The sequence below is a fragment of the Capricornis sumatraensis genome, chromosome 8, assembly GCF_032405125.1.
Source record: "Capricornis sumatraensis isolate serow.1 chromosome 8, serow.2, whole genome shotgun sequence".
Lineage (NCBI taxonomy): Eukaryota > Metazoa > Chordata > Mammalia > Artiodactyla > Bovidae > Capricornis > Capricornis sumatraensis.
This window is the reverse complement of record NC_091076.1, coordinates 104,391,702-104,517,864: the sequence shown is the minus strand read 5'-3', so window position 1 is coordinate 104,517,864 and position 126,163 is coordinate 104,391,702. Positions and strand designations below refer to the sequence as shown.

Sequence of the window (126,163 nt, the reverse complement as noted above, 5' to 3'; positions counted from 1 at the left end):
GTTGTAATATTGCTTCTATTTTATGGTTTGGTTTTGTTGGCCGTGAGGCTTGGGGGATCTTAGCTCTCCAACTAGGGATCAAACCCACACCCCCTGCCCTGGAAGGCGAAGTCTTAACCACTGGACCACCGGGGAAGTCCCTAATAGACTTAACTTTAAGAGCAGTCTTAGTTGATTGCAAAATTGGGGTGGAAAGTACAGAGATTCCCCATATGCCTTCTGCCTCTACAGATGCACAACCTTCCCCACTATCAGCATGCCTACCAGAGTGAGACGTTTATGAACAAACTCCAACCTTGTCCCCCAGAAGCCACAGTTTACACCAGGGTCCACTCTTGGTGGTTCTGTGAGTTTGGACAAGTGTACAGTAGCATGCATCCGCTACTATAGTAGCATATAGAGCAGTTTTGCTGAAGTTTACTTTTTAATGCAGATTGCGGACCATGGGGAACACTTTGCATGTCAGGATCAGCTTGGTGCGATTTCCATGCAGCTTCACCCAGCATCTATAACTTTGGTCAGTTATCTATTCTTTTAAAAATATTTGTTTGACTGTGCCGGGTCTTAGTTGTGGCATTCAGGGACTTTAGGTTGCAGCATGCAAACTCTTAGCTGTGGTGTGCAGAATCTAGTTCCCTGACCAGGGATCAAACCCCAGGCCCCCTGCATTGTGAGCACGGAGTCTTAGCCACTGGATCACCAGAGACGTCCCTGGTCAGTTGTCTAGTTAATATACATTGTTTGTCCTGAGGCAGAGCAAGTGACAGACTTGCAGTAGGTCACTGTAAAATCCTCCCAGCTGTATGAAGAATGTTTAAGTCATGCTCACTTATTGAGATAAATTCGGCAAATACCAAGCACCCACTATGGTGCGTGTGCTTGTGCTTAGCTGCTTCAATCGTGTCCGACTGTTTTTGACCCTATGGACTGTAGCCCGCCAGACTGCTCTGTCCATGGGATTCTCCAGGCAAGAATACTGGACTGGGTTGCCATGCCCTCCTCCAGGGAATCTTCCCGACCCAGGAATCAAACCTGCATCTCCTGTGTCTCCTGCATTGCAGGAGAATTGTAGGTTCTTTACCCACTGAGCCACCAGGAAAGCACCCACCACCCCGCCTCCTGCCCCGCCCCACACCTGCAGTGTATTAATACACCAATACACTATGGTGTATTAAGGAGCAAAAGTCAAGGTTCTGCCCTCCTAGAGTTCTCAGTCTACACAGCATCATTTAGAGGTGGGGGCATGTGTTAACTACAGACAAGGGGTAAGCCAGGATTTGCCCAGATAATACAACAGAACTTTCTTATGAGAGCATGCAGTTGGCTTGCAGGTCCTAGCAGGCCCTACAATAAACCAATTCGAGCAGAACTCCAGATGTCAGACCATGGGGCAGATGTCCTCTTCCAAACTTCCTTCTGCCCTCCTGGGGTTGGTGCTTACTCCTACGGGTAGGAGAGTAATAATGACAAAAGGGAAACCCAGGTTCTGGTCTCTGTAGGGGGTCTTTAGGCTGGCCACTGGCACTCTCAGACAGGGTTTTCTCATCTGATAACGAGGGTTTGGACACAAGGGCCTCTGGGATTTCTATTTGCCAGGACAGATTATTAAAAAAAAAAAAAAAAACCACAAAATCTATTTATTTATTTGGCTGCTCCAGGTCTTAGTTGCCGCATGCGGGATCTTAAGTTGCATCAGGCAAACTCTTAGTTGCAGCATGTGGCATCTAGTTCTGACCAGGGATTGACCTGCCCCCCTGCATTGGGAGTGCAGAGTTTTAGCCACTGGACCACCAGGGAAGTCCCTAGCCAGTACAGGCTCTGCTTGTCATGAAGATGGGGGCCCTATAAGACCAGGTCCACCTCAGTTTGTTTTCATGTCCTAGTCCTTAGCTAGAGCTTCAGGTGAGTTCCAAATGCTTGGTCAGAAGTTTCAGCCATGGCCCTGCTTGCCACATTCGTAAGTTCCAGGTGGAATGTGTCTCTTTCCAGATAGGGAGTGCATAGGAATTACTGTGCTGGTTTCAGTCCTGAAGGAAAGAAACCTCGGGAAAATCGGGCTCCTGTCCTCTCGTGCCCTGCAGAGGGCGTCCCGTTCTTGCAAATGCATCCTGGTGGTAGTTGCCTCTTTTCTGTGTGCCTGAAGACCGGACCTGGGATGTGAGAGGACTCGGACTGGCATGGTAGCTCCTGATGCCATATAAACCTGGACGCAGCCCCTGAACGAAGCCCCTGCTGCGCTGACTCTCCTCTTCGTGCACTTCTCCTCTGAGTTGCTGCGGAGACATTCATCCTTGTCCTGTGGGCTATGGTTTGCATTCTGTGATGTTCCTATTTAAGCACCTGCATTCGCAAATGGTCCCTCTCTTTCATCTCCTCTTTCAAAGGCACTGAGAACTCGATTCACGGAAAATAGAAAACCTTTCCAGTTATTACTGTTTTGAAAGTGGCTTTGCCTAAAAACATAACATACAAGCTCTAGGAGGAGAGATTCATTTGGCTCTGTTGCCCTTGGCCTAAGAAGAAAATGCACAGGAAGACTGTGGAGTAACAGTTAAACCCAATACATAAATTCATTTTTAACCAAGCTTGAGAATTCTTAGGAAGTACAGTAGAATAGGAATGTATATAGCCTTGGTGGTGGTGGTTTAGTTGCTAAATCGTGTCCAACTCTTTGTGACCCCATGGACTGTAGTCCGCCAGGCTCCTCTCTCCGTGGGATTTCCCATGTAAGAATAGCTGAATGGGTTGCCATTTCTTTCTCCAGGGGATCTACCCCACCCAAGGATCAAACCCAGGTCTCCTGCATTGCAGGCAGATTCTTGACTGAGCTTCCATGGAAGCTGTAGATGGGTTTAGAACCATTTATCCATGATATCGCTGCTGGCTGCTACCTGGAGGCTTGGGGGCTAAGAGGTGGCGCAGAGGAGGGGCCCCCCCAGTGCATCCTCACGGGACTTCCTTACTATGGAGCAGTTACAGCTGGGGGTGGGGAGGGGAGGATGGTCGCAGTGCTATTTCCCCAGTTCTCTGTGCTCTCTGTGGTCCCCTGTGCCTCTCTCCATGAGTACAGTACGGTACCCTTAGGCTGGCTCCAGGGGGAGCCAGGCTGCTCACTTTCCTAGTAAGGTTACTTGCACAGGGTCCAAGAAGAGGACAGATATATTTTGGAATGGTTACCCACTCCAGTATTCTTGCCTGGGGAATCCCATGGACAGAGGAGCCTGGTGGGCTACAGTTCATGGGGTCGCAAAGAATTGGACACGACTGAGCGATTAACACTTTCACACTTACTATCCTCTGACCAGGGGTCGAACCTGGGCTCCTGGCATGAGAAGCTCAGAGTCCTAACCACTGTCCACCAGGGAACTCTCATCCTAGGGGTTTATTGTCGGGGAGAAGTGGGGCCCCAGATGGCTCTGACTGGCTTCATCTCAGGAAGCCTCAGGGATTCTCCCTGTCTCATCAGATGTGTGGAGTTAGTCCTTAATGCCAGAAGGGAAGTGCCTTTCTGGGGCAGGTCTGTAGGGGAACGCCTTAGAAAGTTCCCTCCATGAGGAATGGACAGCCTCATATTCTTTTTTTCTTTTCCTTTTTTTTTCAAAGACAAGGGTACTCCTCTAGGGCAGCTTCCCCCAGAAAGAGCAAGGGCAGAATCTGTATAACCCAATCTTGGACATCCCATCACTTCTGTGGTTTATTAGAAGCAGGTCCGCCGGTGCAGCCCACACTCCAGGGAAGGAGACCCCACAGGACATGGAGGCGAGGATCACAAGGCCACCATGGAGGCTGCCTGCCTATGGGAATGTATATGTGTCGGGGGGAGCGTGAATTTGGTTCTGCAGGAGCTATTAACGCCCGCAGATTTATAGGTCAGGAACTTTCTGGCTATCTGAAAGAGATAGGCCTGCTCGGTGGCCCATTAATTTATTTGACTTTATCATATTGTACACTTTGCCAACAACTGGCTTCTGCCTGGGATCGAGCGTCCAGATAAAATCCGCAAATTGCAGATTTGTAAAACAGGAGGCAGCAGCAAGGATAAGAAAATCCCAGCTCTGAAATATCAGCTGAAGCGTTTGCCAACTGTTGTAGGTTTGTAGATGGGAGCTCTGCCTGAAGGATGGGCAGGTGAGACTTCACCCTCCAGGGCAACTAAGCCGGACCCTCCTGAATGCAACCACAGGACAGTGCTCAGCCTGGAGACATCAAGGTCCTAGATGGAGGGTTCTCTCCATTGCCAGTGCTGGTAAAAATGACTTGGCAAGGCTCAGCTCTGACCGGAGGGGCCAACCCCACTGAGCTGGCCTAACTGGGAAGGGAACTGGGGGAGGGTGAGCAGGAATAAGGCTATTGTCTTACCTTTCCTGAACAAAGACATATTTTAAAGCACCTTAGAATCCCAGGAATTTACAGGGCCCTCAGTCCCATTCCATTCATTTATAGGGAGCCCTAGAATGACTGGGCTTCCCTGGTGGCTCAGATGGTAAAGAATTCACCTGTAATGCAGGAGATCCATGTTTGATCCCTGGGTGGGAAGATCCCCTAGAGAAGGGATTGGCTACCCACTCCAGTATTCTTGCCTGGAGAATTCCATGGACAGAGGAGACTAGCAGGCTACAATCTACAGGGCTGCAAAGAGTTGGACGTGACCGAGAGACTAACACTTTCACTAGAATGATGACTTTAAAAAATTGTTTATTTGGCTGCACCGGGTCTTAGTTGCGACATGTAGGATCTAGTTCCCTGACCAGGGATCAAACCCACGCTCCCTGCCTTGGAAGTGCGGAGTCTTAACCCCTGGGCTGCCAGGGAAGTCCCTACTTCTGCTTCTTTATCTTTTCCTCCTTCTCCCATGGTCTATTGCTCTGCTCCCCCTGGCTCTTCTGGGCATGCGGTGTGGTAAATAGTACATGGATTTGGGACAGGACAGACCCTTTGTGATTCTGGCCTCATGACTTGCCAGTGGTCAGACTTCAGTTGTCCCTTCTATAAAGTGGGGACAATATTGCCTACTTTGTGAAACTGTATGAAAATTCAATTATTTACACAAAAAGCCTGGCAGAATTACAGACATGTGAAGTATTAGGCTCCCCCTCCCTTTTCCTACCCCCTAAAACAAAACAAAACAAAACCCCCAACTTAACTTCTAATATTGAATGCTGATTGTTCATTTGGGCTTATTGTGGAGGAGCATTTCTTTCTTCTTTTTTCCCCTAATTTTTGGATGCACCGTGTAGCATGTGGGTTCCTAGTTCTCCGACCAGGGATCAAACTTGTGCCCCCTGCAGTGAAAGCATGGTGTCTTAACCACTAGACTGACAGGGAAGTCCCTGAAGGGGCATTTCTTTTGTGAGGAAAGTGAGGGACATGGGAAGGTTACGTGTGTGTGTGTGTGTGTGTGTGTTGGTGAGGCTGGGAGGGTGGCCCTTGAGAAGGAAAGGACAGAGCGCTGCTCTGATTGCATTTCATTCCGGAAACGTCTCCCTGCAAGTGACATGCTAGGAATATAGGACATTGATGAAATCCCCTCCCTGGAACAGCCCCAAGCAGCTTCCCTGGTCCCTCGTGGGGGCACAGTGCCAAAGGAGCTATAGAGAGTGTTATGGACTGAGAGTTCCTGTCTCCACACTCACAAGCTGAAGCCTCAGAGCCCATGTGATGATAATGGGAGATGGGATCTTTGGGAGGTAATTAGGGTTAGACAAGGTCACGTGGATGGAGTCCCCATGATGTGATCAGTGTTCTTACAAGCAGAGACATCAGAGTTTGCTCCCTGTCTGCACCATGTGAAGACACAGCAAGGAGGAGGCTCTCTATAAGCCAGGAAGGGAGCCCTCACCAGACCCCAAACATGCTGGCACCCTGACCTCGGACTTTCATCCATTAGGTCTGTGAGAAAATAGATTTCTGTTGTTTAAGCCCCCAAGTCTAGGTGTTTTGTTATGGCAACTGAGCAGAGAGCCTTCCAAACGGCCCCTCTGGGAGCTTCTGCCTTGCCCAGTGGCAGCTGCTGTTCAGTACTCTTACACGGTGTCATTTTCTGCTGGAGGCTGGGACCCTTGGATTGACGAGGATGCATCCTTCTTAGGGAGAGGTTGTTGTCCAGCAGAGGTAGAAAGCGAGGAGACACTATTGGGTCATAGTCCCTGACATTTGGTTTGGTTTAGCCACTAAGTCGTGTCTGACTCTTGCAATCCCATGGGCTGTATAGGCCACCAGGTTCCTCTGTCCACAGGATTCTCCAGGCAAGAATACTGGAATGGGTTGCCATTTCCTTCTCCAGGGGATCTTCCCAGACCAGGGATCGAACTCAGGTCCTCTGCATTGCAGGCGATTCTTTACTGACCAAGCCACCAAGTCCTTTGGCAGCCTCCCAGGATTGGGAGACCCACTCCAGTGTTCTTGCCTGGAGAATCCCAGGGACAGGGGAGCCTGGTGGGCTGCTGTCTATGGGGTCGCGCAGAGTCGGACATGACTGAAGCGACTTAGCAGCAGCAGCAGCAGCAGGATTGGGAGAAAGGCACAAAAGTTGATTAATAGCCAGGGTGAGGTCAGATACAGGAGTCTTTGGGCATCGATTGGATTATATTCTTTCAGTGGCCACCTGCAAGTTTTGTCCCTGTAGCATCCTAAGGGCCTCTTGGGGGCTCAGTTACAGAGGATGGCCACTCATCTCAAGAAGTCGTCCCAGCCTGGAGGGGCTGCCCTCATTGCTGATCCCTGTAGCTTCAGCAAGGACCCCCAGAGAGTGGTCTCTCTGTCCAGGCTCTGGCCCTGCACCCCAGAGCACTGCCCAGCCCCTGTTATCCTAAGGCCTCCGAGGACCCAGGGGCCAGGGAGCCCCCCAGCCTGCTGAGCCCTGGGGGACGTCAATCCCCACCCTCACACAGACACATCAGCACTGCACCTCCCCCAGAGATGGTCCTTTTGTTGCTAAACTTATTTTTGCCTTGTCTCTGTCCAATTATGCTTATTTTCTTCCACCACTTGCCTCTGTGCAGGGGCGGAGAAGGGAACAAAAAAGGGAAACTGATTTGCTCTCATTGTGTCCACAGAATGCACATTTTCTTTGTGAGACTGAAACGTCTGGGAGTCTGAGCTTTGAAAGCTCATCTTAAACGGTCTAATTGTCTGATCTCAGTCCTGGTTTGGCGTCTTGCGTTTGGCATTTTGTGGATTTGAGTTGGGAGAGACAGAGGAGAGGGTGCTGGGGGATTGCCTAACCGGTGGATATTTTTAGCAAATCGAAGTTTGTTTTTCTGGGTCAGTTCTTTCCTCTCTCATCACCACCTCCCAACCTGTGGCATCCGGTCTTGTCACTTCCCATTGGGTCTAGGACCTGGGGGGAGGCCACCGGGTGCTGCTCAGTTAGTTAGAGGATGGATGGCACAAGCCTGACAGTGTCCCTGGAGAACCCAAACCAGGGGCTCCGCCCAGCCCTGTGCCCAGGGAAGAGGATGCATGTTTATTGAGTCCCTGTTTGTGCCAGAGACTAGGGGCCAGGGCCTTCATGTAAGTCAGCAGTTCTCAAAGTGGGGTCCTCATGAAGCCTGTGAGTTTGTCTTTTTCCTTCTTTTATTTTGATTTGTTTATTTATTTTCATTTTTGTCTTCCCCGGGTGTTCGTTGCTGTGTGCGGATTTTCTCGAGTTGCGGTGAGCGGGGGCTATTCTTTGCTGACTCGCGTGGGCTTCTCATTGCAGCGGCTTCTCTTGTTGCAGAGCGCAGGCTCCAGGCACTTGGGCTTCAGTAGTTGCAGCGTGTGGGCTCTGACCTTGTGGTTCCCGGGCTCTAGAGGACAGGCTCGACAGTTGTGGTGCACGGGCTTACTTGCCCTGTAGCATGTGGGATCTTATTCCCCAAACCAGGGATTGAACCTGCGACCCCTCCATTGGCAGGCAGATTCTTCACCACTGGACCACCAGGGAAGTCCTGGAGCTGGAATTCTTGAACGGGAGAATTTGGCCTGTCACACTGAAGTCAGGAATTGCTGCTCTTGCTTTGGCCTCAGTGAGCAGGTGGGCCCTCTCTGCTCCCTTATTGACGGGGCCCCACCCCTCCGGGAGCATCCTTGGGAATACTTCCTGTTGGACCCAGACGAGTGCCTGGATGGGTCCTTTGGTACCTTTGGGTTTCAAACCAATGCAAATGAAGGAAGCAAATGAAATTGCTCCTGGGGAGAGGGGCTGAGGGCCCTCATGGGTAGGAGCTGGCGGCTAGCTGGCCCCTGGGTGGCGGGGAGATTTGGGATGAGCTCCGACCAGGGTGCAGCAGGGCCTTCAGGATGGTCTCACCTTGATTCTTGTCCAGTGACTCAGTGGTAAAGAATCCATCCGCAATGCAAAGACTCAGCAGACATGGGTTCTATCCCTGGGTCGGGAAGATCCCTTGGAGGAGGGCATGGCAACCCACTCCAATATCCTTGCCTGGAAAATCCTGTGGACAGAGGAACCTGGTGGGCTACAAGTCCATGAGGTCGCAAAGAGTCGGACCTGACTGAAGCGACTGAACATGCACTCACACCTTGACCCGGGTCTGTCCTGAGCTAAATGTGGGGAACTGGGCTGCTGTCGGCCCACTTCGCTGCCCCCTCCCCTTATCACAGAGCAGCAGCAGCAGCAGCAAACCCACCTCCCTGGGAGCCTCAGCACAGAACCACCCTAATTATGAGGCGAGAGAGCCTCAGCCCTGCCTCTAATATCTCTAATTATAGCTGAGGCTCCAAGGAACACTCTCGCTAATCTGCTCAATGTATACACACTCCCCACCCCTCCCCCACCTCAGTGTCTAACTTTAACCCCTTTGCTTCTGGAGGGGGGTGCAGGTTTCTGAGGGGGCACCTGTTGGGGACTGAGTTGTGCCCCCCTCCCTGGGTTTACATGTTGAACTGTAGCCTCCAGCACCTCAGGATGGGGGTAACTGGGAGACTGATCTTTACAGTGATTATATTATATTAAAATGAAGTCCTGGGGACCCTGATGGGCCAGCGGTTAGGGCTCCTGTAGTCCACTCCAGAGGGCATGGTTTCCATCCCTGGCCGGGGAACTAAGGTTCTGCATGCTGTGTGGTGCAGCCAAAAAAGTAAGTAAACATTTAAAAATAACAAAATAAGATGAGGTCATTAGGGTGGGCCCTAACCCACTATGACTGGCATCCTTTATAAGAGGAACTGAGAACATAGGTGGACACAGAGGGAAGACCCCGCGAGGGTCCTGCTAGCCAAGGAGAGAGGCCTCAGAAGAAATCAGCTCTGCCCACACCTTGATTTCAAACTTCTAGCCTCCAGAATTGTGAAAAAATAAATGTTGGTTAACACCCTACCCCCGGCTTCCCAGGTGGCTCAGTGGGTACAGAATCTGCCTGCGGTGCGGGAGACACAGGAGATGCAGGTTCGATGCCTGGATTGGGACGATCCCCTGGAGGAGGGCACGGCAACCTGCTCCTGTATTCTTGCCTGGAGAATCTCATGGACAGAGGAGCCTGGTGGGCTATGGCTCTCCATAGAGTCGTGAAGAGTTGGACATGCCCGAAGCAACTGAGCACGCATAGCACCCCACACCACCCCTGCGGCCTTTTGTTTTATAGCAGCCCTGGGAGCCTGATCAAGCCCCTTGGAGGGGAGACAACCTTGCTGCCAGAGAAGCAGGAAGGGCGTTCCTTCTGTCTGAGGAGGCTCCCCAGGGAGGTCAGGCTCCAGGTCCCGCCTGTGGTCAGCTGGTCACATAGAGCTGGGCCTTCTCCTCTGGCCTGACCTCCCAGTGTAGGGGCATCCAGTGACATCGGAGGGAGGGGCTCAGTTATGTATCTCGGTCGGTCTATGCTTGCAGGTGTAACATGCACATGAGGACGCGTTCCATATACCTGTTCCTCCCTGGTGGCTCAGAGGGTAAAGCGTCTGCCTGCAATGGGTTCGATCCCTGGGTCAGGAAGATCCCCTGGAGAAGGAAATGGCAACCCACTCCAGTACCCTTGCCTGGAAAATCCCATGGACAGAGAAACCTGGTAGACTACAGTCCGGGATTGCAAGGAGTCGGACACGACTGAGCGACTTCACTTTCACTTTCTACGTATCTGGTGTTGGGTGTGTACAGATAGGAAAGATGGATCAAGTGTCAAGACTGAGTGTCAAGACTGAATCCCCCTCCTTCCCATGAAGCATGCAATGTACCCTTGCTTTCTTCTTCTTTTTTTTAAAAATCAACTTTATTGAAGTATCACTCGCAAAATTCAAATGTATGTTTTAAGTATATCAACAACATACTCACCTTGCCATCAACACTATAATCAAGATCAGAGACTTTCCCCCCAGTCTTATAGAGGTGTAATTGTTGAATAAAATTTTGATATTTTTAAAGTGTGTGCATGCTAAGTTGCTTTAGTTGTGGCCAACTCTGTGCAACCCTATGGTCTGTAGGCCGCCAGGCTCCTCTGTCCATGGGATTCTCCAGGTAAGAATACTGGAGTGGGGAGCCATGCCCTCCTGCATGGGATCTTCCAGATCCCGGGACTCTTGTTGTGTCTCCTGCATTGGCAATAGTTCTTTACCACTAGCACCACCTGGGAGGCCCTTTTATATGATACTCCATGGTGATTTGATATACGTATGTGGCTCAGCTGGTAAAGACTCTGCCTTCAATGAGGGAGACCTGGGTTTGATCCCTGGGTTGGGAAGATCCCCTGGAGAAGGGAAAGGCTACCCACTCCAGTATTCTGGCTGGAGAATTCCATGGACTATACAGTCCATGGAATTGCAAAGAGTCAGACACGACTGAGTGACTTTCACTTCACTTCACATTGTGGAAGGCTTCCCACCATCAAATTAATTAGTGCATCCATCCCCTTACATATTTATTGTGTGGGTGTGAGGACACTTGAGTTCTACTTTCTTAGCAGATTTTAACTATACAACACAGTATTATCAGTTATTGTTGCTGTTTACATGCTAAGTGTGTCCCAGCTCTTTTGGGACCCCATGGACTGTAGCCTGCCAGATGCCTCTGTCCGTGGGATTTTCCAGGCAAGAATACTGGAGTGGGTTGCCATTTCCTTCTCCAGGGGATCTTCCCAATCCAGGGATCAAATCCATGCCTCCTGCATTGGCAGGCGGATTCTTTACTCCTGATTATCAGCTATAATCACAGTGTATTATGAGATGCTCAGAGTTACTGGCCTTATTCATCTTGTAACTGGAAGTCTGTAGTGTTTTTGCCAACCTCTTCCTGTTTTCCCCACCCGTCAGCCCCAGCAGCCACTCTTCCACTCTATTTTTATGAGTTCCTTTTTTTAAGGTTCTACATATGAGTGATACTATGCAGTATTTATTGTTTTCTTTTTTTTTTTTTAAGAAATATTTAATTATTTGGCTGGACTGTCTTGGCTGTGGCACCTGAACTCTTAGTTGTGGCATATGTGATCTAGTTCCCCGACCAGGGATCAAACTCCAGCCCCCTGTTTCGGGAGCACAGAGTTTTAGCCACTGGACCACCAGGGAAGTCCCTTTGTGGTTTCCTGTCTGATGTCTTTCACTTAGCACAATGCCCTCCAGGTTCATCCATGTTGTCACAAATGGCAGGATTGTTTTTTGGCCATACCGAGTGGCATGTGGGATCTTAATTCACTGACAAGGGATAGAACCCAAGTCCTCGACGGTGAAAGCATAGAGTCCTAACCGATGGACCATCAGGAATTCCCAGGATTTCTTTCTTTTTAAAGGCTGAGTGATATTCCATTACTCATGTATTATTTTCTTTATCCTTCATCTGTCAGTGGACACTGAGATTGTCTTCCTGGCCTTGGCTGTTATAGCAAATAAGGCTGCAATGGACATGGCAGTACAGATAATTCCTCCAGATAGCGATTTCATTTCCTTCATGTATATCTCCAGAAGCGGAATTGCTGGATCCCATGGAAATTTTTAATTTTTCAAGGAACCTCCGTGCTGTTTCCCATGTGACTGCACCAGCTTACTTGCCCACCAACAGTGCACAGAAGCTCTTTCTCCACATCCTCACCAGCACTTAGCGCTTGCCTTTTCTTTATTGCTTTCTTTATTTTTTTCTTTTGGCTGCACTGGGTCCTCATTGCTGTGTGTGGGCTTTCTCTAGTTGCAGTGAGCGGGGGCTACTCTTCACTGTGGTGCGTGGGCATCTCGTCACAGTGGCCTCTCTTGTTGCAGAGCATGGGCTCTAGGGCACGTAGGCTTCAGAGGTTGTGGCTCATGGGCTTAGTTCCTCCGAGGCATGTAGAATCTTCCCAGACCAGGGATCGAGCCTGGGTATCCAGCATTGGCAAGTGGGTTCTTAGCCACCATACCACCAGGGAAGTCTGGCTCTTTATTTTTGATGTTAGCCGTTCTAACAGGTTTCAGGTGATATCTCACAGTGGTTTTGCTTGGCATTTCCCTGATGGTTAGTGATGTTGAGCTTCTTTTTGTGTACCTGTTACCCATTGGTATGTCTTCTTTGGGAAATTGTCTATTTAGGTCCTTTGCCCACTGTTATTTTATTTCTTATTTTTATTTTTGGCTGAGCCATGGGGCACGTGGGATCTTAGTTCCCTGACCAGGGATGGAACCCATGCCTTTTGCAGTGGAAGCATGGAGTTTAACTGCCGGACTGCGGGGAAGTCCCCCTTTGCCCATTTTAAAATTGGATTATTAGATCTTAATTATGTTGAATTGGCTCATAGTGTATTTCAGGTCTGCAATAGCCTTCTAATTCTCTGTATTTTCATTCTATTAATTTTTGAGAGCTTGATACTGAAATTCCAACTGAAAAATCTTAATTTATCTACTTGAAAAAATTGTAATATATGGTGGAACTATATGTAACCTTGTTCTGTATTTTCCAAGTCTCCTGCAAATGTGTTATCATATTTTCACAATTTAAAAAATAAAAGAAAAAAATATTTTTTTGCTATTGAGTTGTATGAGTTCCTTGTTGTTTTTTTGGTTTTTAACTCCTTAGTGGATACATGGTTTGCAAATATATTCTCCTATCTCAGAGGGTGCCTTTTCATGTTGTTGCTGATTTCCTTGGCTGTCTAGAAGCTGTTCTTTTTTTGTAGAAGCTTTTCAGATTGACATCGCCCCACTTGTTTATTTTCTCTTCTGTCCCTTTTGCTTTTGCAGCATGCTGTTTCTAGGAGGATGTCAGAATATCAATCCGTGTCGGGTCAGGCAGGGCAGGAGCCGCCGTGCTTGGCTCGTGTTTCCTTGAGCTTGGCTGTCCCGGGTCATCTGTTCTGTGATGTCAGAGACGGGGGCAGAGTGGTGTGGAGCCGCTGGACAGCTTCCAGCACCCACTGGTCTCTAGACCTCTGAGTCATGCTGTTGCCACCCCTCCCTATGTCCCAGTCATGCCCGCCGGCCACGCTCATCATTAGAGACCTTCTGAAGGTCACTGCCAAGTCATGATGCCCTAGGTACATTGTAGGTCAAGATGAGAAGCAAGGTGAGCCTTCCCCTTGGGTGGGGCACAGCCCAGGGAAGCCACCCTCAGGAGGAGCCATGGGCGCTGGACTGTATTATCGGGAGGAGAGATGGGGGCTGGATGTGGACTTGTGCTGTGCTGTGCTTAAATGCTCAGTTATGTCTGACTCTTTGTGACCCCATGGACTGTAACCTGCCAGGCTCCTCTGTCCATGGGCTTCTCCAATACTGGAATGGGTTGCCATACCCTCCTCCAGGGGGTCTTCCCCATCCGGGGACTGAACCCAAATCGCGGACAGAGTCTCTACCATTGAGCCACCAGAGAAGCTGGGATGTGGAGATAAGTCACCAGAAAGACCTCCTTTGGGACAGATTGGAATATGCAGGCCTGGAAAAGGGAAGGCCTGGAGACAGTGGCTGTGGTCAGGCCCCCAGGGCCTGGCATGCCCACTTTACTATGGGTGGGGAGCAGGATTTCTACTCTGGGCTGCCCCCATCGTAACCATCCTGGGTAGATTATGCAGACTATTTAGTCCATGCCTGACTCCTGGAATGCTGGACAGTTCTCTGAGGGTTTGGCTGCCTACAATGCCTCTCTGGGCATTGACCCATCTGGCCACTGCAACCTTCACCCAAGCCAGCCCCATGACTATTTTGCCAGAGGGGTTCCAAGTTTTTAGACAACTTGTTGCCAAGGGAACCCACCAATATTGCATAAACTGATTTCTGTTTTGGATGGAGACAGTTTTTATTGGATTTCCACTTAATCCCCATCTTCTTGGTTCCCCTGTGTCCGAGGTTCCAGAGATTGCCCCCACATTTAGTGATTCACTAGAAGGACTCACAGGTTTTAACACAGAGTTGTTCCCATGACTAAGGCTTATTACAGCAAAAGGACACACAATTGAATCAGCCAGGAGAAAAGACGCAGGTGGAGTCTGGAGAAATCTATGCACGGGCATGAAAGTGACTCAGTTACACACACATATATAGCATACACAGAGTTATGAAAGTGAAAAGTGGAAGAGTTAGTCACTCAGTCCGACTCTTTGTGACCCCATGGACTGCCTCCCAGGCTCCTCCGTCCATGGGATTTCCCAGGCAAGAATACTGGAGTGGGTTGCCATTTCCTTCTCCAGAGGATCTTCCCAACCCAGGGAATGAACCTGAGTCTCCTTCTTATCAGGCAGATTCGTTACCCTTGAGCCTCCTGGGAAGCCCCCATCCCTGACGTGAGGATAAGGCTAAGACTAGACAGGTCACACCTGTGGGACAGGTGCCGACAGGTGGGGCTAAGTGCAGCTCAGGAGCAGGGCGGGATTCCCTGTGATGGCTCAATGTGTTCCTGGAAAGTCTCACAAAATGTCTCTGACTTCCATGATGTGAGGGAGAGGGACCAGGAGGGGGTGCATTTCCATGCCCACCCACCCCAGGGCAGCTGCAAGAAGGAACGAGCAGAGGGGATGGGGCCCCAAGGAGAGGTGGGGGACCGGGCCTCACAGGGGGTGGGGGCACATGTGTGCCCTCCAGGGTCCTGTGAGAGACTTCATACAGAGGTGACAAGCCCCTCTTTCCTCAGTGTCAGCTCACTGGGCCACCGCTTTCTCGAGTATTCCGAACAAGACCCAATTCATTATCATCTTAAACATTGATTTGTACATAGTAAAAAAAAGGGCCCTCAGCTCGGAGAATTGCTGGGCTCTGGGATGACTGATGGCTTTATTAGCTTGCTTCAATTTTATATTTGTCAAATTAAACCAGCAGCCAAGGGGCACTGGATTAAGATTCTCAGCAGTTGGAGAAGAGAAGATGGGGGAAGAGACGAGGCTTGTGACCCATACTCTAAGAGGAAAGTTTTAAGTACCTACAATAACAGGCTAGAGGCCCTCACGGGGGCTTGGTGGGTCGCAGGTCTGGGTCAAGGACTGTCTTCACGCTGGGAATCCTGGGGCTCGGTCCCCATCCCCCACTTCTTCAGTGTTTGCCAATCAGAGCAGCATTTGTTTGGTGTCTGGTCCACAGCTCGCTCTGTGCTGTGTCTACAAACATAAAAGAGCCCAGAGGAACCAGGCGCCCGGGCTCGGAGACGAAATCTGGGTTCAAATCTTACTAGCTGTGTAGGTGGGAGCAAGCCGTTTATTTCATTTTTTTTAAAATCGAGGTATAATTCATGTCAAAATCACCCCTTTTGAGTATACGATCCAGAGGGTTTCAGTATATCCGTTAAGACTGCACAACTATGACCACTATCCGGTCTTAGATATTTTTATCACCCTGCAAAGAAACCTCCTGCTCATCAGCAGCCACTCCCATTCTCCTTCCGACAAGCCAACAGTAAGCACTAATCTGTGGCATGTGGGATCTTAGTTCCCTGACCAGAAATCAAACCCGAGCTCCCTGCATGGGAAGCCTGAAGTCTTAGCCACTGGATCTCCAGGGAGGGCCTTAATCTACTTTCTGTCTCTAGATTTCTCTTATGTGACTGGTTTATTTTAACTTAGCATCATGTCCTCAAGGTCCAACTCCACTGTAGTGTGTGCCAGAACTTCCCTTTTAAGGCCAAATAATATTCCATGGTATGTATAGACCACATTTTGTTTATCCATTCATCCTTGATGGATATTTGGGCTGCTTCTATCTTTTAGCAATTGTGAATAACACCAGTCTTTGAGATTCTACTTTCAATTCCTTGGGGTATATACCCAGAGATGGAATTTCTGGATCCTATGGTGATTCTCTTTTAATTTTTTGAGGATCATTCCTTCTTAAGGCTGAATAATTAGCATTCCATCATATGGATATCCCACAGTGTATCCATTCATCCATCAACAAGCAAGCTTGGGCTGACTCCCCTCCTTGGCTATTCTGAATTGCATTGCTATGAATGTTTGTGTACTGGCTTGTGTGTGTGGCTGTGTGCTCTTGTTGCTCTTTGGGAATAGCCCTAGGAATGAAATTACTTCATCCTTTGAGTTTCAGTTGGTTTGTTCCTGAAATCGTAGTTGTGACTTTGCAGGCTTCATATAAATGGATGAGATATATACCTGGTGCAAGGTGGGTGCCCAAGAAATGGAAAATATTAATAAGACAGACAAGAGATCAGCACTTCCTGTGTATCAGGGCCCGTGAGAAGTTCTCAGGTGTAACCTTCACTTTATTTGTTGAACCATTTTAAAAATTGAAGTGTAGTTAACTTACAATGGTGTGATAGTTCCAAGTGTGAAACAAAGTGACTTAGTTATATAGACATACGTATGTATGTATATACCAGTGAACCAGTGAAGTTGCTCAGTCATGTCTGACTCTTTGCATCCCCATGGACTGTAGCCTACCAGGCTCCTCCATTCATGGAATTTTCCAGGCAAGAGTACTGGAGTGGGTTGCCATTTCCTTCTCCAGGGGTTCTTCCCGACCCAGGGATTGAACCCAGGTCTCTCGCATTATAGGCAGATGCTTCACCGTCTGAGCCACCAGGGAAGCCTGTATATATACATATACATATATATATATTCTTTTTCAGATTCTTTTCCATTATAGATTATTATAAGATATTGAATACAGTTCCTTGTATTACATAGTATGTGCAATTTTTTTTTTTTTAACTTTTAACTTTTGGGCTGTGCTGGGTCTTCATTGCTGGGAGGGCTTTTTCTCTAGTTGCAGGGTGGGGGCTGCTATTCGTTGTGATCCGCAGGCTTCTCTTGTTGCAGAGAACAGACTCCAGAGGGCAGGCTTCAGTAGGTGCAGCTCTAGAGCACGGGCTCAATAGTTGGGGCACACGGGCAACTGCTCCTTGGCTTGTGGGGCCCTCCCGGACCAGGGATCAAACCCATGTCTCCTGCACTGGCAGGCAGATTCTTTACCACTGAACCACCAGGGAAGCCCAATAGGTGCAATTCTTACTGTAGAGATGAGGAAACTGAAGCTGAGAGTATCTTGCCCAGGATCACAGTTGGGCTGTGGGTACAGACTTGGAGCACAGGCCCCTCTGACTCCAGACTCACACTGTGAACGAGGCGGCAACTCGCGGGATCTTAGTTCCACGACCAGGGACTGAACCTGGACTATGGCAGTGAAGGTGCCAAGTCCTCACGACTGGATAGGACCACCAAGGAATTCCCAGAACGAGGCAGCTGCGATCTGGGGCTGAGAAGACCACCACCCCCATCCTGCACACACTGCCGCCCTTCAGGTGCTCAGGTGAGCAGACTCACTGCTTCCCGGAGCTGCCTGTCCCCTTGCAGGCCGGAGCCGGGCCAGGCCCCTGCTATGTGCCTCAGCTCAGGTCGGTCCAGTCACTCAGTTGTGTCTGACTCTTTGTGACTCCATGAATCACAGCACGCCAGGCTTCCCTGTCCATCACCAACTCCCGGAGTTCACTCAGACTCACGTCCATCGAGTCGGTGATGCCATCCAGCCATCTCTTCTTCTGTCATCCCCTGTTCCTCCTGCCCCCAGTCCCTCCCAGCATCAGGGTCTTTTCCAATGAGTCAACTCTTCGCATGAGGTGGCCAAAGTACTGGAGTTTCAGCCTCAGCATCAATCCTTCCAATGAACATTCAGGACTGGTCTCCTTTAGGATGGACTGTTTGGATCTCCTTGCAGTCCAGGGGACTCTCAAGAGTCTTCTCCAACACCACAGTTCAAAAGCATCATTTCTTTGGCACTCAGCTTTCTTCACAGTCCAACTCTCACATCCATACATGACCACTGGAAAAACCATAGCCTTGACTAGATGGACCTTTGTTGGCAAAGCAATCTCTCTGCTTTTTAATATGCTATCTAGATTGGTCATAACTTTCCTTCCAAGGAGTAAGCGTCTTTTCATTTCATGGCTGCAGTCACTGTCTGCAGTGATTTTGGAGCCCCCCAAAATAAAGTCCAACACTGTTTCAACTGTTTCCCCATCTATTTCCCATGAAGTGGTGGGACGAGATGCCATGATCTTCGTTTTCTGAATGTTGAGCTTTAAGCCAACTTTTTCACTCTCCTCTTTCACTTTCATCAAGAGGCTTTTTAGTTTCTTTTCACTTTCCGCCATAAGGGTTGTGTAATCTGCATATCTGAGGTTATTGATATTTCTCCTGGCAATCTTGATTCCAGGTTGTGCTTCTTCCAGCCCAGCATTTCTCGTGATGTGCTCTGCATATAAGTGTGCATAACACCCCTCAAAAGCCAGGAAGAGCACAAGGAGAGGGCTGCTCTGGTGAAGAATTTGCTTACAGTGCAGGAAACGCAGGGGTGGAGGGTTCGATCCCTGGGTCGGGAAGATCCCCTGGAGGAGGTCATGGCTACCCACTCCAGTATTCTTGCCAGGAAAATCCCATGGACAGAGAAGCCTGGTGGGCTAGAGTCCATGCAGTCTCAGAGGGTTGGACACAAGTACGCGTGCCACTGAGTGTGCACGCAGCACAGGGAGGCTGACCCTGAGAGAGATACTCAGAGTGAGCGGGGGCTTGCACAGGGAGACCAGATTTGGTGGCAGTGGAAGCTAGCTAGATTTGGGGCAGGAACTCTTTGGATGGCATGGGAGTGACTGTTTCATGAAGGGAAGGGGCCCTGTAAAGTAAAAGTGAGGTGCAGAAGGCAAAATGAGAGATGGCTCCAGCTGACCACATGTCAGGGTGGGCTTAGAAACTGCCCTGTCCCTGTACATATTCACTCATTCAAAATTTCTCTGCTGGATGTAGGGACTTTCCTGGCAGCCCAGTGAGTGGTTATGACTCCGCGTTTCCAACACGGGGGACTTTGGTCAGCGAACTAAGATCCCACTTGCTCCACTTGGCCAAAATAAAAAACCCTTCTCTACCGGATGAAACTTGTATTAGATACTGTCCAGGACATGTGGGGCACGTTGGTAAAACAAAGCGATAAAAAAATCCTTCTGCTGGTTGGGAGGAGTGCATCGTTACCCTCCTGCATCTGCCCCCTCAAACCTCTCAGGGATCTAGAAAGGGTCACCGCTCTCCCACCACAAGCTGCAGCGTGGAGGCAGAAGCAGAGAGGACTGATGAAGTAGGGAGGGAGTCACAGAGCGGGTGTGTACCCCCTCGCTGCACTCCCAGGTGTTGAGAGGTCATTGACTCTCAAGGGGATGATCTCACATGGGGTTGGATGCTAGGAGATCTTGCTAAACGGGGACAGATTCCAAGCTGGTCTGAGACAGAACTTGAAATCCTCTGAGATATGAAATCCTGGATCAGCCTTGCCTGAGCAGAAACCAGAGAGAGGAGCCTTTGGGCAGCTGTTCTTTTGAGATGATCCAGGGGTGTTTGGGGAGCAGAAGGGGAAAACTGAGGCAGCTGGGTGGTTTTCTGTGTCAACAAGCAGCTCTTGGAGGTGGGGAGCTTTATTCCTGGGGGCTACATTCTCTGAAGGATGCCTGCTCAAGTTAGGCTCCCAGGACCCCTGGACCAGGGTTTTGAAAGCAAGGAGTGACCTGGGCTCTGTGGTCTGCCAGGCTTGAATTTGGAAGCTGAATCTGCAGTGAACCCTCGAGCAAGATACTTTATGTCTCTGAACTTCTGTTTCCCCATCAGTGAAGTGGAGACATGAGCTTATGCATGGCGAGCGTCAAGCTTTGCAGCATCTGGCAGTGGTGGCCCTTTTTAGACTGTATGTGGTTATAACAAATAGCCACACATGTAGTGACTGAAAGCTACACAGATGTATCATTTTGCTCTCCCGGAGACTGAGTGTCCAAAATGCATCTCTTGGGGCTAAAGTCCAGGTGACAGCAGGGCTGTCTTCTTTCTGGAGGCTCCGGGGAGAATCCATTTCTTTGCCCTTTTCAGCTTCCGGAGGCCACCTGCATTCTGTGGCTTGTGGCCTCTTTCTCCATCTTCAAAGTCAGCAGTGTCTGGTCGAGTCTTTTTCATGCTGCCTCCTTCTAATATATTTAAGGACCCTTGTGATGACATTAGGCCTACCAGATAATCCAGGATGATCTCCTTATTTTAAGGACCCCTGATTTACAACCTTAATTCCACTTGCAACCTTGATCTCTTTTTGCCATGTAGCATAACACATTCACAGGTTCCTGGGATCTGGACATGGTTATCCTCAGAGACCATGATTCTACTCACCCTGGATAACTGCTCCCATATTCCTACAGTGACCTGTGATACATCTGGGGAACCCATCCAGAAAGCAAAGGGGTCTTTTTTTTTTTTCTGGCTATGTCCCGTGGCATGCAGGATCTTAGTTCTCTGACCAGGGATTGAACTTGTGCCCCCTGCAGTGGAATCTCAGAGTCTTAACCACTGAATTGCCGAAGAAATCCCTTAAAAAAATTTTTTAAAGGGGCCATTTTAAAAAAATTGCCCTACTAAAGAAGATTTAAATAAAATAGCCATGTAGCCATGGTAACAGGCTTCCCTGATGACTCAGATGGTAAAGAATCTGTCTGCAATGCAGGAGCCCTGGGTTCGATCCCTGGGTCAGGAGAAGGAAATGGCAGCCCACTTCAGTATTCTTGCCTGGAGAATCCCATGGACAGAGGAGCCTGGTGGGCTAGAGTCCATGGGGTTGCAAGGTGTTGGAAATGAATGATTAACATTTTCAATTTCACTTTCAGCTGTGGTAACAAGATTTAGAATCCCTGAATCATTTCTAGGCACATAGTAGGTGCTCAATAAATGGAATCTCACAATCAAGTTAAATGATGAGCTCACCTTTGTCTCCAGTGCTGGGATGGGGTCCACTTGGGAGGGTCCCCTGTTTAGTCCATCCCAGGCTTCCTTGCCTGTCCATGCACACACACACATGCACACACATGCACAGACATAGACATAGCCGTGAACTTCCCTGCGGAATAAGAAAATAAAATAGCTATGCTCCCGGCTCCCACAAGCTGTGCGGCAGAATGGCCTTCCGGCATAAATAAAAATAAACCCCAGACGCTGCTTTTCAATCGGAGGATTAGCCTAAATGTTGTGAAACAGAAAGCATGAAATATGCATTGGAGCAACAGCTCTCCCCGCGCTTCGGCCGCCCTGGCCGGCTCGCGGCTGCTTGTTCCCACCCAGCGAGGCAGCTGATGATTTGTGCAGAGTGTCGGTAAACGTGTTATGACATTATTAATGCTCTGCTCCCCGGCAAAGGACAATGGCCTATTTCCTCTTAATGTGCTATCTGCAGCGCCAGTTGGAGCACATTAAATGGGGATTTCAGACACTACAAACCTTGCATTTCTTTCTCTCCTCTTTCCGCCCCAGGCCCCTGTGAGCTCCCAGAAGCCACCTGGAAGCCTTGAGCAGGTGGGTATGTGGTCAAAGTTGTGATGACCCTGGAGGTTCCAGGGGGGTCCATGATGGGCCAGGGAAGCCCACAGGGAAGCCCCCAGGGAAGCCCCCAGGGAGCCCCTAGAGCCACTAAGACTTTTGTCCTTCCTTGGGCAGAACTGTGTCTTTGCTGGGGCTAAGGGGGCCTGACCTCAGGGAAGCTGGACTTGAGGGGTGGGCAGGGCTGGCAGGCTCCCTGCTCTGCCCTCAGGTGACATCTGCAGGGGCATGCTGACACCAGACCTCCAATGGATCCTATCATTTTTGCACAATGTTCTAAAAATGTTGGGCTTCCCTTGTGGCTCAGCTAGTAAAGAATCTGCCTGCAATGCGGGAGACCTGGGTTTGATCCCTGGGATGGGACAATCCCCTGGAGAAGGGCAAGGCTACCCACTCCAGTATTCTGGCCTGGAGAATTCCACAGACTGAACAGTCCTTTGGGCTCTCAAAGAGTTGGACATGACTGAGCGACTTTCACTTTCATTTTCACCTAAAATATTGAGGAACTTCTCTGGTGGTCCAACGGTTGACTTAGCACTTCCAAGACGGAGGCTGGGGTTTGACCCCTGGTTGGGGAAATAAGATCCTGCGTACCTCTTAGTGTGGCCAAAAAACCAAAACAAAACCAAAACCTAAAAATATTGATCTACATTTGTAAATGATGTGACTACACCAAAGAAGCCCAGGTTTCTGACACCCTTGAAATATCTGGGCCCACAGTCACACAAAGTGATGGTGGCACGTCCCCTTTAGGGACATCTGTTTTTCTGGTGGTCTCCAATCACTACAGCCCCTTTCTACTTCTAGTGGTCCCTGAAGTAGGCTGAACAGTACCCCCATACCCAGCCCCTATTCATGTTCATCTGGAACCTGAGAAAATAGCCTTATTTGGAAATAAATTCTTTTCAGATGTAATTAGTTAAGATGGGATCATTCGGGATTACTGTGAACATGAATCCAATGACTGGGGACCTTCTGATAAGAGCAGAGGACAGAGACACAGAGACAAGGCCAGGCAGTTGCTATTGTCCGATTCATTGCGACTCCATGGACTGCAGCACACCAGGCTTCCCTGTCCATCACCATCTCCCAGAGTTTGCTCAAATTCACGTCCACTGAGTCAGTGATGCCATCCAACCATCTCATCCTCTGTCATCCCCTTCAATCTTTCCCAGCATCAGAGTCTTTTCCAATGAGTCAGCTCTTTGCCTCAGGTGGCCAAATATTGGAGCTTCAGCTTCAGCATCAGTCCTTCCATGAATATTCAGGACTGATCTCCTTTAGAATTGACTGGTTTGATATCCTTGCTAGCCAAGGGACTCTCAAGAGTCTTCTCCAGCTTCACAGTTCAAAAGCATCAATTCTTCAGCTCTCAGTCTTTTTTAAGGTCCAACTTATATCTGTATATGACTACTGGAAAAACCGTAGTTTTGACTAGATGGACCTTTGCCAGCAAAGTGATGTCTCTGCTCTTTAATGTGCTGTCTAGGTTTGTCAGAGATTTTCTTTCAAGGAGACAGACAAAGGCAGAGACTGGAGAGATGCAGTTATAGGCCAAGGATGCGAAGGACTCCTGGGTCCTGCCAGAAGCCAGCAGAGGGGCACGTGACAGTCTCTCTCAGGGCTTCTAGAAGGAACTGACTCTACCAACACCTGATTTAGGACTTCTGGCTTCCAGAACTGTAAAAGAATACATTTCTTTCTTTCTTTGGCCACACTGAACACCATTCAGGATCTTAGTTCCCTGACCAGGAATTGAACTTGGGCCTCTTGCAATAGAAGTGCCAAGTCCTAAACCAGGGGACCACAGGGGATTCCTGAGAATAAATATACATGCTCTGAAGCCCCTCAGTCTGTGGTAGCCTGTTACAGCATCCCTAGGAGACTATGTAGCTTCCTTCCCTTCTTTGTACGGCCCTTGTTGCTGTTCAGTCACTAAGTCATGTCTGACTTTTTGTGACCCCATGGACTGCAGCACACCAGGCTTCCCTGTCCTTCACTATCTCCTAGAGTTTGCTCAAACTCATGTCTATTGAGTTGGTGATGCTATGCCTCCTTCTCCTTTTGCCTTCTGTCTTTCCCAGCATCAGGGTCTTTTCCAAAGAGTTGACTTTTCGCATCAGGTGGCCAAAGTATTGGAGCTTCAGCTTCAGCGTCAGTCTTTCCAATGAATATCCAGGGTTGATTTCCTTTAGGATGGACTGGTTGGATCTCCTTGCTGTCCAAGGGACTCTCAAGAGTCTTCTCCAGCACCACAGTGCATGGCCCACCATCTAGGTACTTTGAGTTCAACCCTCTTTAACAGTGGTACATCACCCATATTCCCTAAATCCCTTACCTGGAGTCCTGCTCCCCCTTTTGGACAGAGGTCCTCTGCCCCGCCACTGCCTGGCCAGGGCCTCCTGCTGGCTCTGGGCTTCTCCTGACCCTTCTAAACAAGCCATCAGGTCGTGGGGAAGGCAGTTGGGGAGAAGCCAGGAGGTGCCACGTTCAGAGCTCTCAGGCCAATACAGGATCTACACCCAACCCCCTACACCGGGCTCACTTGTGATTCTGTTTATAGCCTCAAAAGAGAAAAACTGTAGAAAGGAGAGGGCTTGGGAGTCTGATGTGACCTGGCCTCCTGAGTCCGTAGATGTGCCCCCAGCCGGAGCGTCCCCTCTCCTCCTCTTGTTTGTTTAGGGGCCCTCTGCTTCTTTCTCTGAAGGTGGTGGGTATTTTTCCAGAACATGAGTACTTCTCCGATGGTTCTCCACCTGGCCAGCCCTGTGGGCATAACCTGCGGCATTAAAACCAGATGTGTTCAGGGCTCAGCTCCATGCTCATGTGCTCAGTCCTGTCCGGCTCTTTGCAACCGCATGGACTATAGCCCGCCAGGCTCCTCTGTCCATGAATTTTCCAGGCAACAATGCTGGGGTGGGTTGCCATTTCCTTCTCCAGTGGATCTTCCTGACCCAGGGACTGAACTCGAGTCTCTTGCGTCTCCTGCATTGGCAGGAGCATTCTTTACCACTGAACCACTTGGGAAGTGCTTTATTCACCTTAGGAACTGAGTCAAAATAATGACTCTCTGTTTTGTTATGTTCTTGCAGATGCTTCTGCTGTGGGTCAGGGTTGAAACCCACTGGCCTACAGGACAGGGTCTTGGTTTGGGTTCCCCAGAAGTAGATTCTTCTTCTTCTTCTTCTTTTTTTTTAACTTTTTGGCCACACCACATGGCTTGTGGGATCATAGTTCCCTGATCAGGGAACCTGTGCTCCCTGCAGTGGAAGCGTGGTGTCTTAACCACTGGACTGCCAGAGAGGGAGTCACACATTTATTTAGGAAGTGACCCCAGGAACAAGGAGTGGGGGATGAGGCAGGGGAGGAAGGAAGCCACCAGGGGATGCATGAGAGAGCGGGTTACCACTGCGGGCAGCTGGAACTCAGGGAACCAACGTGGATCTTACCTGAGGGGGGAGGTGGGCATCTATTCCTTGAAGGCTGCTTCTGCGGCAGGAATTCCCTGACACTTCCACCTGGCCCATGTTCAGGCATATTCCCACAGCCAGGAAGAAAGCCTCAGGCAGCGCTGCATGTATTCTCAATGATGTGCCTGCCAGCATGTAGAGGTGAACGCCCAGGGAACAGGCCGAGTTACCAGCGGCGGCGGCTTCAGGTGGACAATAACAAGAAAAGTCATAGCCAACCGGTTGGGATGGCTCCGAGGTGCCGGGTGACCCCTGAGTGAGGACTCACAAGTTTTCTCCAAAGGTCTGCAGCACGGTGGACAGCAAGCCGAGCCACGTACACTGAGCTATGCTGCAGAGGCTGACAAAGGGCACACAGACTCCGAAAGGAAGAGGCAGCTGGGTGGTCTGGCTCAGTGTCCTTCACTGTCTGCCCCAAGCCTCCCTGCCTGGCTTGAGCCTGTAAAGGCAGCGGGTGCTTTCTCCCAGCCCATCTTGAAGTCATGTCCAAGAGGGCAAGACCCAGGGTGGGAGGGTACCCTCTTGTCACCTTCAGAAATCTGGCTTCTGGTTGAGAGAAGGCCACTTCCTCCCATGAGCCACACCAGGCATGACTGTGCCTTTGGGGAGACCCCCATCTTCTCCTCTCCCCTGTGGCCTAAAATGCCAACCAAGTGCCAGTGTGACCCCTGGAGCTTGCGCACAATCTGCAGGCCATTTCACGCCTGAGTGTGGCTGTGGCTTCTGCCCTGACATTCAAGGTTTTGGTTATTGCCTGAGCATACAGCAGACGTAAGGGTCCAGGAACAAAATGATTTAGATCCCTGCCCTCAGAGATCTCCTTGGCCAGCCTGCCGTGATGCCCAAATTTCCTGCCACCATTTGTCACTCTTCCGCACCAAGGCCCGGACAGCATGTCCTTGTTTAATGCAAATTTGTCACCTAGCTGGAGTTAACACATTAATCCGCCAACACCAATTCATCATCGACTTTCACATTAGTGGCGAGCAAGGCGATGAGGTAATGGAACACTGGACAGGTGAATTTTGATGAGGAAGGAGCAGGAAGGGCAGACTGTGAGTCACAGCTGGTGAGAAATGGCCCTGATTGGGGCTGGGGGGTGGGCTAGGTGAGCAGCAAAGGGGTGGGGGTGGAAGCGGGGAGGCTGGGGCCTGGTTGGACCAGACAAGGACTGGATGGACCAATATAGAGGTTTCCTCTTCTGGAAAGGCCCTCGGGGTCATCCATGTCCTTCTTCACATGGCCTGAGGCCTTGGGCTCTTCCCAGCCTGGGCCTTCCCTGGCTATGGCTGGCCAAGCTGGTCTGGCAAGTGCCATTCCTGCCTGAGCAGCATCCTCAGATCCAGGCTTGGTTCTTGCTCCGGGTGCTCACAGGGGCCACTGACCTCTCTCTGCAAAGGCAAACACCTCTCCAGGGTCAAGAAGTGGAAGCAGGGTGCATGCTTTCTGGAGTTGAAAGGAGCCTTAGTGAATCTCACGTGTGCCTGCCAAGTCTCTTCAGTCGTGTCAGACTCTTTGTGACCCTATGGATTGTAGCCTGGCTAGGCTCCTCTGACCATGGGATTCTCCAGGCAAAAATACTGGAGTGGGTTGCCATTTCCTCCTCCAGGGGAATCTTCCTGACCCAGGGATCGAACCTGTGTCTCCCGCGGCTCCTGCATTGCTGGTAGATTCTTTACTGCTGAGCCATGGGGTGGGGTGGGGCAGGGTGAGGGAAACCGAGGCGTCCCCTTGACTTTCAGGTATCACCCGCTGGTTAACGGAAGGTCTGAGACTAGAACCCAACCCACCTGCCCCTGTTTCTGGGCTCAGAGGAAAAGCCTCAGTGTCACAGGCCGTGTTCAAAAAAAGGAAGCAAAGGAGAGCTGCTACAGTCTGTCCAGAGAGGGCCAAAGGATGGGTGAAGGTTGCAAAGCGAAATCGTGGGTGTGAAGGGGCCGATGCAGAAGCCCTGTGGCCGCAGAGGCAGGAGCAGCGACCCGAGGGAGGGCCCTGGCACCGGGCATAAGGGGGCAACCTCCTCCTCTGTGCTCTGCAGGAGCCCGAAGCAGCCCCCTCAGCCCTCAGAGCTGGTGGCACCCGGCATGCTTCCGAAAGCGGGGCCTGGGAAAGTTGCAGGGCTGGAAGGAGGCTCGGGGACGCCCGCTTGCCCGCCCGCCTTCCCACCCCGGCGCCCCGCCTCGGGCCAGGAGAGCGCGCCGCTGGGCCGCGGCCACGAGGTGGCGCCGGCGCGCCGAGGAAGCGTGGCGGCCGCTCCCGGGCCGCCCCAGCCGCTACTCGGCCGCCTCCTCCGAGGAAACAATGCGGCGCCTCCGGGCGTAACGCAGCGCGGGGCTGGACACCCGACACCCGAGCGCGGGCAGCGGGGAGAGCGGGCGGCAGCGCGGGCGCGGGGCGCCCTCGCCGGGGGCCATGGGCGCGGCGCGGTGCGCGGCCGGGAAGCGGCGCGGCGCGGAGGCGCGGGGGGCCGGGGCGCGGGGCCGGGGCCGCCGCTAGCCGGCACCGAGGGCGCGGGCCCGGGCGGGGATGAGGGCGCCCGCGGCGGGGAGCCCGTCTGCGCGTCGCGGCGCCGTCCCGCCCTGCGAGAGAGCCCGAGCAGGCAGACGCGCGGCCGGCGGTCTGGGGGCGCGCCGCCTCCCGGCCTCCAGAATGTGAAGGGGGAGGGCGGAGACGCAGAGACGGCCCGGCCAGGCGCCCTCGCCGGCCTCCGGCAGCCGCGCCGCTCCCCGGCCCCTGCCCGCCGAGCCCCCGCCAACCCCGCGGGCCGCGAAGCCGCCGGCCCCCGCGCTCCCTCCTCGCCTCGCTCGGGCCCGGCTTCGGCCCGCAGAGGGTTCGCTGCCAGGACGTGGCCAGAGCCGAGCTCGGGACCGTCCGGCCGGCCTCGCCCTCGGCTTCTCGCCCGGACAAGTTTGAACAATGATCACAGTCAACCCCGATGGGAAGATAATGGTCAGAAGATGCCTGGTCACCCTGAGACCCTTTCGGTAAAGTTCTTTCCCGTTGGCGCGGGGAGGGCTTTTTCTCCAAGGGGGCGCGGGGTAGGTGGGCGAGGTCAGTCTCTGCGAGGGTGCCTGTCCCTAGGGTGTCCCAGTAGCAGAGCGGGGCGGTTTGTGCTTCCACCCTTGATGGTGGCCAGCGGGGCTGGGAAAGGCATGGAACTGGGGTCCCGGTTCGGGTGGGGAGGGTGTGTGATTCTGGGACGTGTGGACCGAGTTTGGTCTAGATTCGGAGAGGACTCGGGGTGCGAAGGTGGGAAAGGGGGCAGAAATCACCCATGTTGTGGTCCTGGGCCGGGGAAGTTGCCCCAGCCAGGGCGCCCCTTCCCTGCCTCTCCGGTCCTTCCCCACCTCGAGATCGGCCCCATCCCCGCGGCAAAGTTAGCGCTCGGAGCGGGGTGGCATCCCCACCCGGCCTGGCCCGCCCACCCCCTCCGCCTGAGCCACCCTCTTTGACCCCGCCTCCTGCTTGCACTCCTTTTCTCTCGGCGGGGTGCGGGCTTCTGTCCCACGAGAGGGCCCTGAGATTGTGGCAAAGACCCCCCACCCCCTTCTACTGGGAATTCGATCCAGGATCGCGGGCCTTGGAGAGATTGGGGCAGGGGCGGCACTGTGGGGAGGAGGGGTGGCCAGAGCGTGGAGGCAGAATGGAAGACAAGACCGACCTCCTACTCCCACCTGGGCGGTCCAGTCCAGGCAGGGCTATGGACTCTGGGGGGCTGGCTGGGCTCTGCGGGTCCCACCCCAGGGACCCCCAGAGCCTGGTGGTTCCGGGGCAGCTACTGCTCCTCCCAAGTGCTGTCGGAGCTGGGCCTGCAGCCAGGGTTGGGGGGCTAAGCGATGAGCGCCTAGCAGAATTAGGGTGTCATCTCATCCAGGGGCTGGACGGCGGAGGTCTTGAGGGAGAGAGCTGCGGGACCTGGGGCGGAGAAGGGGGTGGCCTGACTCCACATGTGGTCACAAGTGGGATTTGAGTGCAGGAGGGAGCCTGTGAGGGTGGGAACTGTACAGGCAGATATGCCTGAAGTTTAGGGTGCAGAAGGGGCCGGATTGGAGCCCCTCCACTCTAGACCTGAGGCGGAGACGGGGGACCCCTCCTATGCTCCCCGCTCCAGACGGGGAGACTGTGGTTCCCACCTCCCATTGCCTCCGCCCCTTGCTCCCACCCCCCACCCCTGGCCTATTGTGCAGAGTTGAGGAGACAACCTTTAGGGCAACAAGGATCAAGCTGGACCTCCAGTGTCCAGAGGATGCAAAAAGACTACAGAACCGGGGTCCGCAGGGTAGAGCCTTGGGCAGGTGATTGGGCATGTCAAAAGCCCCCACTCCCCTCAAGTTCCCCTGCAAAGCAGGGTGGGAAGCTCTCATCTCTGGAAAGGACTTTGTTCCTTCAGGGAAATCCTCAAATCCCTAGCCAACCGGACAGTCCTCATCCCTGTCTCTCCCACCCAGTGTTGGCCTATCCCTCCAGGCCATGGGAAGCCCAGCCGCTGACCCCAGCTTGGCTGGACATTTCGCAGCACGGTTGAAGGTGGTGCCTGACCACAGCACCATGGACAGCACCAGCTTGCTTAAGCTCCCTCCCTCTGGAGTCCTGCCTCTGTGGCTCTTTCTGGCTGTTTCCTAGAAACAGGATTCAGAGGTGGGATTGCCTAGGTTCCCCTTCCCTCCCCCTCGGGTTATGTAATTTCACCTCAGGGTAATCCTAGGCTGCCCAGAGACCCACAGCCACCAGTGAAGTCTTCAAATCCATTTCACATGGTTGAGGGTGGTGGTGTTGTGTTTACAGCTTCCAACCATATCACCTCTATTTGTTCATCCTCCAGGGCAGACTGCTCCTGTTGGTTTTCCCAGAGTCTCTGGCAGGGTCCTTACTCCCTAGTTGCTTCTGGAATGTTGCTTGAATAGATACGAGGGTGGACAAAATCATCTTAATTTGAATCTACTGTAAATGGCCCCAGGATTGGGGTCTGGCAGAGAGAGATGCAGCTGAGGTATTGGGGCTTGAGGTTCTGTGCTAAAGGCCTAGGTACCTTCTCATAGCAGGATTTTGGACCCTGGCAGTCCAGTTCTAAATATGAGCACCCCATAGCTGGGGAAGGGGAGGGGGGAGTGGGGAACAAGAAACTTGGAGAGACCCATCTTTGTCCTCAGGCTGTGGGGACAAACTGCTTTTCTCCAGGATCTTCTTGGATGTCTGACCACCCTCCCCCTACAAGGTCCCTCTGACTGCTAGCCTGAGACCAGCCTGGCTTCATCTTGGGGATCCAAGGGCCAGAGCCCCACCCCCAGGCTTGGTGGAATTCAGTGAGGGGTCTCTGGGAAGTGAGGGAGCTGGGGGAAGCTCCCTTTTCCATCTCTGCTTTGGGGTTTGTTCTGCTCCCCTCTCCGATTTAATCTCTAACGGCTTCCTTTAAATATGGGTTGGGAATTTTGTTGTGCTTTTATTTTCTTCCACAATTATGTGTTTTCTTTAATGGACCAAATTTTAATTAAATACTGCTCTGCCAGTTTCAGATAATGAAGATTAAAATGCATAAAGCAAGTCTTGCACAGAGATACAAACAAATGTGGGGTTGAGGATGGGGGTGGAGGTTGGGGGATGGAGGTCTCTGGCGTGACTTGTGGGGTTCCCCATGGTGAGGCTGGCTCCACCAGAAGTGGGGTTCTGCACCCTGACCTGGAGGGAGGCTGCTCCCCTTTCAGTTCTGCCAGCTCGGTAAGTCCTCAGATAGAGTCAAGGTCCCAGAACAGCTTCCACCTCTGCTGCCCTAAGGCCGGACTGGCCCAGAATGCAGTATAGGAGCAGCAGGAGCCTGGGGCCAGATGTGACAGTGGTTTCCCTGCTGGGTGCCCCCCAGAGATTCCCTAGGGCCACTTGGCATGTAATCAAGTGCTACCTGTTGAAGTATAAACAGTTGTGTTTTGATCAATTCCCCGGAACACTGTGACAGCACACACTTGTGTGACACTCTTTACACAGGGGTTGACTTACTCTGACCAGTCCGTGGTGCAAGCTCCCATGTGCCTGCCTGGTGAAGCTGTGAGTTAGGGAGAGTCTGGACACAGAGGGTGGCCACATGACGCTGCCCTTCTAGACGTTACCATCTGGTAGTAACAGGAGCCTCCCCTCCACCCCTACCCCCACCCTGAACATGACAAGGCAGTGTTCAAGCGAGCTCATGACTGGTTGCAGCAGCAAGGCCTGTGTGCACAGGAGCTGACCGTGTTCCAGGTGATTGATGGGATCCAGGTGGGTTTTGTCTGGACCAATTACTTGCCCTCTAACTGGCATTGGGTTCTGCTGTCTTCACCTATAGCAGTGGTCCTCAAACTTGAGTGTGTATCTGGAGGACCAGGAGAACCTGTTCATCACCCGGTCACACCCCATGCCACGTGAGCTCATCCAATCTGACCCCTGAAAACAGTCGCACCTCTCCTTCTGTTTATCCCCCTCCCAGAGTGTGTGATTCCCTAAGCCGGGGACTGGGGCCCGAGAATGAGCATTTCTAATGAGTCCAAGCTGATGCTGATGCTGCTGGCCCAGGGACCACACTGTGAGGCCCTCTGCTGTCAAGGGCCCAGCTTCTGTCTGCAGGCTAGGAGCTGCCCAACCTCACACCTTGTGTGCCTCAGTGTCCTTCGTGGTTTTCTGTGTGTGGCTCATGGTCGCTTCTCTTAGTCCAGCTCTCTTTATCCTGTGTGATGGGAGACCTACTGGCCTGGGAGCTCAGCCCCCTGATCTTTTACTCCTCCGTTTATCCATCCCTTCCTCACTCATTCATTCGTAGGGAGCCCTTACGGCATCGGAGTGCGTGTGCTGACCCGCCCTATTGCTCTCTGCAGGCTTTTTGTCCTGGGCATCGGCTTCTTCTCTCTCTGCTTCCTGATGACGTCTCTGGGAGGCCAGTTCTCCGCCCGGCGCCCGGGGGACTCCCCCTTCACCATCCGCACAGAAGGTATCTTGGTGGGAAAAGAGGTGTAGGGGTTTGGGGTCCTTTGAGCCTCACCCTGCAGGAGTCTTTCTGGGGCTCTCTCTTGGGGGTTTGGCCACCTTGGTGGATGTGTGAGTGGTCGGGGCTTTAGCTCTTGACCTGGCTATACTCATCAGCCTCCTTCTGGCCCAGGTTCTCAGGTCAGGAAGGGCCTTTGAGCCAGGAGCTCCCCAGCATCACAAGGGGCCGCCTGTGTTGCTCCACTAGTGGGGCAGTTTGGGGTCTCTGGATATGACCCCGGTCTCTCTGAGACGCATGCCGTCTGCCCCTTTGGCCCAGGCTGCGGCCGCAGCACAGGCAAGACTGGCCGTGGGCTCATGTGTCTTATCTCCAAGCTCTGTGGTTCTCCGTCCCTGCCCACCTGATACTTGTGAGGCAGGGGAATGGAGGTTCAGAGCGTGGGCTCTGGGGACCAGATGGGCTTGGTTTGTACCTGGTTCATCACCTACCAGCTTTGTGCCGTTGGCCAGGTCACTTAACTCACTTGCGGAGAAGGAGAGGCGTGACTGTTTTCAGGGGTCAGATTGGATGAGCTCACATGGCACGGCGTGTGACCGGGTGATGGTCTGGGAGACCTCCTCCTGAAGGTGGGTCCTGCCCCTCTCCATCCTGCTCAAGGAAGAATGGAGAGCGGTTCAGAAAGTCCTGCTCGGTGTGTCATGGGGGCTCTCCCGATAACTGTGGGAAGGAGGGACATATTGGGGAAACTGAGGCAAGGGGGGGGGTTTCTGGAACTGTTCAGGGGGCTGCTCTGTGGACTCTCCCCTTCCCCCAACTCCCCGGGAAGTCTTTGTTTGACATCCACCTTCTCAAATCCCCAGGCCTCATCTTTCTGACTCCCCTCTTCCCAGTGATGGATAAACCCTCCAGCAGGAGGGGTTGTTGTCTGGGGTGGGTGCTCTAAGGGGCACTTACTCTGCCATCTGGTGTCTCCTGTTTAGATTCATCCCTTCAGTTTAACATGCACTTCTCTAAACTTGCAAAAATCTCCCAGCAGGAATTTCACATTTATTAGTCATTCAAACCTGAATGTAAATGAATCTGCCCCTTCTCTGATTCATGGAGGTCCCTCGGTCTCTTTGAGCCTCCATCTTCTCCTCTGGTAAATGGGGCTAACAATGCCCACCTCCCCATGATTGCATGAGGGGGCATGAAGATAACATAGATGAAGGGTCTCGAGCAGCTTCTGGCAGAGAGTGTGAGCTCCGCAAACATTTACGGGATGTACTGAGTCTGAGACGCAGGAGAGGATGTTTAGGGAAGAGGACTAAGGAGGTGCTAGGACTTGGAAGCTCTGCGTGGGAGACTCCTGAGGATTGAGATTTGAGGAGGGGGTGAGGCAGTTGTGCAGGTGCCCATGAGGAGTAGCTTGGGGACAGGTAGGGGGAGGTTGAGATTCGGGGGTGGGGTATAAGGAGCGATGTTCAGGCTACCTGGGGGCCACCCCAGGCAAGGGGGTGTGTCTGTTTGGGTGGGCTGCCGCCGGGCCTTGGGCAAGCTGACCTCTGAAAGGTCAGGGATCCAGGAGGTGGGAATCAGGGGCTGGAGGAGGGGTGTATGGGTGTGCTCATTGCCCTGACAGTGGCCCCATCCTGGCAGCTCTCAGAGGACCAGGGCTTGGGGGGTCTTGCTCTGCTCTGTGCTATGCACTTTTGCCTGGCATGGGGAGAAGGGGCCCAGCTCCAACCTAGATCTTGTGTCCAAGGGGAGAGGACTTGCCCAGGGTCCCTCAGTTAGACTAGAGGCGTGTGTGTGTGCGTGTGTGTGTGTGTGTGTGTGTGTGTGTGTGTGTGTTGCACATGTTTAAACTTTCCATCAGAGTATGTGCTGTGTGTGTGCTTAGTCGCTTCAGTCGTGTCTGACTCTCTGCGGCCCATGGACTGTAGCCCGCCAGGCTCCTCTGTCCATGGGGAGTCTCCAGGCAAGGATACCGGAGTGGGTTGCCATGCCCTCCTCCTGGGAATCTTCCAGACCCAGGAATCGAACCTAGATTTCCCACACTGCAGGTGGATTTTTTACCATCTGAGCCACCAGGGAAGCCCTTTTCTATCAGAGTATAGTATTCAGAAACTGAACCTGTCTAGGCACTCAGCAACCTAGATCCAGAGACAGAGCATCATCCGTCCCCAGAGGCACCCTCAGGCTTCCTTCCACTTTCCACTTCCCCGCGGACGCCAGGACCTGACATCTAATAACACAGAGGAGCGTCGCCTTTGGACTTTATGAGGATGGCACCCTCTGGCAGGTGTTCGGTTGCCTGCGCCTTTTTTCTCTCCATATTGCGTTTGTAAGATTCTCCTCTCTCCTGGCGAGTGGTTGCCGACACTGCGCAGCATCCATTGTGTGACTACGACACAATGTATTTGTCCACTCTGCCCCGGGGCGGGCCCTGGGCTGTTTCCAGCTTGGGACGTTCCTGAATGGCGCTGCTATGAGCGTTCCAGCACGTGTCTGTGGTGGACACACGTGGGCATTTCTGTCGGGTCCACCGGGGCTGGAGCTGCAGGCCTTCTCTGTGTTGTGACACCAGTTCTCAGACCCAAGTGTATCCAAGTCTTTTCACACCTCCCAGGCCCCCTGGGCTGGGAACTTCCTGCCTGGAATGTGGAAGGAAAGGCTGGGAGGGGAGCTGGACCAGGATGGGGGCCTCTGGGAACCCCGGGGAGGTGATCCCGACCCGGTTCACATCCCAGGTCCCATTGTCCCCTCAGTGTCTTTCATGCCCTTGGTTTAAGCTGATTTGCCTGGGGAGACCCATAGCAGGGACTCGGAAGAGTCCCAAGTTTGCGTTGGGGGTTTAGAATCCTGATTCTGTAAAAGATGTCGCCTCAAAGGAGACCCTGGGCTTAGAGAGGCCCCGCAGACAACCTAAGAGGTGCCAGCCAGTCTATCCAGGAGCTGCCCGGGGAAGGATGGGTTGGAAATGGGGGACGGTTGGAAGGGGTCTGGGGAGCGAAGTCATGGTGGGGGCTGGGGGTTAGATAGTGTTTATTCTGAGGATCTGTGCAGGCCCAAGGCAGAACTAGAAGAAGGAAGCCCACTCGGGGTTAGAAAAAAAATAGAAAAAATAACTTAGAAAAGCCCTCCTCTGGTCAATAACACCATCTGAGCACAAATAGGGAGGTGACCTGTCTTCTCGCCTGTCAAGCCTGTGAGGGGAGTGCGTCCCCACGAGGACATGACTGGGGGAGGGGCAGGGTGCAGGGTTTTCCCTAAAGGCACGGGAGCCTTCCACTGCCTCTCCCTGGGGAGGCTCTGGGTTCCCCTGGGGGCCAGTTCCTATTTTGTGATGAAGTTCTCTAGTTTGGGGAGAGAAGTGTGACGGACATCTCATTCTCTATTCTGCACACTCATCCTCACATGCAGGGAAGCAGGAGGCTGAGCAGAAGAGACTTGGACCCAGGAGGAGGGCTAACCTAATTCCCTCTTGCTGTGGTTGGGCCCCACTTGGTGGGAGGATTTTTTTTTTTTTTCAGTGCTCCCTCTCTAGTCCTCAGGGTGTCCCTGGTGGCTCAGCTGGTAAAGAATCTGCCTGCAGTGCAGGAGACCTGGATTTGATCCCTGGGTTGGGAAGACCCCTTGGAGAAGGGAAGGGCTACCCACTCCAGTATTCTGGCCTGGAGAATTCCATAGACTGTATAGTCCATGGGGTCGCAAAGAGTCGGACTCGACTGAGCGGCTTTCACTTCTCCAGTCCTCACTTCACACCCCAATTCCTCTTTGTCGCCTCCTTTTGTCTTAAGAGGAACTTGCTTCCCTTCTCATGACAGAGGACTTGAACTTGTGTCTGAGGCCTCTCGCCCAAGGTCTCCATAGATTCCCTCGGGGTCCATGTGGCTGTTCCTGGCTTGCCATCTCATCTGGAAGTAGAGATCAGAGGCCATCTCCGGGGACAGGGCTGCAGGCTGGAAGCGCTTGATTCAGCTGCTTGTGTGTGCCCGGATATCTCCCAGTGGACTGGCCCCAGCCAGGATTTGAACCTGGGGAATATCAGAGGTTTCCCTGGTGGCTCAGACGGTAAAATGTCTGCCTGCCTGCAATGCAGGAGACCAGGGTTCGATCCCTGAGTCGGGAAGATCCTCTGGAGAAGGAAATGGCAACTCACTCCAGTATTCTTGCCTGGAAAATCTCATGGATGGAGCCTGGTAGGCTATAGTCCATGGGGTCACAGAGTTGGACACGACTGAGTGACTTCACTTCAATATCAGAGTCATAGTGCCTTGCTCTGTAGCTGTCTCTGGCCCAGGATCTTGGTGCTAACGGAGCTTCTCTTCTCAGAGGCTGGCGATGGGTGGGTGTGCCAGGGCCTGCCCTTGTCCCTCACACTGCCTGGAGCTCCCGTGGCCCCAGCTGGTTTCCTCGGTGGCTGTGTGCAGAGAGATAAATGTGTGCCCTTCTCCAGCTGCACAAGCACCAAGTCACGGCTCCCATGTCGAGTGCCTGGGAGGTCTCTTCCATCTAGCGAGGTGGGGGCTCCTTCAGTTTTCAGGAACCAGTGGCAAAGGGTGGGGGTGGGGAGGAGAAAGGGGACAAGGGCGGACAGGAAGGAGAAAGATAGAGCACACATCGGGGAGGGATGGGGCCTCGGTGGGTAATGAAGCACGCTCGTCGGTAAATGTGAGGCCCCTTTGCATCTCTCAGCATCGCGGCTTTCCTTATTGATGTGGAAATATGGAGGGAACATGTGTGACTGCTGAGATGTGTCGCCAGGGACCTCACATTAAATACATTTCAATTTGACTGATGCTGAGAGGAGGCAGGTGACCCAGGGCAAGGCGCGTCGGGAGCCTGCTCTGCCTGCAGTCCCGGCCGGCGGCATCCAGGGAGCATGTCGCATGGCAGGGCCTGCCGGCCTGACTGACTGTTTGCTTGGCCTGTTTCCCTCCTGGGACCTGCCTCTGCCTCCTGCAGGGCAGAAGACGTGCTTAGTGCCCTGGAGCTCCTCGGAAGCGATGGGTGGGGATCTAGATGCTCAGAGTAGGTGCTCGAGCCCCAGGTGCTGGGAGGGTATCTTGTGGTCTTCATCCAGTCTGATGGAGGTGGCCTTCAGACTCATCCGAGAGGGGACTCTGTCTCCTTAGAGCCAGTTTAAAAGCCCTCTGGTCTTCTGGAGTCACTCTGTTGACAGTTTTTTTGTTTTTGTGGCCATGCCGCGTGGCATGCTGAATCTTAGTTGCCCGACCAGGGATCAAACCCGTGTCCCCTGCAGTGGAAGCACAGAGTCCTAACCACTGGATCACCAAGGAGGTCCCTCTGTTGACAATTTTAAAGAAGGATGTCTTCGTCCTTCATATGAAGGGCAATCCAGAACCCTCAGGTATCTCCAAGGACTCTAGGGGGCTTATGTCTGTCTCCCTGGACATGTCTTGCTCTGATCTGCTTCTACTGAATTATCCTCCTGGGTGTCTCCCACACTGACCTATTGGGAAGGACACCCCTTACCCCTAAACTCTCACACATGGGTTGGGGGGATTTTGGGGTGGGGCTCGGACCACTGCTCAACACAGTGAGCAGATGACAATTCTCTCTTGGACCCCTGCCTTTTACAGCCCCCTGAAACCCTTCTCCATGGGTCATCCCTTTGGCAATGGAGCATTCCCGTCCTGTCCAGCCCCTCTGAGCCATTGTCCTGCCTTCTGCCCACGTCCCCAGGCCTTGTCCTCTCTCCTGGTCTCCCAGGCTGGGCTGGGAAACTCCAGTCTTCCTAGTTCAATATGCAGAGTCATTTCTCTTTCTCTCTGTCTCATTGCTCTGGGCATCAAGATGATGCTCTGGCCCACCCAGGGATTTAGCAAAACAAAGCAGAGCTCTCTCCCTAAGGAGATTCTGCAGGCTTTTATAGGAACCGTCTTTTCTTTCCCATTACCTCCATTTCTCTGGAGGCAGCTAGGGGAAGAGATGGAATAGGAGTCTTAGCCTCTAGATTCAGACCCTCTCATTTTACTAGAGGGGACACTGAGGCCCAGAGAAGGCAAGTGACCTGTCCCCTCCCCCCACCGTCTGGGGGGACAAGCAGGTCTGGAGTCAAGGCCTTTCCTGGGACCTGGTGCTGCCCCCCAGGCTTGGTCCAGCTCCGTCTGACTCTTTCGACCCTTGCAGTTATTGGCTCCATCAGCTGTTTCGCAGCTTTTGTAATGGGGTGGGGGCGGGGTAGGCATTGTCAGTGAGCTCTTGGGAGGGGTGCAGACAGTGAGCTCCGAGGGGAAAAGGACACTTGGGATGAGCCTGGAGAGAGGGCAGCAGTGTGACAGGGCAGGTGGCAGGCCCGAGGCGTTGCAGGGAACACCACATGGCCCCAGGAGCTGTGACGTGGCTCAGTATTGCTGGAGTGCTGTGTCTGCAGGTTCCAGCTGCCGCCCAAGCTCTGTGGTCCAGATGGGCCGGAGTGCACGGCCTCAGATAACAGGCTCTAGCTTGAGAGTGTTCCCAGCCGTGGTCTCACTTTCCAGTTTTCATCTGACTCCTTTGGGGAAGGGGCCACTCAGCCCCTGCTGTGAGCAGTCAGGGCAGCCCAGGAAGGCCAGCCAGGTCGTGCACTGCGCAAGTCCAGGACGTCCGTCGGGTAATCCTGAACATGGGTGGCTCCCATGGGCCTGTGCAAAGCAGCTCCAGGTTCAGTCATCTGATGGGTGACTAGCTGAAATGATGGAAACTCCCCTCTTGTTTTACTCTGTGCTCCAAGCACTGGTTGAAAGTGAGGTATTGCATTTGGATGACAGGCTTGGGTGGGAGGTCTCTGGATGAGAGTACTTTCAAAGAGTCAAATGTCCCCAACTCTGTGGAGTTGAAAGAGAGAAGGAGCTATTTATATCTTGCTCGCTGAGGGACTAACTGATTGAGGCCATGAGTAAGCGGGGAGGGGCTGAGTGGTGGGAGAGACCTCACTTTGCTTCATCAAACATTACAGTGAAATTTCCTGATCCCAGTGGAAAAATCCACCCAGTTTTCTGAGAGGGGAAGGTGGGGAGACCGTCAGCTCTTTCAGCTACTTAGGTGGGGAGGAGTGGAGACTGTCTTCTTCCTTCTTTCTGATGCTGTTTTTTCAGCACCCAACCCCTCTTCATGTCTCTCCTCTGCTCCCCAGTCCTTCCCCCATCATTCATGCTCGGTCTTTATTTGGAGCCAGGGACTGAGGCTCTCTGAGTAACCTGCAGGCCCCAGCCCCCAAAGGCCTCCCTTCTAGGCTCATGCTGGCTCAGCAAGCAGGGGCACCCAGCCAGAAGGTGACTTGGTATGAGAAGGTGGCCGCAGCCACTGAAATGGGCCTGGCACCAGGGGATACAGGGACAGGCACAGTGGAAATGTCACAAGTAGCCTGGGTGACAGCTAGCCTCTCTAGGTCCCCCTTTGGCTCAGTCCCAAGCATGGAGCAGAGGAGACTGGCCCCTTCCTGACCCCCTCCCCACTCGACTTCTTGTCTCTGCCTCTGGTTCCCTGTGGCTGGCTGTGATTCCTCTTGCCTGCATCCTGGCACCTTGAACTTGGGTTGCAGATGAAACCTAACGTTTATTGCCTTGAACTGGGGACACTGAGGCTGAGAATATTACGATGATGCCCTTGGCTGCATAGCCCCGGGTTGCTGTCAGAGGCAGGTGAGAGCCCAGGGGTCCACTCCAGCCCCTCTGAGTCCACCGGGCCCTGACCCTGGCTTTCTTGAGAAGCGGATGCTAATTGTGCTCAGCCCTCAGAGAATCCCGTCACATTCTGGAGCCGACACTACCACCCCATGGAAAGTACCAGATCATGGCTGTCCCGGGGAGCAGCCCTCAAGCAGTGACTGGCGGGAGGTGGTGTATACATGCTTGGCCCCCTTGCCCCCGCAGGGAGAGAACTGTGAGGCTGCTTCTGCACCACCTGGTTTCCCCAGGGTGATGACATGTCCTCTCTGGTCTGTCTCCCCTTCCCTGGCTCACTTCTCCATAATGCCCTGCCCTCAAACCTTTATCTGGGGGGGTCTGATTCTGGGGATCCCCACCCAAGGTGCCCCCTGACAACCTGCCCTCCACCAACAGCCTAGGGAATCCCCGGGAGCATCTGGGTCTCTATGGACCCAGGTCAGTTGGTGACAGAGATTCAGAGCCTGGCCGCTAAGGTTTGCAGGCAGCCTTGGTGGGGGCTGTCATGCCTGGAACCGAGTACCATTGGATGGTTTGGAGGGGCCATTTAAAACCTTCACAAAATTTAATTAAAATGGAAGGTGAGGGCTGCTGTCCCATGCTGACAGGTGTGGTGCTAATGATCAGGAATGATTAGATGGGAAATTGTGGAAAGTCTCAGGCTGGTTAACGAGATCTTGGTTGAAGCACTTCATTTTCATTTAATTTTATTCTTCACGAGGTCTCCTGGCCCCTCAACCCTGGAGTTGATCTCTGGGAACCCAAGGGCTGGCTTGAGAGGACACGTTCATGCTGGTTTTCTAGAGCAGGGTCTGGGGGAGTGGATGGGGAAAGGAGGTGGCCAGGGCCCCCACCTCTTTGAACACAGGCTCGCAGCCTCTCCTGTGCATCTGAATCACGTGAGGAGTAAGCAGAATCAGAGTCTGGGGCCCCAGCCCCTAGAGATCTGGATCAGCAGATCTACACGAGGGCCCAGGAGTCTAGACTTCACCTGGCCAGGAGGTTCAGCTGTGGCTGGGTGGTTGACGGTACTTTTAGAAACCCTGATCCTTGAGTTCTGTTTGGAACTTGTTGTTGAGGGTCTTTGGGGTTCCTGTCCCACTACTGGGCCTTCCCTGTCATCTCACAGGCCTGAGAGTATGTCTAAAGTTCAGTTTTGCAGAAGATGAAAACCGAGGCTCAGAGAAGTTAAAAGATTACCCCAGTGTCACACAGCTGGTAGGGAGCAGGGTGGGCCCAGGGCTCTCTGGATCCCTATCTTGCAGGGGTGGGGGTGGGGCAGGCTCACTCTCCTGGCTCCTTCTCTTTCTTTTTTTTTAAAAAATTTATTTATTTTAATTGGAGGATAATTACTTTACAATATTGTGATGCTTTTTGCCATACATCCCTCCTCTTTCTGAAAAGAAGGAAGTGGGGCTGGGGTCTGAGCCACCCCCGACCAGACACCATGTGGTCTCAGGTAGCCTCGGGGCTGCCTGGGCCATGCCTGACTGTGCACCCCCTCTGCCTGCAGTGATGGGTGGGCCGGAGTCCCGTGGTGTCCTCCGCAAGATGAGTGACCTGCTGGAGCTGATGGTGAAGCGCATGGACACGCTGGCCAGGCTGGAGAACAGCAGTGAGCTACATCGGGCTGCCGGTGAGGGGCGTTTTGCCCTGGACAGGTGAGGGGGACCCAGAAGTTGGAGGGGCTCCTGGAGTAAGGGAGGGGCACCTGGAATCCGGGAGGAGTGGTACCCACTATACCAGGGATGGGGCCGGGGATACCGCCTCAGAATGCATTTTACACACACACACACACACACACACACACACACACACACACAGAGTAAATGCAAAGTGTGTGGTTTTTGCAAATCTTCCCTAAATGGCTTCCTGTTGTACGTTATCTATGACAATTTTGAGCTCTGTCCGTGTTGACCAGCATGTGTGACTGACGTGGGATGCAATGGCCTCGGTGGTCATCTGTCTTCCTCCCATGGACCTGAGCCATCTTTGCAAGAAGAATTGCCTGGTTTATGCGTTCTAAATATTCCCCTGCTGAGGCCACAATATGCAGAGTTCCCTTAGGGTTTGTGCGGCAGCCCCATGTGCTTCTGCCTGTCCCTGGGAACCGAGGTGGTGGTCTGAGTTGTGAGGTTCTCCTGATCCCCTGAGAATGAGGGGGCATGAAGCCAGGGCTGGCCCAGCTGGGAGTCCTGGCCCCCAGACTCAGATGTGGAGGAGATGAGGCTTTGACCCCACCCATCCCAGGGGACAAGCTGCACTTGACCTTTTATTAATAGATACTGGGCTCTTGATGAGCTGGAGCTGCTCATTGTGTTCTGAAAGTGAAAGTGGTAGTCACTAAGTCGTGTCCGACCCTTGTGACCCCCTGGACTGTAGCCCACCAGGCTCCTCTGTCCATGGGATTCTCCAGGCAAGAATACTGGAGTGGGTTGCCGTTCCCATCTCCACCGGACCTTCCCAACCCAGGGGTTGAACCCAGGTCTCCTGCATTGCAGGCAGATTCTTCAGCATCTAAGCCACCAGGGAAGCCCCAATATGTTCTAACTGCTAAAAAATTAGTTTGAAACCCACACTTTTACACAATTTGGGAGAAGCTATACCTCAGCCAATGTGATTTGCTAAAAGTGTTCTGCTGCTGAAAAATGTGTTTGAAATCCACACTTTTGGACAATTTGTGGGAAAAGCTATACCTCAGCCAATGTGTGGCATGTGAAAGCCGAAGCCATTTCTGAAGTTTGGTGTTGGGTAAGATCAGAGGTGAGTGCTGGTCCCTGAGGGGTCCCAGCCTGGGGAGCCTGAAGCACAGCCCGCTCCTTCGGTCTGGTGGGGGATCCTCGGCCCCATAGGCTGCCTGGGCTGGACAGCTGGCCCTGGGTCCCTACTTCAGCAGACTTCTGTGACTGCATGTTCTGGGTGACCAGTCAGGCCGGCCACTATCATCATCCCTGTCCTCATGAAGGTTTCCCTGGTGACTCAGATGGTAAAGAATCCGCCTGCAATGTGGGAAACTTGGGTTTGGTCCCTGGGTTGGGAAGATCCCCTGGAGGAGGGCATGGCAACAAGCCCCATGGACAGAGGGGCCTGGCGGGCTACAGTCCATGGGGTTGCGAAGAGTTGGACACGACTGAGTGACTAAGCACAGCCCAGTCCTCTTAATGCGTGACATTTACTCACAGCTCACCGTATCGTGTTGCTGCCGAGAGCTCGTCAATCCCACAGTGCCTTACGGGGGCTTTAATCCTGTAGAGGAGGAAACGGAGGCACAGCGGTGTTTAGGAGCTTGCTCACAGTGGCACAACTGCTGAGGAGCTGGGCCTGGCTCCGGGCTCAGGTCCGCTGGCCCCACCGGAAGCCCATCTCTAAATACCGAGCTCTTGGTGGCCGTGCATTAAATATGCATTTTCTTGGGGGTCTGTGTTTATCCCTTTGCAAGAATTTTCATATCAATTAGTAATAATTCGCGGTTCAGGAGACACAAATCCTTCGTGAGAACTTTGCTCTGATTTTTTTGTTTTGGGAAATGTAGGCACTAAAATTACATTACTGGATGTGGAGAACAGAGAGGGGCACCGGGGGTCGGGGGGCGGGTGGGCAGGGAGGGGGATGAATTGGGAGACTGGGATCGACATATATACACTATTGATTCTGTGTATAAAATAGATAACTAATGAGAACCTACTGTAAAGCGCCGGGAGCTCTACTCAATGTCCTAAGTGATCTAAAGAAGAGAAGGTATAACTGGTTGACCTTGTTGTACAGCAGAAACTGACACAACACTGTAAAGCAACTATGCTCTAATAAAAATTAATTAATAAATAAATAAAATTACAGTTCTGGAGCCTGGGATTAAACGCAGTGGTGGGTATGAGGAGCTCGCCAGAATGCCCGGCTCCTGGTGGAAGCTCTTCCCCCTTGGGAAGTCGGGGTCCCTGGTTACGTGCTGTGGCTCTCCAGAGACTGAGCTTCTGACAGAAGAAACTAGAGATCTCTCTGCTCCTGAAATACGTCTTGGCACCACTGAAGCGCCAGGCACTGCTCCCGATGCTGGGGACACAGCAATGAGCCTTGTCCCCATTCCTGCGGGGAAGACAGACAGTAACTGAGAAAAAGAACGAAATGAGATGATGTAGCGATCCTAAGCCAAGCTCTAAGCATGAGAAAGCAGATGACTGGGAAAGAGGCTATTCAAACAGGGTGGTCTGTTAAGGCCCATGGGAATGGGTGATATGTGAGCTCAATTCTGAATGAGTGGGAAGAGCCAGCTACTTGAGGAGCTGGGGGGTAGAGAATTTGAGGTAGAGAGAACAGCAAGTGCAAAGGCCCTGGGGAAGGAGCAGGTTTGGTATCTTTTAAAAAATATTTATTTATTTGGCCACTCCAGGTCTTAGTTGCCGCATTCGGGACCTTTAGTTGCAGCATATGGGATCCAGTTCCCCGACTAGGGGTTGAACCCCAGGCCCCTGCATTGGGAGTGTGGAGTCTTAGTCACTGGACCATCAGGGAAGTCCCAAGCTTGATGTCTTGAAGGAAAGAAACCAGTGTGAAGGTCCACCTGGCAGAGTGGTGGGGGCTGGGAGAGGGCAGTGGGCAGGTGGCCTAGAGCTTTGTCAGTGATGGCAGGTGGCGTTGGGACCCTATTCTTAGAGCTGAGGGGTGTCTCTGGATGAAGGGGGTGTGAGAGGGGGAGAGAGGGGCTGGGGCAGAGACACGTGGTGATGGTTTAGTCACTAAGTCATTTCCGACTCTTTGCGACCCCATGGACTGTAGCCTGCCAGGCTCCTCTGTCCATGGATTCTCCAGGCAAGAATACTGGAGTGGGTTGGCATGCCCTCCTCCAGGGGGCAGAGACGGGAGATGGAGGCAAAGGTGCTGGGCACCCCCGGACTCCCCCTGGGGTCTGAGGCTGCTTCTTCTCTGTGTGCACAGGGTGGCCCTCTCTGCTGCTGCTGTGTCCGCTCTGATTTAGCCCCTCGCCCCACCTCTCATCCTTTCCACTTTCCCAGCTGTGCTCCCCCCTGCCCAGGCTGCAGATCCAGCAGCCTCTGTCCACACTGGTCTGTTCACCAGGGTGAGAGCAGAGGGCCAAGTGCTCCTGGGCTGCTGGGCCTGCCTCCTGGGCCGGGAGCGCTACCGCCAGCACACTCAGTGTCTCTCCCGTTTCTTCCCGTCCCAGCCCGCCCTCCCTCCCCTGCTCTGCCCTTCATCTCCACCCGCTCCAGCTTCATCCCAGGAAATAGCAACAATCCATCATGACCAGCAGAGCCCATCAAACCCCACAGGCAGAGCCATAAATTTCAGGGACACTGTTGCTTCTGGCTTCAGGGAGCGAAGCGGTGGGTGTGTCCAGGGCACGCGGAGGCTGCCTGCTCACCCTTCCCATGGGCACGAACACTGCAGTCCTCTCCCCACCCTGACCCCACTCTGGATTGTCCAGCATGGAGCTGGCAGGTGAGAACCCTGTTGCCGCTGTGTTTCCAGCAAACTCTCAGTTATCTGCACTTGGATTTCTCATTTTGCAATTATCTGTGGCTTCAAAAAGAACAACCTCCACTGCCCCTCTTCTGCCCTTTGGAAGCTTCTCGGCTGTGCCTCCCACTCATGGCTGGTATATCCTTAGGAAAAGCAAATTCACTTTATTCAGCCTAGGAAAACACAATTCAGGTTTATTTGCCGATTTATTGCAAATGGCATCGTATTATGTATCCTAAAACCAAATAGTGATCTCTGAATTTTCTACAAGGCCTCTCTGCAGTGGCAAAGACAGCTGAGATTTCAGGCTCTCTGCGTTCGAGCCAGTCTGTATTTGTCGAGTGCCTACTGGGTGCAGGCTCTGGGCTGGGGTGTCAGGAATGGATGGAGGAAACCCAGAAGGCGGAAGTCAGAGTTCTTGTCCTCAAAGAGTGTCAGAACTCCTTAGGAGGAGGGAGCCAGCAACCCCTCCCTGTGGAGAAGGGACAGCAGGAAGGAAGATCCGTCAGAATTATCATCTGTGAGTAAGGAGTGGAAGTTTTATTTTTTTTTCCCCCCAATTTTTTTAAAGCTTTATTTAAAAACTCAAAAATGCTCCTGAGGACTTCCCTGGTCATCCAGGGGCTAAGCCTCTGGGTTCCTGAAGCAGGGAGCCCAGGTTCCATCCCTGGTCAGGGAGCTAGATCCCACACACTGCTACTAAAGATCCCGCATACCTCAGTGAAGATCAAGATCAAAGATCCTGTACGCCACCACTAAGACCCGGTGCAGCCAAATAAATAAGTAAATTAATAATAATAATAAAAAGCTTCTAGACATTCTCGGCCGTCTCTGTGCTGGAGGGGCCAAGTGCCAGGAGTGTAGCTTCTGTGTGTGGGGGTGGGGTGTAGGACAGGGGACACGCGACCAGTTAAGATGACTTGGGGCACAGTTTTAAAGGACATGCCCCACTTCTCACAGGCCCTGTGCTGGGTCCAGCCTCTGGATTAGCCCCTTCCTAACACGACAGATCTGGGAGTGTGGCCTCTGGGCTGGGGGAAGCTGGACTGATATGGGGGTGGGGGGAGATGTTGGTGACTGGTTGAGAAAGTCACTCCAGGGCAGACCTCTGTCAAATGTGACATAAATGTGAAGGGTTAAACATCCCTAACAGGGACAAAGGTTCTCAGCATCCCACTGTATGCCATTTGTAAGACAGGCCTCAAAACCGGTGACTCAGAAATTAAAAATAAAAGGAAATGTATCCAGGACACACAAACGGAAAGAAAGTGAAGACGGCAATATTTGTACCAAACAAAGCAGAATTTGAGGCAAAAGAACATGTAACAGAACAAATGATTCTCCTTCATTATTGATAACAATCCCACGCTTAAGGAACTATTTAACTTATCAAACTGGGAAATATGTTTTAATTATAAGATTTTTATCACTAAGGATGCAGCCAAATAGACACATGTACTTTTAAGATTCTTCAGAGTCCTACTATTGGGATTTCCCTGGTGGTTCAGTGGTTAAGACTCCGAGAGCTCCCAATGCAGGGGACCTGGGGTTTGATCCCTGGTCGGGGAAACTAGACCCTACAGGCTGCAGCTAAAGATCCTGCCTGCTGCAATTAAGACCTGGCCCAGCCAAATAAATATAAGAAATAAAAGTAAATATTAAAAAAGAAATCAGTGGGGAAAAGGTCAATACGGTACGGACACACATGATGGAATAAAATGTAACCACTAAAATTACATTTAAAATATTTAATGGCTGGCAATGTTTTTACTCATCACACAGTCTAAGTAAAAGAGGCAAGAAGCAAGGCATGTATAGAGGGATATCAGTGTGTCTGAAATAAACATGAGTGTGTATTGAGTCGCTTCAGTCCTGTCTGACTCTTGCGACCCCGTGGACTGTAGCCCGCCCAGGCTCCTCTGTCCATGGGATTCTCCAGGCAAGAATTCTGAAGTGGGTTGCCATGCCCTCCTCTAAGGGGTCTTCCCAATCCAGGGATCGAACCTGTGTCTCACATCTCCTGCACTGGCAGGCGGGTTCTTTACCACTAGTGCCAGCTTGGGAAGCCCTAAGTAAGACATATGAGATGTTAGAAAAGAAAGTCCTCCAGGGGAACACTGGGCTCTGGGGTGGGGATGGGGGCTCTGTTCCCCACAGCCTGGCTTTGCCCCACCCATGGGGTACCAGTCCCTTCCCCAAGTGATGAAACTACAGCCCAACTCCAGCTCTGTCCCTATCAACATTGGGAAGACTCTCTATCTGTCTATCTATCATCTAGCTATCCTGTCTTTCTGATACATACATGTGCATGTATGTGTGTATGTATTTCTCAGGGCAGGAGAGAAGGTGTCTTCTCTGCTGTTAACCAGGGAGGGGCAGGCGGGTCCTTGATCACGTGCTGGGAGCACTCTGATGGCATCAGACCTCTGATGGGAGTGAAGAGGGGTGAGCAGAGGAGGAGAGCAGTAAAAAAATGCAGGGAAGACTGGACATCAGGGCTGGGGGTTTCCTGCGTTCCATGTGGTGTGTGTGAGAGGTAGACAGAGAGACACGCCTGGAGAGAACCCGTCTCCTGTTCGTGGCGCTCGCGTTTCTGCTGCAGCGTTTGTATCTTGGTACATGTGTCTTCAGGCACCTGTGAAAGCGGGTCTCTCTGTTTTAAAAGGAAAGCAATCAGTTTTATAATAAAATAACAACTCCCAGCAAGCACGCTGGCCAGCTGCGCAGAAATCAATATCTCATTAATTGAATGCAACCCTCATAAATCATGGGTGGAACTCAAGATTAAACCTCCTTCCTGAGGCTTCCTGGAGCGCTTGTGCTGAGGCCAGGGGACTGAGAACTGGAATCAGTAATGGCCTCATGAGGCTGGGAGGAGGGGCTGAGGCTCAAGGGGGCCTTCTGGGGACCTGGCCTGATGGGAGGTGATGCCTGGAGCCGGTGTCCTGGGGGGAAGTGGCTGCCGGCTGGAGCCAGAGTTCCCTGCTCCGTTCTGGCCTCTGGCTCCTGGCTCTGGGTGGTGGAGGGGCAGAGGGTCCTGAGATCGGTAGGTGGCCTGTGGTGTTGGTTGCTTCTTCAGGGGACCCTGGGCCAGTGCTCAGAGGTTGGCAGCACCAGGGTCAGCCTTGGAGGGCGGCTGGCTCCAGGAAGCCACTTATGCCTGAGCATATTTAACCAATAGCAAAATTATATTTTATGACTGCATTGGCATAAATATGCTTATAGTAACATTACATATTAAAATCTTTTCCTGACCTACAATTTTTTCCTGATGTTTAGGGGAATGGAAACATTTTTGTGGACCCCTAAAAGCACTGTGGGCCCTGACAGTGCACCACCCTGGCCTGATGGAGAAGCCAGCCCTGCCACCACCCCAATCCCACGGTGACAACACTGTCAGCGGTGGGCAGCCGTACACCTTGTCCCCAGTCCACCCCCCCTTTTCTTTTCCACAGAAGCATTTCCCAGGTCACAGATGTGCTGTGGTTTGAAGTCTCACAATATCTACTTTTGTTGTCATTAAAAAAAAAAAACTTCCCAGGGAAAGAAGCCTAATCCTATATTATTTGAAAATAGAAAGTGCTGATGCAAATGCTAAGTCCAGTATAATAATAGTGACGCCAAGTAATTCTGTTTTGAACAAGTTGAACTTGTTAAATCAGACAGATGCCATCTGTGCTGTTTTAAAGCCCAGGCTGGTGATATGTTTTATGCAAAAAAAAAAAAAAAATGCTTATTGTATGAAAATTGCTGAATCTCCCCCAAAAGTGAAGTACTTTGTTCTGTAGTTAAACTTATGAGACTTCCTCTCAAGGATGGGGTGACTCCTGGAGGTAGGGAGTGGGAGCGTCTCAAGCATTTATTGAGCACTTACTGTATACTGAGCCCTTGACAGTCAACTTCATGTCTAATCCTTGCAGTTCATCACTCTGTGAGGGAGCTAAAATTATTCAGACTTTATATGAGCTAACCCTGGGGCTCAGAGAGGTTAGGTTACTTGCCCAAAGTCACACAGCTCTCCAGTGGAACCAGGATTTGAATCCAGGACCTCTGACTCTGAGGTCCTTTCTCAGTCTGATGCCTGCATGCTAAGTCACTTCAGTTGTGTTTGATTCTTTGTGACCCCATGAACTGTAGCTTGCCAGGCTCCTCTGTCCATGGGATTCTCCAGGCAAAGAATACTGGACTGGGTTGCCATGCCCTCCTCCAGAGGATCTTCCTGATCCAGGGATTGAACCCATGTCTCTTATGTCTCCTGCATTGGCAGGAGGGTTCTTTACCACTGATGCCACCTGGGAAGCCCTCCAATAAGTCTCCAAATAATGTGGACCCAGAAGCACGAGGAGTCAAAGGCTCCCCACTCCCCCATCTGCTCTTCATCTCCCATGAAAGAAGCAGCAGGATAAAGGCTGGGCCTGTGGATATGGTACCTATGAATATGATCTTGTTCAGAAATAGGGTTTTGGTAGATGCAGTCAAATTAAGATGAGGTCATACTGGATCAGGGTGGGCCCTAATCCAGTGCCTGGTGTTCCTTTAAGAAGAGGAACTCTGGACGCACACAGAAGGTGGCAGAGGACAGACAGAGACAGACCACTGCTGGCACCCCAGAAGCTAGGGCAGGTGTTCCCCCAGAGCCTCCAGGGGGAAGCAAGCCTGCTGACACCTTCACTGCAGACTTCTGGTGCCCGGGGTGTGAGAGAAGACGTCTGTACTGCACTAATCCCCCAGTCTGTGGTCATTTGTTATAGCAGCCACCGGAAGTGAATGAAAGGCAATGCCATTTTCCAGGAGGGTTTGGAGAGCGTGGACTGGGCTGCCTGTGTACGTATGTGCACACGGTGTACATGTGTGTGCACAGGTGTGTGTGGAGGGCTCGTCTCCCCTGCTTCCTGCCGCCTCTGCCTTTTGTCCCCATGCCCTTCCTCTCCTTAAAGTGGAGCAGGGAGGACTTCCCTGGTGATCCAGTGGTTAAGAATCCGCCTGCCAATACAGGAGGCACAGGTTATATCCCTGGTCCGGGAAGATCCCACGAGCCGCAGAGCAACTAAGCCCGAGCGCCACGACTACTGAGCCGGTGCTCTGGAGCCCAGGAACCGCAGCTGCTGAACCCCGCACGCCCTTGAGCCCGTGCCCCGCAAGAAGAGAAGCCGCCGTAGTGAGAAGTCCAAGCGCACGAACTAGAGAATAGCCCCACTTGCTGCAACTAGAGAAAAGCCATGTAGCAGTGAAGACCCAACACAGCCCCCCCAACAAAAAAAAGAGTCCGCTTTCCAATGCAGGGGACGTAGGTTTGACCCCTGGCTGGGGAACTAAGATTCCACATGTCAAGGGGCAACTAAGCACACACACCATGACCGAAGAAGCCTGAGCACTGCAACTCCTGAGGCTGCGCTTCGCAGTGAGGACCCAGCACAGCCAACGTTTTAAAAAAGGAAAACGGTGGGGGAGGGTGGCCTAAGGGGGCGGGTAGGAGGGCCAGCACTGTGCCTTTTCCGGTGGAAGGTGGGGTTTGAAGATCCCAGAGGAGCCCAGCTTGGGAAAATCCTCCTTCGTGTAGTTCTTATTATGTGCGGCAAGGAAGACCCAGTCCTTGTAAAGGGATAAACGGAGCTTAAACTTGGCCTGCAAAGCCAGAGGAGGTGGTGAAAATCAAAGGGAATGGAATTACTGTCTTCAGAAAAAAGGAAGCGGCCTTCTGGAGGGGGGGCCCCCAGAGCCCTCCTTGCTGTGAGCCCCACGTGCCAGCCGAGTGGAATCTGTCTCAATAGAAGTTTTTGCTGTGAAATAAATACTGCATCTGATATCTAATAAACTCCTCTAGAGAGGAGTGGTGATCAACACCAGGGAATAAATTCTCCAAAAATTAAGGCAGTGCCAGTGTTGGTGGTGAGTCGGAGGCCTGTGATGTTGTGGCAGTGAACTCGTTTAGGGTCCTGGGAGAATTCATTCTTGGGAATCCAGCAATAATTTTACTAGAGGTTTTAATAGTTGGTAAGTCCCCAGGCTACTTTGTGTGGAATTTATTTTGGCAAGATACAGCCCTCCCCCTGGGAGAAAAATAGAGAAAAAGACTCAAGGCGGCCGGCTGAGCCCAGGAAAAGGGCCTCCATCACCTGGGGGTCCCCAAACACATCCTGTCCAGGCTCTTGAAGGAAATTCCTCTCCCCATGTCAGCCCGAGCACTGACCTTGGCCTGGCACCTGCAGGTGTGGGTTTTCCCAGAGGTGTGCCAGGTGGGCATGTTGATGGTTAGTTAGCGAGCTCTATCGACCCAGGCTGAGACAGCAGCGGCCCCATTTCCGGGCCTGACTATCGGTTGCTGCGTTTCCGTTCAGCGCAGGCTGGCGTTTGGGTGCTGGGGGCCCTGCAGTCCTTTGTAGGAAGGCTGGGCCCTCCTCCCCCTGCCCCCCTGGGATGGCATCTCCACAGGCTCACCCTGGCTTCTCCCTCTTAGGCTCCCTGCCGGGACTGGCCTCATGGAGCGGATCCAGGCCATCGCCCAGAACGTCTCAGACATTGCTGTGAAGGTGGACCAGATCCTGCGCCACAGCCTGCTCCTGCACAGCAAGGGTGGGGGCCGGGGGCGCCTTGAGACCTCCAGGACAGAGTACAGGGTGGTGGGAGTCTGGGGTGGGGCCTGATTTCTCCCTGCAGCAGCTCCTCTGACTCCTAGGGGGTCCTGCCTTGGGCTCTCAGTGGGGTGACCCCACCATCCCTGGGTGGCCCCTCGATTCCTCTGATGTGGGGAGCATCAGGCTGGGAAGCCCCTCTCAAGAAGTTGGGAGTACATTCAGATGTGTGCCTGAGGTCTGCCCCTCCAGAGAACTGGTCTTTAAACATTCAGGCCAGCTCCTCATTAGCCTGAATGCCTAAGGAGGGTGGGCATGGTGGCAGAGGGGGCAATTCAGGCCCAGGCCACCCCTGGCAGGTGGCCTTTCAGGGAAGAAAACTCAGGTCAAGGGCAGTGTGTGTGCCCACGCTTCCCCTTCCCACCCGCCTTGTGGTTTCTCTGCCGGGCTCCTTTCCGGACCCAGGTCCTCAGCAAGCTGGCCTTCTCTCCCTGCAGTGTCTGAAGGCCGGCGGGACCAGTGTGAGGCGCCCAGTGACCCAAAGTTCCCTGACTGCTCAGGGAAGGTGGAGGTGAGGCCTGGGGCTGAGGGTTGGGGTGGGGTGACCAGGAGAAGCAGGCCCCTCCATGGGGGCTATGGTCAAGATTAGCTCTGGGGCTCTGCTAGCAGCAATATCCACCACCGAGGGGCTCTCTGCCCGGGCTCCGGACCCTCACACTGCCACTAGCTAGCAGAGGCCAGCCCCAGAGGAACTGCTTCTCTGCCTGGCGCACCAACTGAATTTCCCAGAACGGGTCATGTTTTGGGGTTTTCAGTACTGTCTTACAGCAGACAAGCTATTAAATATACACCCCCAGCAGTCCGATTCCCAACAATTTCACACAAGGAGTGGACCTCATTCTCTCTCCCCATCCTTTCTAGCCCAGCTGGACTGAGAGAATCCATCCCCCCTGCCCAGAGCAACCCCCCACCCCCACCTCCGGTTGCATGGAGTCTGTCTATCTGGGGAGCCAGTTCACAGGCATAAAAGCCAGCCCCTCACTGGCGCTGAAATCCCTGAGTGGGGCACAGTGGCACTGCAGACCCCTTCTTGGGGACCACGTGGGGGCCACTGTGGATGAGTCCTGGCCTGGCCGCAGCCCTGCCCCCTGACCTTGGCATCAGCCGAACCCGACTCTTGGTTGTGGATGGAGAACAAATGATGTGGGCCCGCCAGGCCTGCAGCTGCTGCACCTCCACTGTTTGACCACATGTGTCCTGACCTGGCCTCATTCCTGCTGGCTCCTTCTCTTTCTGGGCCTGGGGGGTGGCGGTCCAGTCTGGCCTTCCCCGAGTTTCTCAGCGGCCGAGACACAGGGCTGGGTCCTAGGACCCTGGTCCACCCAGTCTCTCTTTGCTTCTGGCCTTGCTACCTTTAGGATGGGCTCCAGGGACCCTCTCCTGGGGGACCTCGGGGTCCCCAAGGACGTGCACACAAGGGGGCCCCGAGGGCACACGAGGGACTGTGCTGGCCCCCTGGTGCAGGCTGGCCCTCTCCACAGTGGATGCGCGCCCGCTGGACCTCTGACCCTTGCTACGCCTTCTTCGGGGTGGATGGGACCGAGTGCTCCTTCCTCATCTACCTCAGTGAGGTCGAGTGGTTCTGCCCCCCGCTGCCCTGGAGGAACCAGACGGCCGCCCGGAGGGCTCCCAAGCCCCTCCCCAAGGTCCAGGTAGGCGTGGGAGGTGGCTGGGTTATGCTTGGGGGACAGCAGGGGACACTTTGCCCCTGGGTAAGATAAGGCCAGCTGGCCCTGCCTGGTGGGTGGGCTGGTCCCGGCCTGCCAGCCTGCGGGTGCCCGTCCCAACTCCTGCGGAATGCTGCGAAGCTGAAACTACTTGAGGGGCAGGCTGGGGCCCTGGAGGCACCTCCCTTAATGGACTGGAATAATAGTAATAATAGCTGTCACTCATTGAAGGCTTCCTGTGTGCCAGACACTTTATTTGTACTTAAATCTCGCAGCAGTCCTTACACAGTCTTATTTAACAGATGACAGATCTGAGGTCTGGAGAGCTGAGTTCACTTCGTTAAGGCATACAGATACTCTGGCTCCGCTGAAAGGCAGCCTGGCTTCTCTGCCCTTGGAGCCCCGGCTCTGACTACGACCTCACTGCCTCCTTGTCAGAGCTGGGATCCTGGGAACAGGTCACAGCTGACCCCCTCCTGAAGGGCCCAGGACCGGTGGCTGACTGGAGCTGGGCTGAGACAGACCGACGCAGCTGGGGAGTGAATGTTGGGGGGATGAGAGCGGGGCTCATGACTCTTAGAAAAGTGGGAGGAGCTAGAACAGACCCAACCTCACAGGGAAGATGCCCTGGGTGGCGGGTGATGGTGGTGGTGTAGCTGCTAGCCGGAAGTTAGAGAACTGAGGTCTGGACCGCCCCCTCCAGGCAGTTTTCCGGAGCAATCTGTCCCACCTCCTGGAGCTGATGGGCAGCGGGAAGGAATCGCTAATCTTCATGAAGAAACGCACCAAGCGGTTCACGGCCCAGTGGGTACTGGCCGCCCAGCGCCTGGCGCAGAAACTGGGGGGTGTCCGGAGAGACCAGAAGCAGGTATCTCATCCTCCCAGTGCATTCAAGGAGCTGAGCTTAGTGAGCCGAGGCCTCAGGCTGCCAAGGGGACCCTGGGTCTACCCTTAAAAGACTTGTATTGTGTTTATTTGAATTTGAGCTGGGGTGGTGCAGCGGCAGAGTCAGGATAGATGCGTGTGTTGGTTGACCCTTTTCAAGTTTGGGGCAGAGTGACACCCTCTCCCCTTTAGGAGTCCTACATTCTGTGGGCATCTTGTCCTTGTCAGGCAGAAAAGTCATGTCATTTGCCTGGAATGTTGGGGATAATGTTGCCTGTTTGGGGGAGTTCCTCAGCTCGTTGCTTCCTCCATCTGTCTGTCCATCCATCCATCTATCCATGCAATAAATACTTACCTGACTTTCTCATTCACCCTAGTTATTTCTTTCAGAGCCCTTGTCATTTCATGAATTATCTCTTGTCTGTGTTTACTGTTGTCTGCCTCTTTCATCTGGAACATAAGCGCCTTGAGGGCAGGATGTGACCGTCCTGTTCACCTATGTCTCCAGCGAGGTCACCCTGCCGCTTGGTCCCTCCACTGTGCCCTGGCGCCAGAAAGCACAGCCGGGAGGGAGCCCATGTCTTCCGCTGGCTGGGTCTCCCTGGGGGTGGCCGGGCCAGGGGCTGCTGCTCCTCCAAGCTGACCCTCTGTGTCCCCCCACCCCCGACCCCACCAGATCCTCGTCCACATCGGCTTCCTGACGGAGGAGTCTGGGGACGTGTTCAGCCCGCGGGTGCTGAAGGGCGGGCCTCTGGGGGAGATGGTGCAGTGGGCAGACATCCTGGCTGCTCTCTATGTCCTGGGCCACGGCCTCCGGATCACAGTGTCCCTGAAGGAGCTGCAGAGGTGAGTGCGGGGGAGGTGAGGAAGGGGAGCCTGTCCCCAAGAGCCCAGCCACTGCCAGATGGCGACATTCCCCATAGCTTTCTCCGCCTGCTCAGTCTGCCTCCTGCCTTCACGTCTCAGCGCTGACCCCCCGTCATTCTGGGGGACGCACCAGAGAGCGTATTTGCTCAGTGCTGTTCAAACAGGGTCCTATTCTCCATCTCAGACCTAAGGGGAGCCCTGTGATATGTGCTTAGGGGCTGACAGATACTGGTTTGTGGAACCGAGCCACGTCATCAGATAGGGTCCCCGCTGCTCCCATCCTGGGTGACTTTTTGCAGCCTCAGGGGTCCTCTTCTGGGGCTGGGCTTCTTCGTGGGGGCCAGGAAGACCTGGGGACCGGGGGAGGTGGGCCAGTGATGCCTACCCCTTCCAGTGCTTGCCTTTCCAGGGCCCCTCTGATGCTGCTTGAGGTGGGAGATTGATGGTTAGAGGGGATAGGATTGTGTGTGTGTGTGATTAGGCTCAGTTTTAACCACTGTATTTGTGGGGTATAGAAATATGTAAGATATTTCTTATTTTATCTACCAGTATCTATTATATGATATTTGATACGTGCAAAAATATATGTACCATATGTCACAAAGCATACGAATGAAGTGATCTATGCTTCTGCCACCCAACTGCAGAATGAGAACATTACCAGGACTCTTGTGTTCACCTGGGGGTTTCTCTCACCCATCCCTCTCCCCTCAACCCTACCCAGCCCTGGAGGAAACCTGGAACTTGGATTTTGTGTTTATTATTCTTTTGCTTTAAGAAATAAATGTGTTCCTTTGTTGTTGTTGTTTTACAAATTCATGTATCAATAAACAATATATGATTTAGGTTTTATTTTGGTTTAATTTGAGGTTTGTAAAAATTCTCCCTACTGATTGTAGCCTCCATGATTTGTTTTCTTCTCTCATCATTAGATTTCCAAGATTCCTCCATGTTGCTGCGTGTAGCTGTATGCCATTCGTGTTTGCTGCTGTATAATATTCCATTGTGTGAATATACCACAATTATTTATCCATTTTTCCTATCTGTAGACATTCCCCCATGTTTTTACAAGTTATTTTGAATGATACTATCTGTGGTGGACATTTTTGTGCATGTCACCTGGTATCCCTGGGTCAGAGTTTCTCTTGGGTATAGACTGAGTTTTTTCTTTGGTATAGACTTAGGTGCACAATTGCTGGGACTTAGGGCGTCTAAAAATTCAGTCTGACAAGAAAATGCCAGTTGTTTTCCTACGTGACTGCACCAGTCAAGTCCTTCCATGTGTAGGTTTCCAGGGGGCCACATTCTTCCCCACACTTGGTGTTATTGGGTTTTCTCACTGGGGGTGTGGAGTCGTATTGTGGGATCTTGTTACGGTCTTAACTTTCATTCCTTGACAACTGACAAGGCTGAGCAGTTAGTCATATGCTTGGCTCTCCTTATTTCCTCTTGATGAGACGCCCATTCATGTCACTGGTCACTTTTCTGCTTTCCTGTTTATCTTTTCCTTATTGAGTTGTAGGAGTTCTTTATATATTATAGGTATAAATCCTGTGTAAGTTATATGTGTTTTAAAATCTCCCAATCTAATTTGTGGCTTGTCTTTGTTAATTTCTTTATGTCTTTTTTTTAAGGAACAAAAGGTCTCAATTTTAATATATTCAAAGTTATCAAAACATTTTCTCTATGGCTTGAGAGTTTGTGCTTGGTGAATTTCTATTCCTTCCACTGGCATTGAAATGAGACTGTCCTAATTTGTCCCAGAGTCTAACTAAGGAGACTTCTCAGGTGGCTCACTGGTTAAGAATCTACCTGGCAATGCAGGAGACACAAGAGATGCGGGTTCAATCCCTGGGTTGGGAAGATCCCCTGGAGGAGGAAATGGCAACCTGCTCCAGTATTCTTGCCTGAAAAATCCCATGGACAGAGGAACCTGAAGGGCTGCTGTCCATGGGGTCACAAAGAGTTGGACACAGCTGAATGACTAAGCACATAACTAAGGAAGGCCCCCAAACTGTTTGCCTGCAAACTGAATTTTCTTCATCAGCCCATGAACTTACTCACAGGTGGTTTAAAAATGTAATTCCTGTCTAGAGCCTGACCACCACCTGGATGGTCTGTTAGATCTAGATGTCTCTCTCTCTTTTCTGTTTTTAATGGGCATTTTGTCCTGGCCACAAATGCTGATGCTTTGTAGCAGAGAAGCGATGGAGAGAGGAGGATGCTGGTGGGGACCAAGCCGTCGACAATACTTGGTTGACAGGGCCCAGGGAGCACTGGCCTTGGGCAGCTACTCAGAGTGAGTGACTCAGAGTCTGCCAGTGACTCAGGTTGTCAGAGAGGGTCAGGGGAGAAGGAGGCTGAGACTGGGGTGTGCTGTGAGGCTACCAAATGACCTAGTAGTTTGAAGGTTTTCATCACCGTGGCTTGAAATTCATCCCTCTAGTGGCTTGAAATTCATCCCTCTAGAATCATCCTTTTTTAAGTTGATGTGCTTGTCTCCAGTAGGCTTAGGAAAGATGGAAAGTGTCTTCAGAGAGGAACAGCATGTGTACGTGTGGATGGTGAAGATGGTCTGCTCTGTAGGGGGAGAAGGTGACAGGGCCTGACAAAGGGGCTGCATGGTTGTGGCAGCATTTGGAAACACATCCCAGGTCAGGAGCAGCGAGTTCTGGGGGAGGCGGTGCTACTTGGAAACAGCAGCTCCGCCCCGCCTGGTTGAATCACCTGAGTGGGAATGAGCTAGGTTGGGAGCTGTCCCGTAGGCTGGTGCTGAACTGTCAAGCAGGAACCAGCCGCACGTCCCCCATGCTGGCTCTCACCCTGTGGCATCTTGTTGTCAGACAAGCTGTTCCCATTGTACGGGCCACTTCAGAGCTGGGTGTGCCCTCTTGCTGCCCGCCAGCACACACTGCTGCTCACCGTGCTGTGCCCGCCCCTGTTCCCTCTGAACAGAGAGCTGGGGAGACACCTCTACACTGTGGAGCAGAACACTGCAGAAGCAGCTGACATTTGCAAGTAGTGAAAAGAGGCATCTCTTCCTGGCCTCAAAGCTTCCTACAGGAAACTCAGATGGGACGAGGGAAGAGGAAGAGGAAAGAGAAAAGGGACCCAAGGTGCAGGAAGTCAGAGAAATCTCAGACAACTTAGGATGGCACAGCCAGTGCTGTGGGAAGCCAGACCTGCCTCAGGCAGAGCAGTAAACAAGGGTTTGGGGACCCTTGTCCCCAGGTCACCAGAGACCCCAAGATGCAGTGGGAAGAATCCTGGGGGTGGGGACTGTCCAGAGCCTGCATCTCAGGCTCTGCCACACACAAGTCCCCTGCAAGTGTGGAGCATCCTTCTATCAATACCACCAGCACCTGGCTCCACCTCTAGGTTAGATGAATTCATGTTTATCAGCATTAGCTGGACTCCTCCCTTCTGACTGTGCATCTTCTAGGGCCAAGGAAGTGAGAACTTCCTTTCCTAACTGCTCCCTCGGGGAATGGGAAGGCTCCCTGCAGGGTGACAGCCCAACATCACACTTAGAGAGCCATCTTTGCGTGAGAGAGCAGCTATTTGACAAGTCTCCCTAAGAAGCAGAAATTTAAAAAACATTTTATTCATTTGTTTTATTATTTAGTTTTGGCTGTGCTGGGTCTTCATTGCTGCACGTGGGCTTTCTCTAGTTGCAGCGAGCAGGGGCTACTCTCTCGTTGCAATGCATGGGCTTCTCATCGTGGTAGTTTTTCTTGTTGCGGAGCATGGGCTCTAGGATGCCCAGGCTTCAATCATTGTGGCATGTGGGCTCAGTGGTTGTGACACACAGGCTCTAGAGCGCAGGCTCAATAGTCCTGGCTCATGGGCTTAGTTGCTCTGTGGTATGTGGGTTCTTCCCAGGCCAGGGATTGAGCACACGTCTCCTGCACTGGCATGCGGCTTCTTTACCACTGAGCCACCAGGGAAGCCCAAGAGGCAGGGCTTTTAACCCGGTTGTTCTGTTCAGCCCCTGCTGGGATGTCTCCTCTTCCAACCTCGACCCTGAGTCCTTACCTTCCCAGAGTACTTCCTCTTCCTCTGGCCACTCACTGGGGCCCGCTGAGCCTGTGATCAGTGAGGTTGCTGATGTCCATCACAGGGCCAGAGCAGTGAAGATGGGGGTCACTGCACTTGGGCAGTCCCAAAAGTGAGGCTCTTGTGAAATACACCTGAAGTAGACCCCTGCTGCCATTTCTTTCACTGCACATGTGCATCCTCATGCATGCACGCATGCCCCTGTGCACAACCACATAGGTACACCCTTGTATGTATGCGCACCCCTGGGTGAAGATGCATGCCTCCACACACTTGCAAACACACACCCTTGCACATGGACATACACATACCCCTACGTGCGATATTCAGCCCATGGCACACTTGTGCATATCCATGCACACAAGTACAACCGCATGCACACAACCCCCACAGAGGATCCATATTTTCCACATCCACCAATGTGTCGCCCATGCAGATCTGAAACTCCCCGGAGCAGGAGCTCTAGAGAGAGGTCAGCCCATCTCCACTTTGCAGTTTGTTAAGCTGGCAGGCCCAAGGCAGTGCCCAGACAGCTCTGCCCAGACAGCTCTGCCCTGGGCACCCTGTGGGGTGTACCTGCCACAAAGGCTCTTGCTCAGATGGGGCAGAATTGTGTAAACAGCTTGGCCACCCGAGGGAACAGTCTCAGGAAGGTTTTTTCTAAATCTGATTCCAGGTACAATTTAAGATAACTGAAAGAATAAAAATTAAAAAAAGAAAACCTCCTTCCCCAGGAGACATAGTACAGTTATGTCTATAAAATTAACAGCCTCCGCTGTGTTGAAATTCATTTCAGGTAGGAATTCTTAACCCTGGCTGTAGTGGAACTGCCTTGGAAACTTACCCGCCTTCGGGTGTTTTGGTGTCTCTGATTTAATTGGTCCGGGGTGGGGCCGAGTATCAAGGTTTCAAAGCTTCCCCGGGTGATCTATGATCTAATGAGCAGTGATGGTTGGGAATTAGAAAAGTTGAGGTTGTGGTTTTCGACATCGCATCCCCCACCTCCCAGTCTGTTTAGCAGGATAGCTATGTGGTTAAGATACTGCAGTGTGTGAATGGTTACTGAGGAACAGGCCTGGGGTAGGGGCTCAGAGCCTTAGAGGATTTGTGAAAAGATGTGTGAATTCCTCCTGAGCCTGCCTTTGCACACTTGAAAGCACCCATGTTATCCCTTGGCTGCAGGGCAGGGGCCGAGTGGAGGAGGCAGCCCAAGGAGGTAACCCCCAGAGGTGGCCCAGGTAGTAGCGCCTCTTGTACCCTTCCTGGGACATTGTGCGAACCTGCTGACATAGAATGTATTGGGTTGGCCAAACAGTTCCTTGGTTGTTTTCCGTAACATTGTATGGAAAATCCTGAATCAACTTTTTGGCCAGCCCGATACTTCATGCCACACTGTCTCTTGGATGTTCTTTTTCATGGTGACAGTTGCTGGTTGGGCCTAGCCTATGAGCTCCCCAAACTCATTCTCTGCCAGAACCACCGAATGCTACATACATGCAGGCCTTTCCTTGACCGGACGTTAACATACAGAGGTGATTTAGTTTGCTAGAGTTGCTGTAACGAACTACCACAGGTTGGGAGGTTTAAACAACTGAAGCGGGTGTTCTCCCGCTTCCGGATGCTGGCAGTCCGAGATCATGGTGTTGGTAGGGTTGGTTGGTTCGGAGGCTTTGAGCTTCTGTTGGTTGTCGGTGACCTTTGGTGTTTGCTGGCTTGTGGAAACATCAGCTGCATCGTTGCCTTCTTCTGCATGTGGCATGCTCTCTGTGCGTGTGTCTGGGTTCAGTGTCCAGATTCGTATAAGGACACCAGTCATATGCGATCAGGACCTATACTAATGACCTCATTTCAACTTGGTCACCTTTGTAAGAATCCTACCTCCAACTAAGGTCCCATTCTGAGGTTCTGGGGTTAGGACTCCAACATATGTTTGGTGGGGGGACAACAAGGCAACCTGTAGCAAGATGGTGACCGTTTGAGCCTAGAAAGGGGTCACAGGCAGAGAGGTCACTGAATGCAGGCATGGTGCTGCCGTGGGTTCTGTAGGAGGTGGGATCATCCGGGGGTCTCGTCTCCCAGCCTGGCAGAGCCATCCTACACAAGAGGCACCAGGGTCTTGTGAAAATAGGTCAGCAGGATGTGCAGATAATCCGAATTCTGAGAGTCACGGCTCGGCTCCTGCCGTAGAAACGTCTCCCTGGGCCAGCGAAACGCCCCGCGTGGGGAAGGCAGCAGGATGAGGATGCTGCCCATACTACTGTTGTAGTTTATTCACAGATGTTCGCAGCAGATGTCTTGGTCACTGACTCGACAACGAGGCTGGACAGACGAGCCCGTTTTCTCTGCTCCTTGTGTTTTGGTGTTTTAATTAACCGACGCGCTGGCGTGATGTTTGGGGCAGTGCACGGCATCCACATCTGGTTTTGCTTCCGCAAGATGTTTCCGGGGTAATAGCGGTGGTGGTGGCAGTGCGTGGGGATAGCGGGCTCTGATCAGACTGCAGCTCGGAGATGTCAGGCAGTCCTGCCCATGCCCTGCACATGCGGCAGCAGGAGACACGAAGCCAGAGCCCCTGTTGGCTGCATCTGAGACGTCCCCAGGGATGTCTGGGTCCATGGTGGGCATTTTAAAATGAAGCCTTTCCCCTTCCCGCCTGCCCAGGATCAGCTGTGCTCATCCATTTTATTTGCATAATTTCAAGCATCATTAATAGTACATGGCATGAGGAAAAATGACTGAGCTCTTCCTCCCTCCATGAGTGAAATTGGGTTTAGTAGAAAATTAGTTGACTTAACTGGCAAATGATGAAAGCTTGAGAGGAGAATGTTTAAATAAGGAGGGTGAGGAGGGGAGACTCTTAGCTGTCAAGAACCGGCCCTGGTGGAAATTGGTCTCTTGGCCTTTCTGTTTGCTCAGTGTTTGTTCAAGGGAAATACTGGGGAGGGTCCCTGGAGAATGACGAAGGCAGGGACCACATCCTGTCCTTTGTACTCAGCCCAGCTTGACCAAGCTGAAGCCAGTAAACCCTCTAAGCTGCCAGTCCCGGCAGGCCTTAGGGTTGTATTTTTAATCTTTGTTTTTTAATATTTACTTATTTGGCTGCACTGGATCTTGGTTGCGGCATGCTAACTTGGTTGTAGCATGTGGGATCTAGTTCCCTGACCAGGAATTGAACCCAGGCACCCTGCATTGGGAGCTCAGAGTCTTAGCCACTGGACCAGCAGGGAAGTCCCTGTCAGTTCAGTTCAGTTGCTCAATCGTGTCGTGACTCCATGGACTGCAGCACGCCAGGCTTCCCTGTCCATCACCAACTCCCAGAGCTTACTCAAACTCATGTCCATCGAGTCAGTGATGCCATCCAACCATCTCATCTTCTGTCGTCCCCTTCTCCTCCTGCCTTCAATCTTTCCTAGCATCAGGGTCTTTTCCAAGGAGTCAGTTCTTTGCATCAGGTGGCCAAAGTATTGGAGTTTCAGCTTCAGCCTCAGTCCTTCCAGTGAATATTCAGGACTGATTTGCTTTAGGAAGTCCCTGTGAGCATGTTTAAATGCTGGTGTGAAGGAGCCAGAAAAGGGAGTGGTTGAAGCTCCAGGAGGAAAGATATTATCATGAACCGTGGCCCAGAGGGTGGCCCCCAGGAGGAAGGGGAAGAGAGCAGGATGTGGTGGGGCTGCCAATGGGGTTACAGGGATGGGGCCTTCCCATTGATGCTTTTTATTTTATCTTTTAGAACATTCTCTTGTTCCGGATGCTCTGGGTCTTCGTGGCTGCGTGTGGGCTTTCCATAGTTGCAACCAGCGGGGGCTGCTCTCTAGTTGCGGAGCCTGGGCTTCTCTTTTCAGTGGCTTCTCTTGATGCACAGTGTGGGTTCTAGTATGCGCGGGCTTCCGTAGTTGCAGCGTGTGGGCTCAGTAGCTGCAGGGCGCAGGCTTCAGTAGTTGTGGCTCACTGGCCTAGTTAGTCCGCAGGCTACTGGAATCTTCCCAGACTAGGGATTGAACCCATGTCCCCTGCACAGGCAAATGGATTCTTACCACTGTGTCACAAGGAACTCCTTATTTTATCTTTGATATAGGAGGAACGAGCATCTTCTGGGAGTGAGGTGGAGGGGGCAGGAGGTGTAAGGAGAGTAAACGAGATTGAACACCCTGAAGGCTGCCCTGGACTTCTAATGTGTTAACCCTTCCCCAAAGCCCTTGAACCAAATATGGCAGAAATCTGATGACTTGAAGAGGCTGGGAAACGTCAGTGCAGATATTCATCATGTCATCGTACTTTTTTCTATAACTTTCTGGATGCCTGATATATTTGATTGTTCAATTAGAACAGGGGAGGACGAGCCATGTCCAGCTTCTGCTTGGCACTTAGCAGACCCTGTACACAGTGGTTCTTTCTCCCCCACCTCTTCCTAGAGGAGGCATGAGAGGCAAATGGCTAATTTACAATAAAATACTCCTTCCCCTCTCCCTTCTGTTTGTTTTTGGCCACACCATGTGGCTTGTGGGATCTTAGCTCCCAGACCAGGGATCAAACTGTGCCCTCTGCACTGGAAGTGGAGTCCTAACCACTGGATCCCCAGAGAATTCCTGCTTCTCCCTTCTGTTGCCTTCCTTCTCCTTGTCCAAGGAGACCTTTTAATCTGTGTAGTGGGATCATGTTCAGCACAGCTGGATACCACAGAAGGTGGGAGACCTCTGCTGCTGGGGGCCCAGAGCCTCCCTGGTCCCCAGCCTTCATCCTTCCTGGGGATCCAGGAGAGACTCCCTGGAGAGACTCCAGGGAGATTCCCTGCTGCTCCCACTCCATGCTGCTCCAAGCCTCAAAGAGTGGGAGTTTGTTTCTTGCTAATCAAGGTCCCTAAGTCTTGACCTCACAGATGTAGTGGCCAAGACACCTTTTCCAGCTTTGGTCTGGTCCACACTGGGGCTGGGAGGTTGCAAGGGAAGAGTGATTTAAAAGAAATCACAGGCTCTTAGGAAAGGTTCATGCAACCCAGTGGGTTGGGGAGAACTTGGGGGGAGTCAGAGAAGAAAGGAAGAGGAGGGCTGGCTTCTGCAGGCTTTTGAAGGAAGAGTAAGGAGGTGAGGTTTGTTCTACGGGAGGGGAGGAACGCATCAGTACACCTTCAAACCTCAGGAGCTGTGGGCTCTCATAAAGGAAAGGGGGTAGCCTGAGCAGAAGGTCTTGTCCCATGGCAGCAGGAGAGGAGGGAGGCAGATGGTGGGATGAACTTCCTAGAGACTGACATGCCCCCCACGGGAGGGATAAAACTCTGCTGCTCCCAGCTCAGGTCGGGGTCAAGGTTGGCCTGGGACTTTTCTATTCCTGGTGAAGCTCACAGAAGACAGAATGGTACAAATAACCCCTAGCGCTCCTTCTAACCTCCCCCAAATCGTCAAAGGGCTCTGGTAAAGAGAAGACTTTTCTTGGAACCAGACTGTTGTTTCCTGGGCTGTTCTGGAATGGACTCAGATCCCCGCACGGTGGCTGGCACCCCAGGGCTGTGTCTTTAACCCACATCCCCCACAAGGCTTGTTCCAATGTGGCTGAGAGCAGGGTCTCACCTTATCTTTGTTTCCTCTATGGGTTGTTTCTCCACAAAGGTCTGTGGGCTCCCCAGGTAGTACTGATGGTAAAGAACCTCCCTGCCAAGACAGGAGATGCAGGTTCAGTCCCTGGGTCGGGAACATCCCCTGGAGGAGGGCATGGCAACCCACTCCAGTATTCTTGCCTGGAGAATCCCGTGGACAGAGGAGCCTGGTCGGCTACGGTCCATAGAGTTGCAAAGAGTCGGACACAACTGAGGCGACTTAGCCACGCAGCACACATAGAACAGAAAAAGCACCTAGGATGTGAGAATCCCCAGAAAAACTGAAAATCAACATCCCAATGGCAGGCCCCACCTGAGAGCAAAGAGGCGGTCCCTCTGGGACCAGCCTGGCCATCAGGAGCCAGAATAGACCTCCGTGATCCAAACCTGCACCTGGGCCCAAGCCTGGCTTGGCGAGAGGAGCCTGGATTCCTGATCAGCACTCACGCGCATGGTTACATAAATGGGAAAGAGGCAGGGGACAGCCAGAGGGATGCGTTCCTGGCACCGGAGCACCGGGAGCTGGAGGAATGAGTCTGTGGTTTCAGCCACCTCTCCTGGGAGTGGCAGCCCTATTCTTAGCCCTGAGTTTGCTTACTAGGAAGGAACGCTGGGAAAGAAAGTGTTGGCTTTGGACCATAGGCCCCATGCGGGCCACCCAGTTCCCTTTCAGCATCCTCCTGCCTGTACTTCCTTTGGGCTTTGGCTAAAGCGTGGCTGGAGTCAGCTCTGATCTGCTTTTCCCTTCCCGCTTCCTCTGAGCCCTGACTCCACTGGGGACCTGGCCATTCTCTTTAGTTGTGATCCCTGACCCTCCGAGGGCACTGTCTTGTCAGCAGACAGAAGCTGTGGGTGGACCCATCATGAGGGCATCATAAGGCTGCTTTTGTCGGGCTCAGGAAGGTCAGCCCATGCCGGGCAAGAGAGGAAAACCTGCCAGGAGAATGTAATTCCTTCCTCGTTAGTGATGCTAACCTGCCTTCCACAGCAGCTCGTTAGATGCCCAGTTGACTTTCTCCGTTTGCTTCTTTGTATTCCTTCTCTTCTGGGGAAGGGGCGACAGGCGCTTTAACAATGGACCTTGGGAGAGCGACAAGGTCGATGCCGTAGCGCTCGGGGGATGGGCACCAGATGGCATCAGAGGGCTGGTGGACCCTGGAGGAGACAGAGGTCCAGGGTTGCCCAGCCAGGTGCTCCCAGTAATGAGATGGATCCAGGGAAGCTGAAGTTACCCTGTTCTCTTAGCTCTTGAAGGCAAAGATCTTTGAGCACTTTGTAAGGATGCCTTTTAATTAGGTCCTTCCCACACAAAGACAGACAGGGAGAGAGAATAGTCTGTTCCAGAATTTGAGCGCTACCTGGAGAGCTCATTTCCAGCCACAGACCAAGTTCAGGGAGACATAAACCCGAAGAATTTTTAGCCTTGGAGGGACCGTGGAGATTTGTCCCTGTATCACAGAATGGGAGTGGAGGTGCACACCGGAGCACCTCTGTGTCTCTGCAGGGCAACCCAGCAAATTCGTGCTGGAGCTCATGCCCAGGGATCCTCTTCACTGTTAGAACTTGGCACTTTGTTCTTTTTTTGGTACATGGGAAGAAACAACATAAATTCAAAACTTACAGATAAGGGTTAGCGCTATCCCTCATCTCTTTTAAAAATTTATGCATAGAACTCAGCCTTTTGATTCCTAGCTGGGAGTTATTACTTTTTTTCTTCTTTCGGGCATGGGTTGTATTTTTTCTTCTCTACCTTGTTGCATCCTACCTTTTGATCTTTTTTCTTTTTAAAAATATGTATTTATTGGACTGCACGGGGTCTTAGTTTTGACACTTGGACTCTCTGATCTTCGTTGCGGCACGTGGGTTCCAGTCCCCTGACCAGGGACTAAGCCCTGTCCCCTGCATTGGGAGCGTGAAGTCTTAACCGCTGGACCACCAGGGAAGTCCCACCATCTTTTGATCTTTTGGCCAAGAGTGGCTAATACATCCTGCTCCGCCTGTTTGCTGACCCTCTCCGTTGTTGGGGGAGCTTTCCAGGTGGCTCAGTTGGTAAAGAATCTACCTGCAATGCAGGAGACACGAGTTGGATTCCTGGCTCTGGAAGATCCCCTGCAAAAAGGAAATGACAACCCGCTCCAGTATTCTTGCCTGGGAAATCCCATGGACAGAGGAGCCTGGCGGGCTATAGTCCATGCGGATGCCAAGAGTCGAGAACAACTAAGCGACTAACACTTCCTTCCATTGTGGGGGGCCCTGTAGAAGATGGGGCAGGCGTGCCTCTGGAGAGAGAGTGCTGGGCATGTGTTTGTGGGGCTGTACATGGACATTGTGAGTGTGGATAATCTCGTTTTGGGTTTTTAGAAAACTTTTAGTAAAATACATATAAAGTTTACCCATCTTAACCACGTGCAGTTCAGTGACATTAGATAGAGTCACACAGTTGTACAACCATCACCACCATCCACCTCCAGAGCTCTTTCATCTTCCCAGACTGAAACTGTCCCCACGAAACCCTGACTCCCCATCACCCTTCCCCCCGAGGTTGGCTTTCATGGATGGATTAGTCTGGGTTGGGAACATGGACCAGATGACCGGGTGACCGGTACAAGGACCATGTCCCTAGATCACCCCTCCCCCATCCCCTTCGTCTGCATTGAGACTCCCACTCAGGTGGCCTGGGAACATTTGGAAATTCATTGCAACTGCCGGGTTTGGCAATTCCACGGAAACTTCCCAAGCGCTGGGGGTGGCCGTGAGCAGGTGGACGGGGGCTGCTAGGTGGGTGTGTCTGAAGTCCCTTCATGCTGAGATGCTGCTTGATCCCGTCTCAACAGTGCCGTGGGGGTGGGGAGGCTTCCCGAGCCCCTCCGATGCAGCTCTGGGTAAGAGTTGGAAGAGAAATGAACTTGACATTGGAATTATGGGACTGTCTGGACAGGGGCCATTTGGGGAGTCAGTGCATAAGATGGAATTGTACAACTGAGCTTCCCTGGGCACCCTTGGCTGAAGGTTGTCAGGAGAGTGTTTTACAATTCATGTTGCTGCTCCAACCAACCATTTAGCTTAAAATTGCCCATAAAAGTGAACTTAAATTACAAGTAATAGAACCATAGCCCCCTCTCCCCTTGACTGACCCTCTCAGCTCTTCTCTGGACGAGCTCAGATTCCTCCTGATGAGAGTAATGAGGAAACTGCAGACGCACCTCCGGTGCAGTCGCTGTAAATTGAAAATCTTTGTTTTCTGTGGCTGCGGGGATGGTGGGGCTCCTCGTTAAGTCCCCCTGGGAAGGGGGCCTGCTGTCTCTGGGCTGATTTGTCTCTCCTCCTCTTCTTCCTGCCAGGATGTCCTTTGGGGACCCATGTGTCCAGTACAGACCAGGAGGTCTTGATAAACCTCGGAGATGCCCACATGAGCCCTGGGCTCCTCTCGCTCACCCATCCCTTCTCTCCTAACATGCTTTTCTTGATATTTTCAACCTTTAAAACAGTTCTTTCTGGGGGAGGGGGGCATTCACCGGGTTCGTTGCTTTGTTAATTCACTCATGAACCTGATACTTATTGGGTCAGATCCTGTCCCAGCTCTGTGCTTTCAAAGGTAATCTAGCCCTACACTGGGGGGGGGGGGCAAGTTGTGAGGAGGTGACTCAGGGCAGTACAGAGGGATGGTAGAGATGGCAGTGGGATGCTGGGGCAGGGGTATCAAAGGAGGAGGGCTTCCCACTCTGTCCAGAGGTCCAAGGAAGGCTTCCTGGAGGAGGAAAGTGAAAGTCACTCAGTCCTGTCCGACTCTTTGCAACCCCATGGACTATACAGTCCATGGAATTCTCCAGGCCAGAGTACTGGAGTGGCCAGCCTTTCCCTTCTCCAGGGGATCTTCCCAACCCAGGAATCAAACCAGGGTCTCCTGCACTGCAGGCAGATTCTTTACCAGCTGAGCTACCAGGGAAGCCCTCCTGGAGGAGGAGGCAAGCTTTGAGTCAAGGAGCAGGAGGTGAGAAGGCTGTGAAAAGGCTCAGCTGCAACCAGGGGTGACTGACCAGGCTGGTACTGTGGAAAGATCTCTGCGTAAAAGAGTCAGGCAAGGCTAGAGGGAGGCAGAAGAGAAATGAAATGATTTCAAGATTCTAGCTGAAACACGACTGGGGCCTTAGATGAGGGGTGTGTGTGTGTGTTGGGGTGGGAGTCAGGAGTTTCCAGACTTGGCAGTTCAGAAGGTGAAACTGATGACTGAGGTCATAATAATCAGTGGAACTTTCACTCTCCTTGCCTCCCTCGATCTTATCAGGAACCGGGTGAGGTAGGCATTTTTTTTGTCTTTTGCTGATGAAAAAAAGAAATTCCTAGAGGCTATGATTCCTCCAAGGTTAGCAACAAAACTGGGACTGGGGCCAATCTCTGCCGGTAGCCTGCGGCTCCAATTTCAGGATGTCACTGTGGACTGACGACACACCGCTGTGCTGTCTGATGCCCAGTGAGCCTGGGGAGAAAGGAGAGCGCGGCCGGTGGGAGTGTGGGTGCTGGCACCTACTGCCTGGGTTCCAACCCCAGCTCTCCTCCTCCCTGGCTCTGTGCTCCTGGGTAAATTACTAAACCTGTTTCTTAATCTGTAAAGAGGGGAGCAGGTTAGAAATGGGTCTGACCTCATAGGGTAGTTGTCCAGATGAAAGGGATTGATGAGTTGATGAGTTGATGAGTTGAAAGCATATAGAATGGTGCCTATGTTCAGAATGGTAGCCACAAAGGTGAGGGGTATGATGACAGAGGCTCTGGAACATCAGTGTGGCATCATCTTCCCAGGAGAGGACCCTGACTTGTCCATCGGGCCTCCCAGTGGCCCTGGTGTCTGGGGCTGGGGCCAGGGTTGAGACAACCAAAGGGAGCCCCCCGTGACTTTGTGGTACCATTCATGGCTGCAGAGGGACATGTTGCCTGGTAACCAGCCAGAAAGGCAGCGTGGGGAAATCATGTGACTGGTGCAGGTAGCAGCAACTAGACCCACCTACGGTTTATATTTTCAGAATCGTCTTCATTTTTCCCAGACCCAGATTCCATGAGGGAGAAGCAGCCACCCCCTCCTCAGTTCTGCAAAAGGCGTCATCACTGTCTTTCTATTTGAGGTTCTCAATTGAGTGAAGGCAGTGGGGAGGGGGACCAGGGTCTGTCCTCAACCCAGAGCTTCTATAACCCAGGACAACAATGATGCTCCATCTGACTGGAGGAGTTTGGGGGGGTGTGTGTGTGAGAGACAGCCATCCTTGAAAGAAAACAGGATCCCACAGAGTAGAATATAAAACCTGCCTGACACTTAAAAAATACCGCCAGATATTTCATAAAGTCTCCAGGTTATGGGAGCTGCTTCCTGTGATAGCGCCAGACCTCTGAGGTCTAGACTTTCTGAGTACTTCAACAAAAAAGCTGAAGAGGCGGGCCCTGCCTTAGAAGTCCTGGCTTTGAGAATCCTGCCTATGGCCGTCTGGTTGGATAGAGGGATCACTGGAGATTGGATGGGTGGGGAGTAGGGGAGCTTGGCCAGTTTTAAGTTTAAAGATAAGGAACTGCTTTGAAAAATAGTTGAGCATTATCTATTATATTTAACAATTACTCCTGGATAAATACCTGAGACCTTCAGAATTTTTATTTCTGATTCTGTACCCCCAAAAATTCTTGCACATTTACATCAAGAGGTGTATGTATAAGGATATTTATATTGACAGTGGGCAACAGGAGCAAAAATCAGGAAACCATCCATCTGCCTTTCCAATGAATGAATAAACTATGGCATAGTCACACACACACAAGAGAAATGAGGAGAAAACGGTTATAAAATTTTTGCACTCCCCTCTCCCCACTTAGCAGCAAAAGTTCTCACAGTTGGGGCACTAGTGTGGGGAGGCTGAGTGAGGCTGGGGTGTACTGGCTGGTGGGGAGCAGTACAGAGACACCCCCCCTCTGTCTTGCTACCCTTCTCTGCTGGCACAGGCCAACCCCTGATGCCTTGATCCTCGTCTCCCAAAGCTTCCCTTGACATCATTCCATTATGGCTTGTCATCAGATTGTCATAAGCATCGCTGAAGAGGCTGCGTTAGGGCAGTTTGCTCTGGGGGGCGGTGCATCCAGAGCCTCTGTTGGTGTGTTGCTGAGTGTGAGCAGGAGAGTGCAGAGGCATCCAGGTGCTGCTTTTCCGCCTGCTTGAATTGTCTCAAGGAGCCCAAGATATGACCCAGGGAACAGATGATAATCGTGGCTCCTGTGCTGGGTGGATCCCTGCAGGGACTCACTGGGAGGGAGGTCTCACGGATGCCTTCCAGCATCTGGACCACGAATCCAAGGGAGGCAGGAATCAGGGGGAGGTGAGAGGTTGCTGGGGGCCCCCCCAAAAGGAGGGCTTCCCTGGGGGCTGACACTACTCCCTGCCAGGCTCAGCCACTCAGTACAGACTTACAGAGTCACTGATCTGAAAACCCCATCGTCCTTGGAGGGGGTGTGTAGGCAGGTTTAGCAGGGGCTCCTGGAAGGTGGGCAGGGGTGAGAAGGACAAAGTTCATGCTGGCACTGTGGGGGCCAGGCAGAGGCCACTAAGCCTGACTCCAGGGAGGTGAACCTGGGAGAAGGGGGGCCATGTCCCCCAGGCTCCAGTGTGATGACCCAGAGACTGCGAACTGGATCACCAGAGGCAGCCCTGTCTCAGAGGAAAACGTGCTAGTAAGTGGCCCAGCAGGCAGGTTCCCCCGTGGGCCAGGGCTGGGCTTCTCTGTGGCCAGGAGCCAGTCAGCAGAGCAGGATTATATCTTCCTGGACTTGGGGTTGGGGGCCCTTTGGCTCCAAACAAATGCTGAAGCTGTGCTGAGGACCTTTACTGGTGTACATGGCACTTTGTGAATGTCCACACCCTCTCCGGGTGGACACAGCTCTGTGGGGAGCAGGTTTGTGCAAATTAACAGAAGGTTCTCTTCCTTCTGGCAGGTAGCCTAGGCCAGGTGCAGGCTTGGCAAGGTAGCCTAGGCCGGATTTCAGTCCCATTTGCCCCTCGTTGGAGGCTCTTGTGCAGTGAGAAACCTATGCAACTGTACATGGAGGCCCAGCTGGCTTCCTCTTCAAGAGTCTGCCAGGATTCATGCACTGACCTCACTTTCCTATACAGTGTCCCCGCCTCCCCATTTTATTCTGGGCTGTAGGAACCAAGGCGAGGTCCAGATCCCCCAAACACAAGGCTGGATGAGAAAGTGGGTCTGTGGGTCCTTCTTAGGGCTCAGACTCTGAAGGGTTCTTCTCTCAGTAACTTAGGGGTGCCGCCAGGCCGGGGGAACTGCCCGCTCACCATGCCCCTGCCGTTCGACCTCATCTACACCGACTACCACGGCCTGCAGCAGATGAGGCAGCACATGGGACTCTCCTTCGGGAAGCACCGGTGAGAGGGCAGCGGGAGGGTGGCGCCTGCCCACTGGCCCCCAAGGCGGGGGTTGCACTGCCCGGGCTCCAGGGTGGAGCGAAGGCTCACCTCCCACCCACCCCCTATACCCGCCACCTTCCTTCCCAGACAGCTCTGCCTCCTGGCTTCGGCTGACAATTAATAAACCACAGCCAGGCGCTCCAGGGCCTCTCTGCTGCTGGGCAGGCTGGGGGTGCGGAGGGGATGAGGTCAGAGCTGACCCCGTTGGAGAGGGCGGAGGAACACCAGGGAGTGGTGGGGGAACATGGCACAGGGCCGGGCATGAGCCCTGTGTGTGCGGACCCAGCAGCCCCCTCCCCACCCCCTCCTCCGTCCGGCCCCTTCTTGGGTGGGAGGAAGGCCAATGCCATCGCTCCGTCTCTCTGCAGCCAGCAGGATATGGGGTTTAATTTAGCACAGAGAGCCCTGCTATTTATTACGTGTGCTCCAGTCTCATTGACTATCCCACATGATTTTATTAGGAAAAAAAGTGACAGGCAGCGTTATTGCTTTTATTATTAATGCGTGTTCTCCGTGCACTCGGGGCCTCCTCCTCCCTACCCCGCCCCTTCTCTGGGGTGGGGAGGAGTGCTGACCTCAGCAGTCCGGACACTTCTGGGTCGCCTGGAAGGACTCTGGGTGGGGGAGTGCCTTGGAGGGGCGTCTGAGACTCAGCAGTTTTCTTTAGGTGCCCATTCCCGGGGTGGTCGAGATGCAGGGAGAGGTTCTGGGCTCTGGCCTCAGGGTGGGACAGAGCCCCCACCAGCTGGAAGGCCCACCAGCAGTGGCCATTCTTGCAGAGGAGACTTTGAGGCACGCGGTAGCTGGTTCCCTGGGGCCCTTCTCTTCGGCATTTCAGTCCAGAGAGGCCAGACACTTCCTGGGGGCGGCAGGCTCCTGGGCAGGGGGCCTGTGGACTCCCTGCTCACGGAAGTGCAATTGTGCAGGTGAATCCTGGGCAATGGGGAGGGGCCGCATTCCAGGAAGGGCCTCCCTTTCTAGGCTCCCTTGGGGCAGCTGTAAAACTAATAGTTTCTGAGTTAGTGGTCCATGGTTCATGTAAGACTCTGAGATGGTTCGGCGGTTGTTATCCCCCTTTGATCGATGGGAAAGCTGACCCAGAGAGGTTAAGGCACTTGCCTGTGGTCACGCAGCCAGCTAGTGTCTGAGCCCAAGCCCTGACCACACATCACACTACCATGACCAGCCACCTTAGGGTTCCAGAGCCCACGGCTGGGGCCACCCCAGCCCAGGGAGACACCGGGAGATCGGTGACCCGGGTTCCTGGGGTGCGGGGTGGGGGCAGGTGCCGCATCCGGGTCATCGACACCTTTGGGACCGAACCTGCGTATAACCACGAAGAATACGCCACGCTGCATGGCTACCGGACCAACTGGGGCTACTGGAACCTCAACCCCAAGCAGTTCATGACCATGTTCCGTGAGTGTCCAGCCACCCCATGGAGTGGGGCGGGATGGGTGGGGCCTCTCCCAGGGGTGGGGAGGAGGCAGGTCCGTTCTGTCCTCTCCTTTCTTCCTTTTGGGGTCTGTGTGAGGATAGAGATGCATCCAACCATCGGCCTTGGCTGAGAAAGCCTCGATCCCCTCTCAGCAAAGGTGTGAACCACAAAGGAAGCCTCTGGTGGTGTGGGAGGGGGAGGGGCGGCCTGGGGTGGGGGTGGGGCGGCGTGGTGGTCTTTTCAACACGTGGAGGATGCAGCCTTTGTCCTCCTGGAGCACGGTTGCTCTCAGAGAGCAGCTGAGCACAGGGTTTCCAGACCAAACAAGATTCTGTGGCCTTCCAGAGACATGCCAAAGTGATGGAGGCCTAATGAGTGGTGAGGGGCAGCGCAGCGAGGCTTTCTAAGCAGAGGAAGCAGATGCAGTGAAGATGGACATGGAAAGGACGGAAGGTTCTGGAAATGCAAGTGTTCCAGGAGGCTCCAAAACTGAGGATGAGAAGTCAGGCTGTGGGTGGGAGCTGGAGCCGCTTCAGGCAAGGGAGGCCATTTGAGCTGAGCTTTCGAGATTTTTTAATGAGACTTTAAAATGTGTACGCACTGACCTCCCCTCTTCCATGCAGCATGCTGAAAATAATTTAACCTTTTCTTGACAACTCAGGGTCAACGCTCTATCTCTCTGGCGTGAAGCCTGCCCTGTGGGGCTGGCAGAGGCGTGCAGAGCCGTGTCTCCTGCCAAGTGGCCCCTTGTCCTGTCGCTGTGTGATGTGGCGCTTTTTCTCCTAGTTGGGAGGCTGTCAGCTGTCACTTTTAATCATTGTTAGGCTATCTGCCTCCCACGGCATCTTGCATGTCTAATTGGCGGCTCTTTGAAGGCTGTGGGTCAGAAAGTCAGACAAGCATCCTCATCAGGATTGTCTCTAAGTTAAGAGTGACTTTGGTTCCAAGCAGGGTCCCGAGGAATTTGCTTATAAGTAAAGTAGCTGATCTTTACTCAGCCCGTCAAGTGACTGCATCCCTTCTGGGTGTTTAGCGACTTCTTTTATGTTACTCTTTAGGTTCTAGGCTGCATTAGAGGTAGATGAGATTTTTGAATAATACACAAGCTTGATTTGGAGAAGGAAATGGCAACCCACTCCATCCAGTATTCTTGCCTGGGAAAGCCCATGGTTAAAGGAGTCTGGCAGGCTGCAGTCCATGAGGTCACAAGAGGCGGACATGACTGAGCGACCAGACCACCCCCAACGGCTTGATTGGGAAGGTGGGAAGTTTCCTTGGAACCCAGATGAGGAAACTGAGGCCCAGAGAGGTGGAATGTCCTGTCTGAAGTCACATGGTTTTGTGGGTCCCAGACTCCCTCCCAGGGCCCATCGCAGGGTTGTATGAGGCTTCTCCATGAGAAGAATGACTGTCCTAACAGGTCATCAGGTGGCAATGTGCTCCCAGCCGAGAGATTGGAGTGGGCTGGGTGGGTAGTGGTGGTGATGCTCTGGACTATAGCAATAGCCTATGTGACAGCAGAGAGGAAAAACATGAAAAACACAGGATCTGGAGCAGAGCGGTGGGTCTTTAGCAAAGATTCCTAAGTTTATACTGGATATGGTAATTTGAGAGTCACTGTAGGTTCCTGAGCTAGGGAATGTCATGAAGACTTTTTGTTGTTGTTGTTGTCATGCCATGTAGCTTGTGCTTTGCTTGTGGGATCTTAGTTCCCCAACCAGGGCAAACTCCTACTCATCCTCCAAAACCCCATGTAAAATGTCTCTTCTTTTTACCAGCACTTTCACTAATCACCTTATCTATTCCAGGCAGAATGTGTTTATAACTCTTAAACCTAATTCTGTTAAAGCATATATTGAAATATGAGTTGTTTGCTTATCCATTTATTTTCACTGATAGATTAGGAAACACTCAAAAAGGAGCCACTGACTGATTTAGCTCTATTTCCCTGGAGCCTATCGAGGTCTTCAGAAAATGTTAATTGATTGAATAAATTAAAGAAAGAGAACAAAACACAAACTTGCCTGTCTTAATGATATCCTAAGTCCAGGAAGGAATTCATGAGCAGACCTCTTTCCACATCTAGCTGATTGATTTACCCAAAGAGCAACTGGGAGGCTGGCTGCCTCTCCCCCCCTTGCCCCGCCCCCAGGAGCTCTTTTTCATGGTCCCTGTTATTTTAATTGGTTGCAGTACTTCCCTGTCCCATGTCTACTAGTTTAGCTAATTTTTCTAAACCTGTCACTTCTCGTGGAGTTGGCAGAATGAGATTTTCTTGAAAATGGGAGAAAATGGCGAGCAGGAGAGAGGCCTGGTTGCAGCCCCAGCTGGAGCCAGAGAATAGGTACAGAGGCAGGGGTGGGGCTAGGTAGGGAAACTGAGTCAGGGAGAAGAGTCTGTCTGCCCTCCTGGGGCTTCTCCCCCGCCTGGGCAGAGCCTCCTGAGACAGGAGAGCTTCCTGAGCTCTGAGCATCACAGAAACAACTCCTGGCCTCCAGCCCCTTCCTATCCCTCCTCCCCCCACTGCCAGTCCCAAGCCTCTGAAACCCTAGTGTGTGCTTAGCCGCTCAGTTGAACCTGACTCTTTGTGACCCCATGGACAATGGAGACTGGCGGGCTACAGTCCGTGGGGATTCTCCAGCCAAGAATACTGGAGAGAGCTGCCATGCCCTCCCCCAGGGGATCTTCCCCAACCCAGGGATTGAACCCAGGTCTTCTGCATTGTAGGTGGATTTTTTACCATCTGAGCCACCAGGGAAGCCCAAGAATATTGGAGTGGGTAGCCTATCCTTTCTCCAGGGGATCTTCCCGACCCCGGGATCCAACCAGGGTCTCCTGCATTGCAAGTGGATTCTTTACCAGCTGAGCCACCAGGGAAGGCCAGAGGGGAGATCATTTTTTTTGCAGCCAGCAAAGACTTGTCCTTACAATGGTCAGATTTTCACACTCTAGAGTCCATGAGCTTTCTGGATAGAAAACCACCGCCTCTTCTAAGATGCACTAGATATTAAGAATTTTGTGGGTATTGAGGGCGTTGGGTAGACATACTATGTCAAATCTACACATTTGATTAAAGTATACATCCCAGGACTCCCCTGGGAGTCCAGCAGTTAAGACTCCGTGCTTCCACCGCAAGGTGCGCGGCTTCGATCCCTGGTGGAGGAACCAAGATCACACAGGCCGGGTGGCACGGCCAAAAGGAAAAAAAAAAGTATATCCCAACTACAGAAATGCTAAGATGTGAAAAACGTGCATCTGAAATGAAGAAAGGGGGTGTTTGGCCTCAGGGCTGTTCTGGGAAATCAAGGCCATATGGCTGCTGCCAACCTATTTCCCACATGCAACCTCTCCCACAGGGAAGGTGGAGTAGATGTAATTGGGTTCCATAGGCATTCTGCTCGAGGTCCTTTGCATGGAAAGGAGACACCATGGTCCTTGCAGATGGATGGCACCTGTGCCCACTCCTTTAGCCGGCTGCAGCTGCTAAGTCGCTTCAGTCGTGTCCGACTCTGTGCGACCCCATAGACAGCAGCCCACTAGGCTCCCCCATCCCTGGGATTCTCCAAGCAAGAATACTGGAGTAGGTTGCCATTTCCTTCTCCAATGCATGAAAGTGAAAAGTGAAAGTGAAGTCACTCAGTCGTGTCCAACTCTTAGCGACCCCATGGACTGCGGCCCACCAGGCTCTTCCGTCCATGGGATTTTCCAGGCAAGAGTACTGGAGTGGGGTGACATTGCCTTCTCCAGCTGGCCGCGGCAGACAGAGCTAATCAGTGACATGCCTGGAGCCTGGCCGGGGAACTGGAGACGCAGCTGAAGGGCACATCCTGACCCTGGTGCTCTGGGTTCTGGGAAGCGAGTCAGGGTTCGAATCCGCATTCTGCCGGAGACCTAAGCACGGCAGACAGGCCCTCAAAGGGAGGGCACTCAGACGCCAGAGAAGGCTCTTGGGAGGAGAGGAGGTGACGTGAGAGTGGGGCCCTGGAGCGGAATACTCTCATCATGGAAAAGGGCGGTGGGCGCTTAAGCGAAGGGCAGGGGCAGAAGCTTGCAGGTGTGAACGAGAAGATGGGTCCGCGCATGCGTGAACCAGCCTGGCCAGGTGCTCCCAGGCTCCGGGGACACAGACAGCTCCGGCCCTCTTAGATTCCGACAGTAGCACACGAACAAATCAGTATGCCCTGTCGTGTCTGATCGGTGAGTTCTGGGGCAAAAGATAAGGCAGGGAAAGGAGACGGAGAGGGGCTGGGGTCAGGAAAGACCTCTTAGCAGGGCCCTGTGAGCACAGACCTGCATGGAGAGAGACTGGGGAGGCGGTGGGAGATGCCGCGGAAGGGGGCCGGGGCCCTGATGGATGGATGCTCTCCCCACCGCCCAACCCAAACCGCACCCCTTACCTCCTGCCCCCTTCCACTTCCCTGCCAAACGGGTGTCCCCTCCAATGGGGCCAGTCCCGGGTAGACCAGAGCATGCCCCTTCCTGACCTCGTGGTCTGGCTGCAGCTCACACCCCGGACAACTCCTTCATGGGCTTCGTGTCCGAGGAGCTCAATGAGACAGAAAAGCAGCTCATCAAAGATGGCAAGGCCAGCAACATGGCGGTGGTGTACGGCAAGGAGGCGAGTATCTGGAAGGTGAGACCCGCCGGCCCCCAGATCCCATCACCAACCCTCGGCCCCCAGGAAGTTCCCACCCCCCAGCCCTGGACGGTGGAAATGGCCCCCACTAGTGGTCAAAAAAGAACTGCCGTTGGAAATACTGGCCTGGGACTCCTGCCTCACTCCCCTTCCTGCCCCCACTCTTTGCAACAAATTCAAACGGCTTCATCCCCCACCCTCGCTCGGGTAGATACACAAACACTCTAACCCACCCAAGGGGTTTAGGCTACATGTGGGGATTCTGGGGAGTGGGGAGGCAGGGGAGAAATAAGAGAGGGCCAGGGACTGGAACCCCAGCTTCAAGACAAAGCCCCTCCGAGAAGCACCGTCTGTGTGGGACGTTACCGCTCACCTGGCCGCTGACCTGTTCTCTCTCCTCTTTTCTCTCTGCCCCGCTGGCAACGAAGCAGCTCCAGGTATGGTGACTGTTTGCCGCATGTTCCTTCCACCTCCTGCCGCTCCCTGCTCTCCACAGGGTCTCCCCTGCGGATGCTCTCAAGTTGGGCTTTCTGGGCTTGGTAGCACCTGTGGATGGACCAGACCAAGGTGGGAGGAGGGTGATGGGGACATCGGGGTCTCAGGTGGGCTCTTTCTGGGGCCTGGAGGTCAGGGTCCAGCTCAGTGTGGAACAGAGCAGCTCCTAGGATGGACAGTTGACCTAAGACAGGTGACATGAGGTTAAAGGTTAATAATAAAGATGCCCATCGTGGGGACCATCGGGCAGCCCCCATACCCCGTGTCAAGCTGTCACATGACCATCTTGGTTAAAGATTCTCACGCTGTATGGATTAGGTCCAGCTGTCAAAGAAAAGCCCTGACTAACCGTGATTGAGACAAGAGGGAAGTGTGTCCTCCTTCCTGTTGACCAGCCCTGGAGCTGTCAGTGTTGGGTTGACCCCTGGGGCTCTTCTCCCCTGGTTGACTCGCTGCGTTTAGTTCCCATCTGCAGTCTTGCTTCATGGTTTAAGATGACCACGGAGTGCAGTTATTACATCTGCCCTTCAGCAGGTGGTGCGGGGTCGGGGGCTTTGGAGGAGGAGGAGGAGGAAGGCCAGGTTGGCATATCTCCTGAAGGTTACACACAGCTCTGCACCATATGGCCCTGTGGCTAGGTCTCAGTCCCGTGGCCACAGCCAGAGTTAGGGGGCATTGGAAGTAGGTGTGTTCTAGCCATGTGTGCCCAGCTTAGCTCTGGAGTTCTGTGACCGAGTAAGGGGGAGAATTAAGGGACATCTCATGATCTGTGCCAACACAACCCTCTGAGGTCGCAGCCATGGTTAATACTCATCCAGCCAGAGCTTACTGTTGCCAGGTACTCACATATATTTTCTCATCTGACCATCAACTGTGAGGTTAGTGTGACCAACTAGTTAAGTGGGCAGGGCTGGGATTAGCACCCACATCTAACTCTAGGACAAGGACTCTTAATATCCTCCTTGGTTATAACACCTTGGATGGTGGCAGAGAGAAGCTCTGGAGGCTGGACTAAGGCTCCAAGCCCTGGCTGAGACATCAGTGCCCACCATGGAGTGTGGGGACAGAACCAAGGGGCCGTTTTCATATGATGCCAGACAAGCTGGCGGCCAGGATGCCTGGGGCGCTGGGTAAGGGAGTGAGCACAGACAGTGTCTGCTTGTGCCAGAGAACACTGTTCAGAGACTGCCCCAAGAGAATGAGAGGTCATGAGCTCTGGGAAGAGAACCGTTTTATCTTGGGCGCAGGAGCTTCTGGGATAGCCAGGAGCAATGCTGTACAGCAAGAGACCTCAAAGAAGCTGCTTCCAAAAAAATATCTTTGCTCTGGTCTTTGTGACCAAAGGCAGGCAGAGGCGGCCGGGTGAAGAAAGGAACGGCAGCAGCATCCTGGGACAGATGCCATCCGGAGTTCAGGGGACCAGGTGGCAGAGGGGTGGAGAAGGAAGGAGAAGGCGCGGTTGCCACATTCTTAGGGGAGCGGCAGCTGGGATCAGGGCGAGGGTCTGAGGACTTTTGTGTCGAGGAGGTTTGTCTTATCCTGGGTCCCCAGAGCTGGAGGCTAAGGCTTAGATACTGCTATTTTATGAGAGTCTGTCCCAGGGACCGAGAGTGAGAGGATGGGAAAAAGACTGCTTATCCAGGTGCAGCCTTGCTGCTGGAGGAATCATTCCGGACATTCAGAAGTGCCACGTGGGGGACTTAAGCTCGGCTTTTCAAACTGCGACTTGGCTTTGTTGTTTTGTTTTGTTTTGTTTTTCCTCCTTAGGTTCACTGAGGTATAATTGACAAAGAGAAATTGTATGTATTTAAGGTGTACAGCATGATGGCTTGGTATACATATACAATTGTGAAAGGAGTACCACCATCAAGCTACTTTACACATCCATCACCTTGAATTACTTTGTGTCTGTGTGGTGAGAACATTTAAGGTTGACTCTCTGGGAAAATTTGAAGTGTACAGTACAGGCTGAGTAACTGTAGTCACCATGCTGGCCGTTAAATCCCTGGATTTATTCATCTTGTAGCTGAAAGTTCGTCGCTTTGATGCCCATGGTCCCGTTTCCCCCACCCCCAGCCCCTGACACTCACCATTCTACTGTCTCTATGAGATTGACTCTTTTCAATTCAAGAGATTAGTGAGATCGGACGGTTTTTCTTTTTCTGAGTCTTAGCCTTTCTAAATGAGGTAGAATAGCATAGAAACAATAGAATAAAAGGATATCGGAGGACTTTATATGTATTAAGGGTGACTATTGTTTTGTAAAACTTTGCATTTACACACATAAATACTTATGTATGTATATGATCGGGTGAAAAAAAGTTGGTGAACAGTGCCTGTGACATGAACCCCTTTGTGCGTGTATGTGTGTGGTTTAAAGAAAATGTACATCAGCTTATCATGCATAGAAGATCTGAGGAAGGCACAGGAGAAACTATTAACAACAGCTGCTCTGGTAACGGGGTCAGAAAGTTGAATAGGGGCCTTGGAGACATTTTCTTCACACGTGACATCCTTGGATTTGATATTTTTCTGGGGGCACGAATCAATTTATAATAAGTAATCCTTTTTACATTTGGTGTGATGACTGATATTATTTGACCCTGAATCTACTATTGGTTTCTTTTTTCTTTTCTGTTTTAAAAAAATTTACGTATGTATTTATTTTTGGCTGTGTCTGTTCCTTCGCAAGGGCTTTCTCTAGTTGCAGGAGGCAGGCGTGGTTGCCCTGGGGCACGTGGAATTTTCCCGGACCCGGGATCGAACCCGTGTCTCCTGCTTTGGCAGGCATATTCTTAACCACTGAACCACCAGGGAAGTCCTCTTTTTCTTTTTCTCAGCCGTTCCATGTTTCCCCCTCAGTTCTTCTCTTCTTTTACATTGATATACTTTTTAAAATCCACCTTCCTTTTCCTAATTATGTTCTCATATTCTTTTGGTTCTGATTTCCTTAATATTTTTGTATTCTTTACGCTACTTTAAAGGTTATAACATACATCCTTGACTTATCAAAGCCTAATATAAATCAATACTTTAAAGCTTTTATGGGGTTGTAAAAGAATCTTTAAATGTTTTATTTCTATTCTCCCCAGCTGATATGCTGTTATGGTATTTTAATACTGTCCAAATATTTTATACCACACAATATATTAGTATTCCTGTGGTTTTATAAAGTCAGTGTTTATTTACATTTACTCACATCTGTCCTTTTTATTGATTTGTGTTCCTTCCTGCATCACTGAGATTCCATTTAGGATCATTGTCCTTCTCGAGAAGGAAACACCCTAGTCTGGGTTTGCTCTGTTTTTGATTTTTCTAAAAATGTCTTAGTGGTTACGGTCATCATGGACAAATTCTAGCTTGTCGTCTGCCCTCCATCATTTCTGCTGACAAGTCAGTGTGGGTCTTATTGTTCCTTTAAAGGTAATTTGTGTGTGTGTGTTTTCCTTTGCCTGCTTTTGAGGCTTCTATTTATTTGATTTTCAGTAGTTTCACTAAAATAAGCCTCAGTGGTTTTCATTGTTGTTTGTTTTATTTTTTATCCTGCATGGAGTTTGTAGGTCTTCTTGGCTCTGTAGTTTGAACTTTCACTAATTTAAGAAAATTCTCAGCTACCATTTCTTTAAATATTGCTTCTGCCCCAACGTCTCTCCTTTTTCAAAAATTTGGCCAAGCTGCACAGCTTGTGGGATGTTAGTTCCCCGACCAAGGATTGAACCCCAGTCCCTGCATTAGAAGTCAGAGTCTTAACCACTGGACAACCAGGGAAGTCCCTGTGATCCATTTTGAATTAACTTTTATATATGATATGAAGTATGGATTGAAGTACTTTTTCCCCTTTCCTTTAAAAAAATTTTTTTTAATTTGTATTTTCTTCCCCTTTCCTTTCCTTTTTTTTTTTTTTGCATATGGTTATCGAGTGATCCGTGACCATTTGTTGAAAAGACTGTCCCTTCCTCCACTGAAATGTCTTTGTCTCTTTGTCAGAAATCAATTGATCCCATGTGTGTGGGTCTATTTTTGGACTCTCTCTTCTGTTCTATTGATCTATCTGTCTAACTAGATGCCAGCATCACAGTCTTGATTACTGTAGCTTTGTAATAAGTCTCGAGATAAATCTGCTCACTTTCTTTGTCTTTTTCAAAGTTATTTTGTCTGTTCTAGGTCCTTGCATTTCCAACATTTCCAAATGAGTTTTAGAATTAGTTTGTCAATTTCTATAAAAATGCCTGCTGGGATTTTGATTGGGATTTTATTGGTTCCTTTTTTTTTTTTCTTTTTGAGTTAGGAGTGGTTCTAGAAAGTGAATATGAAAAATCATGTGAATAATTTGAGGTCAAGAATAATGTTCTCTTCCTCCAGAGAGGATTTTCTTTTATTGTTGGCTTAGAACAGAGCCCCTTGCAATCCCAGATTGCCTTTTTTTAAAAAAAATTTTTTTGGCCATGCCTTGGTTTTTCCTGTAGTCATGTATGGATGTGAGAGTTGGACTGTGAAGAAGGCTGAGCGCCGAAGAATTGATGCTTTTGAACTGTGGTTTTGGAGAAGACTCTTGAGAGTCCCTTGGACTGCAAGGAGATCCAACTAGTCCATTCTGAAGGAGATCAACCCTGGGATTTCTTTGGAAGAAATGATGCTAAAGCTGAAGCTCCAGTACTTTGGCCACCTCATGCGAAGAGTTGACTCATTAGAAAAGACTCTGATGCTGGGAGGGATTAGGGGCAAGAGGAGAAGGGGACGACAGAGGATGAGATGGCTGGATGGCATCACGGACTCGATGGATGTGAGTCTGAGTGAACTCCAGGAGATGGTGACGGACAGGGAGGCCTGGCATGCTGCGATTCATGGGCTCGCAAAGAGTCGGACAAGACTGAGCAACTGAACTGAATGGCATATAGGATCTTAGTTCCCCAATCAAGGATTGAACCTACATCCCCTGCACTGGAAGAGTGGATTCTTAACCACTGGACCACCAGGGAAGTCCCCTAGATCACCTTAATCAGTGATAGTGATTGAGACCATTTTAAGAGAATTTAGCCTCTGTTACTCTTGCCTGGAAAATCCCATGGACGGAGGAGCCTGGTGGGCTATAGTCCATGGGGTCGCTAGGAGTTGGACACTACTGAGCAACTTCACTTTCACTTTTCACTTTTATGCACTGGAGAAGGAAATAGCAACCAACTCCAGTGTTCTTGCCTGGAGAATCCCAGGGACAAGGGAGCCTGGTGGGCTGCCATCTATGGGGTCGCACAGAGTCAGACACGACTGAAGCGACTTAGCAGCAGCAGCAGCAGCAGCAAGAGTGTTTCTAGTTCTGGTCTACCCTTTCATCTGTGATGTAATTCCTCAGAATTCCAACCTAAAGTGTAGTTTCCATCAACGGTTCCTATCTTTAGCAGGCCTTGAACTTAGACTTTCATCTCCCAGGTCTGCTCAGCTGCCTAGATCCTGCCCTTGGAATCAGTGGGTGGGCCCCCCAGGAGGAAAACCAAACCCAACACTGGCCTCAACAATCTCTTTTCCTCTTTCTCCCAGGTCTTGGCCTCATAATTTTTCATCTTTGTTAGATTTTCAGGGCCATCTTAGGTGTTTTCCCTGTCTTTCCTGATCATTCTCAGAGACAGGGCTGATGTGCATTACCCAAAGTGGAAGGCCTCTTTATGAAAAACTTATGCACTTTGAGTTTCAAAATGTGACTTGTTAATTATTTTAATATTTGTTGATAACATTCTTCAAGAGCTGTGGTTTATAAACTAAACCTGGGCTGGAGCTTCTGGTGGTCTGACTTCATGCTGGCTGGTAGGACAGGGGGAACCATGGGTTCTTTTCCTCTGACCCATTGATCTGCTGGGAACCAACTCTCCCTGAAAAGAACTCCAAGCCCCACCCTGATTCATGATCTTGTAGCTACTTTCCCTTCAACTTATCCCTTCCTTTCTTCTGTAAGCCTCAAAAAAACTCTAAAAAATAGAACCCAGCAGCCAATCCCATGCTTATTCCTACTGAGGTCCTACACTGACTGCAGCTCCCAGCTCAGAACCTGGGCCATACGGTCAGATGGGTGCCCAGGTGCTGAGGTGTGATCTACTCGCCCATGCTGCACACATCTGCAGAGGTCCTCAGAGGTCATCAGGGTTCAGAGGAGGCCAAGTACCTCCATTTGCTGTTCAGTCACTAAGAGTGTCCGACTCTTTGTGACCCCATGAACTGCAGCAGGCCAGGCTCCCCTGTCCTTACTGTCTCCTGCTCAAACTCATGTCCATTGAGTTGATGGTGCCATTCAACCATCTCATCCTCTGTTGTCCCCTTCTCCTCCTGCCCTCAATCTTCCCCATCATCAGTGTCTTTTCCAGTGAATCAGCTCTTCTCATCAGATGGCCAAAGTATTGGAGCTTCAGCTTCAGCATCAGTCCTTCCAGTGAATATTCAACATTGATTTCCTTTTGGATCTACTAGTTTGATCTCCTTGCTGTCCCAGGGCTCTCAAGGGTCTTCTCCAGCACTATAATTCAAAAGCATCAGTTTTTCGGTGCTTAGCCTTCTTTATGGTCCAAATCTCACATCCATACATGACTACTGGAAAAGCCATAACTTTGACTATACAAACTTTTGGATGCAATTGGATGTTGGTTTCTATGGGAGACGTGGAAGACAACAGCTCCATGGCTAAACAGGCCTAGGGCCCCTGGTCTAGTCCAACCTCTGCAACTCACAGATAAAGAAACTGAGGTCCAGAGAGGAGAGGAGGTGTCTTCAAGGTCACACAGCTGATTAGGGACCAACCTGACACTGGGCCCATGTTTTCTGACTTCCCGACCAGTGATGTATCTTCAGTGGGCTCTGCCATCTCTGGTCAGAGCAAGGCCCCCATCTCTTCCTCCTCCTCTTCCAGGGGAAGGAGAAGTTCTTGAGCATTCTGAACAAGTACATGGAGATCCACGGCACCGTGTACTACGAGAGCCAGCGGCCCCCCGAAGTCCCGGCCTTTGTGAAGAACCACGGCCTCTTGCCACAGCCTGAGTTCCAGCAGCTGCTGCGCAAGGCCAAAGTGAGCCCCACCCCCTCCTCCATCCTCACCCCAGCCCGGCCATAGACGCCCAGGAGGCTGCTTGTACGTGCTTGCCACATCTGGCACTGTCACTCATGCCCCTTTCTACATGCAGACATGCCCCAGCACACTCTGCTGCCCTGAACCTCGTGTCCAGGCCTCCTAGGTGCTGGTCGGAGCCAGGATTAGAGATAGGGATACCCATCAGGGAAGGAGAGCTGAATGGGGTTCAGTGATGGGGAAAAAGAGTTGGGCTTCCCGCCTGCTGCCCCTTAACACCAGTCCAGCCGACTTCTGGGTCAGGCGTGGATTTCAGAACCACTGAGTGGGTAGAAAGACAGGCCAGGGGCAAAAGGAGGAGGAGCAGCCAGGCTAGAGTTCCATCTGACTGCTATTGGAAGTCCCTGAACTGTGTCCTGGGAGCATGATCCTGCTGTGGGCTCTTGAAGTGTCAGCGGAACCTGGAGGGACTGTTTCCAGCTGCTAGGTCCTTTCCTAATCTGACCATAGCTCCTTTCCTTAGGCATCTTGGGTATGTGTGGTGTGTATATGTTGGGGTGGAAAGAGGATACCTTTTTGCAGTGAACAACCCAAACAACCTTACATGGCAACCCCAGATTCAGAATCACTTATATCATCTTCCAGGGGCCAACCCTATGAGCACCCCTCCTAGTGCAAGTCAGGTGCTGAATGTCTTTTGGGTGAGTGAGTAAAGCTGTCCTTTGAGGTCAACTGTAGGAGTGGCCTGAAGCCTTGTAAGCTTGGGAACCCTTGTTCTTCTCTTTTTCTCACCAAATCATAGTCTTTGGAGCAGGAAGAAGCCATTGATATTACCTAATTAGACCTCCTCATTTCACAGTGGCCAAGGCACACAGCTGGCCTGTGCTCTCTACTGCCCCAGTTGCCTCCTGTGAACGTCCTGACCCCAACCTCACCCTCAACTTCTTGGGGCTCCTGGGCTGTGATACCCAACCTTCCCTGATCACCATGCCTCCTTGGTTCTGCAGCTCTTCATAGGGTTTGGCTTTCCCTATGAGGGCCCTGCCCCCTTGGAGGCCATCGCCAACGGCTGTGTCTTCCTGCAGTCCCGGTTCAGCCCGCCCCACAGCTCCCTCAACCATGAGTTCTTCCGGGGCAAGCCCACCTCCAGAGAGGTGAGTGGGAAGGGCTTGAGCCCACATCCAGGGGCTCTGAGATGGGACCCCGAAGTTCCTGGAAGGGGAAGACTGAAGCCTGGGGTGAAGGAGAGATGGCCCAGATGGGTGGGGGCACCTCCCCTTCGCCCAGCCCGGCTTGGAAGCACAGGGAGGAGCCGCCTGTCTCTGTGCCCTGGGTAGGTATTCTCCCAGCATCCCTATGCAGAGAACTTCATTGGCAAGCCCCACGTGTGGACCGTCGACTACAACAACTCAGAGGAGTTTGAAGCAGCCATCCAGGCCATCATGACAACCCAGGTGAGGCTCGGATCCAGTCAGGACTGCCAATATCCTATACTTTGGGTCTTTGCTATAATTGGAAAAAGATGCTCCTCTTGGTGAATTCAGACTCGCAGGCCTGGATTGGCAAATTTGTGCAGGGGCCCCACTCGCCAACTTGGATGTGTGCGTGTGTGTCGAGGAAGTGGAGGCGGAAATCTGCTTTTGTGCAGTGGGCAGCCTGCACAACCTTACATGGCAGCCCTGGATCCAGAATCACTAATTGAATGTCTTAGGAGGCCAGGCCCTATTAGCACAAGTTAGGTGCAGGGTGGTTTCCAGGATGAATGCGTGAAGGTTTTTTGGACTCTTGGTGTCTCTGTGGCCTTGGGCAGCACATCTCAGTGCACCCAGATCACCTGGGATCTTATTAAAGCACAGGTTGATTTAGCAGCTTGGGTGGAGCTGAAGCCCTGCCTTTCAAACCAGATCTGTGGTGGCGTTGGTGGCGCCACCTTTGGGTAGCAAGTGAGTGGAGCATTTGTGTTTCCTCCATCAAGTAAGTGTTGGTGTGTGTGGGGTTGGGGGGGATGCACTTGTGTATGGGAGGGGGCAGGGAGGGGCTTGTGCAGCTCACCTCCTCTGCTGGCACCTTTGGCATCTGAGAGCTCCCTGTATGCTCTCATGATCCCTGTATATAGAGAAGAGGTCAGACTGTGTGAACGGGTTGGGGGTGGGGGGTTTCTGCTTGCCACAGTCCCTCTGGACCCACTTCTTGGGGTAGCTCAGACCCCAAGCTGAGCCAAAGCAACCACTCCTGCTGGGTCCTCTTCCCTGTCCAATACCACGTTGTTCGTTCATTGAGTGTGCCCTCCCTGGGGAGATGTGCAGCTCAGGGTGGGCTTGTGGTAGAGTCAGAGAGCATGTGGAGCAGGGGCTCTACAAGGGAGAGCCATGCCCAGGAGGACACCCAGCTGCCTGGGGAGCTGGGGGCCCTGCTAGCCTCGGGGCAGAGGCCAGCAGGCATAGATCCCGCTATGGTCTTACATGCTTAGCTCTGGGTCCAGAGTTCTGCCTGGTTGTCCTGACTACAGGCCGGTTTGTGTTTGTTTGTTTGTTTTTTCTTTTTCGGGGGGGGGCCACACCATGTGGCTTGTGGGATCTTAGTTCCCTGAACAAGGATTGAATCCCATGTCCTAACCATTGGACTGCCAGGTTGGCATTTTTTTAACATCCTCCTGCCTCCCATGGATCAGTCCCTCCCACTCAGCCCTCTCCCCACTTAGCCCACCCTCTCAGCAAATGGCCCCAGAGAGTCCCTGCCTCCTGCACCCACTCCCTGCCTCTACCCACTATACCCTCGTCCTTCCCTCCTGAGCGGGTGTGATTGTTTCTTTAGAGAAAGTGCCAAGGAAACTGCCCTGTTACTGCCTAGACACACCTCCAGTTGTAGCGGACATGGCCAGGTTGACCTGTGAAGTGAACTTCAGGACCCTCCATCAGTGGTGCGGGGAGAGCCCTCCGCCCCCTTCTGAAGCATCCACTTAAGCAAATCCTCCTCTGTTGGGAGTTCCTCCAGGCCACAGACTGAGACTGGGTTCCTCCAGGAGCTGACCCCAGACAGGGGTTTGACTACAAGTAGTTTATTTCGGGGGGGGGGGGTGATCCCAAGAAGGAAGGTTCTAGAGTGACAGTGAGTCAGGGTGTGTTATGGAGGTTACCCCTGCCTGCAGTCACCTGGTGCCCAGTGCTAGCGGGGACCTCTGAGAGGCGGGGTACTCAGATCCCAAATTGTCCTGAGAAATGAGGAAACCGAGGTGTTCCTCCCCCAGCTCCATCCATCGCTGGATGGGTGGGGGGTGCAGGAGGGAGTCAGCTCTCAACACTGGTCTGAACAGGCACCTCCACGGAAGGTATGGGGAAGGGTGCTATCCTGGAGGAAACCCCCCACCTTCTTCCCGTTCCCTCTGCCCACCCCTTGCCAAAGCAATCATCCGATGCTTCCACCCAGAGGTGGGGGCAGAGGCGGGGGTGAGAGGGGGACCTCTGAAGGCTTTTGTCCACCTCCAGGCTCTCTCCCTTGAGAGAAACTCAGTGAGTGAGATCCCAGCCCTGTGGACACAGTGTTCCCAGCTGCAGACCTAAAAATGGGGGTGTGGGGGTGGTCTGTGCATGTGAGCCCGTTCATCTATTCAAACGTTATTTCTGGTTGGACACACAAGAAACTGATAACGTGGCTGCCCCCGGGAAGGGTCTGGGCATCTGGGGTTAGAGGAAAACTTCCTTTGCCTTGTTTTCTCTTGATTTTTAAAAAACATGAACATCTGTTTAATTGTGTTAATTAGTTAATTAAAAATCACAGGAACATAAGGGTCCAGGAACTAAGGTATTGCAGATTCACCAGGCTGACTCTCGCAGCTGGACTCCAAACCAGCCCGAGGCCCCTCTGCCTTTAACCACCCCCACTCCTACCCCACCTCCCAGTTAATGCAATGCCTAGAAGGGGTATAAAAGGCAGACTCTTGGGCCTGTCCCTGGCTTCAGATTTCAAAGGACTAGTGTGGCTTGGAGTCTGTGTTTTACTTTTTTTTTTCTTCAAATTTGTTTATTTTAATTGGAGGCTAATTACTTTACAATATTGTGGTGGTTTTTGCCATACATTGACATGAATCAGCCACGGGTGTACATGTGTCCCCCATCCTGACCCCCATTCTCCTACCTCCCTCCCCATCCCATCCCTCTGGGTTGTCCTAGATCACCGGCTTTGGGTGCCCTGTTTCATGCATCGAACTTGGACTGGAGTCTGCATTCTAAACAAGCCCCCTGGGTAAATCTGATCATCCTAGTTTAGAAAACAGAGATAGCTGGCAGAAGCTCAGAGAGCGAATGAGGGCCGCCATCAGGGGACACAGCTTCTTCTGCGAGTGGTGGGGCCTTTTGCAGGGAGAGGGAGGGGAAGGGGCCGAGAGGGACCTGAGGCATCAGCCCGGCGGCCCCCACCCTTTGCCTGCCACTGCCCCCCCAACAGGCAGCGAGGAGGCTCCAGGTGGGGGCTCTTTTCAGGTCTCTCAGCCTCCGTGGGTTTGCCCTTCAAGCATCTCTCTGTCTAGGGTGAGGCCATTCGAGGTGAGGGGAGGAAAAGGAGGGGCAGGGAGGTGGGGGGAGGGACGCCTGCTTTCTCCCTGCCCGCCGTTCTCATTATCACAGGCCGGTAATTCCAGCAGGACCAGCACCTGCCATCCTGTGAGACGGATCGCTGTGCACACCTGTAATTAGACCTAATGGGGGTAATTTCCAGGCAGGCTGGCTCGTCCGGTGGGAGATTTGCAGCAGGTGGGATGTGGCTGCTCTGAAAGGTCCCCTCATTCACGGGGGGCTGCAGCTTTGAATCACCGCATGATGGGCTTCAAACCACGAGGGGGATAACTCGGCGGCTGCTGCTAGAGCAGGCAGTGACATTTGGAGGGGAAGTCTCTTCTCCGGGGGGTTTATTTAAAACCAGGACTTGAAGCCTTGTAGCCGAGGCGACTGGGGAACTGCTAGGGCAGCAGCTGGCGACGGGGGCCTTGGCGGCCAGCAGCTCAGGCTAGGACTGACTGTGCAGAGCTCAGGGCTGAAAAACTGTGCTGGTCGATGGGCTGTGAAGGATGTGGCTGGGTGTGGACCCGGGGAATTCTCTGGGACCCCGGAACTACCCCTGGATTAAGGACTCCAGCTCACAGTGCAGGTGAAGTGAGGACTGGGGCAAGGTCAGATGGGAGGGGTCTTGTCCCGAGACTAGGTCCTGGTGGCAGCTGCCACTTCCCAAGACCCTCCTCAGCTTGATGTCGGGCATGTCCTCCTGGCCAGAGGGCTCAGGATGGGCCTGCAGCCCCTCGAGGTAGGGTCTCCTGGAGGCAGGATTGGGCTCTGACTCCACCCACCTCTGATGATGAGGAAGGGCAGGTGCGGGGGGAGTGTGGCCTCGAGCAGACCTGCAGGATGTCACTACCAGGGCTGAAGCTACCTGATTTCTGGCGCTGCTGGCTGGGAAATGGCATTAACAGGAGGTGGGCTGGCTGGGTATGGTGCCCACACACACACACACACGTGGGGAGTGGGGCATGGGTGTTGAAGGCTAAAACAGATCTTTCTCTGAGTCTGAGATGGACTATCTCCCAGGTCAGCCTGCTGTTGCCTCCTGCCCACCTGGCCGATCTTTCCTCCAAGCTGGCTGTGTGCTGGGCCACTGGGGGGTTGGTGTAAACAGGGCAGGGGTGGCCAGGCGAGAAGAGTGGAGGAGAGGTGGGGGTCCCACTCCCGGGAGGCAGGTGCCTCATCACTTCCTCTCTCTGTTCCCTTCACTTCTCGGGCCCCAGCTGCCAAATCCATCTGCTCCCATCAGCCCCAGTGTGCGCTGCTCTGTAACTTTGATATTTAGATGGATGGTATGTGGCCTCCGTTTGGGGCACCTAGTTCATGGAGCTCCCAGGTGCCTGATCTGGGCAGGAAGCTTCACAGATGTGATCTCATTCCATCAGGCTGAGAGATGCTCTGGGTTTCTTTGCATGAACCTTCCGCATCTTGGGCAGGACACAGGCAGAGCTGGGATGCTCTTCCGTCCTATGACTACTTCCCCAGTGAGGACTGTATTCCGGGCAGTGGGTGAGGCATCAGGGATTCGATGGTGAACAGGTCATGGTCCCAGAGTGCATGGGGCTCCTAACCTGAGGCAGACAAGGGACACATCAGAAATGATGACACAGGAGCCAGTTCTACACTGGGGAAGCCTGGGGTGGGGGCCAAGGAAAGTGGTCTTTTAACAGGAGTTAAACAGGAGGTGGTACTCTGGGTCTGCTTCCTGGAGGAGGTGACATCTAAGCTATGCTGTGCTTCGTCACTGTCGTGTCTGACTCTTGGTGACCCCCTGGCCTGTAGCCCACCAGGCTCCTCTGTCCATGGGGATTCTCCAGGCAAGAAGACTGAAGTGGGTTGCCATGCCCTCCTTCAGGGCACCTTCCCAACCCAGGGATCGAACCCAGGTCTCCCGCATTGTGGGCAGATTTCTTTACTGAGCCAGCAGGGAAGCCCAAGAATACTGGAGTGGGTAGCCTATCCCTTCTCTGGAGGAACTTTTCGACCCAAGAATCAAACCAGGGTCTCCTGCGTTGCAGGCAGATTCTATACCAGCTGAGCTGAGCCACCAGGGAAGCAAAGAATACTAGCGAAGGTTGTCATTTCCTCCTCCAGATGAACTTCCTGACCCAGGGATCGAACTCATGTCTCCTGCCAGTGGATTCTTTACCACTGAGCCACCTGGGAAGGAGAGGATGAATCCAGGGGTTGGCTCGGAAAGAGCAGACATCACAGCCCAAGTGGAGATGGAACAATGAGCTTTAGGGAAAGAGGAAAAACTTGGTGTAGCAGGAAAGGAGCCAAGGAGAGATGAGCTGTCCTGAGCCCCTGGGGGCCACTGCGGGGTGCACTGGGGAGCAGGGCATTTGAGTGGGTGGAGTGGTCGGCTCGCTGGGTGCAGGATGCCTGAGCCCCCAGATCTCTGCTCCCAGAGCTGAGCGGCCAGGTCTGGGGAGCCCCGGGGTTTCTCCTGACCCATGTGTCTGCCTGTCTCTCCCACAGGTGGACCCCTACCTGCCCTACGAGTACACGTGTGAGGGGATGCTGGAGCGAATCCACGCCTACATTCAGCACCAGGTGTGTGGGTCCCCCACCCTCTGCCTCTGGGGTGGGGCGGCTCCAGAGTCTGAGGACCCACCTCTGCCTGGGGTGCAGGGTGCTTTAAACCCCCGGTCTTTCTCCAGCCTGTTTTCTTCCCTGTGAAGGGTGGAGATGGACTGTTGGGGGGCCAACAGTACTACTCAGAGACCAGGCCCGGAGCGCCCCTCTCCTGGACCCCCAGCTCTAGCATCCCAGCTTCCATATCATAGCATGGAAATGCAAAGACTTGTATTTTTCATTTTATTATAAAGCTGTTTAAAAGTTTGGTAGCAAGTGAGGGGGAAGTAGGGAGTAGGTTGAGTCGGCAGGAGAGAGGCGCCCCTATTTTCCTCCTAACTCTGCTTTCCTCCCGGCAGGACTTTTGTGTAGACTCGGCTCCTGCCCCACCTGGGGCCCAAGCCCCGCAAAGCCCCTTCGTCCTGGCTCCCAATGCCACCCATCTCGAATGGGCCCGCAACACCAGCTTAGCCCCGGGGGCCTGGCCCCCAGTGCACTCCCTCCGGGCCTGGCTGGCTGCTACGGGGAGGGCCTGCACGGACGCCTGCCTGGACCACGGGCTGATCTGCGAGCCCTCGTTCTTCCCCTTCCTCAACAGCCAGGACGCCTTCCAGAAGTGAGTGAGCCCCCTGCCTGACCTGGCCCAGCTGACCTCACCTGTAGCCCCTCACTCCCTTGACCGCCTTGCCCCCTGGCCTGCCAGCAAGGGTGAGGGGGACGCAGTGCTTCCCAGAGAGGAAGGATCTGGAAGGGACCTTCCGGGCAGGTTTCCACATTGCAGCTCTACACCCTTGGCAAAGCCTCAGACCCCTGCCCAGCCTGTCTGGGCATCTTCTAGGTCCAAGCCGCAGAAACTGCCTGATTCCTCCTGATGCGTCAGCCTGTGGCCCTGCCCTCCTGCCCACTGTCAGGAGCTGCCCACCCAGCATTTCTCCCAGCGCCTCCTAGAAACATCCCTGGGTCTGGAATGGGTGGGCTGGGGCAGGGGGAATGGGCAGTGTCCACTGAGTGACTGCCTCCGGTGGTGCCCACCCAGGCTGCAGGTGCCCTGCGACGGCATTGAGTCAGAGATGAACCACCTGTACCCGGCCTTCGCCCAGCCCGGCCAGGAGTGCTTCCTGCAGAAGGAACCTCTGCTCTTCAGCTGCGCCGGCTCCAGCACGAAATATCGGCGGCTCTGCCCCTGCCGAGACTTCCGCAAGGGCCAGGTGGCCTTGTGCCAGGACTGTCTGTGAGGGTGACCACCCTGCTGGCCCTCCCTACCGCAGGACAAAGCACCAGCAGATTCCGAGCTCCAGTGACCCTCCCTCCCCTCAACGCCCCTGAACTGAAGCCTTCTTCCTTGACCGGGACGTGGGCAGGGCAGATTGGTGCGTAGGTCTAGGGAGGGGGGAGACTCTGCCAAGCACCTGGTGCCCACCCTCGGCAGGCTCCTCGTGCTCCTCCCAGGGGCACATGGCAGCCCAGTGGCCAAGCAGCTGGGGGTTGGTGCAAGCGTCCCACTGAATGACCCAGGAGCAGGTGGTCAGAGGCCCCTTGCTCTGTGCAAGACCAGATCTGAACCAGCTGGAGAGAGGGCTCTTGTCCTTCTTGGGACCAGGAGGGGCCCTCTGGGTATACAACAGAGGAAGCGGGGTGATGCTTGCTCGATGGCCCATTGAGCGGTCCACAAGTGGGGAGTGATGTGTGAGGGGTCAACCTTGTCCGTCTGGAGCTGTTTGCGATGTGGGCAGAAAGGGTGGGGGGCCTGAGGGAAGGCCAGTCTGGGGGACCCTGTTTATGCCTCCTATTAGCTTTCCCAAATTCCTTCTCCCCTCCACATTTGGGGACTACAGTCAGAGGCTGCAGGGACCACCTGGACCCTGGGTTGAATTGTCTCCCTCTTGCTTGTTCCAACTCTCTTCACTTTGGGCATTTCCTGAAACCTCCCCCAGCATGACTGCAACTCCAGACCGTGGACTTGCTTCCAAAGCCTCAGGCCCTGCCCCATCCCACAAGCATCTTTCGTAGGCTTGGGATGGACCTTCGGCCCCACAGCACACCTGGCCTATTTCCTGGCTCCCCAGGCCTGCTACCCCGTTGTGCCCTCCCACCCCATCAATGCTGCATCTGCGTCCCTACCTCCAGCTTCCTCCAGCCTCAGACCTCCTCTGGATCCAGCTGTCCATCCATCTTTGTGTGGCATGCCTTCCCCTTCACCCTGAGCCCAGAGCCCTGCTTGAGGAAAAAGACCAGGACTTCAGAAACACTGCCACCCCACCCCAGTTGATTTTTAATCCCACTCCCTTTCTGGCAACCTGCCCCACCCACCTAGGCCTGCCCCTCCACCCTTTTGGGGAGGCAGCCACAGGGCGCTGAGTCCAGAGAAGGGGGACTAGCTCTGCTGTGGCCTGAGGGTGGACACCTCCCATCAGAGAGCCCTCTCGGCCTGGGTGGCCCCTGTGGCCACAGAAACTCAGTAGCCACCAAGGACCTGACCTGTCGGGGGAAAGCAATAGAGACACTCTTTTCTCTCTCTCTTTTTTTAAAGATTTATTTCTTGAAATAATAAATATTTTATTGGGATGTGAGGTGCAGAGGAGGAGTTGTGCTATTTCTCATCTTTTTCCTGGGATGCCCGGGCCTGGAGGAGTGGAGTGTGAACACCCAGAGTAGGGGGCAGATATCTGGGGCCCGTGGGCCCCTCCTGCACATTGTCACTCCATCTACAAGGTTGGTGCTGTGTCAGGCTGCTCAGATGAAATCCCTACAGGTGTCAGAAGTCCATGGGCCACTCTAACCACCCCAGCACTGTGACTTTAGGGACTCTGCTTGACCAGCAGGCTGTACCCAGTTCTGTCCGCCTGGGTCTGGCCTCTGCTGGCTGTGCTTGCTGTGAGGTCAGAGAATAGAAATGCATTTTGATGAGAATCTCTGAGCTGGATCGTGATAAGATGACTGACTAGGGGAGGAAGGTCAAGACAGCAGGGGAAAAAGATGAGTTCATCTCAACGAACACATCAAAAATACATGTACACGTGGAACAATTCTCACAGAAAACCAGCTGAAAGCTGACAGAAGATCCTTCACAACCAAAGCTGCAAGAAAGATCCCCATGTAACTGGGTAGGACAGGGGGAAAAAAAAAACAGGATGGAATCTGGACCCCTGGGAGGGAGCTGTGAAAAAGGAACGGGTCCCTCATCCTGGAAACCTCCTTTGCCATTTGGAGGCCTACTGGGCAGACAAGGAGCTGGAATGGCTTGGTCTTTGCTCAAGAGGACTATGCAGGTACTGCCTTGCTGCCAGGCAGGGCAGAAAGAGACCAGCACTGACAGCTGTCACATTGCTGTACTTCCCAACCTGAAACATGCTCCTGCCAGTATGTGCAGGGTGTGCAGTAGATGGGGTTTCAGCTGATGGACCCAGGGAGAAGGCTCGATTTAGCTGTGCAGAAACAGCCCAAATGTCGTCTAGGCCACCAGTGTTAATACATATAAGATGGGCCCCGAGTCTGCCATAGGACCCTCCACTGTCAGTTTGCTCAGACAGAGCATGGCTACAGTGGCCGTGGGCTTCGTGAGAGGGGCAGGGCTGACATCTGAGCCAATTATCAGTGTTCCCTCGGCAGAGGCGAGTCCAGGACGGATCCAGCAGCAACAGACTTCGTTGGTATGCACATCAGGCAGTGGGCAGCATCTCTGAATTTCATGTCCCCTGTGGACAGCCCCTGAGGAGGAATACACAAGGGTTTCTTCCCAGTAGGAGCGCTTCACTTCTACCTACCTCACATTGCAGCTTAAAGCCAGATCTGGGGTTTATTATTCCAATGACCGGGGAACAGACCCTGCCCCCAACAGGGCTGTGACAACCACAGAGCAAAGAGGCTGCCCCACCCAACATCCAGGGTAGGCTCTGGTCTCCCCAACACCCAACATACTCCCCATCAAGAGGACAATGGCCAGCACACCCCGAGGAAAGACGTAGCAGGCACCCACATCAAAAACAGCCCTCATACCGAAAATATTGGATTCACACAGTCTACGCAGGGTTACCAGAGAGCAAAAACATACAAAAGAATCACACAAAAACTGGAAAGAAAGAACTCAAGCCCAATACAAGAGAAAACCATCAGGACACTAAAGCAAAAGAATAAAGAAGAACTAGGAAGTCAACTAGAAAACAAGGTTTGAAATGGCAATAAATACACACTTGTCAATAACTATTTTCAATGTCAATGGACTAAATGCTCTCAAAAGACATAACATGGGGACCTTCCTGGTGGTCCAGTGGTTAAGAATCTGCCTGTCAGTGCAGGGAACATGGGTTTGATCCCTGATATAGGAAGATCCCACATGCTGCAAGGCAGCTAAGCCTGTGTGGCAACTACTGAGCCCATGCATCAAAACAACTCAAGCCCATGTGCCCTAGAGCCTGTGTTCTGCAAGAAGAGAAGCCACCGCAGAGAAGAACAGGCCCTGCAAGCAGCAACAAAGACCCAGCACAGCCGTAAATAAATCGTTTCTTTCCTTTTCCAGTGCTCATGGAATATTCTCTAGGATAGGCCACAAGGTATAATACAAAATAAGCCTCAACAAATTTAAGAGAATAGGAATTATTTCAAGCATCTTTTCTGACCACAATCGTATGAAACTAGAAATCAACCACTGAAAGAAAAATGAGAGAAAAAGAGATTACATGGAGACTAAGCGACATGCTACTAAAAAATAATGGGCTGACAATGAAATCAAACAGGAAATCAGAAGATACTTCGAGGCAAATGACAATGAAAACAAAAACCTATGGGATGCAACTAAAGCAGTTGTAAGAGGGACTTTCATAGAGATACAGGCCTTCCTCAAGAAACAAGAAAAATCTCAAATAAACAACCTAATCTACCACCTAAAAGAACTTAGAAAAAGAAGAACAAAAGCCCCAAAGTCAGCAGAATGAAGGAAATAATAAAGATTAGAGAGTAAATAAATGAAATAGAGATTTTAAAAAAAGCAAACAGAAGATCAGTTCAGTTCAGTTGCTCAGTTGTGTCCGACTCTTTGCGACCCCATGAAGTGCATCATGCCAGGCCTCCCTGTCCATCACCAACTCCCAGAGTCCACCCAAACCCATGTCCACTGAGTCGGTGATGTCATCCAACCATTTCATCCTCTGTCGTCCCCTTCTCCTCCTGCCCCCAATCTTTCCCAGCATCAGGGTCTTTTCAAATGAGTCAGTTATTTGCATCAGGTGGCCAAAGTATTGGAGTTTCAGTTTCAACATCAAGCCTTCCAATGAACACTCAGGACTGATCTCCTTTAGAATGGACTGGTTGGATCTCCTTGCAGTCCAAGGGACTCTCAAGGGTCTTCTCCAACACCACAGTTCAAAAGCATCAATTCTTCAGCGCTCAGCTTTCTTTGTAGTTCAACTCTCACATCAAAACCATAGTCTTGACTAGATGGACAGAAGATCAATAAGGTTTTTATGGAAGGATAAAAAAAATCGATGACCTTTTAGCCAGGTTCAGCAACAAGAAAACAGAGACAACCCAAATAAACAGAATGAGAAATGAAAGAGGAGAAATGATGACTGATCTTGCAGAAATAAAATCATAAGAAAACACTATAAACATTTATATGTCAACAAATTGGACAACCTAGCAGAAACGGGCAAGTTTCTAAAAACATACAGCCTGACAAAATTAAGTCAAGAAGAAACAGATAATTTGAACAGACTGACTTCTAGAAGTGAGATAGAATTTGTAATTTAATAAAACAAAAAACTCCCTGTAAACAAAAGTCCAGGACCGGATGGTTTCACTGGAGAATTCTAAAAAAACATACAAAGAATTTACACCAATCCTCATACTATTCCAAAAGACTGAAGAGGGGGGAACACTCCCAAAGTCCTTCTATGAAACCACAGTCACCCTAATGCCAAAACCAGACAAAAACACCCGAAAAGAAAATTATAGGCCAATATCTTTGATGAATATAGGTATAAAACTCCTCAACAAAATATTAGCAAATGAACCCAGCGATATATAAAAAGGATCATAGGCCATGATCAAGTTGGCTTCATTCCAGAGTTGCAAGAATGATTCAACATACACAAATGTGATACACCACCTCAACAAGATACAAAATCCACACAGTCATCCCATTAGACGTGGTGTATATGATGTCACTTACATGTATTTAAAAATAATAAAAATGAATTTGTTTACAAAATTGAAAGAGACAAAGAAACTTGTGGTTACCAACAGGGAAAGGATAGAGGAGAGAGAAATTAGGAGTATGAAGTTAACAGATACACACTGCTACCCAGATGGCGCTAGTGGTAAAGAATCACCTGCCCATAAAGGGGACAGAGGTTTGATCCCTGGGTTGGGAAGATCCCCTGGAGGAGGGCATGGCAACCCACTCCAGTATTCTTGCTTAGAGACTCCCGTAGACAGAAGAGCTATGACCCTATGGTTCATAGGGTCACAAGAGCAGACATGACTAAAGCAACTTAGCCTGCACACACATAACATAAATAGATAATAAGGATTTACTGTACAGAGAATAACAACATCTTGTAATAATCTGTAATAGAAAATCTTAAATATATATATATATATAACTGAATCCTTTTGCCGTACACTTGAAACAAATATAGTATTGTAAATGAGCTAGACTTCAATTTAGGAAAAAAAGACCAGTATTTCCTGGCTATTTATTGTGCTTCAGACACCATGCTGAGAGTTTGGTACACAATTTGTCATTTTATGTCCTTGACCATCCTATTTGGTAGGCACTAGTTATCCCCCAGCTGACGCTCCTGAATACTTTGGCCCCCTGATGCAAAGAGCTGACTTAATGGAAAAGACCCGGATGCTGGGAAAGATTGAAAGCAGGAAGAGAAGGGGACAACAGAGGATGAGATGGTTGGATGACATCACTGACTCAATGGACATGGTTTGAGCAAGCTCTGGGAGTTGGTGATGGACAGAGAAGCCTGGCATGCTGCAGTCCATGGGGTTGCAAAGAGTTGGACATGACTGAGCGACTGAAGTGAACTGAGTTATCCCTCATTTGACAGTTGAGAAAACAGAGGCAACAGAGAGTTTAAGTAACTTGCTCAAGGTCACACAGCTTGTAAGCAGTGAGATGGACACAATTTGCCTTAAGGTGAGGATCAAATGACCCAATAGAGGGATAGCCCAGCATGGTGCCCAAGTCACAGGATGTATTCATGGTTTTGCATAATTCTGTGTTTGAGATGCTCCCCTAGTTCTCAACAGGGACAATGAGCTCCCCAGACGCCAACTGGCCCTGTCTGGAGATGTTTGACAGTCACACCCGGGCTGGGGGAGTGGCCTGCTACCGGAAATCAGTGGGTAGAGGACAGGGACGTGCGTCAGCCTCTTGCAGTGCACAGGACGGGCCCCAGCAACGCGAACCGTCCAGCCTGGAACGTCGGCAGAACCAAGGTAAGAAGCCCTGTTCTAGGCCAGTGGTCCTCAAACTCTGGCAGCACCAGAGCCATCTGACTCTGAGCTTATTAAAGCCCAGGCTGCTCTCACCCCACCGAGTTTCTGATTCAGTCTGTCTAGGGTGGGGCTTGGGAACTTGACCAAGATAATGGCCACATGTTGCAAACCACTGGTCTAGACCAACTGGGTTGCTGTTTAGTCGCTCAGTTGTGTCCCACTCTTTGTGACCCCATGGACTGTGAGACCGCCAGGCTCCTCTGTCTGTGGGATTTCCCAGCCAACAATACTGGAGTAGGGTAGGTGTTTTACTCATTATTAATAGGGTCTTAGTTGCAATCCCCTGATAACATAGGACGTGGAGCATCTTTTCATATGCTTACTGGCCATCGGTATATATCTTCTTGGTGAGGTGTCTGATCAGGTCTCTTGCCCATTTCTAAACTCTGGTTGCTTTCTTATTGTTAAGTTTTGTAAGTTTTGAGAGATTTTTGCATGGGAGCCGACATTTGAATTCTCTTAAAATCTTAATGTGAGGTGGCAGGTGAAGCTAGAAGGGCAGGTGAGCGGCAGGAGAAAGAAGCCAGGCCCTGGGAAGAAACCGCAACCCCAATATAAGGCCAAATGCTAGTTTTAAGGGGGCCCTTCCTCCCTAAAACCAAAGCTGGCCACCCTTTGCTTCACCCCACCCCTGCTGAAACAGGCACGGAGTGCCCACAGGCGTGGGGGGGTCCCAGTCCTCCGTGGGGAGTGTTAGCCATCCTCACAGGCAGGATGCACTCAGACTAATTAAACCAAAATCTCTGGGTGATGTGCAGGCCTGAGAACCTCCTTTGGTGTTTCTAATATGCATCCAACGTGAACCACGGCCCTCCCCATCATGCCTGGATGGCTCCGCTCTGCTCCCTCAAACTTCAGCTTTGTTCTCAGAATCTGGGCTAGGTTGAGGGTGCTGGAGGAGGCCTCATTTAAAGGCTTACACCCCCTCCACCCCCACCCCCTGCAGTCTCCAGACCCAGAGCCGCTCCTTCCTACAGCCCAGGGCTCTGGAGGCTGCCAAGCCTGGGAGTGAGGAGGGAAGAGACTGGGTCCAGCCTGGGCTTGGGGCCAAGAGCGCACACAGGCCTCAGCTGGCTCCCAGACCGAACCCTGAGTTCAAGGGCAGGAGGGAGAGTCAGGGAGGCTACTGACCAGCGTGCTTGCCAAGAACCGGGGAGGCAGGAGGGCTGCCAAGGGGCTGGGGTTTCCTCTGGTCTCTGCAGAGGGCTGGGAGGCACTCCTGCCTCCTGTTTCTCTTCCTGGTCATCAGGGACCCTCTAACCTGGGGCCGGGCCTGGTGAATTTGCCTCCCCCATGTCCTGGCACCACAGCCACACCCCCTTTCTTTGGCTGACTCAAAGTCCCCCCACCCCAGAACCCCACACGTTCCTCCTGTCATGTCTGGGGAGATGAGCCCAGGGAATGGTAAAGTCTCAGGAGAAAAAGGCCCACATTTCAACTTCTTTCTGCCCTGTGGTCACACTGGTTCCTCTAGCATCTTGTCTAGTTACCTTTAAAGTGGTCACAACATCCCCTTAAGTGGAGGTGGGGGGGGGGGGTCGTGTCAGGACTGTGCTAGGGAGAGGCCCCTCCTGCTCCCCCCAGGCTCCACCTGTACAGCCCCCTGTCCCCCAGCTTGGAAGGGAAGACGGGGGTGAAAGCCCCCGTTCCAGCTCTTACAAGAGCCGAGACAGGCCCGGGCTGGCTTCCGGACACCCAACCTGCCACCACGGGGCTCACCTTATTCTCCTTCTGTGCCCTCCTGGGTGATCCGAGGAAAATGATCCCAGCACACAGGGGAGTTGAGGATGAAAGGAGGTGAGGCAGGTACGACCCGGGATGCAGTGAGTGCGATGAGGTGGGTGTTGAGTAAGTGGGCTGTGAAGGCTGAGGTCTGCCTCCAGATACCTGGCCGGTGAGATCAGTTAGGCTCCTGAGAGCGGCACCCAGCCCGCAGCTGAACCACATATTCGACCTCCGCCTGGAGGGCCTTCTCTTCGCCACGGTTGCTGGAGAGGGGGGTGGGGGGTGATGCTGTCCTTGGGTAGAAGGAGATGGATGGTGTCACAGTTGAACTGTATGCTCCTCCCCACCCCAGATGTATCAAGGTCCAACCCTGGTGCCTGTGAATGTTATCAGGAAAGTCTTCATAGATGTAATTAAGATGAGGTCATATCGAATTAGGATGGGCCCAGAATCCTTAGGAAAGAGGGAAGTCTGGACACACGCACACACACAGGGGAGAAAGCCACACGGAGACAGAGCAGAGATTAGCGCAATGTAGCTACAAAGCACGGAACACCAAGCATGCGCGCAACACAGGAAGCTGGAAGAGGCAGGGGAAGTATTTTTCCTAGAGCCTTTGGAGGGAGCTGGGCCCTGCCAACACCTTCTTCAGCTCAGCCTTCTAACCTCCAGAACTGTGAGGGAAAAATTTTCTGCTGTTTTAAGCCGTGCAGTTTGTGATAATTGATTACAGCAACCGCAGGAAACGAATACACAAGGGGTCAGATTGCTGCTGCTTTTAAAGAGAATAACAGGAGCGAGAGGTTACCGGCCCAGAGGCCGGAGCCGGATGCCCTCGGTCACAAGCAGGATGGCTCCCTGGCCAGGCTGTCGGCCCCAGAACACAGCCCAGTCCATCTTTTCTCATAAAAGTGTGGTGCTGATTCGGTAAAAGCTCTCAAAGGAGAAACAACGCTGGTGCCCAGGCATGCAGACAGGCTGTGGATCATGCTGGTTCTCCCCCGACAAACCCCCAAACGCCGGCTCTCAGGGCACCTGGCAGCAGCATCCAGTGGGAGGGGTGCTGTCGCTCGAGCCCGACTTCCAGGTCAGCTCTGCTCGATTCAGCCTTAGATTGTCTCTGACTCTGCTAAATATAGCCCAGGCTCAACTTCTGTGCTTATTTGACTATGGGGCTCTGGAGACGGGTGATTCTGGAGAAAACTGCAGCTGGGGGGCTGGGCCGTGTGGGGGCTCCTTGGACCCAGGCGAGACACCCCAGGATGCTTGATACCCTTGCCCTAGCCCCTGCCTCGGACCTCCGGAAGCCCTCTCTTGGGCACCAGTTCTGGGGTCCTTAGAAGGTGGGGATGGAGGGGTGGGTAGAGACTGTGAATTCCGCGTCTTGTCTAAAGTTGGCATTCTCATTTTCTATCTTGTTCCCTATCACTCATTCATTCAACAAACGTTTGCAACCAACCTAAGTGCTTGGTGCGGCGTTTGACCCAAGAGATACATGTTCTCCTATCTAGTGCCCATGTCTTGGGCACAAGCACCCAAGGCCTAGGGAATGGGACTCACCGGGCTTCTTGCATTTGATGATATTTGAAAGTGCTTGGCCGGCATCTCCTCGTATTTCACGAGGCCTCTTCCAGGAAAGCAGACCAGCCTCCTTCTCATCTCCTTGCCCTGGGACAGGTAATTTCTTTTGAAGCTGTGGGCCTTAAGAGGTTGCTTCCCCCCCGGCCTCAAACCACAGGCCACGCCTTCAGCTTCCAGGGAGGGGTTGACATCCAAGCCTCTTGGTGCAGGGCTTGGAAACGCCCCTTGGCCTCATAGACTTAAAGTCTGCATGCTTCCGCTGACCGCCTGGGAGTCTTCATGTCCAGCTTCATTTGGGCCACACCACCCTGAGGAGGGGGCAGGTTCCGTCCTTCTCGCAAGCTCAGCTGTGCCTTCACCTGGACGTTGACTTTTGTGGTGGTTTATTTTCTGTAAAGAAAACTTTCCCGTTACTTAGGCTGAAGTAGAACTAAGTTGGTAACCTCCCCAAGGGCATTTATATTTCAAGAGTGGCTTTTCTCCTGAGACAGAACAAAGAACTTGGGCTTTGGAATCAGACACCCACAGGCTCAAACCCCTTTGATGCTCATCACTATGGCAACCTGGACAGCATGCTTCTCTGAGCTTTAGGAGCATCGTTTAGTTAACTGTGGACAAAACATACTGGGATTAGTTTCCCACGGCTGCTGTAACAGATGGCCACAAACTTAGTGGCATAAAACACCACCAACGTATCAGTTTACAACTCTGGAGGTCAAAGTTGGAGATGGGTCTCATGGCTAAAATCAAGGTGTCCGCAAGGCTGCGTCCCTTCTAGAGATTCTGGGAAAGAATCTGTTCCTGCCTTTTCCTCCTTCTGGAGGTTGCCTGCATTCCTTGGTTTGTGGCCCCTCTACATCCTCAAAGCTGTCAATGGCTGGTCAAGTTCTTGTCACATCTCATCACTTGGACACTGACCCTCCTGCCCCTCTTGTGGTTCCATTGTGCCCTTGGGGATTATCCAGGACAATCTCCCTGACTTTGACTCCTGATTAGCAACCTTAATTCCATCTGCAACGGTAATTCTCCCATCTTCTCCCTTGCCATGCATATTCGAGTTCTCCAGAGAGGCAGGTGTGTATGTATGTATATACGCAGGGTAGCTACATATAGCAAAAGAGATTTAAGACATTGGCTCGTATGATTATGGAGACTGGATGGTACAAAGTCTGAGGTGGACCACCTGTCTGGAGACCCAGGGAAGAGCTGATGTTGCAGTTCAAAGCCTGAAGGCAGAATTTTCTGCTAGGGGAGCTCAGTCTTTTGTACTATTCAGGCTTTCAACGGATTAGGTAATGCCTACCCATTTTAGGGAGGGCAATCAGCTTTATTCAAAGTCCATCTGCTTAAATGTTAATCTCATCCCAAAACCCTCACAGAAACACCCAGAATATGTTTAACCACATATCTGGGCACTGTGGCCCTGTGAAGTTGACACGTAAAATTAATCAACACATGACGAAACGTGTTCTGGGGATTAGAACATGGACATCTTTGGTGGGGTGGGGGCATTATTCTGGTGACCACAATTACCTCTGTATTAATTAGGTTTCTCCAGAGAAGCAGAGCCAATAGGAGATATCTATCTATTTATAAAATGAAGGCTGGCAGCACTCCTGATGTCCAGCCAGCAAGCTGGAGACTCAGGAGGGCTGATAGTGTAATGCAAGTGTGAGTCCAAAAGCCTAAAGAATCAGGTGAACCAATAGTGTAAGTTCCAGTTCAGAAATCATCAGGCTTAAGACCCAGAAGAACCAGTGTTTCGGTTTCAGTACAAAAGTGAGAAATGGTCAATATCCCAGCTCAAGACAGTCAGGCTTTATTCATGGAAGGGTCAGCCTTTTTGTCCTATTTGGGTCCTCAACTGATTAGACAAGGCCCACTGACATTGGGGAGGGCAATCTGCTTACTCTGCCTACTCACTCAAATGCTAATCTCATCCAGAAACACCCTAAGAGACACACCAAGGATAACATTTGACCAAATATCTGGGCACAAGTGGCATAGTCAAGCTGATATATGAAATTAACTAACCATCATGCCTCCTTGCAGAGAAGTTTTGAATCCTATCATATATACTGGGGGGCTAGGGGGGCTGGTTCCTACTGGCTCGCAGAAATGGTTTTTTAATTTTTAGCAGTTTTACAAGCCAAGTATCACATAGTTGGTGTCTTGAAACTGGCTGTGGTGGGAGTGTTTACGCCTTGGAAATTGGCACATGCTACAAATTAGGGCTTTTTATGTCTTATCTGCATTTCATTTATGAAAAATGTGTTTTTGCCACATGTAAGGTGCCTCAGTCACTGTTCAGTAAGTGATAATTCTCTTCTCTTTCCCCCTGTGCTAAAGTCCTGATTATCCATGGAGGGGCTCCCCAGAAGGATGTCTCATGGGGTGGAAGGGGTGCCTTGGCCAGTGCGGCCCTCTCCCCTCCCCCTGCTTTCTTTCCTCCCGAAGTCTGCACATCACGGCTCTGGCTCCATTCAGGCTACTCCTGCTCCCCCTGGGCCCAGGCAGGCAGCTGCCCAGAGCCCCACTCATCCCAGGGTTTGAGAGCTGACTTATGGTGGACTGAGCAGGGCCCTGCCTCCTGCCTTGCCACTGCTTAAGAAAATAATAATAACTAATGAAGAAACTGTGTATTGAGAGCCGATTACCACAAAAAAGCCTCAGGGTACATTGTGCTCAAGCACAGTTAAAAGTGGCATCTTTTAAACTTTGATTTGCCATGGAGAGCTGGCTCAGATGCCCCATTCCTCTCTCTGATCCCAGCTTTGCAGATGGGGCCTGGAAAGGTGCGAGTGAGGGGCCTGCCTGGTCATGGGGATAAAGGTGCAGCCAGAAAGCATGGGAGGGGGCCCAGGGAGGGAGGAGGGACCCAGGGAGGCAGGGAGGGGAGACCCCAGAGATCAGAGTGGGCCCTCAAGTCTGGGAGAGCTGGTGCAGCTGTGGCCACCAGGGTGGAGGGAAGCAGATGGCCTAGAAGCAGGTGGCTGCCCTCCAGGAAGGGGCAAGACACAGCCACTGGTGCCAGTTCTGGGCCACGTGGTCTCTGTGCCAACTGAGCCCAAAGTTGAGATTTCCACTTCTTAGAGCCAACACCCTGCTTTCCTTCCCCTGCCAGCAATTGTGATTTGCTCATTCATTCAGGAAGTGTTTATTGAAAAACTATTATGTGCTGAATCCTATGTAGGGAATCTGTCCACAAAAGTGCTTGTTCCCATTGAGCTTATACTGCAGCTGGTGGAAGACAGACAATAAGCAAAACTAAGAAAATTACAGCAAGGAGAGGGAGTGTGAAGGTGGCTACTGATTTATAAGAAGGTACTTACAGAGATGGCATTTGCCCAGGAAGCTGGAGGAAGCGAGCCAAAAGGAACAGCATCCCAGGCAGAGGGAACAGGCTGTGCAATGGCCCCGAGGCAGGAAGGGGCAAGGTTGGCGTGGGGCGGGGAGAAGGGCAGGTATGGGGACAGTGGTGATCAGACTCCTTTCTACACTGAGTCCTAAACTCCAGTTCTATACCTGAGCTAGACCCTCGAGGTACTGTGGTCAACCCCAAAATGGAGAGGCATTTAGATTACAGGGAAAATGTAGCAGCAGAACCGTAAGCTACCAGGGCTTGTGATGGTCAGCTAGGTGAGGCTTGAACAAGCCAAACTTGAACAAGGACAGGTGGTGGAGCCTAGAGAACCCTCCCCTCTGCGTCTCCCACCTCTCCAGGGGCCTCCAAGGTGGACCCAGGAGGTAGCTTCTCCCGGGAACTGCCTCACACTCAGCTTTCCATCTCTCTCCAACTGGGTCCTCTCCTGGCTTCCCTGGATGCATCAGCCTTACTCTTTTCCTGTTGAGACCCCCTTGGGAAAACCCCCTCCAGGAGCCTGTGAGTCACTGCTGACTCTGGATAATAATTGTGTCCTTCCCCTTCTCCTGGGGAAAGAATGGTATTAACGGGACGCATCGGGGTGCCAGGCCTCCTCCCAGAGATCAGCGGTCACGTGAAGGTGACCATCTGCGTTTGCCCTGCTCACTTGCTCTTTATGTTTCTCTAAAATCCGAGATGTTCATCCCTCTGTATCCCAACTAAGGCTAAAGGGAACCGCATTGAGGTGACACTGAGGACCCCTAATTCCTGCCCGGAGTGGGAGAAGCAGTAGTAAAAGGGATAAGAAGGGCGTCCCCGCCTGCTAGAGTTGTCACATGGCTGTCCCCAAAGGGGATCGCGCTGAGGACTGGAGACCAAAGCTCTCTGCTTTCTGCTTCCCCATCGTCACTAAACATGCTCCAGGGCCCAGGATGGTGCCCATGCTTTAAGAATTCTGCCTTTGGGAGAAGGCTGGAGGCAGGTCACATCGAGCTGCGAGGTGGGCTGGCATCAGATAGGAAAGAAGGAAAAGCAACACTTTTTCAGGCCAGGTCCTCAGCCCCTTGGTGTTCTGCAATTTCCATTTCATTTTCTGATGAAAGAAACAAAATTGGTTCCAGCCCAGAAAGTAAGGAGAATCATCCCTAATTTTGGAAGCTTCTATACAGCTGGCTTGATCTTTGGGGTCCTTGTTTCCTTCCATCCATCCGTTAATTAAAAAAAGACGTCCGGGTGCGCTGCCTGAGCCCGGCGCTGCGTTTTAAGCCCTCCAGACAGAGCTTTGTTCCCTCTGTCCCTGGAGAAGGAGGACTTGCTCAAATGTTTCCGACTCCAGAGGAATTACAATTATAAACAGCACACACACAGCAATTCAGGTTTAGGTTGAAAGTATTAATCTTCTGATTTCAATTATTCAATAGAAATTAATGAAAATGCAAAAGGCATCTCAAAGGAGCTGCTCTCACCAGCAGGGGGGTGTGTGTGGGCAGAGGAAAGTGGCATAAAGTGGAGCCAAGGCAAGTGCGGTGAACTCAAAGGCCAAGGACTCCAGCACTCACTCCCAACCCCATCGGCCTCGGAGCTTCCCCAAGGTGGGGTGCCTCCTGCACCAACCCAAGACTTGGAGTTGGCACCTTCAAGGACTGATGCTGAATCTCCAATACTTTGGCCCCCTGATGCAAAGAGCTGACTCATTAGAAAAGGCCCTGATGCTGGGAAAGACTGAGGGCAGGAAGAGAAGGGGGTGACAGGATGAGATGGTTGGATGGCATCACCGACTCAATAGACATGAGTTTGAGCAAACTCTGGGAGACAGTGAAGGACAGGGAAGCCTGGTGTGCTGCAGTCCATGAGACTGCAGAGTCGGACAGGACTTAGCAACTGAACAACAACAGTGGGGAATACGTTGGCTCCATCTGTGCCAGATGTTGGAGAGACAAATAGGACAGAACCTGATCTCAGGTTCTGAGCCCATCAGTGAGATGGACTGGTGACTCCCCCATCCCATCACTGTGGCATCAGAGTGGCAGCCACGATGTTATGGCAACACAGGGGCGGGGGTAGCTCAGTTGGCTGGGGACAGTTGGGAGATGGGGAAAGAAAAAGCTCCCTGGAGGCAGTGACTCCTGGCAGAATTCCAGAACTCAGAAAACCCGGCTTTGAACAAAGGCACCATTCTGGACTCTTGGTGACCATTTGCGACAGGTTAATTTCCCTTGTGGCATGTCTAATTTGTCGTCCCTGTAGAAGAACCCAACTTCAGAGAGCTCTTTTTTCTTCCCCACCCTCAATAGAACAAGGTGGGGTGGGCTTGAGTCCAGACAACTGAATTACTGGGGCTTTCAGAATGGGGACACTAGCTACCCTGGGATGCAGCTTCCCCAGGAAGGAAGTAGATCAGAGCTTCGAGGGTGGATGATTCTGATGGTGGGGAAACCTGTGTCCCAGGTCCATGATGACCCCTACCAGGTGACAGGTCTTCAGAAGGGGTGGTGCACAGATAGAGAGATGGATCTAAAGAGCTCCGGCCTCGGGAACCCTGGCAAAGAATCCCAATCCCATACTCACTCCAGGGACCATCAGTATCTCGGAAGAGAAGCATCTCCATGGGGATCACACAGGGATGAAGATGGGGGCTTCCCCATTCCTGTGGGATCCCTGAGAGGGTGAAGAGGGGCATAAATTTCTTGCCTCTTTCAGAAGCAGGATTTTGGAGTAAGATTTAACTGAACTTAGCCAAATGTGATCTATTTCAAGAGAATGAGAAGACAAGTCACAGACTAGGAGAAAATATTTAGCAAAGGACACATCTGATAAACGAGTGTGATCAAAATATGCAAAGAACTCTTAAAATTCAACAAGAAGAAAATGAACAACCCCAGAAAGTCTGCTCACTCTCCTTGCTCTGTCAGTTCGTCTCTCATAGACCCTTGGATTTCAAGATTTCCATTTAAAGTTTTCCTGTGTTTACTGACAGGTGACCTCCAGGAGCTTGTCTGCTGCTGGGGAAGGAGCCAACACACATGGTGATTAGTGATGTGAATGGACTTTTAAGGGTGTTCAAGCAGAGAAGGGCCCAAATTTAAAGGACAGCAAGGACTCCATGTGCTGTGCTGGGATGGGCAGGTGGGAGCTCCGAAGTACCTAAGTGTCAGGGAGCACCAGGATTACCTACTCAACAAGGCAAGAGGACATAGTGGGAAAGAGTCTGGGCTTCGAAGAGAGCAGACTTTGAATCTGCTTGAATCCCACAAATTACTGACCTCCTGTGTGCCTCATTGTCCCCACTTGGAAACGTGGATTTTCCATGGCACCCATATCCTGGGGTGGTTGAGTGGATGTTGGTGTTTTTCTGGAGGTGCAGTAACTGAGCATTGCTCTTGTGGTGTCAAAATCCCGGTTTCCTTGGGAGAAAAGCCACTTCTCTCCTTTGGTGGCGTATGACCCAAGGCAGATCAACAGAGACACCCATCCTCCCCCAGGACCAAGAGTGACACAGAGCTGACACAGGTGTTGTCAGGCATGAGGCTGGAGCCACTCTGGTTCCCATCCTCCCCGGCCTGGCTCTCCAGCCTCCTGACGGCTTCTGAGATCCCAAGGCAGTAAGTTCCTGATTCTGCTTAAACCAGTCAGGATTAGCTATCGTGTGTAATCAGTGAGTATCAGCTGATGGCAATTACCACTGATGGAGGGTCCAAGGCATCAGGCACTGTGGTTACTGAGAGACTCAATATCCAAACGCTATGGCCAGATTGTATATAAAAATAGAACTCTGACTCACAGCCTGCAGCAACCAGCCCAGGAAACCAACCCACTATTTACAGTAACCAGTCCAGAAAGATGGCCTGATGGGTTGTAAGTCAGATTTGGAGGAAGTCAGACCACTGTCTCTAGCAAACATCCTAGAAGCCTAACAACCACCCCTGGAACAATTGGCCCCAAACAGCCAGGACTTGATCCATAACCAATAGCAACCCTAATTTTTGACCCCACCTCCAACTTAGGACCAATCAGAGAGTACCAGATATGCACCTCTAACCAATCACGTGGGGTGACCTGCTGCTAGTGGACCACCCCCTGACCAGCTTGCCCAGGCTGTCGGCTCCCAGGGCACACGTGGGGGCCCTGGAAAGCCTTCCCACTCCTCTGCCTGATTTTGTTTCTTCTGGAAGAAAAGTGATGGGGGCTATAGGAACCTTGAATAAATGGTTGTTGCCTGTTCTCACTTGGTCGACCTTCATTTATGTATTTCCACATTATTTTTTTTTTACAAAAACCTGTATAGCACTCACTCTATTCCAAGCTCTGTGTATATGCTGAAAGACCCTGACATAGACAAAAATCCCACACCTCTTACTGTGTGTCCTGCCTCACACACCTTTGGGGTTATCTCCACTTTGCGTCATCTTGGAGCTAGTTTACAATTCTAAGTTGTAAAACGCTGATAGTAAGGCACAAAATTTTTGTCCATAGGAGGGCATAGGCGCTGAGTCTGAAGGAATGCAATTGACTATTGCAGGTTTGCCCGTTTGTTAATTCATTTCAGCATTCCCAACTATCTGCAAGTGTGTGTTCTTTGAATTCTCCTTTGTACTGGCTGTGGTTCCCTCAGGAATTAACGAGTCCGAGAAAATCCTTGTCATTTTCTGTTTGAGCCACGATTTTACATGTAGAAATTATCCTTTACTGACGTCTCCTAGCCCTTGACATGGGTAACGCTGTAATCCTTCATGCTAGAGGAAGACCATGGGACAGAGAGAGGTAAAGGAGTTTGTGCAAGGTCACACAGACACGTGGGCCTGGGATTTGGACCTGGGACTCTGGCTCTCGAGTCTGTGTGCCTCTCAGAGTCCTCGAGCTCTTTTATCTGAGTTAAGTCCCCTCGTTGACCCCGCAAAATAAGTACATTATTTGTGGCATGAGAGCAGGAAAGCACAGAGAGGTTAGGTAACTCACTGAAGCTCCTGCTCTTCCAGTTGAATGGCTGATGCTACAGTCTGGCAGCTGTCCACAGTAGAGGTGGTGTGATGTTGGTGCTGATAGAATATTGACATAAATCCTGGCTAACATTTATGAAATGCTTTATAAGTGCCTGATACTGTGCCAAGGGCTGTGCCCAGACCATCTCATTTACTACTCCCGATGGCTCTACAAGGCAGATAATCATATTAACGCATTTTACAGATAGGGAAACTCCAGGTGCCCAGAGAGTGAGTAACGGATCTTTCCTTCATCTCTTGGTTTATCTGGGGCTGAGCTCTGCAAACTGAGGTCCCTCCGCCAAGGCCCCACTGGGGGCTCCTTAAGATCTGGCGTGTGTGCTTGGTGACCTGCTCAGGAGATCTCTCAGCTGGGCCTGGCTTTGGGGCACCAACATTGTAAATCCACTAATTACAGCTGAGGGCGGGAGTCCCAGTCCCCTGGGCTTCAGTGAGGGCAGGTGGTCAGGGATGGAAGATGCTGCCCCTACTTACGGGGGACTTGTCAAGCTAATTGAAATGTGCCAGCTACCTGCTCGAGAACCAGGCAAGCCGAGCACCCCCGGGCTCCTGGGTCGACTGCTGAGTTGATGAGGTTTAAAAGAGGAAAAGATGCATGAGCAGTGGCTTCATTTGCAAGGGAAATGACTTGACAGGGGCCCTTCATTTGCAGTCTTTGCCCGGAGGTTTTGATTAACTGCGAAGGAAAAGGTTCCTCCTGTTTTATGTATGAGGAGCCTCGCCTGGGAATGCAGGAGACCCCAGTGGCCAGTAACTGCCCCCCCCCAACCCTTTCCTTCTCTGCCTCCCAGATGAGGAAGGGAAATGGGGGCTCAGGGCAAGGGTGCCCAGAGGGCAGTGTCGATTGACTGTCAGCCTGTGGCGGTGAGAATGGAAATTTCCCAAGGCTCGGCTTCCCCCTCCTCATCTGAAGACTGAGACTTGTCCTGAGGCTTGAGGTGGTGGGAGGGAGTGGGGGGAGGGCAGTGTTGGAATTTAACGAGCTCAGCGTGCGGGTACCTGGCACGGAGCCTGGCACGAAGCAGGAGCTTCTTCCAGTCCCCACTACCCCACCCCCACCCCTCCTGAGTGCCCTCCCCACCCAGCGAGCTGCCGGCCCCCAGCCTCCGCCACTCCCTCCAGCCCCTCAGTGTCTACGCTGAACCAAGACACCCCCCAGCCCCCGCCCCGGGCCCTGGTACACACTCTGCTGGGAAAGCTGGCAGGGGGTGGGGGTGGGAAGTGGGGAGGGCACTGGACAGGTGTTTTTCCAAAGTTCTCTCCAATTACCAATTTTGGGGACAGTTCTCCTTGAAAAGTCAAATTTCTCTTCCTCTTCCTAATCCTTTCCAGCGCACCACACCCCCTTCTCCACTTGCCTCCGTGGGTTTTTTCCACCGTCTGTCAGGGCTGCCTCTCCCGCTCTGCACAGGTGAGGAAATGCTGAATCGATCTGTGCAGGGGTTGACGGGGCTGCGTGGTCTTGGGCTGCAGAGGACTGACCCAGCATGTAGACCAACAACGTGTGGTTTTTTCCTCTGAGACCTTGGGGAGAGCGGTGCCCAGGTTTCACCCTCCAGAATTCCCCAGGATCCCAACCCAGTGGCCTTGAGAGTGTCCAGGCCTGGGGCCTCTTGTGCTCAGCCTCTGGGGCTTAGCTGCCTCCCCGGGCCGTGCCAGGCTGTGGCAGGGGTGGGAGTCCTGTCACTGTGTATGGGACACACGGATGTGACCGCCTTTCAGACACCAGCAGGTTAATGTCGATGCCACTTACCAGCAGCTGGTCTCTGACAAGTTTTTTAGCCTCTGAGACTCAGCTTCCTCATCAGAAGAATGGGGGTGGTCGTTCCCTGCCTGAAAGGGTCATTGGAAGATCAGAGACGGCGTCCGTGATGCTAGTGACTTTGGTAGGCCTTCAATGTTGCTGTCTTTTAGTGGCTCATTCGTGCCCGACTCTTTGCGACCCCATGGACTGGAGCCCGCCAGGCTCCTCTGTCCATGGGATTTCCCAGGCAAGAGTACTGGAGTGGGTTGCCATTTCCTTCTCCAGGGGATTTTCCTGACCCAGGGATCCAATCCGCATCTCCTGAATTGGGAGGTGGACTCTTTATCACTGAGCAACCAGGGAAGCCCAGACCTTCAATACATTTCAGTTTCTCTGAAGCTCTGCAGGTGGTATTACCTGCAGATCAGGTGGGGGATTATGGGGAATTTAGTTCAGTTCAGTTGCTCAGTCGTGTCCGACTCTTTGCAACCCCACGGACTGCAGCATGCCAGGCTTCCCTGTCCATCACCAAGACTCATGTCCATCGAGTGGGTGATGCCATCCAACCAAGTCATCCTCTGTCGTCCCCTTCGCCTCCCGCCTTCAATCTTTCCCAGCATCAGGGTCTTTTCCAATAAGTCAGCTTTTCACATCAGGTGGCCAAAGTATTGGAGCTTCAGCATCAGTCCTTCCAATGAATATTCAGAACTGATTTCCTTTTGGATTGACTTGTTTGATCTCCCTGCAGTCCAAGGGACTCTCAAGAGTCTCTTCTCTGACACCAAAATTCAAAAGCATCAGTTCTTCAGCACTCAGCTTTCTTTATGGTCCAACCCTCACATCCATACATGAGTACTGGAAAAATCATTGCTTTGACTATACGGATGTTTGTTGGCAAAGTAATATCTCTGCTTTTTAATAGGCTGTCTAGGTTGGTCATAGCTTTTCTTCCGAGGAACAAGCATCTTTTAATTTCATGGCTGCAGTAACCATCTGCAGTGATTTTGGGGCCCAAGAAAATAGTCTGTCACTGTTTCCATTGTTTCCCCATTTGCCATGAAACGATGGGACCGGATGACATGATCTCAGGAATCCCCACCAGGCATCTCATCTCCTTCCTCCTACAACTGCCATCAGAGCAGGAGGTGGCCCCAGGTGAGGCTCTAATTGGGGTGCATTCATAACCTGGAGGAGAGAAAGATGCCGCAAAGGGTAGCAGGGTCCTGGAGAAAGCTAGTGTTGGCAGTTTTCTTGGAACACAGATATGGGTGAGGATTCGGGATGCAGGGGTCTGGGTGGGCAGGAACACCGCCCCCACCCACAGCCCAGTGCTTAGTGAGGACTCTGCTGATTCCTGAAGGCTGGAGCTGTATTGCCTGTGGACAATGGTCCTGCAGGGCCCCAGGGAGGCTGCAGAGTCACCTGGACCTTCATGTCAGACATGCTGGGGTTGGAATTCTGGTTTCCTTCAATTTGGAGTGAGATTATTTTTCTGGTTCAGTTTTAAACTGTAAAATGGGGAAAGAATAACAACAAGAAATAAATGAGGGACTTCCCTGGTGGTCCAGTAGTAAAGAACCCACCTTGCAATGCAGGGGGATATGGGTTTTATCCCTGTTGGAAAACTAAGACCCGCCCCCAACATGCTGTGGTGCAACTAAACCCATGTACCCCAACTAAGACCCGATGCAACCAAACAAATCTTAAAAAAAAATAAATGAGAAAAGCATGTGAAGCCTTGCACCTGGGGTGTTACAAGTGTGGATCAATGTCCAATTTCATTCATGTTGTGAGAGCTTCTATTTCCTGCCGAGCCCCAATTCAACCTTGGGGTGAGGCTTCCGTTTGGAGAACTGTGCACACGAACAGCAAGTCCCCACCGTAAGGCAAGGGTCCAGGCAGGAGAGGAAGAGCCACAACAGCAAAGACAGCCCTGGGAAGGGGGCTCCCTGGTCCCTGGAAGAGACAGTGATAGGAGGGTTTTGTGGGGCTACCCCGGTAGAGCGTGTTTCAGCCCAGAATAGGCTGTGACAGCTGCACAGAGATGGATCAGAGACTGGCCACAGGACCCTCCCGAGACTCAGGGATCAGGTCAAGAGACACTGAAGAACCCAAGAGCAAAGAGGGGTTGCTGAGGACAGAGGAGTCACCGAGGGTCTGTTTATAAGACAATAGCACATAGCACCAGGGACAGCTCACCCTTCCCCGTACCTGGGCTTCTCACCCAACCAAACCCCAGCTAGAGATGTTAAAACAATTGTTAGGGAACACTAAGGCCACCAAGCAGGATCGTGGCACGTAGGAGGGTACTGTATAGCCCTACCCATTGGCACTGGGAGGTACTGGGGGAGCTGGAGGAGCTCTCTCTAAAATAAACATGACCTTACGAGGCTTCTGTTGAATTCTCACACCGGAGGGGATCCTAGTGACACAGTAGCAGAGGATACAGAGCAACGGAAACTTTCGTATACTGCCCGTGGGAATGAAAAATGGGATGGCTGCTCTGTCTGGCAGCTCCTTACAAAATTAAGCAAACCTGGCGTCCCACTGCTAGCGTAATCAAGCAGGACCCTGGGGTCTTCCCAGGACAGACCATCTTTCTCGTGTCTTCTGCCGGCCTCTTCTTTGCAGAATACCTGTAGTCTCCCAGGCCTCCTCTGAGACACAAAATCCTGACTCAAGAATGATTGAAAGGGTGTGAACAGGTAGTGAGAAAAGTAACAGCTGGGTCAGGAGAACTGGTAACAATTTAACAATCAGCCTTATGGTGGCCACAGAATCTTTAGTTCCTCCCTGAATCACGTGGATGGCAGTATCTGATGTACATCCCTGAGTTGTTTTACAGGTGCTAAAACCCCCACCAGATGGAAGAGGTTGACTACATTGCAACGGTGAGCATGTAGCCTCCAGATCGACTGGAGTCTGAGGATTGATGGGGTTAACCCGTGTGACACGTCCCTGCCCCCTCACCATTCACCACTCGGAATTGTGCAAGAGCTGATCACATACCCTGTGACTCCCCCTCACCTTGCCTTTAAAAATGCTTGCCTGACACTCATCAGGGAGTCGAGTTTTTTGAGCATTAGCCACCCTGGACTCCTTGGCTGGTGCTTGCAATAAGTTCTGCACTTTCCTTCACCACAACCCAGTGTCATTAGACTGTCATTACTTACACAGCTGTCAAGCCATTACCCACATTTGGTTTGATAACACTAAGTTCCCACATCCAAGAAAAGTTAAAAAAATATGATCACTCAGAAACTCACATGAGGACGTCTACAGCAGCTTTGGCTCATAACCACAACAGACTGGAAACAACCCAGTACTCCTCAATGGGTGAACAGATAAACTGTGGTGCGTTCATGCAATGCAACAGTTCTCAGCTGTAAAGAGGAATGTGCCATGTCACGACGCAATCACACAGATGACACTTGAAAGTGTTACGCTTTGCACCTTGGTTATTATGGTCATGATTAGGTGACTGCATACTTTTGTCAAAACGTATATGTACAAACTATAAATTTAACTGTATTTAACTATACTTCAATAAACCTGAGGGGAAAAGCCATTATATACTTAGTCCACAGTCAGAGAAATTCAGATCTCAGAGGTTGTGGTCTTAAGCCCTGTACACTGTTCTATTATCTCTAGAATATTGTGTTCTCTTCTGGGCATTCTTTTCCCCTGTTTAAATTTTTGTTAACTTGCTTGTTGGAATATATATGTGAATAATACAAAACGCAAAAAGTAAAAGATTTTGCAGTAAAAAGTGTCTCTCCTTCTTACCTCCCTTTTTCCAATTCATCTATTCTCTCCAGAGGTTAATAGTTACAAGTGTCTTATGTAGATTTCCAGAGATGCACTTAAAAAAATGTGTGTGTGTGTGTGTCTGTAGATATAGGTTAAGAGATATACAGAAATCTATCTATCAATCCATCTGGAGAGAGAAGGGAAGGGTATTCACCTCTTTTATCCAAATGAGCTCATGTCAGACTCAACCTTGCTATTTTAAAATTTAACATTAAATCTCAGAGATTTTTCCATATAAATGCAATTGCCTCATCCTTTGTAAGAGCTTCACAATATGCCTTTTGTCTATGCACCATAATTAATTTAGCCTGTTCCTTCCTGATTGACATTCATTTCCAATACTTCTCTTTCAAGCAATAATGCCACAAACGCTTTTATGTGTATATGTGCTAGGGGGTCAAAGTTTTATTTTCAAAAAGTGAAAAAGCATGATTCCTGTTCCACTATAAAGTGACTGTGTGTCAAAGACCTTGAACTCATTAGAGGAGAAAGCAGCAGGATGACAAAACTGGTTCAAAGAGAATTCGAGAGACTGGGTACATATAGGCACTGAAAGAAACCTGGAATAAGGCAGCTGGGTTATATAGAAAACTGGTTAATATATAAACTCCAGGGTATTAAGATTGTACCCTTTGGGATTAGCATTTCTACCGGACAGAAATTATTTGCATCTCTGCCAGACAAAATTCATCTGAATTGTTCTTAGACAAGAATTATTTGCATAGCTAACAGTTTTCTGCAAGCTGACATCTGCCCTTCAGCACTGAAATTTCCTAACCCATACTAAAAAGGAGGTCAAACCAAGGTGCATACGTCCATATAAATTAGACGATCCTTGTGTGAGCCTAGTCACCAATACCCCCCTGCAGGACACTGACAAGCAACCTCCAGTTTGGGACTATGTTTCTTAATGTGGGACAGCTGTGGGATACATTGCCAGTAGACTTGCTGGCTTCAGGGGTATATGCATTTGTAATGCCATGGATATGGCCTTGGAGGCCCCAAGGAGTGGTACCAATACGGCGGCCTCCGAACTTACTGCTCATTGATCGTTGCGTTCACCGAGATGCTGACGGTTAAGTGTTGCCACGTGGCTTCTGTTGCTTCTGCAGAGAGTGGAGTGGTGGGGTCCTCTCCCTGCCATTTGGTAGGACAGTGGTACCGCCTACCATCCGCCTGGGCTTACAAAGGAGTCATCAAGGCACCCCCTAGAGTTGCTGCTGCCCTCTCTCTAGCACATTCCACACCCCTTGGTAAATGGTGTGTCCTCTGGGCCTTCCCATGGGGCCTGCTCATCTGGTGGTTTTCTGGCTTTTCCTGGTATATCTCCTCAACCACACCCACTTGTCTGGCTTTTTGACCCCGTGGGATTCTGGCATTTCTACTTCTCAGTCTGGATCATCACCTTCCTACCCTGCTGGGAACCATTCCAATAGAGTGCTCAAATCACATCCAGGGTTCCCTCCCCAGCAGAGTGCCCCCCTCCCTGGCCCCAGGTTCCACCTACCTGGTCAAGCACCTCCGGCACCGGTTCCATACAGACTTGTCTGCCTCCTGCAGGGATTGGCTGGCTATTTCCCAAGCTCCTTTGTGGTCTGGTCTTCCTCTTTCATTAGGCCCAGAGTGCCCTCAGCTGAGCTATGTTGCGACCTTGCCCCACTTGTTGGTAGCCAGGGAGCAGTTTCTGGAAAGGATGCGTGTTGTTTTGCAGGGGAGATGCCTCCACATTGTTGTCAAATGTGGCCCTTTACATGTGGTCATGAACCTCTCTGCAGGCTCACAAAGTTTGGGAAAATCTTGGGATTCAAGATTTGGGGAATATAAACCCATTTGTTCTTATCCCATGTATCAGGTTCCTATTCATTCCAACCAGGGCTCTGATCTCGGCAATGGCAGATCTTCCTGGATTAGGAGTTTAACCTTCTACAGAGTTCTGCTATTTTTAGGGCCACTTCTTGGGACAAAACTGAGGTCTCATCCCAAGAGATCAGAGTCTCTTATGTTTTTCTAAGAGGGCCCTCCATCTTTCACACTTGGCTTTTGAAAAAAATTTATTTATTTGGCTGTGCCAGGTCTTTCTTCACTGTGGCATGTGGGATCTTGTTCCCCAACCAGAGATCAAACCTGGGCCTCCTGTATTGGAAGCACGGAGCCTTAGTCACTGGACTACCAGGGAAGTCCCAACAATTGGCTTTTAACTGCGCATTAATCCCTCTCAGCTTTATATTATCTCTTCCCATAGATAGCATCGTTCATCTTCAGGGGTTTCCTCAGTGTTTATCAAATGCCAGATATACCACACCAGCTGGGGCTTCCCTGGTGGCTCAGATGCTAAAGAATCTGCCTTCAGTGCAGGAGATCCAGGTTCAATCCTGGGTTGGGAAGATCCCCTGCAGAAAGGAATGGCAACCGACTCCAGTGTTCTTGCTTAGAGAAGTCCATGGACAAAAAAGCCTGGTGGGCTACAGTCCACGGAGTCACAGAGTCGAACACGACTGAGTGACTAACACACACACCACACCAGCTGGTGTGTTCTCCTTCTGGACCACGCCAGGTCATCAGGGGGAAATTTCTCACAATGTTTGCTTCCTACACCACGATCTACAGTTCCCCCCACCACAGCTGGGGTCCTCGTTGCCAGCCAGATGGTAGATGACCCAGCTCCAAAGTCCAATTCCACTTGGGTATTTGTGGACCCTTCAAGCACCCCAGGCTGGATTCTCCAGGGGGCAGACTCTGAGTCAGAGATTAGCATCACAAGGTGGATAGGGTACTCTTGGGATCACACCTCTGGAGGGGAAGGAAGGAAGCAGATTGAGCCAAGGGGGAAGCTGGGGTGTGATGTGGTCACAACAGAATCCCCAGGGGACCCCACAGGGTGTTCCGAAGACGGGCGACCCACAGAGCCATCCCGAGGTGGGAGGAGAGGCCCGGACTTTATTTATACCCTTATGTCAATCAGTCCTTCGACATGGGTCGCTCTGCGAAGGGAATGTCATCCATGCAAGGCAGCTGTCTTCAGCTGAAGTAAACCTCCCCAGGAGGGGCTGCCAGCTGTGGGCTGGGTGTCGGTGACCCAGGCCCCCAGTCCTTCCTTACTGGGTAGGAATCTGGGCAACTCCAGCACCCACCACATAGGCGCTCAATAAATACTTGTCAGGCGAGCAAAACACAGAAGGGGCCTGGAGAGAGGATGACAGTGACAGCTGCCACACCCACACTGGACAGCCTGTACCCGTTGTCTCGTCGGATCCTTTGAGATACAGTAGATTTTCTCATCTGACCCATTTTACAGATGCAGACACAATGGTTCAGAGAGGTTAAGTAACCTGCCTGAGGTGGCCCAGCTAGGAGGTACCTATGTGGCGACACCCCTGGGGAACTGGGGAGCAGCCCCCCTTTGGAGGGGTCACGTGCTATCCAGTTTTCCACAGCCTGTGGCGTCCCCCACCCAGTTGCATCCCCCATACCCCTGCTGTCTGTGAAGTCAGACCTGGTGGTTTGTTGAGGCCTTTCTGGTAGGGACTAATACACTCTATGGCTAATCATGTCACTTGGGAGGGATTGAAAGACAGACCTATGAGACTAGTCTTACTCGCATTTCTAAAAATACCGTGGCCGGCTTACTCCTGAGGTCTGTACCCCTACGGGTGCAGAGTCTGCCCACTGGAAACGTGGACTCCCCGCCCTCAGAGCCACCCCTCCGAGCTGGGGTGGAAACAAATGCTGCATGGATTCCAGCCTGCTGTCCCCTGGGAAAGGCAAGATGCCATCTAGGAAACACGCCGGCAGAGAGCTGGGTGCCTTGACTAACCCCCGTGTGCATTTTCTCCGGCTGGAAGCAGGCCCTGGAGAAGCGCAAACCTGGACAGGTCTGCTGTGACGGGAGCAGTGAAAGCATCAAGTGTCTCTTGGGAACTGAGCTGCCGGGCATGAGGTGGGACAAGAAAGGGTCTCTGAGTGAAGGCTCTACAAGCTGGGAGACTGGGATGGAATTAGAAAGAGTTCAGGACCTGTTGGGAACTGTTCCCAACCAACACCCTTCCCGCCAGCTCTGAGCCCTTGACCCTGAGTGGTGCCTCCCAGACACCAGGGCTCTTGGTGACCAAGGGCCCTCTCTACTGCCTCCTGCTACATGCGAGGCCCATGCTGGGCACCTCACATCTGCTAAGCCAGAGACGTTTTTAGGGATGTGGGCACTGAGGGTCAGAGAAGTTAAGAAGGTGACACATTTACAAGAAGCATCCAGGTGTATTGATGCCTCCGTGGTTTCCACTTCATGATGAGGTCCCATTCCAAGTGCCCCACCCATGCCCAATTCATACATCCCTCCCCAGGAGGGCAGGAGGCATCCCTCTTTGTACCAAGCCCTTCAGCATCAAATCCTTGATCCTGTTGCCATAGAAACAGCTTTAGACCTCGCCAGTGTCTCCTGGGCTGACTAGGGAGGTACTGGAGGGACTCCTCTACCATTTGCTAGCAAATGCAGGGAATTGAGGATCATGTCAGGCAGAAAGGCAGTGGTGGGGAGGAGCAGGAGAGGGAATTTGGTGTAATTTCAGCCTCTGTGTATGGGGTGGTGAGCTCCTCCCACCCCTTAGAGACCCCAACAATTCAAGGACTCCCTGCTGGGGAAGCTGGGCATCAGGAGGGAGAGGCCCCAAGGCTGACCCCCAGGAGCCTGGCCTCCTGGGATCATCCTTACTCAAGCAATATTCATTCTGGTGTTCCTCTGTGCCAGGCGCACTCCCAGAGATGCAGGGATGGATGCACGTGACAAAGATTCCTGCCCTGGAGGCGCTTACATCCTCGCGGGGGAGCTGGACAAGGTACCATAGACACAACACGTGCATAACAAATAGTGCTGGAAGATGTGGAAAAAAGAAACAGTAGCACTGGGGACTGGCAACTGGGAGAAGCAGAGGTTTGCTTTGAAGCAATAAGGCAACTCCATCTTGGAAGGGGGATATCAAGGTGCCCATAAACAGAGCCTATTTCTGGGTTCACATGGGACTCAGAAAGGTGCTTGTTTTATGCAAAGACAAGAATGACAGGAGTCCAGAGGAGTTATAGAGTCCAAGGGGGAAAGCTGGTATCCCCTCATCCCAGCTCCAAATTTCACAGCCCAGAATTCCGAGGTTTGGACATTAAAGGCTTTCTTTGTTGAAACTCCTCCTATTATCACCTGGATGTTGGGAGGTTCTGCTCAGAGAGCACACTGCGGGGAGGTTAGTGGCTCCCTGGAAGCAGGCAGAGACCCTGGGTCAGGCAAGGACAAAGTTGCTTGGAAATGAGCTGTCTCGCTCATCACCTCCCTCGCCGGAGCCAGGCCCACCGGGATGGAGGGAAGGTAGGACAGAGCAGAAAAGCAGAAGGTGAGTCGGAGTTTTAAAACCAAGGCTTCTGATTGGCAAGAACCTGGGATCTAGGATTTTGAAAGTCAGCTTTGAAGGATTCAGGATATAGAGTTGACGGACTGGTGTGTGAAAAGATGAAGAGCTGGCCACCATGTCCCACCCACTCCCAACCCAAAATGTATAAAATACTCTTACTATGCGAGAAGAAGACAAATGATACATTTTTTTTTAATGGACAATAGATTTGAACACACACGTGTCACAGAAGAAGATGTGCAGCTAGCAAGCAGCTCATGAAGAGATGTTCACCATCATTAGCCAGCAGGGAAATATGTGTAAATTAAAACCATCCCGAGATAACCCCACACACCTCTCAAGATGACTATTGGAGTGGATATTAAGGGACTGGAAAGCTCAGATGTTGCTGGTGGGAATGAAGAAATGGCACAACCTCTTCAGAAAACAGCTGGTTTGTTTCCTAAGAAGTTAAACATCCTTCTGCCGGATGACCCATCACTCCGCTCCCAAATGAAATGAAAACGTATTTACTCAAGAGAAAAGAAAACGTATGTATTCAAAGACTCCTACAGAAACAGTCAGGGCAGCTTCATCTGTGATAGCCCTGACAGGGAAGATAGAGATGGGGATTCTAAGGGGAGCAGGTGAGCGTCAAGGCTCTGCTAAACCGTCCACAGAGTAGCCAGCTGGTTCCCTTGACCTGAAGCTTTAGGGCTCAGAGTCCTCATAGCTCCTTCCCCGGAAACGTGCAAACAGGGTCAAGTTCTCCTTGTGTCCATCCCCTGCAAACTGCCCGTTGCCTTAGAACATTCAGCTGGACCATTACCGTCAAGCCTCTGTAGCTGCCCATCTTTTCCCTCATGGACACTCTTCCCAGATCTAAACACAAGAGTCAAAAATCAGTTTTACCAGGACTTCCCTGGTGTTCCAGTGCTTAAGAATTTGCCTTCCAACGCAGGGGACACAGGTTCAATATCTACCCGGGAAACCAAGATCCCACGTGCCAAAGGGTTACTGAGTCCCCAAGCCACAGCTGGACAGAAGCCCCCCTGCCACCACAGAGAGCCCTCGAGTGCTGCAACCAAGACTCAACACAGCGAAATAAATATTTTTTAAAAAATCAGCTTTACCATAAAAAGAATAGAGAAGGCTATTGGGCATTATAATATATATATATATATTTTTACCACACCTAAAGTTTCCTTTTTTAAAAACAAATATTCTTTGGCTCTGCCAGGTCTTCATTGCAGCACTTGGGATCTTCATTGCCATGTGTGAGATCTTTAATTGCAGCAAGCGGGATCTAGTTCCCTGACCAGGGATCAAACCCAGGCCCCATGCATGAGAGCGAGGAGTCTTAGCTGCTGGGCCACCAGGGAAGTCCCTAAAATTTCCCTTTTAAATAGCAATCACCCCCCGGGGCTCTGGAAGAAGAATTCAACTCATAAAATTCTGACTCCCCCCCTGGGTTTCAGGGACCCCCAACTGCTGCCCTCGGTGAAGTGGATCTGGAGTCCAAAGATGACTTGGAGGGAGCGGGGTGACGGTGAAGATGTTTGTGTCTTACCCATGAGAGCGCCCTGGGACAGAATCCCCAAGATGACAGACGCCCTTTTTTCCTTTGCAATTCCATATTTCTGCAGATTTTTCAATTTCTGCTCATGAGATTTTTATCCTTTTCATAAAGGAGAGTTGTTCAATGAATAACAGAATGGGACTTAACGTTTATGGCTGTTTTGGCGATGCTCCAGATTCACTGTGGTTACCTGGAGTCAAGGGGCTGCTGGAAGGAGTGACTTGCGGAGGAATCAGAAATAGCTGACCCCACCCTCCACCCGCACCCCCGGGCTGGAGAGAGCTGGACGGGCTGCCCACGGGGAACAGACCTGGCTCCTCTTATCTTTTTGATTTAAACACATTCTCGAGGTGAAGGCGGAGGGGACCCAGGCAAAATTTTTGGCTCAGAAAATATATGAGTTTTTTGGTTTGTTTTTTCCTGCCTTCCTGAGATGGACTTCTGTTGTCTTCTCTTTACAGCTGCCCCAGCAGGGATCAAATGGGTCCTGCCCTTCTGGGACCCGAAGTGCTATTGCTCCGGAGGGTTCTGTTCTCCCTTCATTACTGGGTCACTGCAGGGCGTGCCCTGTTTCCAGGGCTCCTCAGGAAGGTCTTGGCTGTTTGTAAAAGCTTGCCTGCTGCTTCTTTATTTTATTATCCTTTTATTAAAAAAAAAAATTCGCCTGGCCGCTCCAGGTCTTAATTGTAGCATGCCAATTAGTTTCGACGTGTGGGACCTAGTTCCCCGACCAGGGATCAAACCTAGGCCCCCCGTATTGGGAGCCACGAGCTGTAGCCACTGGACCACCAGGGAAGTCCAGAAAAAAAAAAAAACCTTTATGACCACTTGGCTTACATGCCCAAGGGCTCTTCCCTCCCAGACCCAGGTTAAGAAGCATCCTCTGAAGGGGGTCTGGCCTCCATGACTGTCGTCTGAGCAGTGACTCCTCTCTCAGCTTGCTCTGGGGTCTCCCCAGTGGATATGGGCGGGGGTTTGCCCAGGCGCCGCACTCCCCTCCCCACCCGGTCTTGTTCGCATGTGAACAGCCTCCCTGCGCTCCTGGGGCACACACCAGTGTATGCCTTGTGACACGTGTTCTGGGGACCCAGACAGTCTGTCTGGTGAGCTCTCTGTGAGTTGTGACAGACTGGTGAGTCTGTCCTCTGTGAGCTCTCAGGCAGCCTCTGCATGTCTGGGATTCTTTGCAAAGGATGGAGGCCAAATCTTCCTCCCTGGAACCTTCTCTCATTGCATCCTCCTCCATCCTGAGAGTCGCCGCCCCCCGCCCCCACCCCACCCCCCACTCCTGTGGGCTGATGCTGTCTCTCAGTTCCGGCTGCCCTA

The 126,163-nt window shown here is 51.9% G+C and overlaps 2 protein-coding genes across 3 annotated transcripts; both read left to right on the top strand.

Annotated features, from left to right (window-relative positions):
• Positions 1–27,120: 27,120 nt before the first annotated feature.
• Positions 27,121–28,093, top strand: LOC138083690 (collagen, type I, alpha 1b-like). Its single transcript, XM_068977513.1, has 2 exons — positions 27,121–27,958; positions 28,008–28,093. Exons 1-2 carry the CDS (start codon positions 27,121–27,123, stop codon positions 28,091–28,093), a joined length of 924 nt encoding a protein of 307 aa, XP_068833614.1.
• Positions 28,094–28,096: 3 nt separating this feature from the next.
• MGAT5B (alpha-1,6-mannosylglycoprotein 6-beta-N-acetylglucosaminyltransferase B) lies at positions 28,097–94,388 on the top strand. 2 transcript variants are annotated; one of them, XM_068978016.1, is made up of 18 exons: positions 28,097–28,164; positions 32,023–32,135; positions 41,301–41,448; positions 51,720–51,835; positions 52,332–52,405; positions 53,376–53,546; positions 54,265–54,429; positions 55,123–55,292; positions 72,236–72,367; positions 73,695–73,828; positions 78,350–78,480; positions 78,915–78,920; positions 85,871–86,026; positions 87,034–87,180; positions 87,364–87,480; positions 93,058–93,132; positions 93,513–93,769; positions 94,190–94,388. In XM_068978016.1, exons 1-18 carry the CDS (start codon positions 28,097–28,099, stop codon positions 94,386–94,388), a joined length of 2,379 nt encoding a protein of 792 aa, XP_068834117.1. The 2 variants fall into 2 exon arrangements, with proteins under 2 accessions (XP_068834117.1, XP_068834118.1); XM_068978017.1 differs by lacking the exon at positions 78,915–78,920.
• The last annotated feature ends 31,775 nt before the right edge of the window (positions 94,389–126,163 follow it).

Bases quoted from the DNA above. Each gene is read 5' to 3' on its own strand.
- MGAT5B (XM_068978016.1), top strand. From the start codon at position 28,097: ATGATCACAGTCAACCCCGATGGGAAGATAATGGTCAGAAGATGCCTG. The intron at 73,829-78,349 runs GTGAGTGTCCAG...GTCTGGCTGCAG, and splicing joins GCAGTTCATGACCATGTTCC to CTCACACCCCGGACAACTCC. The intron at 86,027-87,033 runs GTGAGCCCCACC...TTGGTTCTGCAG, and splicing joins AGCTGCTGCGCAAGGCCAAA to CTCTTCATAGGGTTTGGCTT.
- LOC138083690 (XM_068977513.1), top strand. From the start codon at position 27,121: ATGCAGAAGCCCTGTGGCCGCAGAGGCAGGAGCAGCGACCCGAGGGAG. The intron at 27,959-28,007 runs GCCCCCGCGCTC...TTCGGCCCGCAG, and splicing joins CGCGGGCCGCGAAGCCGCCG to AGGGTTCGCTGCCAGGACGT.